This window comes from Haliotis asinina, chromosome 5, assembly GCF_037392515.1.
Source record: "Haliotis asinina isolate JCU_RB_2024 chromosome 5, JCU_Hal_asi_v2, whole genome shotgun sequence".
Lineage (NCBI taxonomy): Eukaryota > Metazoa > Mollusca > Gastropoda > Lepetellida > Haliotidae > Haliotis > Haliotis asinina.
Window position 1 is genome coordinate 69084849 of NC_090284.1, and position 125843 is coordinate 69210691.

Here is a 125843-nt window from a genome sequence, read left to right on the forward strand (position 1 = left end):
CAAGATCGGAAAAAAACTTGTTACTCTTTTTCTGTTTATCTAATAGGAACATATGCAGAAAATTTTCATGCGAAATACTCTGTGATAATTGTGTTGACCTAAATACTTATACATATATTGTTTAATTGCTCCGCCTAGGACACCGACTCGCTGTCTAGAATGTGCACGTGCCATCCCAAAAGTACCATGGTTATTTCAGTCAAAGTAATATATTTCTTGTTAAATCGACATCGACCAGATCAATCCATTAGGATCATCTCTCACAAAAGAACAAAAACGAAATATTTAGTGAAAACACTTTTGATTTATGATGATGATGTCGAGGATTATTTCCTACTGGATTTACCATAAGCTCTGACGTGCACGTCACACTGTTAAAATCTGCTTAAAATTGCTGTACTATGACCATCTCAAAGATTTTATGCTATAAAAGTCAAATGACGATGGATATACCTAAGTATAATTGTGTAGGCATATGCGAATGACATTTTTAATCAACGATTCTACAGCCTTTATTGTCCGTGTCGACGGCAATATCATACAGGTCGGTGCTTTGTTCCAAAGTGTTCACCATCTGTTGACTCGTTGAGCTGTACATGTACGTATGCACGTCCGCATAAATGGTCTGCCATGCGCTGAATCACAAGGATAATCACTGCATGTGGCTGTTCATATCCTAATTTCGTTGGTACTGGCACAAATACTGCTTACTGCGTTCGAACTTAAAGAACATTCCGGTTTATACAACCGAGAGGACTGCAGTGACTGGAAGCGACAAGCGTCTGATCTCCTTGCCGTTTAAAGCGAACAATACTGGTGGTCGTGTACATTTTCCTGGTTTAAATAAAACAGTTCATTCACAACATTTCCAAAATGAAAAAATCCACCCAGCAACTTTGGTTCAGATTATATATCACGAATCAAATATGGAAGGGTAATAAATACTTTAGCTTTTCTTTCCTAGGTCTTTGATATATATTGAACTGTTTCTCAGCGAGAGACATATTTGTAGTCGATTCTAGTCTTAGGACGCTTCAGAAAAAGTACGATACAGAAGGCGACTGATTAAGATAAATGTTAATTAAAAAGTATTCTAAGATATTTCACTGACGCAGTTTCTTAACAATTATGACAAACTGTTACTCTTGCCACTTATCAAATTCTATTATCCAAAATATTTTTGTTATTGTTCCAGGGTACACTTCAGAGACATATTACATGCTACCAATTCACCCAAAGACATGTGCTATGCATCTCACTTAATGTTAGCCAAAGACTACTTGTCAGTAGGGGAATAGAATAGAATCAATGGTATTATGTTACCAACTTTACTATGAAAGTTAAACCCTTCCTTTCTATTTTGCTTTTATGGACACAATTATTGCGCCTTTTGATGAATTATATGTCAAGCTCGAGTTTGTGATTAAACGTGTGACAAATGCCGTTTGTGTGAATTGTTGAACTCTAATGGGATATTGGAAAACACGATCTTTATATAATCACGATGTAACCTGAGGTGTGGTGGACATGCACTTGCATGATGTTGTTTTCTGAACCCTCTCTAAAAATGTTTACCATGATGGATTAATCTATATTGAAATGTGCTGGGAGGCACATCATGTAGGTTGCTTTTTTATTCTTGCAGTCTGATAACTCGTCAGCTGGTGTAATACCATCGCATTTTGACAAATACTTACACCGTGTTCATCGCATGATGAAGTTTAACCAACTTCAGGAATTTGCTGTCACGAGCGTATACTGCCATGTGTGTCTGTGTCTTTGTGTGTCTGTCATTGTAGAGAGTGCCATACGCGTATGAAATTGATCGTTTCCCGTCTGTTTTAACGTTCAAACTGCAACAGATCAGTATGCAAACAGTAACCAATTTCTAAAGGGTTCCACAATCAATTCAGGTTTTAATTTATCTGTTTATTCATGAAATCAATTATGACGTGAAATGAATGATAAGTCATGACTAAACGTACACTCCTTTTATGGGCTATAATCAGATCTGGCTGTCATGATTTCATAGTGTGGAGTCACGTGAGTTGCTCGCATAACTGCGTGGGCGTGTCCATGTAAACGGAACATCCGTACTAGTCCAGGAAGCACAGGACGTTCACTGTACCTTAATAATACGCTCATGCAAACGAATAAGAGAAGACATGAAAGTACAAATGATCCTTTAAATTATCATTTTCAAGACTTTTACCAACATCGCAGTGCAATGTATACATTGTGGGGAAACCTGGAAAAGAATAAAGGGACACTTTCACGCGCTAAACCAATATAGAATAGATGAAAGTGCAACAGGCACGATGTCTTCATCTGAATCTATGTGTGAATGATACCGCTAATATGAACAGTTCCGTTCGTTTCCAAATGAAATTACTGCTGTATAACAGAAAGTGTGTTGTCTTCTCTACGTTTGGGTGTCTTCTTTGGAAGGCATTTTAAGGTTTTAGAACCTTCATCGAATCGTCGCTTCTCACTGTAATATTGCAGGGTCAACGTGGGCAAAACAACTACCAATACTCGGTTGGATGTGAGGCTGATTATTTCGGCCTGAGGAGTATAATTGGTAAACGACACCCTGTAACAATGAATACAACAATATATAACATACATCATACCTGATTCATACAAGACAAACATAATTCCATGTGCGGGTAATGCATAGGGATATATACCAGAACAGTGCAGTAACCCATAGCATGAATAACGTTACGTATTACACATACAGAACATTAGAATTATATATTAAATATTACACTTAGGATAGGTAATAATACATCATTATGCATTAGTCGTAATAATAGCATATACATGATTCTTCATTTATTGCGTGATGATACTATATACATGTACAACACAGGTATGAAATAAACATGTGCACATACCCTGTAGTGGTACAAGGGTGTACACCAGTCGGGCATAAAACCGGTATTATGGACGGGGATGTACCTGTTATAAATAATACTAACTGCTAAATCGATAACAATGTACTGTGGAGTAGACTTAGGGCCACAGTCAAGAACGTGAAAGTACTTCCATACATGGATAATTACTCTTATATTTCCCATAGTTAAAACATAGCAACTTATATCAAGACACACTCTATCATCTCACACATTCAGGATAGTGAAGATAAAACTATATCAGTGGTACTTACTTATGTTTATAGCCTAGGATTGGAAGCTTAACATAATTACATATATAGCACACTTACATGCTACAGTGTAATTCCTATTTTATAATACATAATCTTATTCTAAATATACTCCAAGGATTAAATGCAATATTACTTTAATTAAATGAATACTAACCTTGATACTAACACTGTGTCTGTCCAGGCTGTCTTTACATGTAAAAGAGTCAGTGCAGAATGAATGAAACTGTGCATGGTAACAGTGAGTATGACAATGTGATTTTCTAACTCCATCTCAAAAGTTAAAACGATTTAAGTAACCTATCTATCAACTCAGATTGTATGCTTAATGCTAAATTGAAGTTCAACATCAATTAACTCTGGGAAATGCATTTCCTATGCTTTCTCAAATTTTAGTAAAACTCTTAACTGAAAACTTAGAGTTTCGTGAAATCGGAGCTAGATGATATCTAGTTTGCACATACAGGTATATGAGATAATCAGTTAATGTTTCTTTGTGTGCATTTGAAATACATTTCTTTTGAAAAATATCTACACAGATCCAATCGAATGACATCGACTAAACCACATGTGGCAGCTAAAGCTGAATTGTAGCAGCTCTTCGTCATCCCTATACTATGTCATGCGTAACGTTTCCATTCATGACAACAGCAGGCCATGATGCCCTTCCCGCAAACACCTGGTGTCATCACCTATTGCAAGTGATCAGTGCACATAAATTTCACCAAAGGGAATCTGTATCACGAAACATTCTTGGCTTCTTAATCACTCACCGTGACGTTTTAACTTAAAAGGTGTCTTAAACAAGGCACATTGACTGCTATGACGATGGCTTGCTGGCAGACACCATGTGTCCAATGCAATGTTAATATCTAAGTAATTGAATCTTAAAATTCAATTTGCCTTAACTTCTTTGCAGAAACTCTGCGTTTATTGTTATGCTACCAGGAATGGATTTCCTCTAAAGATGCTCTGTCATCATGAGTAGTTAGAAAGATTTGAATGAGTTGTCTCCCCAAATACAGTCTGTTTTCCCTTCTCATAAATTCGTGGGTGACAATGGTTCCACACACAAACAGGATGTGGGGTAACGATCACTAGTGCGGTAACAACATGCATCACTCAACATAACAGACACAATCTGCAAAGCATTTATCACTTCCAAACAGGCATTTAGGCAACTGGGCTACAAAAGCAATTGGGCTAGATATACAAGTGTATGGTATTGGGGCACAAATATCAAATATTCACTGAGCAAAGTCTTTACATTTTACAGTGAGACCTTAAATACTAAATGAAGTTTGCTTACACAGATAACATACTACTTACTGCCATTAAACATATATGATACGAAATGTGACCCATAACAAATATGACCTAATCAATGATGACACAAATGGGAAACACACACACACACTCACGTAGCAATGTTTTATAAATGTTAGGAAAATCAATACTTCTGCCAGGTACACAGAGACATACACAGTTGTTGGAAATAGGGAATGTCTATGACATATTAACAATTCGAAGAAAGACTTTGATATAATTTAGCAAACTTGTTGGATACATTGTACATCAGTCTATACAATATTTGAAACTGAAAATAATGTACTGTTAACTTTCCCAGTGCATGATTTACATTTCGAAACGCATGCATACGTAATGACAATAAACAGATCCTTTGCTGATAGTATCCATTTCAGGAATGAGTAATGTGTTTACAATGTCAAATTTGTATGCAAAAACTGGAAAGGGGATGTATTAAATTATGTCGTTTCTAATATGTTGGTTCTTTGTACAAAAACGTCCTGCACCTCCAAAGCCAGCCATCAAATGAGTCATGCCACGTCCTGTTGATCTAGTGTAGATGGTTACAAACCTTCACGAAGCATACTCTTTTATCCTTCAAGTGACCTACATAGTAGACGTTTCATGTATCAGAATGGCATTCCGAATCAACACTCCCCACCTGGTAGCTAGTCATAACCTCATGATGTCAATGAGAATTTTGCTGTATTTGCACCAGGACGTTACAACCTATATTTACAATTCTAACATTCAGTTGTAATCAGTTGCACGTTTCTGGTCATGTCACGATCACGTATTGACGAATTACTGTAAAATAGCGGCGGAAGCAGATGCCGTCCATTTGTCACATGTCAATCGTTAACCTGAAATGACAGTGGATAATATTGATCAAGTCAGAATAAGTCCTACGTAGGTGATAGTAAGTCCTACGTAGGTGATAGTAAGTCCTACGTAGGAGATAGTGACACCAAAAACATTTTTCACCGTGGCCCTAATATGCCGCCGTACGTTTCATCCCATGGTAGCTCAACATTGTGATTTCATAGTTTATCGTTGAGTGTCCTAAGGTGTGGTTGTGTAAAGTTTATTAAAAACTGTTGTCAGTATTATTCCTGAAAATATAACCGCAGGTTCAGTTTTCAGGGACAAACCACACACAATGCATGTCGTGCACTTGGGGTTGGCTTTAACGTTCGTTACATGGACTTTGCAACATTTGAGGGAACGCTCCAGAACAACTGTGTCTCTGCTTAAGCCGACCCAACAGCATTTATACCAGTTAAGTATAGATCAGTGACGTCAGATTACAATGTATGCCAGCTGCCCCGGGAGACAGTCAGGTCTGACAGCAGGTCCCAGATACATTATAACAGGAAACTGCTCGTTGTACATTAAGTGAAATATTCGGCTGAGGAGACATTAAACGAGTTTGTATCGTTGTAAACCGCAAATATTTTCAACTACACTGGAGGACACCCCCAATCCAAAATACATCTACCCCTACCGCCACCCATCAATACATCTACATGAAATACGATACCCTAATGTAAATTCATTAAAAAACACAGAATCTTTATTTATCGTTCAAGTCACGTCTGCATACTATGATCGTTGTCACTGTATTTTACACTCAGTCTGTATAATAGCACATGCCTGGAGTTTTTTTTATCAAAGATTGTTGGTTCTTGATTGTGCTTTGATTTCATCAAATATACCACACATATAGTACCTGGGAGAATAATCGGCATGAATGAATGAGGAAATGGGATAATTTTATGCCACAGTCCAGAAAAGTAAGAGACAGCAATGCTATGCAGTAGGTTTGTAATTTAGAGGCATTTGTAATAGCGATAACGTCCCTATTGAACAAACAGTTGTTATGGGAGATGAATATTACACTACTCGTCATGAACATAATGGTTCAGCCTCATGCGGGGACGTAATTATTTCAAGCACTTTCAGTCATGAAATCGTTGAATCGTGCATCGACATTCACCATCACGAGAAAAGTAAACGTTCGCGTAGGGAGAAAGTCTCTCTCCACTTTCACCAGATCTAATGTCGCGATTGAAATAAGACTTCACCGCGAGCGATACATGAACAGGAACATTGACATATATCAAACACCATAATACTGGACATTCCACATCTATGGAAGCGTATTATGGCCACGGTGAAAACTGTTTTCAGTCTCTAGGTGATAGTAACTCCTACGTTGGACTTAGTACTTAATATCTCCTACGTAGGACTTAGTATCTCCGACGTAGGAGATAGTAAGTCCTACGTAGGACTTAGTATCTCCTACGTTGAACTTACTATCTTCTACGTAGGACTCAGTATCTCCTGTAGGAAAGAGTCTACTGTTTCCCTCACCATTAGACTCGTGTGTTCAACTATACTACCCATCAAAAGTTTAGGCACACTAGTGTAGCCGCATACTTCAGTCAACTGTTCTAAACTAGATTTTGCAAAATAGTCTATACTGTTTAAAGGTACTGTTTACACATGAACTGATGTATAGTAAAACAAATTCTTAACGCTGACAAGATTATTGTCATGCCTTCAACAAATGATTATCTCGGTGAAAATGGCAAATTCTTATAAAAACTTTACACCAAGACGCAGCAGTTCACATGCACAATATTTGCACATGCATTATCCTATTATGCGCTGGATATTTCAGAGGCCGCATTCAACACTTTTCCACTCCAGTCAAGTCAACTTGTAAACAATTACGAAAAACAAACCGCAAACGAGCGTTATATCTGAACCTAGCTTCTTATGTAGACAAGCAAAATAACCTCTATGAAATAATGATACCAGCTGTTCGAGCCTAACCCGCCTCATCGATGGAACTCGTCCTAACCGCATACAAAATCTAGTCATTTGTTCAACTGAAACAAATCGGGATTGTATGGTACGAGTCAAACTGGAGTTGCATTAGGAAGCATTTTTGTGTCTGATGCGTCTAATTTCGAAAGTTTCCTCCACATGTCCTCTGTCAGTCTGAACACGTGATGGCTGACTCATGGTTTGTCCATCCGAGAACTCCCATGGTCCATAGTATGGTGATCAACCTTCTGTTGTTGGCGATCTATAGCCTGTGTTTTTTATATTATACTGTCTAAAATAGTGATACTAGTCTTAAGTTCCCATGCTAGTTTTAATTCAAATTGTGATATTCTAGTTGTTTTACTGTCCTTCGTTGACAGATTTGCACAATATGCATATGTTCCATTTAGATTTTAAACGTTCGTGTCACGACATGGCTGAGATATTGCCGATGTGACGTTAAATATTAACTCACTCATCCACTCCCATCCGAGAACCCACCTCGATTGTTTCAATCAACCAGCCTTGATTGTTTCAATCAACCTACCGAAATTGTTTCAACCTACCGAAATTGTTTCAATCAACCTACCGAAAATGTTTCAAGCAACCTACCGAAATTGTTTCAATCAACCTACCGAAAATGTTTCAAGCAACCTACCGAAATTGTTTCAATCAACCTACCGAAATTGTTTCAAGCAACCTACCGAAATTGTTTCAATCAACCTACCGAAATTGTTTCAAGCAACCTACCGAAATTGTTTCAATCAACCTACCGAAATTGTTTCAATCAACCTACCGAAAATGTATTCACTTTAATACGAGGATCATCGCTGAAACTACGTTATTAGAAACGTGACATTCTGAAGTACAGTCTGAAAGTGATGCATCATTTACCATAATGATCCATTATCAGGACTCGTTAAAGCTGCTTTCAAAATCAGTCGTTTAAATTCCTCGTTTTCGCGTTTATTTGCGTTGATGATGGCGTTTATTTGCGTAGGTTCTGTTTGATGAAAGTACAGGTGACAAAACCCTTCCTATGAGACATTTCTTCTGAAAGAAGTGCCAACTGCATCAGAGTACGTTCACACTGGCCTTTATGCTAACTGCAACAGCAACAAGCTGTTTTGTATGCAGGGAATTCAGCTTAAAGTATTCAATGTAACATACTTTGTCGCGGTTTCTCAGACGGTGCGCCCAGATTATCTTAACTTAAGGGTCGTATAAAATGATCAACACTCCATCTCGTAACTAACTATATCATGCATATTTTATCCTTGAATGACATTTAGAAGTGGTACAGAGATGAAGAGAGTTTTATGGATGTATGCTTACTTGTTCATGAAGAACACAATGTTTCGGAGTATATACATACTCATGAAGGATCTTTGAATGTTAATTATCATTCAATCATTGAATTTTTAAAGGAAATTGCATTATTAGATAAATTTTGAATAATATTATTTGTAATTAGCAAGTTGAAATATTAAACATGGTGGTATGAATTGTTAACTGCCTGGAATTGTTAGTGGCTCTATCCTCAAATGGGTTTAAAATAGTGTAAAATTATTGTCCCTCTGAGAGGGTACGTAAGTCCCAAGCCATTGGGAATTTAAACTTACCTATAGTTTAAAAGTAGTATATTTGTCATTTTAAATTTCGGATACATTTTCCAACAATCGCCAGCGCCTGAGGGGATGGTGTGAATCCAGCTAAGGTCCATGCATGTAGCAAAAGTAATGTAAGTGTCCTTGGTCCCCAGTTTGGTGATCTACCTTCAGTTGTTGGTGACCTATAGCCCGTGTTTTATATTGTGGTGTCTTCTCTGATTGCCGTGTTTTAGTGACATTTATATCCATTTAATTCATAAATTTGGTCAGATCATCAAATCGTCCGAAGCATGAAATATGCAATCACGCCACATTCTTCAGCCAATGAGCAAACGGCTATGTTAAATTTGGGGGTTCGCCTTGAAAGCTATTTTTAGCGCTCACGCAATCGCTTGTCTTTCTTCAACTTTCCACCAAACCTACCGAAATTGTTTCAAGCAACCTACCGAAAATGTTTCAATCAACCTACCGAAATTGTTTCAATCAACCTACCGAAAATGTTTCAAGCAACCTACCGAAATTGTTTCAAGCAACCTACCGAAATTGTGTCAATCAACCTACCGAAATTGTTTCAATCAACCTACCGAAAATGTTTCAAGCAACCTACCGAAATTGTTTCAATCAACCTACCGAAAATGTTTCAAGCAACCTACCGAAATTGTTTCAAGCAATCTACCGAAATTGTTTCAAACAACCTACCGAAATTGTTTCAATCAACCTACCGAAAATGTTTCAATCAACCTACCGAAATTGTTTCAATCAACCTACCGAAAATGTTTCAAGCAACCTACCGAAATTGTTTCAATCAACCTACCGAAATTGTTTCAATCAACCTACCGAAAATGTATTCACTTTAATACGAGGATCATCGCTGAAACTACGTTATTAGAAACGTGACATTCTGAAGTACAGTCTGAAAGTGATGCATCATTTACCATAATGATCCATTATCAGGACTCGTTAAAGCTGCTTTCAAAATCAGTCGTTTAAATTCCTCGTTTTCGCGTTTATTTGCGTTGATGATGGCGTTTATTTGCGTAGGTTCTGTTTGATGAAAGTACAGGTGACAAAACCCTTCCTATGAGACATTTCTTCTGAAAGAAGTGCCAACTGCATCAGAGTACGTTCACACTGGCCTTTATGCTAACTGCAACAGCAACAAGCTGTTTTGTATGCAGGGAATTCAGCTTAAAGTATTCAATGTAACATACTTTGTCGCGGTTTCTCAGACGGTGCGCCCAGATTATCTTAACTTAAGGGTCGTATAAAATGATCAACACTCCATCTCGTAACTAACTATATCATGCATATTTTATCCTTGAATGACATTTAGAAGTGGTACAGAGATGAAGAGAGTTTTATGGATGTATGCTTACTTGTTCATGAAGAACACAATGTTTCGGAGTATATACATACTCATGAAGGATCTTTGAATGTTAATTATCATTCAATCATTGAATTTTTAAAGGAAATTGCATTATTAGATAAATTTTGAATAATATTATTTGTAATTAGCAAGTTGAAATATTAAACATGGTGGTATGAATTGTTAACTGCCTGGAATTGTTAGTGGCTCTATCCTCAAATGGGTTTAAAATAGTGTAAAATTATTGTCCCTCTGAGAGGGTACGTAAGTCCCAAGCCATTGGGAATTTAAACTTACCTATAGTTTAAAAGTAGTATATTTGTCATTTTAAATTTCGGATACATTTTCCAACAATCGCCAGCGCCTGAGGGGATGGTGTGAATCCAGCTAGGGTCCATGCATGTAGCAAAAGTAATGTAAGTGTCCTTGGTCCCCAGTTTGGTGATCTACCTTCAGTTGTTGGTGACCTATAGCCCGTGTTTTATATTGTGGTGTCTTCTCTGATTGCCGTGTTTTAGTGACATTTATATCCATTTAATTCATAAATTTGGTCAGATCATCAAATCGTCCGAAGCATGAAATATGCAATCACGCCACATTCTTCAGCCAATGAGCAAACGGCTATGTTAAATTTGGGGGTTCGCCTTGAAAGCTATTTTTAGCGCTCACGCAATCGCTTGTCTTTCTTCAACTTTCCACCAAACCTACCGAAATTGTTTCAAGCAACCTACCGAAAATGTTTCAATCAACCTACCGAAATTGTTTCAATCAACCTACCGAAAATGTTTCAATCAACCTACCGAAATTGTTTCAAGCAACCTACCGAAATTGTGTCAATCAACCTACCGAAATTGTTTCAATCAACCTACCGAAAATGTTTCAAGCAACCTACCGAAATTGTTTCAATCAACCTACCGAAAATGTTTCAAGCAACCTACCGAAATTGTTTCAAGCAATCTACCGAAATTGTTTCAAACAACCTACCGAAATTGTTTCAATCAACCTACCGAAAATGTTTCAATCAACCTACCGAAATTGTTTCAATCAACCTACCGAAAATGTTTCAAGCAACCTACCGAAATTGTTTCAATCAACCTACCGAAATTGTTTCAATCAACCTACCGAAAATGTATTCACTTTAATACGAGGATCATCGCTGAAACTACGTTATTAGAAACGTGACATTCTGAAGTACAGTCTGAAAGTGATGCATCATTTACCATAATGATCCATTATCAGGACTCGTTAAAGCTGCTTTCAAAATCAGTCGTTTAAATTCCTCGTTTTCGCGTTTATTTGCGTTGATGATGGCGTTTATTTGCGTAGGTTCTGTTTGATGAAAGTACAGGTGACAAAACCCTTCCTATGAGACATTTCTTCTGAAAGAAGTGCCAACTGCATCAGAGTACGTTCACACTGGCCTTTATGCTAACTGCAACAGCAACAAGCTGTTTTGTATGCAGGGAATTCAGCTTAAAGTATTCAATGTAACATACTTTGTCGCGGTTTCTCAGACGGTGCGCCCAGATTATCTTAACTTAAGTGTCGTATAAAATGATCAACACTCCATCTCGTAACTAACTATATCATGCATATTTTATCCTTGAATGACATTTAGAAGTGGTACAGAGATGAAGAGAGTTTTATGGATGTATGCTTACTTGTTCATGAAGAACACAATGTTTCGGAGTATATACATACTCATGAAGGATCTTTGAATGTTAATTATCATTCAATCATTGAATTTTTAAAGGAAATTGAATTATTAGATAAATTTTGAATAATATTATTTGTAATTAGCAAGTTGAAATATTAAACATGGTGGTATGAATTGTTAACTGCCTGGAATTGTTAGTGGCTCTATCCTCAAATGGGTTTAAAATAGTGTAAAATTATTGTCCCTCTGAGAGGGTACGTAAGTCCCAAGCCATTGGGAATTTAAACTTACCTATAGTTTAAAAGTAGTATATTTGTCATTTTAAATTTCGGATACATTTTCCAACAATCGCCAGCGCCTGAGGGGATGGTGTGAATCCAGCTAGGGTCCATGCATGTAGCAAAAGTAATGTAAGTGTCCTTGGTCCCCAGTTTGGTGATCTACCTTCAGTTGTTGGTGACCTATAGCCCGTGTTTTATATTGTGGTGTCTTCTCTGATTGCCGTGTTTTAGTGACATTTATATCCATCTAATTCATAAATTTGGTCAGATCATCAAATCGTCCGAAGCATGAAATATGCAATCACGCCACATTCTTCAGCCAATGAGCAAACGGCTATGTTAAATTTGGGGGTTCGCCTTGAAAGCTATTTTTAGCGCTCACGCAATCGCTTGTCTTTCTTCAACTTTCCACCAAACCTACCGAAATTGTTTCAAGCAACCTACCGAAAATGTTTCAATCAACCTACCGAAATTGTTTCAATCAACCTACCGAAAATGTTTCAATCAACCTACCGAAATTGTTTCAAGCAACCTACCGAAATTGTTTCAATCAACCTACCGAAAATGTTTCAATCAACCTACCGAAAATGTTTCAATCAACCTACCGAAATTGTTTCAATCAACCTACCGAAAATGTTTCAAGCAACCTACCGAAATTTTTTCAATCAACCTACCGAAATTGTTTCAATCAACCTACCGAAAATGTATTCACTTTAATACGAGGATCATCGCTGAAACTACGTTATTAGAAACGTGACATTCTGAAGTACAGTCTGAAAGTGATGCATCATTTACCATAATGATCCATTATCAGGACTCGTTAAAGCTGCTTTCAAAATCAGTCGTTTAAATTCCTCGTTTTCGCGTTTATTTGCGTTGATGATGGCGTTTATTTGCGTAGGTTCTGTTTGATGAAAGTACAGGTGACAAAACCCTTCCTATGAGACATTTCTTCTGAAAGAAGTGCCAACTGCATCAGAGTACGTTCACACTGGCCTTTATGCTAACTGCAACAGCAATAAGCTGTTTTGTATGCAGGGAATTCAGCTTAAAGTATTCAATGTAACATACTTTGTCGCGGTTTCTCAGACGGTGCGCCCAGATTATCTTAACTTAAGTGTCGTATAAAATGATCAACACTCCATCTCGTAACTAACTATATCATGCATATTTTATCCTTGAATGACATTTAGAAGTGGTACAGAGATGAAGAGAGTTTTATGGATGTATGCTTACTTGTTCATGAAGAACACAATGTTTCGGAGTATATACATACTCATGAAGGATCTTTGAATGTTAATTATCATTCAATCATTGAATTTTTAAAGGAAATTGCATTATTAGATAAATTTTGAATAATATTATTTGTAATTAGCAAGTTGAAATATTAAACATGGTGGTATGAATTGTTAACTGCCTGGAATTGTTAGTGGCTCTATCCTCAAATGGGTTTAAAATAGTGTAAAATTATTGTCCCTCTGAGAGGGTACGTAAGTCCCAAGCCATTGGGAATTTAAACTTACCTATAGTTTAAAAGTAGTATATTTGTCATTTTAAATTTCGGATACATTTTCCAACAATCGCCAGCGCCTGAGGGGATGGTGTGAATCCAGCTAGGGTCCATGCATGTAGCAAAAGTAATGTAAGTGTCCTTGGTCCCCAGTTTGGTGATCTACCTTCAGTTGTTGGTGACCTATAGCCCGTGTTTTATATTGTGGTGTCTTCTCTGATTGCCGTGTTTTAGTGACATTTATATCCATTTAATTCATAAATTTGGTCAGATCATCAAATCGTCCGAAGCATGAAATATGCAATCACGCCACATTCTTCAGCCAATGAGCAAACGGCTATGTTAAATTTGGGGGTTCGCCTTGAAAGCTATTTTTAGCGCTCACGCAATCGCTTGTCTTTCTTCAACTTTCCACCAAACCTACCGAAATTGTTTCAAGCAACCTACCGAAAATGTTTCAATCAACCTACCGAAATTGTTTCAATCAACCTACCGAAAATGTTTCAAGCAACCTACCGAAATTGTTTCAAGCAACCTACCGAAATTGTTTCAATCAACCTACCGAAATTGTTTCAATCAACCTACCGAAAATGTTTCAATCAACCTACCGAAATTGTTTCAATCAACCTACCGAAAATGTTTCAATCAACCTACCGAAATTGTTTCAATCAACCTACCGAAATTGTTTCAATCAACCTACCGAAAATGTATTCACTTTAATACGAGGATCATCGCTGAAACTACGTTATTAGAAACGTGACATTCTGAAGTACAGTCTGAAAGTGATGCATCATTTACCATAATGATCCATTATCAGGACTCGTTAAAGCTGCTTTCAAAATCAGTCGTTTAAATTCCTCGTTTTCGCGTTTATTTGCGTTGATGATGGCGTTTATTTGCGTAGGTTCTGTTTGATGAAAGTACAGGTGACAAAACCCTTCCTATGAGACATTTCTTCTGAAAGAAGTGCCAACTGCATCAGAGTACGTTCACACTGGCCTTTATGCTAACTGCAACAGCAACAAGCTGTTTTGTATGCAGGGAATTCAGCTTAAAGTATTCAATGTAACATACTTTGTCGCGGTTTCTCAGACGGTGCGCCCAGATTATCTTAACTTAAGTGTCGTATAAAATGATCAACACTCCATCTCGTAACTAACTATATCATGCATATTTTATCCTTGAATCACATTTAGAAGTGGTACAGAGATGAAGAGAGTTTTATGGATGTATGCTTACTTGTTCATGAAGAACACAATGTTTCGGAGTATATACATACTCATGAAGGATCTTTGAATGTTAATTATCATTCAATCATTGAATTTTTAAAGGAAATTGCATTATTAGATAAATTTTGAATAATATTATTTGTAATTAGCAAGTTGAAATATTAAACATGGTGGTATGAATTGTTAACTGCCTGGAATTGTTAGTGGCTCTATCCTCAAATGGGTTTAAAATAGTGTAAAATTATTGTCCCTCTGAGAGGGTACGTAAGTCCCAAGCCATTGGGAATTTAAACTTACCTATAGTTTAAAAGTAGTATATTTGTCATTTTAAATTTCGGATACATTTTCCAACAATCGCCAGCGCCTGAGGGGATGGTGTGAATCCAGCTAGGGTCCATGCATGTAGCAAAAGTAATGTAAGTGTCCTTGGTCCCCAGTTTGGTGATCTACCTTCAGTTGTTGGTGACCTATAGCCCGTGTTTTATATTGTGGTGTCTTCTCTGATTGCCGTGTTTTAGTGACATTTATATCCATTTAATTCATAAATTTGGTCAGATCATCAAATCGTCCGAAGCATGAAATATGCAATCACGCCACATTCTTCAGCCAATGAGCAAACGGCTATGTTAAATTTGGGGGTTCGCCTTGAAAGCTATTTTTAGCGCTCACGCAATCGCTTGTCTTTCTTCAACTTTCCACCAAACCTACCGAAATTGTTTCAAGCAACCTACCGAAAATGTTTCAATCAACCTACCGAAATTGTTTCAATCAACCTACCGAAAATGTTTCAAGCAACCTACCGAAATTGTTTCAAGCAACCTACCGAAATTGTTTCAATCAACCTACCGAAATTGTTTCAATCAACCTACCGAAAATGTTTCAATCAACCTACCGAAATTGTTTCAATCAACCTACCGAAAATGTTTCAATCAACCTACCGAAATTGTTTCAATCAACCTACCGAAATTGTTTCAATCAACCTACCGAAAATGTATTCACTTTAATACGAGGATCATCGCTGAAACTACGTTATTAGAAACGTGACATTCTGAAGTACAGTCTGAAAGTGATGCATCATTTACCATAATGATCCATTATCAGGACTCGTTAAAGCTGCTTTCAAAATCAGTCGTTTAAATTCCTCGTTTTCGCGTTTATTTGCGTTGATGATGGCGTTTATTTGCGTAGGTTCTGTTTGATGAAAGTACAGGTGACAAAACCCTTCCTATGAGACATTTCTTCTGAAAGAAGTGCCAACTGCATCAGAGTACGTTCACACTGGCCTTTATGCTAACTGCAACAGCAACAAGCTGTTTTGTATGCAGGGAATTCAGCTTAAAGTATTCAATGTAACATACTTTGTCGCGGTTTCTCAGACGGTGCGCCCAGATTATCTTAACTTAAGTGTCGTATAAAATGATCAACACTCCATCTCGTAACTAACTATATCATGCATATTTTATCCTTGAATCACATTTAGAAGTGGTACAGAGATGAAGAGAGTTTTATGGATGTATGCTTACTTGTTCATGAAGAACACAATGTTTCGGAGTATATACATACTCATGAAGGATCTTTGAATGTTAATTATCATTCAATCATTGAATTTTTAAAGGAAATTGAATTATTAGATAAATTTTGAATAATATTATTTGTAATTAGCAAGTTGAAATATTAAACATGGTGGTATGAATTGTTAACTGCCTGGAATTGTTAGTGGCTCTATCCTCAAATGGGTTTAAAATAGTGTAAAATTATTGTCCCTCTGAGAGGGTACGTAAGTCCCAAGCCATTGGGAATTTAAACTTACCTATAGTTTAAAAGTAGTATATTTGTCATTTTAAATTTCGGATACATTTTCCAACAATCGCCAGCGCCTGAGGGGATGGTGTGAATCCAGCTAGGGTCCATGCATGTAGCAAAAGTAATGTAAGTGTCCTTGGTCCCCAGTTTGGTGATCTACCTTCAGTTGTTGGTGACCTATAGCCCGTGTTTTATATTGTGGTGTCTTCTCTGATTGCCGTGTTTTAGTGACATTTATATCCATTTAATTCATAAATTTGGTCAGATCATCAAATCGTCCGAAGCATGAAATATGCAATCACGCCACATTCTTCAGCCAATGAGCAAACGGCTATGTTAAATTTGGGGGTTCGCCTTGAAAGCTATTTTTAGCGCTCACGCAATCGCTTGTCTTTCTTCAACTTTCCACCAAACCTACCGAAATTGTTTCAAGCAACCTACCGAAAATGTTTCAATCAACCTACCGAAATTGTTTCAATCAACCTACCGAAAATGTTTCAAGCAACCTACCGAAATTGTTTCAAGCAACCTACCGAAATTGTTTCAATCAACCTACCGAAATTGTTTCAATCAACCTACCGAAAATGTTTCAATCAACCTACCGAAATTGTTTCAATCAACCTACCGAAAATGTTTCAATCAACCTACCGAAATTGTTTCAATCAACCTACCGAAATTGTTTCAATCAACCTACCGAAAATGTATTCACTTTAATACGAGGATCATCGCTGAAACTACGTTATTAGAAACGTGACATTCTGAAGTACAGTCTGAAAGTGATGCATCATTTACCATAATGATCCATTATCAGGACTCGTTAAAGCTGCTTTCAAAATCAGTCGTTTAAATTCCTCGTTTTCGCGTTTATTTGCGTTGATGATGGCGTTTATTTGCGTAGGTTCTGTTTGATGAAAGTACAGGTGACAAAACCCTTCCTATGAGACATTTCTTCTGAAAGAAGTGCCAACTGCATCAGAGTACGTTCACACTGGCCTTTATGCTAACTGCAACAGCAACAAGCTGTTTTGTATGCAGGGAATTCAGCTTAAAGTATTCAATGTAACATACTTTGTCGCGGTTTCTCAGACGGTGCGCCCAGATTATCTTAACTTAAGTGTCGTATAAAATGATCAACACTCCATCTCGTAACTAACTATATCATGCATATTTTATCCTTGAATCACATTTAGAAGTGGTACAGAGATGAAGAGAGTTTTATGGATGTATGCTTACTTGTTCATGAAGAACACAATGTTTCGGAGTATATACATACTCATGAAGGATCTTTGAATGTTAATTATCATTCAATCATTGAATTTTTAAAGGAAATTGAATTATTAGATAAATTTTGAATAATATTATTTGTAATTAGCAAGTTGAAATATTAAACATGGTGGTATGAATTGTTAACTGCCTGGAATTGTTAGTGGCTCTATCCTCAAATGGGTTTAAAATAGTGTAAAATTATTGTCCCTCTGAGAGGGTACGTAAGTCCCAAGCCATTGGGAATTTAAACTTACCTGTAGTTTAAAAGTAGTATATTTGTCATTTTAAATTTCGGATACATTTTCCAACAATCGCCAGCGCCTGAGGGGATGGTGTGAATCCAGCTAAGGTCCATGCATGTAGCAAAAGTAATGTAAGTGTCCTTGGTCCCCAGTTTGGTGATCTACCTTCAGTTGTTGGTGACCTATAGCCCGTGTTTTATATTGTGGTGTCTTCTCTGATTGCCGTGTTTTAGTGACATTTATATCAACACGTCACAATTTAATTCTGGACTCACAAAAGTGCAGAAACTCTCAGCACTGTGGCCACTCTCTCACAAGCGATTTCGCAAAATTAAACAGGCAGCTGTTATGTATGTGTGCTAAGGATGAAAAAATGAAAAATAATTTTTTCGAAAACTCAAAATTTAAACTCGCTCGCCCATGGGCACGCCCATGGGCGAACAGTGGCCATTGGGTAGGCCCATGGGCAGGCCCATGGGCGAAAGTGTTTCATTTCATCCAGAATGAATGTTTTGGAGGTTGTAAATGAATGAAAAAATGTTAATAAGTATCATGATAAGTATTTCAGCTTGCTGTGACTTGACTCTGCTAACTGACAGCGATTTTAAAAAATCTCGCCCATGGGTGAAAAACATATTGGCCCATGGACGAGAATAATTAATTTCATTGAAACTACATGTTTTTTCCCAGGCTTTGCAGTTTTTCAATAAATGAACGTGTATTTATTATTGTCTTGACACGAAAATAAGCTTATTTTGACTTAATTCGGCTAATTAAGAGTGATTTTTCAAAACGTCTCGCTTATGGGCGAAAACCATTTGGCCCATGGGTGAGAATATTTACTTTTACTCAAAAAACACCTTTTCCCATGTTTTGGAGGTTGTGAATGGATGAACGTATGTTCGTAAGTATCATGTCACAAAATTCAACTCATTTTGAATTAATTCCGTTAATTTAGAGCTATTTAACAAAATCTCACCCATGGGCGAAAAACATTTTGGCCCATGGGCGAGAATATTTTCTTTTACCCCAAACACATCTTTTCCAATATTTGGAGGATGTAAATGAATGAAAGTACATTTATGAGTATCATGACAAATTTCAACTCATTTTGACTTAATTCCTCTAAATGAGAGCAATTTTGAAAACTCTCGCCCATGGGAGAGACATTTTGGCCCATGGGCGAGAATATTTGCCTTCACTCAAAATACATCTTTTCCTGTGGTTTGGAGGTTGTAAATGAATGAGGTTATATTTATGAGTACCATGGTACAAAACCCAACTCATTATGACTTAATTCTGCTAATTGAGACCGATTTTCAAAAACATCTCGCCCATGGGCGAAAAAGATTGGGCCCATGAGCGAAAATATTTCCTTTTCACACCAAATACATCTTTTCTAATGTTTTGGAGGATGTAAATGAATGAAAGTGCTATTATGAGTATCATGACACAACATTCAACTGATTTTGACTTAATTTTCCGAATTCAGGAAGATTTTTAAAAATATGCCAGAATAATCACTTTTACTCAAAATACATCTTTTCCTGTGTTTTGGATTTTGTACATGAATGAGGATATATTTATATGTATCATGGCACAAAATCCGACTCATTTTGACTTATTTCTGCTAATTTGTAACAAGTACAAGAATCTGGACTTCCACTTAAATTTTCATAGCTTTTTTTTATTGTCTTGGAGGTTGTAAATTTATGAATGAAAGTGTGTTTATAATTATCACGACAAAAACAAATGAAATCATTCCGGTCTTAATTCGACTAATCTCTCTCGTGGACGAAAATATTTTCGTTTGCTTGTTTTCTTTATTTTGCAAACATATGGCTTAAAAATAGATGAAATTCTAATGACAATTCAGTTTAATTTCGTGAGTTTAGTTTTATGTCGCACTCAGTAATATCCCAGCAATATGGCGGCGGTTTGTAGATAATCGAGTTTGGATCAGAAAATCCAGTGATCAACAGCATGAGCATCGTCCTGCACAATTGGGATATGATGAAATGTGTCAACCAAGTCAGGGAGCCTGACCACCCGATCCCGTTAGTCGCCTCTTACGGCACGCATAGTCGCCTTTTATGGCAAGCATGGGTTGTTGAAGCCCTTTACTTCCAGCATAAGAATACTAAGCCTTGAGATTCTTTTGAATTTAGGTATTCTATAAATATACCAAAATTCAACCTATATCTATGAAGTTGAAGTTATTTGTGAAAGCCCTAATCAAGAGTGACCAAACTCCAGTAACTATGCTGGGACACATTAATAAACGGTGTTGTGAGATCTTTAAACTGTATTGAAATATGTCTTGCCAGTTCCGCTGACATTCACCAAATGTACCTACCTAGTAGTTTTAAGTGTACCTACCCAGTTTAGTATGTTTCGTTTTAATAGTGTGGTCTCCATTTTTAGTAATTCCCGTTTGCCCGTCCCGGCTTTTCTTCGTCCGAGGTTTTATGGGGTATTCTCCTATTTGTCAGATCAGAAATTATCTACAACAGGGGTAGGTCACTCGGTTGTTTTCTTTACCATTTGTACTAATTAGTATGCGCCTCCTCATGCTCCAATGCACACAGTGACCTGATTCGTCTCCATCGCAACTTAGGCTGCGTTTAACAGTACTTCTGCCAGTTTACTGTATCAGTCGAAATCTTGCAATGAATGAATGAATGAATGAATGAAGAGCAAGAAGTATATGTGAATGAATGAAAGAAATGATAAAGAAAGAAGTGCATATGTGAATGAATGAGAAAGATATAATAAAAGAAAGAAGTACATATGTGAATGAATGAAAGAATATATGATACACCACGGCCATCCCTTCCAAAACATGCTAAAGAACGCAAAACTATCGTTAGATCACATGTGTTAACATCAGCTTGTTATTGTCTCCCTGGTCAGACGTAACAATTGTCAGACAGGTTAAAACAACAAACTATCTGGTTGACTGCACAGCTGCCTGTTGACGTAGTATACCCACATCACCTACTTTTCCTGCGTAACCTTCATCTACATCACCACCCTTAATATATTGAGCAGAGAGCACAGAAGGCCCTATAGCTGTAACCACTGAACCGTGGCGTCTCTCTGCTCCCAAGTTCCCAAGTGGGGATGTGCTTCTCTACCTCTTCCATTAATCTTAATACATTTAACAAGCTCAACGCATGCATCTTTTTATTAAAATGTGATGTTATACATAATCATAAGAGTATTTTTATGTATTATTCAGTTGTTAAATTATTATTTTATGATATATATATATATGTATGACACGCTGGACAGGTCTAGGGCATTTTGTGTTAATTTACCATTCTCATTTTCATAATGCTTAAAAAAGACACTCATTAATCTATCACAGAGTTTTGTCATTCCTTCACTCCAACATGGTTGCTAAATCCCCTAAGATCATAGTATATCGACTCTGCCATACCCAATTCACCTAATCCTGAGAAATCAACCAGCCATGACATACCCACATCGCCTAATTAATTTTCAGTACCTATCGAGTAAAAAATACATAAAATGGGAGGACGCCTTGTTAACTAATGGGAGTGAGTCTTGTATGGAGTACCCTCACTCTCACAAACCCACGTATTGAGGAGAAGTGGCCGTGTTTGTCGGGGATTTTTCTGGCTTTGCTAAATAAATCGTACATAAACATGTAAAATATTTTGCTTTGATTCTGTAACTACCCACATTATGACATTGAGACCATTTTGATTTATCGAGTAAAATACGATTGAATAGTTTTGAGTTTGAATCTTGCCACTTTAGCGCTCTATCTTTTTAAATGGGGCGTGCATACTAATATTTAGGTGTTTTTTTAGTATTCCATCTATTTGTTTAAATTAACTGATTTACCTGTTTTTGCTTTGTTTGGGTTTTCTATTGCAAGTGGCCCAGCGAGTGAGTCTGCTTTGATACCTGTAAATTCTTCTGACGTTTGACGAGCGGGACGTAAACAAGAACATATATGGAGCCCCTGCGTCAATACGTATTAAAGTGTTTGAAACATTATTCTAGACCATTATTTGTTCACAGCTGATGAAATGTACCTGAAAGATCAAGGTTCATAAGAACGTACAGGGCACATTTCTCCTACCCCATTTAAGAATGTCCATTTCTGATTGGTTCACGTAGCCTTGCGAGGGAGAATAGATCATTAAGTTTTACCCCGCCACGTGAGAAAAGCCTGCATCCAGTCAGTGAACTGTAAAGCAGTGGTTCGAATCGACTATAGTTAGTACCATGTTAATATAATACATGGTTTCAGCTTGTTTTGATGCTCCATTTACATAAAGTGATATTTAAACATTCGTTATGGTAAATACGGTGTAGCAATGTGATGAAGAGTATGCGGGTTTTCTTCATCCCATTTCATCCTCCTTTGGTTCACACCCGGATTGTCGATTGTTTTATCAAATACACAACAGGACTGTCGAAAAGCAGTGGAGTGTGACAGTGCTCAACACTGTTCTAATGACACCCGGAGCGTCGACTACCTTGGAGAACTTGTGCCCGAGAATGCCCGAGAATAGCAGAAGACTCGTCTCTACGCTAATTAACGAGCAAAACACATACACAAAGACTTCGGTGAAAGAGTGAGCTGTGGAACCAATTCCTGAATGATAGTCGTCGCACGAACAGTAGTCGAGAAAGTTGAAAGAATAAAGAAGAACTTGACAGAAGGCTTCAGCGTCTCAACGAGCAGCTCCAAAGACAAGAGATTTCCGTAATGAGCTGTGCTCATCAGACTGTCTGTCTCGCTCATAGTGACCACATTACTGTACTTTATAACGTATTTGGTTTTCCCTTATGTCCGGAGCGTCGAACGCCATAGTGTTGACACCTGATTACCTCCTTACGTAATACCCGAAACATCGAATTTACAAAAATTTCAATTCAATTTTAAACAGCCCAGGCAAGTCGTTTGTTTAAGGAGTAAGAGGATTAGGAGGCATGGTCGACTAGATTTCTTTGTTTAACTAATCCCACACGGCCTTCACCAATAGAGGGAATGATTTCTGTTCAGTTATGACATTGCTGTTCTCCATATGTCTCTATTTTCTCCACACATCTCCATGTTGTTGTATTTTTGTGTGTTTTGTAACTCTGGGACTGGTGAACAAGCTTTACAGTACCTCACCCATACAACATATAATACAAAATGTAAATGAAGCATATGCATACATATCATTACATCAAATACATCTATCATATAAGTAAACATGAAAAATAGAATTATGGTTTGATGTGTCTGACTAGCTCTTTGTAGAAACACTGAACATTTGTGAGAAGGTTTTTGACAAGTTAATTAGTTTCCTGTTAAAAAATTAAAAATCAAGCTTTGTGTTTTCTGATAAAATCGTGGACGGATTCAACTATTTTCTGGTTTTCAAAGTGAATAAGTTCTTTTCCGTTCACCGAAGTCATCATAGACCACAGTGAGAAAAGGTCGATCTTCAAGCAGTAAGGAAGACCATGATAGCGTATGGAGTACGTGTGTCTTGGTCATCTCCTCCGTTACCCCCTCCCCGAATCCACACCCCATCAGGGCGTGTAGGACTTGTCTCGGTGGATAAAAAGGGACTCCTATAACCCCATATACCCCTAATCACAATGCTATAATTTGTCGTTTTTGTGTATCCGGTTTTGTGTATTCTGTAATATTGTATAGTACTGGTGAAGTGTTGATCAAAGCAATATTTTGCTTGCTAAACGAACCACATTCTTTGAGAATCAAAATATGTTTTAAGCACATTTCCAAAATTGAAATGCAGCATGCACACAATAACTAAATTGGAAGGAATATCGTGCCGGACAAGGTTTTCCAGAGCACCTGCACATAAAGGTCAATGTCTTTCAAAGACTAATATGTGCAGGTCTTGCAAAAGGACAAAGCAGGTATGCTTGACAAAGTTCTTGCAAAGGAGGTTTATACACAACACCAAAACCAACCGGTCAGCTCGACGCCTTATAAAACAATCAATTCGAGATTTCCTTTGAATGTGAGATATTTGGCTGCGCGTCTTGCGCAATCAGTCTTTTTCATTCATATACACTCACGAACACCTGTTCATTTCAAAGTTGGTGTCCCCTAATGACCTAATGTGATCCATGGATGAATTTTGTATAATACAAGTAAAATACACTTGAAAGCGGCAGCTGTTATACTCCAATAAACAGCGGACGAGACATGACTTTTTCGGCGCAAATTGTCGTAGGCGCTTTGCGGAAATTACGTAAGTGAACGCGGAAGAAACAGAAAGCGTCATCGTTCCGCTCAGTTTCCATTGTCTTTGCGAGTTATGCTAAGATACTCAACAAACTGAGATAAAAGTCAAAATGATGAAAAAGTGGAAATCAGTGTGTGGATTAGAACTTGAAAATCACTCATGAAGTCTTACAGGTAGTCCTGTAAGTTAAACCTTTGTTTTGGGTCGAGGTCAAAATCGTTTGGTGTAGTGACAACGGTGTTGTTTTCTGGGATTAGACACGGATTTTCTTTATAAAAAGTAAAATGTGTGTCCTCAGGAAACGAAATAAGACACGTGTACCAGAATGTAAGTGAATCGATGTTAGCGAGTTCAATCAGTAACTTCAGTTAATAAAATGGGCTTTCCGTTCACTCCTTCCATTAGTAATGAGTTATTTAGTTTCTTGGTAAAATTGCTTGCAAGGTGAATGTTGAAAATGACAGTTTTCAGGATCATTTTAACAACTTCAGTTATGGCAATCAGTTATGGCTTCAGTAAAGCTGCTATGCTTCACGTTTCGTCCTACTTATTTTACGGGAAGATACCTTTGTGTAAACAGCTATATGTTCATTTTGAGAACTGGTAAAAAGGGAGAATATATCTCGTGAAAAAGAATTTTGAAAGACTGCAGATCAACAGTTCCAGTTGTCTCAACAACATAATTTCTAAAATACTTAGAGACCACAATCACGAAAGCCAAAGTAAATCTGTTCGAGTGTAGCAAAAATAGTGAAAATGTATTTAGAAAATAGAAAAGTAAACGCAAAGTCAATCTTGATTACATTACGTATTCCTCATAGCCCGATATAATGATTACACACTAATAGTATGGATACGTTAATCTATAGTTAAAACTAATCTCCTCAAGTAATCGGGACTAGATTGGCAAGCATAAACATACATATCAATGCCGCTCCATACCAATAATATAATTACATAACATACATGATAACAACACTTCATGTTCCGCTCGTCAAACGTCAGAATAAATTTACAGTTATCAAAGCAGACTAACAGGCCCACTAGCAGTAAAAAACAAAACAAAAAAAAAAAAAATTAATTAATAAATCCAAATGAATAGATGGAATACTAAAAACCACCAAAATATGCACGTCCCCTTTAAAAAGGTAGAGTGCAAAAGTGGCAAACCGGTAAAATATGCCAAGATTCAAACTCAAAACTACACAATCGTATTTTACTCGATAAATCAGAATGGTCTCAATGTCATAATGTGGGTAGTTACAGAATCGAAGCAAAATATTGTACATTTATGCATCATGAAATAATAATTTATCAACTGAATAACACATAAAAAATACTCTTATGATATGTATAACATCACATTTGAGTAAAAAAATGCATGCGTTGAGCTTGTTAAATGTTTTAAAGATTAATGGAATAGGTAGAAAAGGACACCCCCACTTGGGAACTTGGGAGCAGAGAGACGCCACGGTTCAGTGGTTACAGCTATAGGGCCTTCTGTGCTCTCTGCTCAATATATTAAGGGTGGTGATGTAGATGAAGGTTACGCAGGAAAAGTAGGTGATGTGGGTATACTACGTCAACAGGCAGCTGTGCAGTCAACCAGATAGTTTGTTGTTTTAACCTGTCTGACAATTGTTACGTCTGACCAGGGAGACAATAACAAGCTGATGTTAACACATGTGATCTAACGATAGTTTTGCGTTCTTTAGCATGTTTTGGAAGGGATGGCCGTGGTGTATCATTTATTCTTTCATTCATTCACATATGTACTTCTTTCTTTTATTATTTCTTTCATTCATTCACATATACTTCTTGCTCTTCATTCCTTCCTTCCTTCCTTCATTTCTTCATTCATTCATTCATTGCAAGATTTCGAGTGATACAGTAAACTGGCTGAAGTACCGTTAAACGCAGCCTAAGTTGCGATGGAGATGAATCAGGTCACTGTGTGCATTGGAGCATGAGGAGGCGCATACTAATTAGTACAAATGGTAAAGAAAACAACCGAGTGACCTACCCCTGTTGTAGATTATTTCTGGTCTGACAAATAAATAGGAGAATACCCCATAAAACCTCGGACGAAGAAAAGCCGGGACGGGCAAACGGGAATTACTAAAAATGGAGACCACACTATTAAAACGAAACATACTAAACTGGGTAGGTACACTTAAAACTACTAGGTAGGTACATTTGGTGAATGTCAGCGGAACTGGCAAGACATATTTCAATACAGTTTAAAGATCTCACAACACCGTTTATTAATGTGTCCCAGCATAGTCACTGGAGTTTGGTCACTCTTGATTAGGGCTTTCACAAATAACTTCAACTTCATAGATATAGGTTGAATTTTGGTATATTTATAGAATACCTAAATTCAAAAGAATCTCAAGGCTTAGTGTTCTAAGTGTACTGTATATGTTGCTGGAAGTAAAGCTCTGTGTTCGGGACCCGTGAAGATCTGGAGTAGAAGAGGGCTTCAACAACCCATGCTTGCCATAAAAGGCAACCATGCTTGTCGTAAGAGGTGACTAACGGGATCGGGTGGTCAGGCTCGCTGACTTTTGCTGACACATGTCATCAGTTCCCAATTGTGCAGGTCGATGCTCATGCTGTTGATCACTGGATTGTCTGATCCAAACTCGATTATCTACAAGCTGCCGCCATATTGCTGGGGTATTACTGAGTGCGACATAAAACTAAACTCACGAAATTAAGCCGAATTGTCATTAGAATTTCATCTATTTTTAAACCATATGTTTGCAAAATAAAGAAAACGAGCAAACGAAAATATTTTCGTCCACGAGAGAGATTAGTCGAATTAAGACCGGAATGATTTCATTTTTTTGCCGTGATAATTATAAACACACTTCATAAATTTACAACCCCCAAGACAATAAAAAAAAACCAAACTTTGAGTAAAAGTGATTATTTTGGCATATTTTAAAAAAATCTTCCTGAACTCGCAAAAGTAAGTCAAAATCAGTTGAATTTTGTGTAATGATACTCACAATGGCACTTTCATACATTTACATCCTCCAAAACATTAGAAAAGACGTATTTGGAGTGAAAAGGAAATATTTTCGCTCATGGGCCCAATGTTTTTCGCCCATGGGCGAGATGTTTTTTGAAAATCGGTCTCAATTAGCAGAATTAAGTCATAATGAGTTGGATTTTGTGCCATGATTCATGTATATATGCTCATTCATTTACACCTCCAAACCACAGGAAAAGATGTATTTTGAGTGAAGGCAAATATTCTCGCCCATGGGCCAAAATGTCTTTCTCCCATGGGCGAGAGTTTTCAAAATTGCTCTCATTTAGAGGAATTAAGTCAAAATGAGTTGAAATTTGTCATGATACTCATAAATGTACTTTCATTCATTTACATCCTCCAAATATTGGAAAAGATGTGTTTGGGGTAAAAGAAAATATTCTCGCCCATGGGCCAAAATGTTTTTCGCCCATGGGTGAGATTTTGTTAAATAGCTCTAAATTAACGGAATTAATTCAAAATGAGTTGAATTTTGTGACATGATACTTACGAACATACTTTCATCCATTCACAACCTCCAAAACATGGGAAAAGGTGTATTTTTAGTAAAAGTAAATATTCTCACCCATGGGCCAAATGGTTTTCGCCCATGGGTGAGGCATTTTGAAAAATCACTTTAAATTAGCCGAATTAAGTCAAAATAAGCTTAATTTCGTGTCAAGACAATAATAAATACACGTTCATTTATTGAAAAGCTGCAAATGAATGAAAAAATGTTGATAAGTATCATGACACAAATTTCAGCTTGTTGTGACTTGACTCTGCTAACTGACAGCGATTTTGAAAAATCTCGCCCATGGGTGAAAAACATATTGGCCCATGGATGGGAATAATTAATTTCATCCATTCACAACCTCCAAAACATGGGAAAAGGTGTATTTTTAGTAAAAGTAAATATTCTCACCCATGGGCCAAATGGTTTTCGCCCATGGGTGAGGCATTTTGAAAAATCACTTTAAATTAGCCGAATTAAGTCAAAATAAGCTTAATTTCGTGTCAAGACAATAATAAATACACGTTCATTTATTGAAAAGCTGCAAAGCCTGGAAAAAACATGTAGTTTCAATGAAATTAATTATTCTCATCCATGGGCCAATATGTTTTTCACCCATGGGCGAGATTTTTCAAAATCGCTGTCAGTTAGCAGAGTCAAGTCACAACAAGCTGAAATTTGTGTCATGATACTTATTAACATTTTTTCATTCATTTACAACCTCCAAAACATTCATTCTGGATGAAATGAAACACTTTCGCCCATGGGCCTACCCATTGGCCACTGTTCGCCCATGGGCACGCCCATGGGCGAGCGAGTTTAAATTTTGAGTTTTCGAAAAGATTTTTTTTCATTTTTTCATCCTTAGCACATATACATAACAGCTGCCTGTTTGATTTTGCGAAATAGCTTGTGAGAGAGTGGCCACAGTGTTGAGAGTTTCTGGACTTTTGTGAGTCCAGAATTAAATTGTGACGTGTTTATCCATTTAATTCATAAATTTGGTCAGATCATCAAATCGTCCGAAGCATGAAATATGCAATCACGCCACATTCTTCAGCCAATGAGCAAACGGCTATGATAATTTGGGGGTTCACCTTGAAAGCTATTTTTAGCGCTCACGCAATCGCTTGTCTTTCTTCAACTTTCGACCAAACACATTAGTACACACACTTATAACACTTTTGTGTATACTTTATCGAGCGTGATTGAATTATCAACATAGCTACAGTAATATAATACATGCTATGAAGAATTACTTTTCGAAATCGTGTTACCAACAGTGCAAAAAGCGCCTGACATTTATTGTAAGCCTGTTGCTAATTATGTGCTATACGCTCACAAATCGTGACTTCAGTGAGCCCCATAAAGCGTACTGGGCCTTGACCTTGACACAAAACTCAGGATACTATACAGTGCATATCCAATGCAGAGTGTGTTTAGCAAACTACGTTTTATCCGTACAATGAATATATTTTCAGAGAAAGATTTCAGAAGACATTCGTTTAGAATACATGTGGCTCACGTGGTACTTCAGGTCTACCAGTCATAAAGAATAACTCGATGATTACCTTTTAACATTTCACCTGCGAGATCTCTTGGATACAGTGTTATACTCGGGTGCATGTTATACATTTAAGAAAACGTTTTCTGCGAATCCGGTCACTTATATAGTTCCTTAGTCTGAAAGCATTTGACTAAACACGAAAAACTCGACATAGTTTCCACTTACTATTCCAGGGGGAGGTCATAACAAATGAATGCTAATTCTGTTCCAAAACTATGGCATGAACAACCCACATGTAATCTATTTCTACACTGACAACAGTAAGTACTAATATATTTATTAAATGGAAACTCATGACGAAGGTAACCTCTCTTTACTGTGTCTAGAACTCAAGCATTACAAACTTCAGGAAGTCGGTCGTGGTAGGAATGGGGTTGATTCTAGAAATTCCACTTTTCAAGAACAGGGAATATATTTCCATCTCGACGGCTTGTGGTGTGAGATAAAATAAGCAATCAATGCAGTTCATTATGTACGTCATTTAGTCGTTATGTGACACGTCGTCTGCTGCCCCTTTCTTTGATTTGACTAATATCACGGTTAGCTCCGGTAGGGGTAAAGAGATGAGGAGGTTGTCCCTAATAGTTATGTTGATCAAAGACTGCCAAGCAACTCTACCTTCAGTCTATTGGTAGCTCTTACATACTCCCGTGTACCCCTGAGACTAATATTGTGACTGTCATCAAGGCAACGGTGGCATTAAAAAGTGTTCAGCATTCTTTTTGTAGAAACAACATGTACAATTAACGCCTTCATACTTTCAACATATTGAACTGTAGGATGTGGCTGAAAGATTACAGTGGTGTTTCAGTGCTAATTGGTTGTGTATTCATTTTGGCTGTGTGGAATCGTGCACTTTCATACTATTGACGAAGAACCTTGAATTATCCATAATATATAATCAGTCTATATTTTAGTTCAATGTTTACTGTTAAAAGTTTTGGGTATTTGTTTATAGAGGCATCATATATTTTAGTCATGTGTATGTTGGATTGAGTAACATTTTGTCATTAAAACCGGAAATATCTGTCAGACATCAATGCAGTTTCCTTTAGGGTATGCCTATGCGAATCTGGGGGTTCACCTACAAAGGCTATTTCAAAAGTACACGCCATTGTCTTTCTAATTAAGGCAATTGTGACACATGATTTTGTTACCGTGTGTGAAAGACTACGTCATCATTAATACGCCAAGATAACGTCATGATATGAAACAATATTTAAGTAATCGTATACAGGGTGACGGCATGGACAGCTAAGGAATCTGTGCCATGAATAATTTTTTTCGGTGTGTATGTGCGTGTGTGTCTGAATGTGCGTGTGCGTGATATATATGTTCGAGCACATTTCCAGCTGTTCAATCTTTTGATGTCTAAATTTCCGACAAGAAGCACGTGTCCATTGAATCACCATAAAACAATGACGATATCAATCATCCTTAAGACGCTCATGGTTAGCGTATCTTATCCAACCAGTGACAACTGACGCAGTAAGTCATTGTAGCTCCTTCTTCCTATAGGTACGAGTACATAAAGACTAGGCATAAATACAACACAGTTATCCTACTGGATGACATAAAAAAGACACACAGAGTGGTTAAGGAGCAAATATTATATTTTGCCCACAAATCATATTTACAAATCTCTGTCTCAACGTTTGGTATATTGTGTAAATATCAACGAAACCGATCCCAAACATTATAATGTAACAACTGAGCGAGCATATTTACAAATGTACAGAAGAAATAACGCAGAGGTGTCAGCTGCGTCTAAACGATTTAAATATATGCAACCATCCTACATCAAACACAATCATTGTCATGTACAACCAAGCTAAGATATAGTTGTAAAATCAGTGTTAAAATACTCAAGGTTTACATACAACTTGAAGCAAGTGTGTGTGTGTGTGTGTGTGTGTGTGTGTGTGTGTGTGTGTGTGTGTGTGTGTGTGTGTGTGTGTGTGTGTGTGTGCCTTTTTTCTGAAGCTGTGTATGTCTGGTTCGCCTTTATTACAACTCTTTCTGCCTGAGCTGAGGTTTTTGTTCAAATCTGATCATTTAGCCGATAGATCAAAATAGTGCAGCTCGATACAGCCATTCCATTCGCATTTGACCAATCCAACCTGGCTAGAGGTCATCTAGTTTCAGGGGACTGGTCTGCGAACCGTCACCTTGACATGCCAGAGACACGGTCAGCCTGACATGTTTCACTGGGGTTTGACTGGTGTTGATTAGTGTATAACAACATCCATTGAACTATGTCGAGCCTGTGCATGTAAATAAGGAAACCCCTCTTGTTCTTTCATGACAACTACAGCGGCATCAGTTACTTGCGGATGAACGTCACCTGAAAAGATCATTAGGCTGTAAACTAGTCCCATACAGAAGGTAACGGTAATACAATCAGTTGATGTAGAGACCATCTGTTATCAATGTGCTCTCTACCCTCGTAATTTACAAGGGGAAACGATTCGGCTGCTGAGCTGACACAGCTAACAGCTGATCGAGGTCCGGGAATGTTTGTGTTTGTTTTCTTTTAACTAGGACAAGCTGTGGAGTCTTTACAACTAGAGATGAAATATGGGGAGCAATGTTGAAGCATGGGGATGGGGCTGAAGTACGGGGATGATAGTGAAGTATGGGGAATGATGCAGAGGTACGGGGGTGAGGCTGAAGTTAGGGAATGATGCAGAGGTATGGGGAATCATGCTGAAGTTTGGGGAATGAGAATGAAGTACGAGAATGAAGCTGGTGCATGGGGGATGAAGCTTAAGTATTGGGGTTGAGGCTGAAGCCTTGGGATTAGGATTAAATATCGGTGATGAGGATGAAATATGAAGATTAAGAACACGCTTAAGTATCTGGGCTTTAAGGACAGTGAGCATGATGTGAATGAGACTGAGTGATTAATACTGACACATTACTTTGGACTTGTATGAAAGGTAAGCAGACACTGAGTTGAATAAAGTCCCAGCCCATCAAGGATCCCCTGCTCCCCAGTAGAGGAATATCTGTGAGTAATTGTCATGTTGGAAACACACGAACGTACTTACTGACGGAAGAAAGGTTAGACCCTGAAGTATCGCTTCCTTCACTGCACTGTCGTGCTTGAGTATAGCCCTTTTCGGGATGTACGAGACACTTGCGTAAGACTAATGGGAGACGCTGGGTCCGGTAAAGTAGTGCTACTAGGACAACTGCCAAGACGATGGGACATGTCACTACTGCAATAATTGGTCCTGTTGACCTTCCTGAATCAGGTCCTGGTCCACCACGGTGGACTGTAACATACAGGAATATTTAAATATTCTTTTGAAGCATTAAAGCACTGCTGGAAATAGAAAAAATAAACTGTTTTAGGCTGTTACTCTGTATACTCTGTATTATTTACACAATTGCAAAAAGCAAGCATATGCCGAAATAACACACATCGGCCTAACTGGGCAGTCAGTGAGATGCGCAACGGGATATCCATATCCCATATATTTACTCGTAGCACGACGGACTGTCGAATCACCTGGCATGAAATGCATATGGGGTCCATAGGCACAAAAAAATCATTTCAAAGATATTTTATGCTGTTTCATCTGTGTCGAACATGTCCCATGGGCTCAGCACATAAACATACATGGATTATGTGAGCACTGTGATATCGAAGATATAAAAGATGTCTTCATTGTTTCAAATACCGACATATTTAAGGCCTGTTTCTGTGTATATACGTTTCTACACAGTACATATAAAACATAATGCATTCCCTTTACATCGATTACCTTTTAAAGCAATACATTTATTGAAGTATTTCTAAGGGTTGCTGACTTCGTTGACACATGTCATCGTATACCAGTTGCGTAGATCACTCATGCTGTTGATCACAGGTTCAGACGCGAACATTTACAGACCGCGGCCATATTGTAGACTGCGGCGTTAAACAACACAACAAAAAGTAAATAGTCAATATTCTACATAACATACTGGACAAAAATAGTTATATATATATAGATATATGTAAAGTTTGAAATTATGACTATTGATCTATCCATTCACTGAATCATAAAAATACCAATCGCCCTATTTTATTTTGTCCAGTATATATTATGGATATTGCTTCCTGTTGTGTAACTAACTTATGCTTTAACGGTTGTATTTGTTTATGCGACTATTGCAGATAACTTACATTTGGGGCACATGGATTTGCATTCTTCCGTTGTGTCTTGAATTTTTTCTCCATAGCAGAGGTCTGCACACGAGTCACATCTCCCCACGTTTCGGTCATAGTATTGTTCTTCCGAACACGCTTGCTCTTTACCGTAATCTAAATAAAGACAATATAATATATCCTGTAATACACTGGTTTTCATCCACATAAAATTCACCATGTTAAATGATTGTGGTTGTTATGGGTTAACGCTTTCACGTCACAATTGTATCACAGAACAGGAATCAAAATTGGAAGGTGAATCAATATCGGTTCTCAATCACTGTACTACCTTATTTCTCCATATCGTATCGACCTGAACATAATATTACGTACGAAGTCAGTCGTTATAACTGACCCTGCCAAATACCACATTAACCAGTACTTCATTAATCGTGACAACAGAATGTAAACATTCAATGTACTGAGGATATATTCTCCTCCTCTACAATCACCACCTTCTCCACACACTCCCATCCCTCAAACGTGTATAGTTTATTAATTCAAAGGAAGCATAAACTATGTGTAATACCTATATTATAATAATATGCACAACCAACATCAAAATATACCGAATATTATAGTCACCTCTCTCTGTAAGTTGGAAACCTAACGTAATGAAACATCTGACATCTGCTTTGAAAGTCCCGGCAAACCGGTGCATGGGCTATGGAACGCGTAGGATAACCTACTTTAAGAAAGTAAAATGGCGTTGCGCGAAATATATACCTATGAGCACATCTACGCCTTTGAAGATCAGTGTTAAGGTGAGTACAAATACCAGCAGAAGCCATGTACATTAATGTAAACTGTTGCAGCAACACAGGACCACAAACTGCATTTACAAACACGTGGATGGGGGTGATGACTGTGTGACTGGGACATTAATGTGGACAAGGAAGTATGTTATTTCTAATCCGAAACGACCGAGAAATAGAACGTTATGTTCATGTCAGTATGCAATCTAAAATAACTAAGGAATACTTCTCAAATATTGTTTATTGTCCAGACACCATTTTATATACACCCCGCACCCCAAATATCTTATTGTTACAATGAAAATTTTCAAGAATCATCAAGTCATAATTGTATTAGCCATTTTGATAGAAATGAATTCAAGAATGAATCCCCTTTCTTCGGCGGTTACACTGCCTTCTTTATCATGTATATCATGTGCCATTGATTCAGTGAATCTGGCTGGAACTGGCCGATGACATATAGTTCATGAATATGCATGAACTGGCGACGATGAAATATCTATTTTTAGTCATCGTCGTGCTAGAACATTACATTACACTTCCGAGAACCATAATTTATATTTTGTGTCTCAGGACAAAGTTTGAAAGCCCTTATGCCGTTTATCGTCCTCTGTGAGGGAAATGAAGTCCTAAGTGACTTGAAGGCTGACCTGCTACGAGATAATGAGTCTACAGACAATACGTTCTTACGTATGTACAGTGATATAACTGCCTGGGTATATTCAACTGTAAATAGCATAGCTTACTTACCTCACACTATTTTACTCCCATTGGTTGATTGAAATGTTACCGACTTGTCGTCCTTCCACTACATTTACTCGACAAAAATAAGAAAATAGAATCTGTTTATTTTATTTTTTTATTTTTTATCTAACCAGTGATATAATTACTTATAACAATGACAAATGTAACGATAGAACATCTGATAAATTATAGAACATATTCTATAACAGTGCAATAGGTAAGCAATGAACTAACGCAGTTGACTAAGGCGGTATGGACATTGTATGGAAATGCAGGGGTATCACCCCTACAGCCATTTTTCAGGTTAGGAAGATGTACTTGTGCTGACTGCAGCATTAAACAACAGACCAAACATTTTCTGTAATGAGTAAATAGGACGAAGGCACACATTTTGTCTTTCACAATTTGTAAAAAAAGTCAGTTATATTATCTGGTGACACCGGTATCAAAATAGACTTTAAAGGCAGTTTTGGTTACTTGTATTACTATCTATTATGGAATTCAGGTATAACAGCCTCTTTACTGATTATCAACTGTTGTTTGGAAATCAAAGGGAATACATCAATACACTATACAGGGATTAAGTGTATTTACAGAAATGTCTTTAATGGACGAGAATCAAATTCCACTTGTCATTGTTCGTGAAAAGAAACATTCAAAATACAAAAAGCAAACACCTCTTGCTTTCACCCTGCTGATACACACAATATAAAACCTTGAAAAGACTTCACATTCATTCAGACATTCAACAAACACATACTTTATGCAAAACAAATCCCCACAAAACATGATACAACAAAACATACATTAATAATGCATCTATTCCCATAATCACCACAGATGTCCACACATTGTGTAATACATGTAATTTTGAAATCTATCTCGACTGTTTCTGAGATTTGTTTTAGAGAATACATGTACGCTTCTACAAAACGAATTTATCAAATAAACATTCCTGTACACTGGAAGATCAACTTGATAGCGATATGCGCAATAGAGGAATCTTGTATATGTGTTCTCTCATACTGTGTTATGATCAGGTCAGTAGTGTCACCAATTATAATATATTCCTGGTCATCAGCTTGATGAGATGTCGACACCGATTGGTTCAAATCGGGCAGGAAGGTCAGGGTAACCCATTCTATTTCCTCCGATATCACCCCGTCGGTCTGCAGGCGCACCTAAGGAGACCAAATACGCACAGTGTTGTATTTAAAGATGTTGCATGTATTGTCCATGAGGATCTATGTGAAAAAAGAGATTTTGAAACATGAAGAAGAGGGGACTTTACTGACTGGCATTTTATCGACAGACTTAGCCTCCTGGCGTGTACCATGAACTATCCTTTGCTTTAAGCATACCTGCTCAGTCATTGGTGCTTCTGAACATGACGTCATAGCAATGTCCAATTTGACGTCATGACTAGTACAACGCTTTATGGTAGTGTAAAATTCTATGTTGATATCATTACTATCAAACTCTGTCGACATAAGAACATATTTCAATTCATGGCAAAAAAGATTCATTTAATTATTTAGAAAGTTGTGATCTTTATCTTGTCAAATGTAGTGGTTAATGTCGTACCTATAGACGAGGCAGGTGTTGCTGATTCCTCTGTCTGGGTATGAATTGGCAAAGCCACGTATGTTACAGATGAGAGAGGTAGAAATGGTGGTTGTGGGGTTTGCTCGCCAGATGGCGCATGAGTGTGTCGTTGACGACGCCGACGAAGAAGAAACCCCACTACAACAATACTGCAGATCACACCAACACTGACACATACAACCACTGGCACAATCATGGTTGTCTCGCTATTGTCGATGGGTTGTTGATGTGCGTGTTTTGCATCAGCTCCCGATTTGTAATCTGTAATGAAATATACACAGATAAAAAAGTTCCACCGTAGAAAATAATTTCTATTTTGCACTGGTAACACATTATACATTACACATAAGCGGGCACATTGAATATAGCTATGATTAAAGTTTGCTCTTTGAACCATGTTTGAACAAGGGGATATTTAAATTGCATTTCACTCATGGTGCAAGGACAGCAACACGCCCGTAGGTTTATCTTTAGCTTAATTGTATAACACAATAAACGTAATAAAATAATTTCATAACTAAAATATTTCTAAATACTTAAACCATATATTACACAATATATGTATTTTGCAACTGCATTGTGACAAGATACCTTCTCAAGTTATTTCCCTTTGTTTCTATAAATATAACAGGCTTCTCGCGTCATTGACGGCCATGTTTTGACAGCAAACACGTGGTTTTCATATTCAACTCTTGTCTTTGAGTGTCAGGCTAATTAAGAAACCTTCAGTGAGGGGTGTACATGTAGTTAACATAGATCAACGAAATAACGTTGAAATTTACCGTTATTAAAAGTTACTTACCAGGACAACTTTCCTGACACGTTTTGACAGTTCCTTGTTGTTCCATGAAGTCACATATAGATGAGCATGGATCACACTTATTCAGCCCAGAGTCCCAATACCTTCCAGGTGAACATGCTTTTTTCCCATCGGATACACTGAAAGCCCACAGAAATGCAAACAAAAATAATACTTTCATCGTTGTTGGGAACACAACACATCTGAGGGAAGTCAACAATCCCGGTGCATTGTGATGTGTGAATGAACAACGATGGTAGATTGTACGCGCTAGCGCTGATTGGTCAGATAGAGATGAGGCGTGCCCGAGAACAAGTCGAAACTCGTATATGGTCAGGTCACACTACATTAGCTTGGGATTTGGTGACAAAACAGACATCAGTTGATTCAGTAACTTGATTTGAGGTGCATGTGTACGACTGGGGTGGGTGGGTTCGGGTTGCACTTATGAAAATACTAACGTTCAAAATGTGATTACTGAAAATATTTTCAAAAGGTAAATTAGAGTTATTGCGAAGCTCCTGAAGCTTGGGCATCTGCGTTAGTGTGACTAGTTATTGTGATGTAAAACATGTAAGGACTCTTTGGTTAGTGTGTGTTAATGTGACTAGTTATTGTGATGTAGACCATGTAAGGACACTTTGGTTAGTGTGTGTTAATGTGACTAGTTATTGTGATGTAAAACATGTAAGGACACTTTGGTTAGTGTGTGTTAATGTGACTAGTTATTGTGATGTAAACCATGTAAGGATACTTTGGTTAGTGTGTGTTAGTGTGACTAGTTATTGCGATGTAAACATGTAAGGACTATTTGGTTAGTGTGTGTTAGTGTGACTAGTTATTGTGATCTAAAACATGTAAGGACACTTTGGTTAGTGTGTGTTAGTGTGACTAGGTATTGAGGTGTAAACCATGTAAGGACACTTTGGTTAGTGTGTGTTAGTGTGACTAGTTATTGAGGTGTAAACCATGTAGGGACACTTTGGTTAGTGTGTGTTAGTGTGACTAGTTATTGAGGTGTAAACCATGTAAGGACACTTTGGTTAGTGTGTGTTAGTGTGACTAGTTATTGTGATCTAAAACATGTAAGGACACTTTGGTTAGTGTGTGTTAGTGTGACTAGTTATTGAGGTGTAAACCATGTAAGGACACTTTGGTTAGTGTGTGTTAGTGTGACTAGTTATTGAGGTGTAAACCATGTAAGGACACATTGGTTAGTGTGTGTTAGTGTGACTAGTTATTGTGATCTAAAACATGTAAGGACACTTTGGTTAGTGTGTGTTAGTGTGACTAGTTATTGTGATTTAAAACATGCAAGGACACTTAAGACAAAGTATGACTAGTTACTATTGTGATGTATAAAATGTCAGGACATTATTAAGATATTTATAAGTCGTTACTTGTCGCTTTTATTCGGATACGCAGTGTCTCTTCAGGAGCTTCGTATGATATTTTTGAGTGGCATGTATTCAGTATAGTACTCAGGTGTATCATCTTGAGTTACTTAGGCATTAACAATGTCAGTGCTTTGAAACAGTTTATCTGAAATTCTGCAAATCTGACTTAAATCTGAGCTTACAAAAAATATACTTATATATTAATATATTTCTATTGCATAACATAATTGAATTTGTATTTTGTACTTTGTATTTTGTCTGTATATATAGCATGATGTATGCGAATCATGTCCTGTATTTGAGATGGCACCTTGGGAATAATACTTTAACAGGGTATTTTACGACCCCAAACGTCCTAGTAGTTATGCTGGACCCAAGAAACTGAACGAAGCTGTGCAAGCTAAGGGTCAGTTTAATACTGATTTACATCGAATTAAGAACGGTTTAAATGACAAGACACCTATACCATGAATCATCTAGAACGTTTCCAAGGTATACGTATGTGATCAAAGGTCTCGATAGTCACTGGCAATCCGATTTCATGGATATGGTACATATCAGAGACGTATTTTGGTACACCAAAGGGCGAGACAGTTTAAAATGTGCTCGCTATTTGCTACACATGGGACGATTCCGAAGTTCCCATATCTGTGAACAATAAACGATTGTAGCTGTTAGCAAAATCAATTTAGTACGTGAATGGGGCACAATCTAAGAACTACTACTACCCAGCAGACATCGCTGGCTCACTAAGTCGTAACTGAGGAGATGTATGATTCGATGAAATAATATAAGATGTTTCTCCATCCAGTGATTAAAACAAACCCCATTCTAAATATTTAATGCTGCCATTCACGATTTATGTGTGTACAGATATGTTGAAGTGGATGCGGGAACTGACGTGTGCTCGCCTCCCATGTGCTCGAATAGTTAGCCGTTTGACCAGAAATTGTTTAAAGGTCAGACTGAATGCCTATTTTCAATTCTTGTTCGGTTATGTTATGGGTTTGTCGACTCGAGAGTTCACATAACCAAATATTTTATTGAATTGTATAGAATTAATATGACTTTATGCATATGAGATGAATTTCAAAGGGCAACGCAGTGTAAAATATGCTCGTGAATTGGTACGCACGGAAAAACACAGAAGTGAACAATAGATAATGTATATAAGGGGAAATGCAGCTGCTATTATTAGGTCAAAAATCATAGGGCTTTTTGTTAAATCAAAGGTATCACTAGCCAGTTTATAACACGCTGTCATTCACTTGCGCAGTTATCTTGAATCAAAGACATCACTAGGCTGTTTAACATGGGATGTCGTTATCTCAATAAGCGTTATCTCCCAAGCGACCAGCTTCCATTATGTAGAAAGACAAGTGTCTGACTAGAAAGACAGGAAATAGTAAGCAGTTTAGGACTGCACCATGGACAATGAGTATCTCAAGTAGGTTGTCAAGTGGTTGCACGCGTGTAACTCCGTGTTGCACGCGGAGAGTGTCCTTTTGTCATATTACTGAAAACAAACTTACACTTGCTCTCCTTAAAAACTTTCCAATTAAAAATTGTAATTGCTCCCAAACTACAAACATCAAAAACTATAAATCCAATCTGATCTAATGCAGGGGGAGTGGGACACTCATGTAGGTATATATATATATATATATATATATATATATATATATATATATATATATATATATATATATATATATATATATATATATATATATATATATATATATATGTGTGTGTGTGTGCGTGTGCGTGTGCGTGCGCGTGCGCGTGCGCGTGCGCGTCTAAATTAGTAGCTGAGATTGTTAGTGGCTGTAACCTCAAAGGGGGTTGAAGTATGGTATAATCATTGTCCCCCTGAGAGCGTACCTAAGTCTCAAAATATTCTGATGTAAATTTAGTAGGAATAAGCTTTTAATCGTAGTGTATTTGTTGCTTTTAATAATGGTTAAATTTCAGTATAACCGCCAATGGCCGAAGGGATAATGTGAATCCAGCTAAAGTCCATGCAGGTAGCAAAAGCCAAGACCCCATGGGCCCTAGAGTAGGGTGATCTACATTCAGTTGTTGGCGATTTATAGCCCGTGTTTTATATCGTATTGTCCTCTTTAATTGCAGTGTTTTAGCTTTCAATGCTAGCTTTATGTGCATATCAGTGATACGCTAGTTTTTTTACTGTCCTTGGATGGCAGGTTTTTACGTTCAAATTATTTTGCTTTTGATATTGGTATAAATTAAATTCTTCTCGTTCCAATATGGCTGCAATATTGCCGATGTGACGATAAATATTAACTCACTCACTCACTATTACATTTCCATGAATACAATATATGACACTCATTTATGACATCATGAGACACATAGTGACCCCTGACTGACTGACGGACTGGCTGACTGGCTGGCTGGCTGGCTGACTGACTGATCGAATTTAGTTTTACTCAGCTTTTAGCAATATTCCAGAAATATTAGGGTGGGGACACCAGAAACTAGTTTCACATCTTGCACCCACGTGGGGAAACGAACCAGGGTTGTTCGGTGCGTCTGAACTGAATAAATTCAAATTCAAAAGTTTATTCTGTACATCATTCAATTTGTTTGAGATACCAAACGATAAATGATCATGGCCTGTTCCATTCACATCGCATGCAAAATCAATTACACTGCTAGTAACTGTATATTCCCTATCAATGAACTGTCTTTCTTAAGTAACAATGCGTACATTATGTATATTTATATGACCCAGACGGGTAAATTCGTGACAGTCCTCACTTGTGCAGTCCTAGTCGAATGGCCCAGGTAAGAGGGCCTTGTACTTAATCATAAGGGACGTTTGCAAGTCTGTTCAATGTGGGGCCGGTCTCATGAACTGGGAAGCAGCTGATGATCCCTGGGCCGAACATGAAACCTGGTCTCCACACTGTGATATCATGGATCTGTTTAGACAGTAACTAGTCGATAACACTGTGCAATCAAGACTGAACGGACTTCATTCGAGAAAAGTGGTGGCCCACTGGAGTAGTCATGTGGATTTACCTTTATACACTGTCTCATCGTTACAATCAGGATGAGGGTGTTCCACAAGGCAGTATTGTGTTTGTCACACTTTTTAGTATAAAGATAAATAGTTTATCAAATGTTTTAAACGATTTAATTGATGGATCATTGTTTGTGGATAATTTTGGTATTTCTTGTCGTGTCAAAATATGGCAACTGCAGTTGTGTCTAAACAAAGCAAATAAATAGTGTCTTGAAAACGGTTTTAAATTTTCTAAATCCAAAACTAATTGTTTACATTTTTGTAGAAAATATAAGCCACATAAGGACCGAGAACTATCTCTGGATGGCACTCCCTTCAAAGCTGTACAGGAAACCAGGTTCTTGGGCCTAATCTCACACTTAATGTTTCTGCCGCATATTCAGTCCCTTGAAACTAAGTGCCTGAAGGCTCTTGACTCCTTGAAAGTTGTTTCCAACTCAAATGGGGGAGGGGATCAAGCAACCCTCTTACACCTATATCGATGACTGGTAAGTTCAAAACTCGATTATGGCTCCATCATATATGTTGGAGCCTACAAAAGCAACCTTAAACTTCTTGATTCTGCCCATCACCAAGGTTTAAGACTTTGTCTTGTGGCTTTCAGAACTTGACCTATTGACAGTCTTTACGTTGAGGCCGATGAACCATCTCTTACACAACACGTATAAGATTCTCTTTACAATGCATTACTAAAGTATACTCTAATGAATCTAACACTGCCTATAACTGTGTCCTCAATCCCCTTTATGAGGATTTATATAACAAGAAACCTTCTCTTGTCCCGCCTCCTGGGCACAGAATTAAGCCATGTATTTCTTCTGCTGGCATTACACTAGAAATTATATCTCCTTCCCGTCTTCTTTCTTCTCCTCCTTGGCAACTGGTTAGGCCACAAGTCGATCTAACATTAACATCATTAAAAAAATCAGAAATTAATGAATGACAATATAAACAAGAATAAAATCAATTAAAAACTACATGTAGCAATTACAAATCCTTATTTATCGATGGGTCCAAGGACGGTGGAGTGGTGGCTTGTGCCACTGTCATTGGATCCAGAACAATATCTTCTCGATTACCAGATAACAGTTCTATTTTTACTGCAGAAGCCAACGCCATATTAACGGCACTTAAATGTATTCAAAGACACCCTAAACATAAACAGTATATACCCTATTCGTACTCTCTTTCTTGTCTTCAGGCGATGAAACATATGTCATGCAAACATCCACTTTTAATGGAAATTATTGTCGTCGACAGGTTCTTCCTTATATGCATATATGTCACGTATGTTCTCACCACGATATGGCTGCAATATTTCCGATGTGACGTTAAATATCAACTCACTCAAAGACTCTAACTGGCTGTTTTTACACTTGTCTGGTGTCGCATATGAAGGATTATCATAGCATATAAAGATTATCATAGCATATAAGGATATCTGGTATGCCAGATCTGACGACGTTAATGCGTATCTGGCAACTAATAAGGCAGGTGATTTTATTCCTGTGCGATACAATTGACTGTCGAAAATATTAAGAAAATTCTACAGCAAATGATTATTTAATGCGTCAGAGCCAACGTTACAATGGAGAATATGTGCCCTTTTCAAATCAAGAGGTTAACGATGGGTTAACATATGTGGACAGAGCCAAAGGAACGCCATAGGTCTCAGTTTCATTTAAGAAGGACATTTTCGGAAATATAGCTGTTACTAAGAATCCCTATGCACAGGGTGACGTTTTGTGGAAACTGCAAAAAGCAAACGTGAAACAAATTTAAATAAACCGAAACTACTAACCGGATGTTAACATCGACTGAGGTTCCGCATATAGCAGAAATGACGTTAAATGCATGCGTTAGAGCGCACTGTATTCAATATAAAATAACGATTGTAATAACATTTATTAACTTCAATTGCGCAGATCGATGTTCATGCTATTGATCACTGGATTGTCTGGTCCAGACTCGATTATTCACAGACCTCCACGATATAGCTGGAATATTGCTGCGTAAAACTAAACTCACTCACTCACTTGTTAAAGGAGTTTTTGCAAGGAGAAATATGTGGACTCATGATGTATGTAGATAGAAAGTATCGCTATACTATGAAGAAGCTCGTGTTTGAGTTTAAGTATACTTTCTATATTCACCAGGAGGTATTGGTATACTAACGGAACCCATATGTTTGAATATGCAATTCTACATTCAAATGATAACATTGTTTTGAGTGGAAAAACCTTCACATATTTATAACAATCTTGCCCACAATGATAATTGCTGGTTAACAAGACACTCACGGAGTGGTATGGCATGCATTCGCCACACACACGCACACACCTAGGATCCAGTTAAGAGTATCCTGACCTGACGAATATGTCTACCACTATATCGTAGTACTACGCCTAGCATTCACTAAAGCCCTGAAGCAAAGCTGGGTAACACAGGCTGTAGCTATGAATACAGCCTACAGCTCAATTCTACTTGGTCCCGGGGATATGACCTAACGATTGCAACCCGCTATCACAGATAGCTGCCCTAGTTTCAACTGACAAAATGGCGTGAAGGGTGGATACCTGTACAGCACAAGCTGTCCACCGCCGGATCCGGCCCAGTGAGTATGCATGTACAGCGGTTGTCATAACGATTAAGTTCAGTTGTCTTCTTACTCCACGGATATGTACACAAATGCATATATGCACATATGCACATGTTTACGTTGCTGTCTGTTAAACATAGTTATGCTGTTGATTTTGAAGGTTGCTGGTAGCTAGGAAGGTTGTCTATGTTTAAAACTAAACACCTCCCTTTTCAGCTCAAACGCCATACAATAATAACAATGTTTTATAAGTCAAAACATATAAGATGTAAGAAGTTGAATATTTCTGTCTGTGTTTTAGAATAACACGATCGAGCTCCTATTGAATAACTGCACATGATCTCTTTCTGTTATCGTATAGCCGCGTTAGTGTACTAGCTGCAGAAATGGGTTCGTACTGAATATGTATTAAGTTTATGAATATTTAAATTTGCCACAGCCATCTTTGTTTGACCTGTGACTCGGTGAGGCAAAGCTCTTAACTGAAAATATTAGTTTGGATATTATAATACAACATAACACATAATATATATTTTGACACAAAGATAAATATCATGTTACAGATGATGTCGAACACAATTTAAATCTTATTCATGTTTTTATATTATTTACATAAATTGTAAATTGGTCGTATCATAAAACGTATTGGCAGAATCCTCTACAGACTTCGCTTTCACACATATCGAAGGAACTGGGTGACAGTTTAGAGAGGGTGTGAGTGAGTGAGTGAGTGGAGTTAAACTTCACATAGGCCGTATTTCCGCCATATCGTGACCAAAACCAAGTAAAATCAACGTCATGTCCTGCTGGTGTTCTAGGTAAAGCTGACTCGTGACGTAGACTATGATAAGTACATATGACAGTTTCACACTGAACTAAAACTGATAATTGCAATTGACACCGACTTCCTTGTATTTGATGCATTTTATTTACAACAAGCAATATATTCATATAAAACCATCGTAGAAAACAAGAAAATACACGATGGTAGGTACTGTTGAACACGTAAACAATGCTGCCCAGTAACAACGGGTAAACGTTGAGAAAAGAATGTCACCACTGACGCCGACGTTTTCCTGAGTCACACACTGTAATGCAGATACCAAGAAAATAAAATGTCGGTCTGTTTGTCAGACATTGATCACACGATCTGAAAACTGGCAGTATGATGCAGATATGTCCACTTGTTCGTTAGGTATGAAATTGTAACAGTTCATTCATTCATTCATTCAAACATAAATCTGGTGTTGTACATAACAACATTATCTATCTACATCAAAACGTGGCACATCCACGTTGGTATACATATTATCTTATTTACATAAAACGTACAAAATAAGAGGGGGAACACGTTTCAGGTATTTGCAACTTCTTTATAACAACAGAATCAACTTTTCGAGGTAGGTCAAGCAAGTGCATTGTAGTAAGAAATTCCTTTCTTGGCTAACAGACTGGCATCTGAAACGTGTTCCTCTTTAACATTTCAGTTTTTAATGGCGATTAATGACTTTAAGTATTATACAAAATAGAATAAGGTATCTATCAATTTATCTTTGGCAGCATGTTTCAGCTTAGAGCTCCAATGAAGCCCTTAAATGCTTCACTGTCGGGGAATATCGAGACAAAGTCCATTATGATTGTTTTTGTTGGCAATCGGTGCTGATGAATGTTCTTATGTGGCATGTGATAAATTGGTCGAGACAAACCATTACACTACAAGAAATGCCATATCAATATCTGGATCATTTCTACGAAGACAAAACTTATGGCTGATGCGATTTCGCACTGTAACTTGTAACATATGTTATGTTCGGATGCATGGCTTTGCATGTGTTTGTGACAGTAGTCGTGGTGGTGTATGTGCATGATGTCATTACTGACCGATATGATATCGTCCAATGCAGTCCCTCCGATATGTTATGATCAGGGAAATGTTTCGTGACAATTTTCAAAGCGGCCAATGTTTGGTCTCTTTCACTGTACTAGTATCCTGGGGTTGTAGAATAGTGGAAGACATGCATCGCACTTTAGTCTGACACGTCAAAATGTAATTCGGTGCTGTTGAATGTCACACCATGCTTCAATGTCGCAAAAGCTCGTGTAGACCTAGTAGATTCGAGGAAGAATTTCAGACAGCAACATCATTTACTGGAATAACTCGGCCAAGTTCATTGTCTTCCTCTTCTCGTCTGTCTTCCCTCGTGTCTAGAGTAATGAAAATTGTGTAAGCACTTAGGCAGTCAAGCAAATATCACCTACTAGAAAAAGTTAGGAAAAGGGTTAAAACTGCTGTACCCGTTAATGTGACATTGAACACCGCTGTCACCAGTATCCTAACGCCTCTAATTCTAAACATGGGTCTAGATTTTCGAAGCTCTTTTAGCGCTAAGATAGTCTTAAGTTATTATTAATGTATGGGACTTACGACTATCTTAGCGCTAAGAGAGCTAAAATCTAGGCTATGGTCTTGTTGTTTTTGTACAGAATCATGCAATGGAAGTGGTTTTGACAGGATGTTTATAAACACTGCCTTATCAACAGTGACAAAGGTTAAACTGAGTCAAAACGACAAACAGAATGCAAATGTAGTACTAGCAACAAAGATGTGTAAGATAAATGTAATTGCAGTTAAATGTAACTGATCGAAACAATATGGCAGAGTGGCTCTATCTGGACACAACTATAAAAATAAAAGGTTAAAGCGATTCTCCACATGGGTGTAATGTCCATTTCTTTTGTCCCTCGCCTTGATATTGCTAGAATATTGCAAACAGCGACATGAAACTAAACTCACTCACTATTAATGGGAAAACATTACACAAACGTTATTTAATGCATACGTACGTCCAGTGGATAGCATTGGTGCTGATGTGTCCTCAATTTTAACTGATGTTTTAATTGATGTTTCACGACTCCGTCGACTACGGCGTAGGTGAAGTGCTCCTGCAATAACACCGATGATTAAAATGCTGGCAGCCACTGTCACACCAATCGGTAGTCCGTATGTCGACTCACTATGGTTGTCTTTGATGTGTTCAATGTCTCGAGGCTTCGAAAGGATATTCTTGGAAGATTTGTAACCTGTAACACGAGAGACACTGATACAGTATACAAGTTCTAATAGGCTTTTACAGTGACCCTGGGAAAATAATATTTTCTTATCGCTGTTACTGCATACAGAAAGTTTCGCTCTTTCAAAGACTGATATGTGGGGAAATATCTGAGACGAAATAACGAAACGAAAATAAAATTGGTTTTAGGTTCGGAATTGGATTTTTCTTGATCCTGTCCCGGTTGTTAATAGCAATCAATAAGCCAGACCACCCGGTCTTAGTGTAAGCAGAAATACCTAGGAAACCTGAGGGATTGTCTGCTTCGAAATCCGACTGACGTTTTACACTTGTAAGTTTACCATTATTTTCATTTTTGGTTTGTTTTGGTTTTTTTTTTATTGCTTTGTTTGACCAGATAAATCTGGTAATTAGCTCTTTCCAATGGGGATACGATGATCTGCATCAGTCAGTTGAGTCACCTGGACTAAAGTCTCTCATTATATCAATTTTTAATGGGGAAAAATCAATTTAAATTGAAACTGACCAAAATGAAAAGGTATATTCAGATGAACCTGAGGAAACCTTGCTTTACTGCTAGGCAAAAGGGAACATAGTGGTTCAGGGACTGTGAGAAAGTAAGCCTGATCCCTTAATCACGTCTTATATACATTGCAGATGATTAGTTGTGGTGAGCAATGGTAGTATCACATGAATTCTTGTGTGGAAATTTAAGACTTATGCACTTACGGATTGGGAAATAAGCTGTTTTTATGATTTTATAGCGAAATGAATTTATGCCATCGAGGGGGTAAATTTTGTAATTTTATCTCTGCAAGAAATGCACAACATATCTGCTTCAGATGAAATATGGTATATATCCAAGAGAAGGACAGAAAACAATGGAGATTCATCATTTTACAACGAATTGTATAGATACAACCCAGGCATCTTCATGAAACTGTGGGACACTTGTTTAAGAGGCGTGTACGAGTTATTTCCCTTGTTTGACATGCATAGTTGTGTATTCTCGCGAGAAATTACTTCAAGCGGCAGTTCCCTTAATGCTATTTGATTGCACGTAGGTTTAGTTATCTCGACGCCGATTGGTTGCGTTCTATAATTTGTCAGGTCTATTTTTGTCTGTTTGGCGAATGTTCGAGAATGTTCGGTCATTTGCTTCAGACTACATCACTGGTAAATCGAGAAATAGCGCATCTATAATTAGGTAATTCCAGTCACCTTTCAGTGGTGTTCATACGTCTTGTCATTTATGATATATATCTTAACACGCGTTAACGCGTGAGAAGGCACGATGTAGAACTCATTCAACCGGTGGCCATGTTGTGACAGACAGAAACCACGTGGGTTCTCTCTGTTGTCCTGCCACATTGAATATAAATCGGATGGGATAAAAGTTTTAATTCTCCCTTCATCTAAGATCAACAAGTGCACTCAGATATCAAACAAATACATAATGACATGTATTGTAACGTCAGTTTGAACAAATCACGGTGTGAGAAATATTTGACAGATAGAAAACACCTGAGTCTATGCTCCCCTCCGTAAGTAATGAAGGAAAATCGATTTGGAAAAAAAATAGTTCAGCCTGTCTCGTGAAGAAGAGAAACTTGTCAAACTAAAAACATTAGATATTTTTTACCAACCTGGGCAATTATTTTCACATGAGGTAACCGTCCCTTGTTGTTCCATGAACTCACATATACTAGAACACAGATCGCACTTTCCAAGCACGTGGTCCCAGTATCTCCCTGGGGGACACGTGCCCCTCCCTTCAACAAACACCAACATCAGAGCGAAACAAGCAACTGGACCAGCAGACGTTAGTGCCATTGTAAAACTGCCCAAGAGTATTCGACTTCGGAAGTTGAAATAGCGAAGGTGATGACCTTGCGGTGAACAATGACATCAAATCTGATTGGCTTACAGATATTTACACCCTTAGGAGGTTTTAACAGAGGTGTGTTGACATGTTCGCTGTCAAAACATTGTGTGTTGTTTCCCATGGTTTGTATGTATCCCACTGATTGTATTATATTAATATTGATAAGAAAGTTGAATACTGCACATGTGAAAGTCGTAGCTGAACAGTTTTTGTACAGATGCGAGGTTCTTTTCATTTTTCAAATTGTCGAACCGTACGTATGCCACATTTGCATATTATAGATACTGTGTCCATATAAAGTTTAACGTCCTGGGTCATCGGTTAAGTGTCGTGCTCAGTTAAAATACAATAAGCAAACAAACAAACATTTAAAACAGTGATCACATATATGATGTACGTGCAGATGTATGTCATTATTCATTAATAATATAATTGTTGGCTAGGTATTTCTGATTTTCTCAGTATTAGTACACATCAGATAATCATGTGACAATTTGAACGAAGTTTGTGACAGCCACAAAGAAAAACCATGTTCCGTGTTAGCTAATGTTACTTACAGTTACCCAGGTTACACAATTGAAGATGACGCAAAATAATCTTTAGAGTATTCAAATACATAACTATGTGGTTGCCATGGTTAATACAAAATCTGGCTTATCGGAGGTGTTGGATGCATATGAGTAGGCCTCAACTTTCAATGTGACAGGAGTTATGCATTTTGTCAATAAACGTGGTGAATAGAGATATATCTACATATCCATCTTGAGCGGTTCAGGACAATTTGTCAAATGTAAAAGCTGATACAAATGTCGTATCAAATGTCTTCCAGTGGATTAAGAATGACATAGTCGTGCAGTAAACGGTATTGACGTGACACACATTCATGCACGTGAGCACATATCTTTCCGACCGTATAACAGGATCATTTCTCAATGGAAATCTATGGGAATTGTTTGAAAATTCGCCTTCTGGGTCCGGAAACGCGGGGTCCGGTTAGGCGAGTACAATTACTGAACGTAAGTTTCGTTTCACATAAAAATCGTCCGGAGTGCGAGGTTTCAGGGTACACGGGGTTCGACTGTATTTTAAGTTTACTGAGACGAAACTGCATATGCTTTAATTTAATATTTATAGTGTATGTAATTGATTAATTACATTATTAATGGATAGTATGCGTGTGTCATGGCTAAATTGTTCATTTTGCAGTATCAATACACATTGCATAATAATGTGACAACCTGAACAGATTTCGTAAAGGCGACAAGATAATTTCATGTCCCGTGTTATCTGGATTTTTCGGATAACCCAAGATGATGTTTCAATAATTAAATGCTTCAAGTGTAACAATTGTTTTAACCGAGTAGATAAATTACTTCAACGGAAAAGGAACACCTATTGAAACAGTATACTCATTAAATCTCTGATCTGCTTAACACGAAATAATACCGAGAGGGAGTGTTACAGTCTTGAGGACCTGCTGCCCACACAGAATAGCGGTAGAGTGGGTATGATGACCTCTCATTTAGCCAGATTCTGTCAGACAGACAAACAGATAGCTTTTGGGTTTTTTTTGTCGCTTGTTTGTATAAGCTATCGTTCAGTGATTGATGAGTGACACTAATACAATGTAATTAAAAGCAAAAACATGATTATACAATATATGATACATAGAATTATTTTTATAGGTATCTCACATAACCAGAGTAGTATTCGACTGACTTGTTTTAGTGTTTTGATAACACTTAGACACTTAAAAAAATGCTCAGTTAGTGAGATTAGTGAAATAATGTGTATTAAGTGACATACATGTACATTGATATGGTATTATGTGCATTTGAGGGTTAGAGCAAATGTTCAGTTCGTGAGATTAGTGAAGCGTGATTTTAGCTAGATTTACCACTGGGATGGTATTGACCAGTATACACGGAAAACTTTACCCAAATAATTTCATCACCATGGCGAATGTATGTAGATATCACGTTCATAGACAACAACAGGTGTAATCAGTATCTTGTTCATAACAAGTACTTGCTTATTTCTCGTCTTTCTCTAAGGACTGGCGTTAGCGAGACTAATTACCATTGATGTTATCGACCACTGCTAATTGTTTTAGTGATCTGAAAAAAACCTGAAATGTTCTATTGCAATATAACACAAGTAGTTCCTGTACGCAGGGAAATGGCTTGAATGCATCCACATACATTACCATCTGTAAGTTAAAGTTTCAGGTTAAACAGTGGTTAATGCAAAACATGCTACACATGAGGGTTCTACATGACTGCACATAAATAGGCCTTCACTTTCAGTATGACCCCAGATTGTCGTGCACGATGTATCTCTCTCGATCTGTGTCTGAAAAGTTGCGAAGTCAAATATCTCTCCACATCTCTTTCACCCCAAATTAGCATTAACTGACACTGTGTAGTAAGTGTTATACACGCTACCGGACACACCCGTTGCTTAACATGGATGTGCTTAACCATGGACATGTTCAACAGTGTTCGTGCATGAGATAGAAGCATGCAGATGTCCCAGGTCATGGATTATCTGGCCTTTATTGTGAAACGCTGTGTCCGTCATGCTGGGAACTTTGATCCTTGTGGAATCCGATATTAATTGCTGCAAGTCCATGATTAGTGCTTCAAGCATGCACTTTGCTGAGAAACAGATTCACAGTGCTTAGAGTCGAAAAACAAAACACGAACTGTTTCACATTCTTGGATCATCTCACACCTTAAGATCAGGATGATAGCAAGACACACACACACTGTGGAGCTCCTGTTTCAAACTAAGTCTGTGGATACAGCTTTTTATCAAACAAACTTATAATACCGTTATCAAGATTTATACAAATTGAAGTGTGATTTATTGGTTTTCAGAGTAACCAAAGTGAGTGTTGCTACTCCTATGTCAGGATATGCATGGGTGTATTCTTACAGTAGTTTCCCCGACACATCTGTTAGACACTACTTGTCAGTTAACATGGGATGATAGTCAAAAATCAACGTCGATTACCATATTACCACACTATCACACAGTTGGGAAAGAAAACAGTTGCTGTTCATTGTTAGGTATGAATTTTAGGGAAATGTAGAATTTTGGTCCACAAGTAACCAATACCAAGGTTCTCATTCACAGATCACAGTTCCATGTCAGTTCATTTAATGTTGATGAGTGAGCAAATTGTGTAAGCATGCTCTCGGTTCTTTATACAAACATTTGATTAAACACGATGCCACAACGACCCCACATGAATAAACATCATTCCTTGATACATTGCCAGTAAGTGTGGTGAACAAAGATATGCCTACATATCTATCTTCAGATGTTCAGGACAATGTGTCAGATGTGAAAACAAATATCTTTTTATAGTATAATGAGACAATAATGCATATGTCTATATTCTTTGTTTGGACACATGATTAGATACATTATTAATGGATAATATACTTGTTGGCCACATTGTGAATTTTGCAGTATTAATAATGTGACAATCTGAACAGATTTTGTAACAACGACAAGATGATTACATCTGTCGTCATTTTGTTTTGAATTGACAATTTGTTATGCTAAACACAGATTTAAACGACAGCGGCACATTTGTTTAGAAATTGTTTAATCTTTTGAAATCTCTTATTGCAATATAACACAAGTAGTTCTTATACATAGGGGAAATGGGCTCCATGTGTCCCATTACATTACCACCTGTGATGAGGTCACAATGGTCAATACGAAACCTGCTTTTTGGGTCTTCCATGGCTGCACATAAATAGGCCTTAACTTTCTGTCGTACACAGCGTACCCCTATAGGTCCATGTCTGAATAGTTGTCAAATATAATATCTCTCAACATCTCTTTTACCCCGTATTAGCATAATCGACAGATGTTCTGTGTTTGATATGACCCACAGTATTTGTTATCTGAATGCTTGAGCTTATCATGCTGGAAACTTTTATCCCTAAGAAATCTGGTATTGCTACAAATCCATGTCCTCTGACTCAGAAATGCACTTTGCTGAGAAAGAAGTAGTTTCCGAAATAATAACACAACACGGACCTTCTCCTACATGTTTCAATTGTGTATCTTCAGGGAGAAGTGAATTCAGTTAAAAAATAGGGAGAAGAGAGATGTAGGAGAAGATCCGTGTTGTGTCCAAAGCAGAGTCCGAAATGTAACGTGATGGGTGCTATATCAGTGTTAGAGGCAACACCCCTCTGTGTATTGAAGGGAATATGAACAGTGAGCGGTACACACATATTTTCGGGGGACATTTACTTCCATCTACTTACGTGAAAGAAGAGGTCCGATATTGGGACATGCACCATGACTTTCTTATTTATTTGACCAGTAGTAGTATGAACCACCGCATTGAAGCCTGCATTGCTGCCCATGGAGACTTGACAAAATACTAACCTGTTCACCTGTCTTTGAATCTGGAGTTATGTTCTGCTAACATTCGCATTTGATACGTGAGTACTGAGTGAAAAGATAAAACAATTACAATCTTTAAATTCTCAATATTTTCTGCTCGCACTATATTATTCCTTGAGTATTTACAGTGTTAACGGAAAAGATACCTGTTGGCAAAATTGTGACTTTTACAGCATTAGTCCATAATAATATTAGTAAAAATGACAGGATCACCCCAACACCCACTGTTGCGTACTATTTGTAATCTGTAAAACGGATGATTTTTTTTATCATCGGGAAAGATTTTGTAACACCAAGTAAATTTCATAGACTGTGTTATCTCAAATTCCAAGACTACCCGAGATAACCTTTCAAGTTTTCGAAGGCTGGGCACATAACAATCGTATTACCAGAGATCATAATGACCTGGTTATTTTGTTTGGGACTGACGTCCGTGTCATGAACCACTCATACAGAGGACCACTGCTAACTGTTTAAGAGACTTTAACTTCGTTTTAATTGTTTCGTTGCCATAAATACAATGAAAAATGATATGCAAACTCTCTACATTTGTGTTGTGAAATGAAATATCTCCTTCATGAATCTCTTTCACACCAAACTGGCGACACACCATCACCATCACACACGCACAGCTCATGGTCGTAAACGCCAAATACGATGCCAGACCCGCTTGTGACTTAAAGTAAGTGTGTCTTGCTGACCATCTAAGTACAAAGATATAGACTTGTTCTACATTGATCTTGGAGGAACCAGCCATCGATTAAATTATCTAAACATTTTCGTTTCACTAGTAAAACTTGCACCTGTCCCGCTGGAAACATTGATCCCTCAGGAGTCCATGATCCCTGGATATTACCATAATATTACAACTTTGAAAATATACATACATACGTATATGCATACACATACATACATACATACATACATACACACACACACACACACACACACACACACACACACACACACACACACACACACACACACACACACACATACATACATACATACATACATACATACATACATACATATACACACACATACATACATACATACATACATACATACATACATACACACACACACACACACATACATACATACATACATACATACATACATACATGTAGGCATACGAGTAGGAAGTTAATCGAAACATATGTATCTTTCATATTTATTGTAAGACAATGTGGAAGGATACTGAAGTGTCACAGATGTCAGTTTCCACTTTTGTGGAACCGACAAATCAAAACTAAATATGTCAATTGGAGAGATACGTGAATGCAATGCTTGAGTAGCAATGATAGTACTGATCTCCGGATAATGTGACACTGACAATATGATATTTGATTCATTAAAACGCAGGATATCACAGCTGACACAGGTATAAGCTACCGTATTGTGAAATACAACAGCTTTCATCAGTAAACAGTCAGATATATAATAACAATAACATTTTAATGCATTTAATGTCAGCAATTGATTAAATCATTTAATCATTTAGAGCTGTTTTTCTTGTTGTTCTCAGTTTCACATACACATTTGCTTTAAATGGAGCCATTCAAAATCACACCTCTTATCCGTGGATAGTCTAGTGGTTAAAGCATTTGCTCGTTGCACCAAAGACCCTTGTTTGACTCCCTACTCCCACCGGTCAGAGAAACTACATTACCGGCTTTCAAGCTCCTTGCGTACGCAATATTGCTGAAATATTACTAAAAGCAGCGTAAAACAACACTCACTCACTCACTCACTCGTTCCTTGTGTATGACCATGGTTTGAAACAAACTACGAAGCTACTGCTCTCCGGATGCATTACTGTCTTCAGTATGTAGTGTTATAAATATCATTAGTATGCTTCACTGGCATATCAACAAGGTTTTTAAATGCCGTTACATCTCAAATGCTGGAAACAAGATTGCATTCTACATCTGGACACAATAACAAAACTGACAAGACGTTACTCCAAGTAAGGATATAGTCAAGGTGCAGGTGATAACTGATGAAAGGATACATTGTATTCTGTTGCATGTGTTTAAGTCAGTATTGAATGTCACCGTTGCTTGTATCACTGACAGTGACTACAATAGTTCTATAAGCTTGATGTTTTATTGAACAGTGTAAATTACAGTGAGCATTTATTCATTTCATACATGGTATTTAATACAAATAGGGTACCAGAAATACAGTAAATAAATTGGTTTTACAGACATGGGAACAAATATAGATACCATTTAGATCCTCTCTCTGTATTTATAAGTCTGATAACTCTCAGGTTTATCTTCCCGACGTCATATGGACACACCTCACGTGTAGATATGCATATTTCTCCAGTTGTCTCGAGATTTATCAGTCGTGACCAATCTTGTCATTAATCTAGCACGATATTGTATGTAATGACTGCATGTCGGACACAATAAGATATTTAACTACTTACTAATCATGTGCCATATCAAAGTTCATAAAATGGCCACCATGTAATTTTCACCTTCTGTGGTGGAATGTAAATAACGTTTGGTTTTAGAATAATGCCTGAAGTCATTTTCCTGACATTTTTAATATTTACCGCAAGTACAGCCTTCATTCGCTTACATGTAGGTAGAGTTTGTATGTATGTAGATTGTATGTACTCTGGAGTAAGTGAGATCGAGATACCTTGAACGTGATCTATCAGATCCTGCTTGGTTTTTATTCCATGTAACCATGTAATTCAATGATATTACAGTCTAGGGACTGAGGAAGCCAATTCATTGTCTGAATGTCATTCTCACGTTTCCACTGAATTGTCTGTCTTGACCTCTCGCAATATATAGCCAAGACATGCTGGAACTATGGTTATTACGGTTCAAAGGTTGCTGTCCAGTATATCTATATAGTTTGTTGAGTTGATGTGACCATCTATATTGACAAGAGTTCCAACACCTTCAAAACAAGTAAACCCCTAAAACATCACACTGAGACGTGGAGCAGTATTATCCCTGTACACACCAAGGCACTAGGGTTTCTACTATTCTTCATTGCTTCTCCAAACATAACCTTTCTGAACTTTTCCTGCAACAAATTAAGTCTCATCTGGTTTTCTTCTTCACAACTCCTCTATGAAAACTATTTTCATGAATAGGCATTTGTATTGTCCTCTTGGATAGTCTTACTTGAGATATCTGGTTCCAGAGTGAAGATATGTCCAAAAGAGACTTCCTCCTGTTTCATTTAACAATCTTCAATAAAGCCCTAGTTTTTTTCTTCTCCTGCCACTTCTCTGATCATTTTCTGTATTTCCTCCCTGAGAATACCTCTTCAGGAATTTACACACAGTAAACGTAATGATTCCAGTTATTTTACCTATTTCACTTCCACTCTTGCCTGCTGAATTCAAACTTAATATGAGCTTTTTTTGATAGGCTGTAAGACCTTTCCCTCTAGGTGCCATCACACTTTGAGCGGACGTCATACTAAGTACTTGAGAGTTATTCCCCTTTTGTTTACAAAATGTAACGGGTGTTAAGTAAAATTTGTATCTCCTAAAAAGTGATACCCTGTAACTATTGCCAAGATGAAATACACCTCCATTTGAAAAAAAACAGCTGCTGTTGGCAACACTCACAGCGGCCATTTTGTGAACTTTAATAATATGGCACATGAGTGTATATCAATGCAAATATAATGCTTGTTTTGTGTGTTTGGTCGTGGTTTAACGTCACACCCAGAAAATTCCCAACTGTATGACGTGAGTGTGTAACCAAGCGAGACTGGGCCAAACCATTCCGTGACAGACATTCTGACTACACAACTGGAATTCTCTGACATGTGTCACACAAGTCCGCGAGTCTGACCACCCGATCCCGGTAGTGCAACTACCAATGCACTGATTACAATAAATATATGTTACTGGAGATCAGTTCTTACACAATCACTGTTATGACTCAACTAATAGGTACACAATGAACATCTTATGCACCACATTCTGTTTGATTGGTAAAAGTTAACTTGCAGATACCTTCAAGTAAGACAGAGTTATCACGATAAATTCTATGTACAATTCTCACTTGTTTGTTCTTTCATCAGTGATGTGTGATGATATATAATCTCAACTCAGAACTAGATTAGACATGCCAATGATGCACTGTTGTAAGTTTCGGTTAGGAAACTTCTTTTCGTTCCAATATATATTTGTCACATTACATCTGTACATATTTAAACGACAGTATTAAAATATGTCAATGGCAATGTCGTGATCTATACCTGAGACAATTTGACACACACATTTATATACACATTCAACTGATTGGGATGCCTTACTGTGTGTAACAATTAGCACCAACTCATAGGGCACATACGCTCACTACACGCAAGACCATTAGCTGTTCTTTTATCAGCATCTGGTGACCAGCGTCCTCATTCTACAGACCATCTAAAGACATGTGACATGAGAACAGATCGCCCTTCAATAATCTGAATAAGGCAGGTTCTATGGCATGTCATCTTCTAAAGGTCTTTGTTCCACCACTTTGTCCAATATGGGAAAATAGTCTCAATATAGTCTTCTTTACGAATGTATGGCATGCATCGGGTGATATTTGTGATTTCTTCTTAGCATCAACGGTTGGCGTCAGGGTGCATGTTAGGAACCTCTCAGTTTTCATTCCTTGGCACACGGCATGATAGTCACAATATACTAATGCTCTTCGTCACCGAGTTATGTAGGGATATCAGTACGCCAATACATGGGCAGTACTGTCACATCTTGCACTGTAGGGGAGATCAGAAAATGCCATGGGAAACTTGGTTTCTTCTTCTACTGGTAGCGGCAATTGTTCCTCTGAAAACCGTAGTTGTTGTAAATAATTCTTTATGTAAGTTATGTAGATGTAGAAGTTACATACGTGTTAGACTTTAACATACAGTTATGCATGGATGCTCATTAATGTACATTTTGTGTGGACATTATAAAAACGTGATTTTAACACATTACAAATAAGTATTACCTGGTGGAACTGCATGGAAGTTGTTGTTGGATTCCTCAGTGCATTGAATTGAAGGACGGTGTACCAGTGGGTCAATATGTATACGCTGAACAGACCTGTGTCTGGGACTGACACGCCGACGACTGTAAACGACGACCCCGACCACCACACTGACAACTACTACTGCAGCTATCACAGAGAGTGATACAAGGAGAATACTTCCCCCGTCGCTTGTTGCCTTCTTGTGCCAATCTTTATTGCCTATTTGTGACGTGAAATAGGAACATTTCACTATCCTTCAATCATACGATTTTATGTTAGATATGGATAAAAAGAATAGCACAATACATGTTTCAAGAACTTGACATTCATTGTCTTCTTAAGTAGAACATCTGTTATAATAAGAATCCCTTGGATGAATCTAATACCAAAATATTTAATACCATTATAATTATGCAGAGCGGGATTGTATTGTATTATAGACTAAGTGTATTTCTTGACATAACGAGAAACCAAGAAAAGGACACACACCAATTTTCGATTCACCTGCAAAGTTCAATCTGAAGACATCTGTAAAAAGAACGTGATTGTTCTGATCATCAGAGCGGATGCAGCCTTTTGAGAAAGGGGGTCGGGTGCACACTATACACTAAAGAGAAATGGTGGGGAAGGTGTGTGTGTGTGGTGGTGGTGTTGGTGGGGGGGGGGGGGAGTGCTAGTGCACACTTCATTTTCAGAGGTCTTATTTCAGGACAATCGGGGGTAGGTGAGGGGGGAAGAGGGAGGGTGTGTGCCCCTGCGCGTACCTCTGGATTCACCTATGATTACAAGGTACCAATCTTTACCAATGTATCATACCACGTCAGCTAAAATGTTTTTATTTCTGAATTTTCTTTGGCTGAAGTTGTCATAAGAATACATGTGAAGGGACGATGTAAATCCAGGTAGGGTCCTTGCAGGTAAAAAAGCAGCCTTAACGTTCCCATGGTACCTAGTGAGGTTAATTTCAGTTATTGCCGACCTGCAGTGTGTACCTATATTGCAGTGTCTTCAAAAGTAAAATAGTTAAACTGTAGTTATTTCACTGTCTTTATAGACTGGTATGTTTACAACTCGTATTAATTGTGCATGCAGTTGTGCATGTATATTAGTTACCTATCTAACAGATACCTCACTAATACCTCACTAAATGAACTAATCACTTTTATCTGTCAATAATTGCAAGTCCAATGTCAACCGCAACACAAGAAAACAAATACTATACTGCCGAGAATCTCGTTTTCACCCTCCCTCCTCATCATTATGGAGGCAGGAAAACCACTCTCGTATCATGCATACTACAATATCTACATCGTATCCCTTCATCGTATTGGGGTTAACGAATAGATGATAAGAGATGTGGTAAGTAAAAGAAATGAAGGACCTAAAGGTCATGGCAATGACAGTTATACACTTTCATTCTGTTCGTATGTAGACTGTAGACAGACAGCTCCAAACAGGACAGACTGAATCTAAAGATAAATAAATAACACATTCATACCAGGGCAGTTTCTCCGACAGTCGTCTTCAGTTCCCTTTATCTTCATATACTGGCATATATCTGAACACGGGTCACAGTTCCCAGAGCCAAAGTCCCTGTACGTCCCTGTGGGACAATCCTTGGAGCTGTAGACGATACAGGCGTAGCTAGCCCACACAAGTCCTGCCACTAGCAGACGACACATACCTGTTGCCACAGCATTCTAGACTGGCCTGAAACGTTAGAATGAACTCGTGGGAATGATCACACAATTTTACTGGCAGTGTCTGGAAAATCAGCAGATTGGCTGCTCCGGTTTGTCGCTAACCAATGATATACTAGTATTGTGGAGCTGAGTTGATCGTGTGGGTGTCCCACAGCCATGAATAGATCACTGACATGCGCGTTTTGTTACGGGATGTGGCGGTTGTACCTGAATCACTCACGTACGTCTAGCAAATAGCCGTTGTTATTTAGTTGAATGGGTGTGCGAATCTTTGAAGTCAGGCGAATAGATGAAGCCTGTGTACATAACGTCCCAGTCCTTTATAATTTCTCCAGTTACCCTCCCCACTCCACCCCTCAAACACCTGATAATATCACATTTGAATAGTGTTGATTTGAGAATCATCGATCGACTCTACAATACGAACAGACTGTATCATACTGAATGGATTTTGTCACTTTTATACATGTGCTGGTATACGTTTCATTGCGCGTGAACTGGTATACGCTGCTGGACTATCTAAGGGCTGGCCTGTTTAATGATGACCTCTCACGCTGAATCTGTTCCCGATATGCATGGTATTTGAACAACCAGTGGGACAATAATATTTTATATCGATGCTTAACAATATATTATTTTGGTCAAATCTAATGGCTGGGCCTGCAGGTACTGAAGGGAATGTCACACCAGAAAAGCGAGGGAGGTCATTTACGGCATATAAGGCACGTTTACGCCCAGAGTGTTGCAAAATAGGGAACTGCGGGTGTGAAACCAAATATGAAAGTATTCAAATATTTTCCGAATAAAACCTCCTTAATTTCTGATTTAAAAGTATTCACTTTTACAACCAATGTAAAATATGCTATATTTCATATTCCACTGTTTTGGTAAAGTACGGATAATCGCACTTTTGTTGGGTTGACTCTTCAGAATCAGGCACCTACCTTATCGCCAGCACACAAAGTCAGCCGCCTAACCCGCTCAGCCACCGAGACTTATTTGATCACATTCTAAATGGCATTGTATATTCATTACAACTAATTCACAATATGGGACGGAATTTATACATGTTACATTAAGATTTACACGCTCGGGAACAATCGGAAGAATTCTCGAAATGTGGGTTCAAAGGTGGAATTCACTGAAATACGATGTCATTACAACTGCGTTACTGTACATCTTCCGAAAAAAGTTGTTGTTTCGGGCAAAGGCACCATACACTAACCATTTATGCATGAGTTATTTGTAATATTGTTTTTACTGTTTGGGTGGAAGTTTAAATCTTAACTCGTTCGCAGGTTACTTTGGTTCCTGGTCACAATTTCGGTGTATTGTGTGAAAACCATTTTTGATTTTTCAAGGCACTTCACGAAAGGAGTGATATGATCTTCGTGTTAAACCTCTATTCAATATTACTCATTTGTAGGCCGGCTTGGTAGAACTGCCCATTATCTGACAGTGATATTGAACAGCACTCGTTCACTCACTCACTATGTACAGGTAAATGTTCAAAATGTACAAATGTGAAATGGAATACAAAGTAAACGTAACTGATATTATTTACATTAACACACTGCAAACAAATCTTGTGTATAAGATTGCAACAAAAGCAAACAACACGCGACTGCTTAGTTTCCTTTTGTCAACACCTGGCGAGAATCTCTGCTCTCTTTTCAGTTTGATCCCGTTCAGTGAGCCGTCCTGTGTATTCCTCATATCTCCTGAGCTAAACAATTCACTTGTTGTTCCTTCATTGTTTCCTCGACACGGATAGTGTCATTCAAACCCATCAGTGTTTAATTCTTCATATCAAATTGCCAGGTAGATATAGCTCATAACAACCGGGGTTTGGTCCCGATGCCTCAATCATCACTGCATACATATGATCTCTCATAAAAATGCCCAAGAGTCTTGTGTTGGAGATTCTACATCTGCTAACGCCACGCTAAGGGATTCCCTCTTTGACCTGGCATTATTCGACGCACATATATTCACCTCAGTTGCAAACTAGTCACATTGAGTGACATCATACAGCATTTATTGCAAATGTAACACACGGCATAACATAACTGAGTGAAAACAGAATGATTTAATCACTATATACACTGACATGCACACAAAGACAAGTCAGATTTCAAAACAAAAACAGAATCTGTACAGCGGTCAATAATTTATCTATGTTTATTTTTAAGATTCACAAGAGTTCTACAAGAGTTAAAAATATTTAACCGATATTATGTATATATGAATGCATCGAACACTACAAATAAAAATATCTAAAAACAAGTATCGATTGATGGCAGCGACAGCAAGCAGAACACGCAATTACTTCTGTTGCTCAAAATAATTTCTAATTTCTTTAAAAATTAAAGGTGCGGTGCATCCCAATGAAGCTAAGGCTAGCATAATTGTAGAGCGTGTTTATAACTCATACTTTGTAATGCTCACTATGCATGATGAAATGGTAGATCTATTTATGTTAATTGTAGTCCTCGTTTCTTTTCCTTTTTTTCGTTTTTTTGTTTGTTTGTTTGTTTTTTTTTGGGGGGGGGTATATTTTTGTTTTGTTTTTTTGTTTTTTTTATGTTCTTATTTGGTGGGGAATAAGACAAAAATACTGCGTTTTAAAAATTCTGTAAGATGAATTTACCTTGAATGTTTTGGGACTTAAGTACCTCCACAGGAGGACAATCATTTTACAATACTTCAACCCCCTGTGAGGATACAGCCACTCACAATCTCAGCTGCTAATCAAACTATTTATCTGTTTACAAATCATTTACCAAACGTTATGTAACAACTTAATTTCTTTCAAAAATGCAATAGTTATGATAATAAAGGTCCTGATCTGTTTTGACATTTAATATTTATCTTTGTGATGTACAAATCTATGCAGTCAAGCCGTACATGCTGACTGATTCTGTCATCACAAGAGATACAAGACGAAGGATCTTCACCTTTCAATAAATACTGAAATGTATTCAGAATTTTCTAAATGGAGGAATCTAGTCGAAGAGTGAGCTGGCAACTCACAAACATACAGTATTCCCTGTGAGACATATCTGAGGTGAGCGTTTGTCTGCAGACCACTTTGTCTGTTTAACCAATATTCAGTAACATCTCAAAGAGACAAGCTGACTTCATAGGTAACACCTTTTTAAAGGCACCCTTCTTTTTTCGTACTGTCTTCTTCTGTCTGGCCATGGTGTGGACAGCACGGACATTGTTATCACACACGTGCGGGGACGTGAGAGACAAGTTTTAACCTGGGTTAGGCATTGCTGGCATCGCCTGATGACTGGCGCTGGTACTGAAGTTCTGTCAAACCAAATTGTGGAGGTGGTATCTGAACTGTTACCATCTCTGGGGTGGGTACGTCGTCTACAAATAATGAAACACATAGAAGTGCCATGGTAATCTGCATGCACAATATTCATGGACTAATTACTTCATCAGTGATAATTTTTAAGGTTGCTACATACAAATAACTCAAGATGATCCACTCACTCATCATGGCTTTGAGGGTTCGCGTTAGGTGCCCAACTCTAAGAGTGTGGGTCTGAATCCCTCATGGGACTCAACACCAAAAGTACAAGAACCCATACATAAAAGGGAAGCGTTGTCCTAGGTAAGAAAGTGTAGTCCTAAGTATATAACGCTTTTCTATCCGATGTGTATTCCTAAAAAAACGTCACACTATGAAGCTATCATTCATTGCTAAGTACTTATGAATGCGATTTATCTGTCAAAATATATGTATATTTTATTACAAATGAGAACAGTATTGTAACTCAATATCAATAGACCAAGTCAATACATGTAATACATTTGTATAATATGCACGTGTAGTACTCGGGCATGAACTTTAAAGCACTAAACTGAATTGTGTAGTAAGGCACTTTACATGATCTGACTTAGCACTAATTTGAACCGCATAGTAAAAGACTTTACATGATATGATCTGACTTAGCAGTAAACTGAAGTGTATAGTAAAAGACATTACATGGTCTGACTTAACACTAAACTGAACCATACAGTGTAAGAGCTGTACATGATCTGACTTAGAACTAACCAGAACGGTATAGTAACATACTTTACATGATCTGACTTAGGCTGCACATACTTACAACCACTAATTGATGTCAGTGAGGAGGATCCGGGGCTATCTGTGTGATTCTCAGTGCACTCTACTGGTTTCTTGTAGCCTCCAACAAAGCAGGGGAGACAACCCTGTAGTCGAGATGGAAGGCGATGTTCACAGAAGCACACCATCAGACCATACACGCTCAACAAGATAATAAACAGGCCAAGTATACAACAGATAGCTATAACTGCGGGTGTGGGTTGGTGGCTTTCAATAAATCTTGGTTCAAAGTCTGAAACACAAACATGAATCATTTTGGATAAAATATTTTTTCATCATACAATTGGTCATTACACACTGAAAGGATAAATATGGTGCAAGCTTGATGTCATTTGTTAATTGTTTGTGAGGTAACACTGACATAGTATCGTGGAAGACAAAGTCTGTCTCAGTAAAGTAAGGACATATCGTTTAAACTTTTAAAATAGTTAAACTTAAATGATAAAACACTTTCTTAACAGTTGCCTAACTGAAGTTGTAGTGGAAGCACTGCATATATATGTGGAGATATGTAATGATAAAACACTTTCTTAACAGGTGCCTAACTGAAGTTGTAGTGAAAGCACTGCATATATATGTGGAGATATGTAATGATAAAACACTTTCTTAACAGGTGCCTAACAGAATATGGAGTGGAAGCACAGCATGTATATGCTGTATGCTATAGTTCTGATATGTGAGTTTAATGATGTTTTGATGATGAATGCCCTACATCATAACATTTAAATGACACTCACATGCGGGGCATTTTTCTTTGCACTGGACAGTTGTTCCTTGTATGTCGTGGTTGTCGCATATGACACTGCAGTAGTCACAACCTGATATGGCGCTGTCGTAGTACTGGTCTGGGGGACACTTGGGTAGCATAGTGGTTGCTTCTCCATCCTGGCGGTATCCTGACAAATGAGTGTCCATTTACAGCCGTGAAGATTTTAATTACATACTTTGCTTTCAATTTGAATTGTTAGACGAATGCAAAATATCACACATTTGCTAATCATTGTACCCGAGGAAAGTACATGTAATTCCGTTATATTATAATTAAATTTGTTTACTTTTTAAGTAATCACAATGCGTAGCTACGTTCTTTATTGATATTGAAGTATACGTTTTCTAAGTATCTCATAATGAGTCATTTACATATTCGTGGTGCTACACATAAGTATATAACTCTAATATACACTTGGCCGTTTTGTAATGTGGGAATGGCTGAACATGTCAGGCATTTCGACTAATGACACATTTAAATGGCAACTGGAAAATTGTTACAGTTCCTGTTGATACTTTTCAGTTGACACTACATATTAAGCATATATTGGACCCTTCATTTACAAGTATTTCAGCACACGGTCTCTGGTGTCAGGCTAGTCGGAGAAAGGACATCTAGTGGGGTGGAGTGGAGAGGATGGGGGTAACATATTATGTTCGTATTATATCCCTTCATCGCTGGTTGAAGGACGACAGTTTCTATCTCAAAACGGGTTACATGTATATTGAGGAACCGTCGATCGAACCAGTGGCCTACCGCTCTAGTGGGACCACTGTCCAGTACTCCTCTTAGACGGTTATGATATAGTAGAAGAATATGTACTGTGAATAAACCCATTAAAACGTAGGGCTCCTTCTCACACACTACTTCTTACTTATAGATAACACGAACTGAGTACACCCGTGATAACTCTCACCTGGACACAGTCGCTGACACTTCCTCTGAGTTTCTTGTATTTCCGCATGTTCACAGATATCCGCACAGTCATCGCAATTATTTGTTCCTGTATCCAAATACCTGCCCGATGGGCAATCTCCATAAACATTAACAGAGACAGCTAACGTTATGATGACAAACAGAATCACTTCTGCAACACGGTATAAAGACATATTTGTTTCCTCTCACAGGTCGGCCTGTCAGCGAGAGCAGAGAAACACGTCCGGTCCGCTGGAGAGATACTCCAGACTGAAGCGTATACGTATATCCCGGTAGGTGACGACACATCGATTAGTCATGCATACCCGTCTTTCGCTAACGGGGCAGCTGTTGAATACAACGTAAACGCCACTCGCTGAGTGCAGAGACACACATTACAAAGTACATTGTGATCATTCAGCCAATATCAATTTTGTCATACACAAACGCGACAGAGATTATCACAACATACTTATGTGCAAGAGTTTGTATAAATTATCTCTCTGTATACAAGAAGTAATAAAATACTTTCAGTTTCTTTATTACAATTTCTGTGTTTTTAATTGATTTTGTGTACAACTTCATGGTTATGATCGACACAGTTGGAATCATATTGTGAGGCTGTGTCTACTGTTCCCTAGGGGCGGTCAGGTCGTCAGGTGGTCAGGGACAAACATCAGTACCATACTCTCCAACATCTGCTTATCCAACGCACCATTACTTTCCGTACACACTTAAGGCCTTCTACACACGAAACTGGTCGAACTTAACCTGAGAAGACCAGGATAGGCGTCACTGATACATTAGTTTGATATGGGAACTATTTTAAACACGAAAAAAAATAGTACTGACCTAATCTACAACATGCAATCTATAGCATGCATATGCAAAGTAATGCAGGGTACTCCATACGCATGAAAATAAGAACACAAAAGCGACATTGATTTTATTGGTTAACATTGTCCTAGAATTCTAGAAGTGGGACTGGCGTGTCCCAGTCAATGTAAACTTGTCAGGACATGATGTGTACAACAATAGCATGCCCATCCCTAACCTAGAGGTGAAACATGGCCTTGACTTTGTGGTGTGTTTGTTTGTTTTTGTGTGTGTGTGTGTGTGTTTGGTGTGTGGGTGTGTGTGGGTGTGGGTGTGTGTGGGTGTGGGTGTGGGTGTGGGTGTGGGTGTGGGTGTGGGTGTGGGTGTGGGTGTGGGTGTGGGTGTGGATGGGTGAGGGTGTGGGTATAGATGTAGATGTGGGTGTGGGTGTGGTTGTGTCTAAGGGTGTGGGTGTGGTTGTGTCTAAGGGTGTGGGTGTGGGTGTGGGTGTGGGTGTGGGTGTGGGTTTGGTGTGTGGGTGTGTGTGGGTGTGTGTGTGTGTGTGTGTGGGTGTGGGTGTGTGTGTGGGTGTGGGTGTGGGTGTGGGTGTGGGTGTGGGTGTGGGTGTGGATGGGTGAGGGTGTGGGTATAGATGTAGATGTGGGTGTGGGTGTGGTTGTGTCTAAGGGTGTGGGTGTGGTTGTGTCTAAGGGTGTGGGTGTGGGTGTGGGTGTGGGTGTGGGTGTGGGTGTGGATGGGTGTGGATGGGTGTGGTGTAGATGTAGATGTGGGTGTGGTTGTGTCTAAGGGTGTGGGTGTGGGTGTGGGTGTGGGTGAGGCAGTGGCTGTGGGTGTGGGTTTATACATTCAGCTAGTAGGTATGCATATTTATGTTCCTTTACCATAAACTTGGCAGTGTTAATTGATTGGTAACTTACCACGAGTCAATGTAAACTTGTCAGGACATGATGTGTACAATAATAGCATGCCCATCCCTAACCTAGAGGTGAAACATGGCCTTGACTTTGTGGTGTGTTTGTTTGTTTGGGTGGGTGGGTGTGTGGGTTTGGTGTGTGGGTGTGTGTGGGTGTGAGTGTGGGTGGGTGTGGGTGTGGGTGTGGGTGTGGGTGTGGGTGTGGGTGTGGGTGTGGGTGTGGGTGTGGGTGTGGGTGTGGATGGGTGAGGGTGTGGGTATAGATGTAGATGTGGGTGTGGGTGTGGTTGTGTCTAAGGGTGTGGGTGTGGTTGTGTCTAAGGGTGTGGGTGTGGGTGTGTGTGTGTGTGGGTGTGGGTGTGGATGGGTGTGGATGGGTGTGGTGTAGATGTAGATGTGGGTGTGGTTGTATCTAAGGGTGTGGGTGTGGGTGTGGGTGTGGGTGAGGCAGTGGCTGTGGGTGTGGGTTTATACATTCAGCTAGTAGGTATGCATATTTATGTTCCTTTACCATAAACTTGGCAGTGTTAATTGATTGGTAACTTACCACGAGTCAATGTAAACTTGTCAGGACATGATGTGTACAATAATAGCATGCCCATCCCTAACCTAGAGGTGAAACATGGCCTTGACTTTGTGGTGTGTTTGTTTGTTTGGGTGGGTGGGTGTGTGGGTGTGTGGGTGTGTGGGTGTGGATGTGGGTTTATACATTAAGCTAGTAGGCATGCATATTTATGTTCCTTTACCATAAACTTGGAAGAGTTAATTGATTGGTAACTTACCACTCAACTATTGTTTCTTGTTCTCCTGATCTATGGTTCAGTGACAATGGCTCTTAAATGAAATTAAACGTCTGTATTAAGTTCTATCTTATTGCTCAGTTGATTTTGTTTACAGTAACCAAATCACACTAACTGTTTAAGGTTTACCTTCGTTACGGGTGCACGACTTCATATTTACTGTGTCATGGCGTTAACAATGTAAATAATAACTATCACTTACTCCTGCGCTAGAATAGAAGTTAAATTTCATAGGAACAATTACATTATTGTTCCTTTATCCTTCAGCTGCCGTGTGTAAACAATGTGATGCTCATCTGTACGTCCTCTGGGGACCTAAGGCCATACACAAACGAAATTCCAAACACAATGAAATCAATATATTACAAAACATACTTCAACACTAAATATATAGTTTGGAGTGATGGATAATGGGTTATAAATGTGTCATACATTTCAGAGTTTAGGGAACATCATCATCGGCCACAATGTCATCTGTATGCAAGTGACTGGAATGTTTGTGTATCTAATATTATATAGTCCCATTTCAATGTTTAAGCTATTAAATATAACGCGTAGTGATTATTGCCTATGTTGTATTGATCGCTATCGCTATGAACATGTTAGTAAACGCCGTTGTATCGGATTTTACAGGTACCTAAGTAAAATATTCGGTACAACGTAAATATAATAAATAAGCGTGGAATTCACAGGAAGCGAGATGGTACGTCGAGACAACCATATGTTTGACTCATTAAAGTTCGACGTATCGGTGTTTGACTGTACACACACAGTGCCGTTCAATTTTTAGGAACAGTAAACAGCGAAAGGTTACCAAACGTCATTATCACAGTTAAAAGGTGACACGCTGACAGATTTGTCATCTTTAAGACTTTCTGATTTCCTACGTCAGTATCTTTAGTATTATAATAATACCAGAAGGTATTTCGGGCAGGTTTAGGTATACGTCTTTCACATGGCAGTAGACATGTAGATCGTACGAATCAACAGTCTGATTCACGAGTCGGGGGAAGCCCCGTTGTTTTCCCAGGATATTTCTGTGCTATACTATCCATAGCACGCAGTGACATATATTGCTGAATCATTAAGTCTGTTGTAATATTTATCTTATGTGTGCTATTGACAACATTTGATAATTTCACCTGTTCTCATCTATGCCGCTTACTGAGGGAGCGGCCACTGTTGACTGAAGGAATGTCATAGTTATTTAGAATCATTGAATTCATTGAAAGGATTCATGTAGTAACACATAATGACATTTAGGATAATTCGTCTGATAAGTGTCCAGTGACATGTGTTCGATACATAATACATTCTGAATTATGCAAACAATGTGTCCCACGTTGCCTTCACCATCACTGTAGGAAAAATGGGACCAAAACATGAGGCCAGGCCAAATTGACGATGTATGTGTTTCCAAAAATCTGTTCACACCTCTTAAATAACCTTAAATATTCAAAACATATTCTTTTGCAAAAGACGAAATATCGGTAAAGCATGATGAGGGGATCGCTGAAAACCAGACATGCGTTCACATGAGAAAGTGTGCGGGTACAATCCCACAGGAAAAGTATGTAGTACTGTCCGTGGCCTTTGTACATGTTCAGGATTAAATAGTAACACTCATACCAACCCCCCTTACAGATTTGATATTACAATCCCAATACAAATACAGCTAGAAAACGTATAAAGCATTCTATCATTACACACATCAAATATATGTTGTGCTTCAGTTGGCGGTGACAGCCAAGTAACAGAGTTATAACATCACCACGCGGTGTTATTGAAATGATGAAATATGCCCATTAGGAGCACGGTATTTTCCTTTTTTGAAAAAAAACAAAACAAAAACAAAACATTTTAAGGTATTACAACACATAATGATTTTGTTAGAGGTCTGATTGAACATGTAAATGTGATGTGAACCCGATTGATATAGTCAATAGACTATCGTCTGACTTACCTACATAATCAAGTCGGTGAATATTGTTCAATGCTGCTGTCAGCGTGGTTATATCTATGTGACAAGTTTATGACGAGCCAGGACATGACCAACGCATGGTAGATATAATGAACAACTATCCATATGTGCCTTGCCAAATAATCATTGACGATAGCCATTTTAACCATCTAACCCACTTTTAAGACTCTCATGACAATCAGAGGATACAAGGATTTAACCTGCCTTAGAATCTCCACGAAGTTTTACCCATAACGGTGTCAACGACCCTAACAAAACAAATAACAATAAACAGATATACTTAAAGGTTTTATTTCATAAAATATTTGACAATAATATCAATGTACGTTATTATTAAATGACCAAAATGATAACTCTGCCCTATTTTGTTTATATTAAACATGTCGACTGCATAAAAGACAAACAAATGATGGGTCAAGCTTCTATAATGACATACTACATGTGACAGGTTGTAAACAAAACAAAGAAAGTCATTACAACAGAGTGGAGAGTCCCCCTCTAAACCGGTAATGTCTGTACACTCTCACACTGAGAGAGGTAAATAAAGGAAATGAGTAGCTGTAATGTAGTCAAAGACCAATAATGGCGAATGGAAAGTCAACATGATTGCCATGACATCAGTAGATTAGACTGTTAAGCAAAAATAACAGAAAACAGAACGAACTGATGTTATAAAGGAATTCATCAATGCGATCTGTTACATAATGATTAATAAAATTCTGGAACTGCACTCACTAATTCGAAACATATCCCATAATTTACCCACATTTTCAAGCCCACCGGAATATACCCACGTGGCGAATCGTACCCGTAAGAGGCGGACACTTTAACCACTGGGCTTCCCAACCGCACCTTTGTCATGAATATACGGTATTCCTTGACGACAAATGTCGGTCATTTGAATAACAGTAATGAACTGTCATGTTTGCATTACCATCATACAAGTTGTGATTGAGCCAGAATGGTACCATTACCATTAGCGTGCAATACAGGATGTAATTCAAGCTGAAAACTCTCTGAAATATTAAAATGTAGATACATGTATAACGGTAGCAAAAATGTAAAAGAGAATGTGACATCTTAAATTGACAATCATTCCATCCTTCGAATATACATCTAGAAATACTGGCTTGTTACAAATGAGATGAGAAAACTGTACTAATTCTTAGTCGGATGTTTTGAATGCATACACTCTGCATATCAAACGATCCCCTTCTTCATAAAATACTTGTCTTAGGTATGTTACAGTCAGATTGTTAAATCAGTCATTTCGTGATATGACTAAAGATTTCAGAAATGACTATGAGGGTCAGCCATTTCACGCCATTCTGTGTAACACCAATCAAGATTCTGCAGTCATTTCATGAAATTTCACACCATAACTTAATCAAAAACCAATTTCAACAGCACTTGTTGTCACCAACAGTGACAGCTATTCTGGCATCGTTTGTTGTAGTTCAGTTTGGCTTTGAAGCAATACACCTGTTTGTTTGACACTTGTTGTGTCCAGAGCAGCTACACCTCACAAAATCCCTGTCCAACAAATATAGATGAAATGAACCTTCATGCAATGACTGAAGTTTATTGATTGTAGCTACACAAAATGACGTGAAAAGGCTTATTTCACGATCCCACTGTAACATATACATGTTAATTGTAGCAAGGAATGTAACTGAACCCTGAACACACACAATTAAACCATGTCTGCAGTAATATCACACGCACTGAGTAACACTGCGTAACATGAGACTACCTTGAATAGTTCTTGAGAGACATTTTAGATCTACAAGTTGTAAAGATAAGAAAAAACAAGTTCTGTGGATAGTCTCTATTGTTCTTCATTGCAGCACCTACGCCGAAACGTCGCACTCGTTACAGTACAGAGGTGGACTATCCAAAAACTGGAGCCTCCCTGTGCGACGTTACGGCGCAGGTGATAACAGCGCTATCAAAGTGATAAACGGTGTTAGTAGCTAGTGTGCGTAATAGCCACTGGTGCGCTGGTAACTGTACCGATTGTGTGCTGAATTTTCATGGGATCATTTTTATAAAATGTATCACCCTCTCTCTTTCTTTTTAAGTCATAATACACTTTTAAATCATACGAAATGTTGGCCTGATAAATGAAGGTACCTTTTGCAGCCTTTAGATTCTACGTTCAAACTTTGGGCTAGAGAAATAGTCTGTGGGCTAGTATGACAATACACGTGTTTTATACTTGTTCGTTGGAGATACTGCAGTGTAATATTCGTACGACAATGTTACACTAGTGTAATCCCGCTAGACATATGACATCACAATAGCTACAGCTAAGATGTCACAATGCTGATGCCTCTGTCAAAGTGGTATTAGATTTTGCTTGACTTGCGGAAGGCTGACAGTCGTCACACTGTTGGCAGTTTCTATCAAACTATGTTGGAGAGTAATAAACAGAATACTAAACTCCCTTTCTTGAAATATCATTTTTATCAAACTCGTGTAAGATTTGGTATCAAACGAGCGAAACAATTAACCAAATCGTTAACTGGTTTATTAAAATTGGTACTACACGGAAGGTTGTTTAGTATCCTCAATGTCTTGATTCTCTGTTTTGGCAGCACGTAAAGTAACATAACTTGTTGATGAGATGAAGAAAGAATGCTGAAGGGTGAATGGGGTACAGGTCTACTGAGGATAAGAAATCACCCCTCAAGCCGATGTGTACGATGATGAACTGGATGATGGGTCACCCCCTCGTTCCGAGATGACGGGTCGGGAACTGGGAGACTCTCCAGAAGACGTGATGAAGGGCCGGGCGCTGCAGGGTAGCTCTGGAAAGGCAACGGGAAACTTCTCTACCTCTTCCGTGGGCAACCCCTCTGTGTGATGGAACAATATGGAAATGTTTACATACATTTATCAACAAACATTAAGTGAAAGATAACCTGTAAAGATGTAAGGAAAAACTACTCCGTCCTTTTCGATTGGCACTGACATTTCGCTAACCTCGACAGAACTTGTAAAATTTATAATGAACTATGTTTCTTTGATTTTAAACACATTGAGAAGAAATACACACATGGATTAGGCACAAACACTTACAAGCCTTCTCCAATATACATTTAATCATTAAGTTGTGATATCTGAATAATAGATTATGATATATGTACATGTCATTTTCACACGTCTGTCTGTCTGTCTGTCTCTGTGTGTGTCTGTGTGTGTGTGTGTGTGCGTGTGTGTGTGTGTGTGTGTGCGCGCGAGTAAGACGTACAACAGTCCATGAGCCACGACGGTGAGGTTTGAACACAGAAGCATTGAGAGCGAAGTTCAATACACCAACAAGACACTGTGTGCCCCATGTCTCCACCATTTCCCTCAGTTGAGTAAAACTAATATTCACTGGGTTTGCCTATTGTGGTTCTGGTAATACATCTACATGTGACCCACTGTGCTTCGGTATTTCTGTCGTAATGTCGAGGTAAAAATGGCATTACACTTCAAAAGAGTGAGTCCCATCGTCCAGTAGGAGCAAGAGTTGATATTGATGAACACCAAATTATAGTAAAGATATACACATCGCTAAACATTTTCCTGTTGAGAAAACAGCACTGGACACTTCAGATCATGCGTGAAGAATTTGGTATCTGTTGCTGCTGATATCCTTTATTATATTATTATTGTTGATTATTATTGATTATCCACAGACAGACGATAGAGTGGAAATGTTGCTTAGTACCGCGTTATATGACAAAAGGACTGGTCATAAATAGCGCCTGATACATGAATATCCAAGTATATACAAAAGGATAATGAATTTAAATATCAAAGCCCGTGATGAAAATAATGGAAATAAATATTCATCTGACTGGTTACGTCGTTGCCAGTTAACAAAGAGCATGTTTCTGTTAAAGCAAGTGCTGTAGCCTAATCGCCAAATAAGTGGCGTAACTGGTCACATGTATGCAACAGTCATTCAGTACAGTCCAATGCATATGACGCGAATAAGAAAATGCCCGTCTAGTGAAATGCAAACAAATCGCTTGTATGAGGAGCAGTGTGGAGGAGCAGTCTTCCTGTCCGTGAACCCTTGAAGGTCCCGGGGTAGAATAGGCCTTCAGCAACCCATGCTTAAGATAAAAAGCGACTATGCTTGTCGTAAGAGGCGACTAACGGGATCGCGTGGTCAGGCTCGCTGACTTTTTTTTGACACATGTCATCAGTTCCCAATTGCGCAGATCGATGCTCAGTTGTTGATCACTGGATTGTCTGGTCCAGACTCGATTATTAACAGACCGCCGCCATATGGCTGTAATATTGCTGAGTGCGGCGCAAAACTAAACTCTCTCTTTCTCTCTCTCTCTCTCCAGTGTCCTTTCAAAGATTTACATTAAATGACTACGATACGTTTAGACTATACATCAGAAGCTTGCAGCACTAAACCGTGTGTCATGTGAATCGCGTGTTTTCGATATCCCATTTACCGTGGCTACCCATTAGAACCAAAATATATCTTCATAAAGAATTTAACTTCATGTTTTGTTTATTAGTTGTTTGACAATTTTACGGGCAATCTGCAAAGAATCCAGTGACTAACATCATGAGCATCGCAACTGGGATACAATGACGTTAGTCATGTACGTCAGCGAGTCTGACTAAACTCAGTCACCTCTAACCACCAGCCTGGGTTGTATTGCTGGAGACTAATTCAAACCCGGATCTAACTTGTCTAACTTGTGTCAGTGGTGACAATTACACATTCCTTCTAACACATCACAGTCAAGTGAATCGTTCACGGTCCACAGCCTGCAGAATAGTATTGTGGAGATTAGTATCGCATCGTTGTTAATGACGCATAATTCAAAGTCATACTGAACCGACGAGTCAGAGGGTCTGAATCTAATAGTCCGATCCCACATTCCCACATATGTCCTTTTGGTTACGCGTGTGAAGTACTAGTACTTGCGCGATACCTCTTTCAACAGAATTGACAAAAACGCACATGCTTGTTGAATACTCCCAATGGAAGACGTGGACTAAACAAGAACGGCTACCGAGATTTGTTAAAAGGAATGCACGTTATACCATTACAGAAAGAGGCGAGAACAGAATGACAGGAAAGTACGAAAGACGAGTGAAATGTCGTCGAATACTGAATGCTAACACATTTACCTTCCCCATAAAGTCAAATCGATACCTAAAATCGTATCTCTGCCACACGAGAGACAAGTCCGAACGAAGGACAACTGATGTGTATAAGCAGCTGTTTGGCAGTGACACTGGCGACTTGAACAACGCACTCAAAATATGGGGTTCGATCCTGACACAGATACACCATAATACACCAGCGAGGTGGAAACTACCACATGGTCTGTCAACATATTGTTGTCTAATGTGAGCAGAGGTTTTGACTAACTGTAATGAGTCATGAGTGAACGTTAGTTTACTTTGAACGACCTGGTCCGTGCGGAGTGAGAACAGAACAAAACCAAGGATTATGGGTTTAGACAAACCAGAATGAAAAATCATAGTACACATAAAATAAAGAGAGTCAGAGGGTCTGGGGTAACGCCGCTCTCGGTATTTGACCTATAACACGGCGTATCATACGGGTGACATTCAACCATTCCGGATAGATTCTGACAATAGTCAGAGGAACTGGAAACATCGCAGCCAGATAATACATATGATGAGTAAATACTTCCAGTCGTATAAGTGTAAACTGGCACAGCTCCCACGGCCGAAAGCTATGATTACACGATGCAATTTAGAAAGTGGTCAAATGCAACATATGTCATATTTGGGATTTCACACCTATCAGAGGGGTACACAATGTACGCCGTGTAGACTACCAGTTGTCCGACTTTCATTTTTGTGGAAGCCGCGGTGGCTGAGCGGGTTAGGCGGCTGACTTTGTGTGCTGGAGATTAGGTGCCTCACTCTGAGGGTGTGGGTTCGAATCCCGGATGGGACCACAAAAGCACTAGAATTTGTACTTTACTGACAAAGTGAAATCCCAAATATGACATATGTTAAACTTATTCTTGTTAAAATAAACTGTATTCAGTTTACACACTATGATTTAAATGCGGGAATCTTGTAAATACCATCAACACTAGAAGACCCAAGTCATTTTCGACACATCCATGCATGTAGTCATATAATTCCAGCATATACCTCTAGGAAACTGATTAACAAGATAACAACTAGCCATGGTAAGTCTTATCTAGGTAGCTTCCTGGTAGTCGGTAGTTGCCTGAGGTTAAGTTCCTACCCCTCCCCCCGTTACATACCACACAGGACACTACAAGTATACATGGGCAACACGCGTGCTGACAAATTGTCACATGAGAAGAACCGCAAGCGGATTGCACACACCACAACCAACACCAGCTCACAATTACACGTGCCTTCATACGTAGCTTCACACGTAACGTTACGTGCCCACCCACACGTCTTCACCCGTACTCATTGTATCCTTATTGTGAAGGTTTAGGCTGTTTGTTGCTGTTTCAGTCTCTAACTATTACAATTTATCGTATCTGCATTCAGGTAAGACTAAATTAATATCAAGCCACCTTTTCCTGAAGTTCTGTACGTCAGAAGCATTTCTTCCCTCCGAACAAAACCGTGGATTTGTTTACAAATAGAAATGACCACGCCGGGCTGTTGAGTGTCACAGTCATGCACAACTACACCACATGAAACTGTTGTCAAGATTGTTCAACACATGTGCATACATATTGTTACATCAGTGGGGTTAAATCGTGTGTGAAATCGGTTTAGAATGAGTTCAGATTAAGATATAAGCTCACGTATCATGCCTTATTAAAACGGCTGTATTATTATTTTCTTAATCAGTCTGAACGATAAGAAAAATGAACTTGTGTTTGTGTGAATTGTGAGTCGTCTTGTTTCATATAAAAATATCTTCCGACTTTGTAATTACCTGGCTGCTGAGTCACGTCTGTTACAGGGTTTCAAGAATAGAAGTAAATTATAAAATACACTCTCAAAAATAAAGTGGCCTTACTCTGTGATCGGACTCACCAAGCATAGCAACACAAAACAAGGCATGGTGTACAGACATATACCCTCTCCGCCTTTGTGAAAGGTTGCCCGTAGGTCAAAAGAGACACGTCAATGACAGTATAAGTTCCTCTAGAGGTAATCTTACACAGGCGTGATAGCAACTGAAAGAGGTATGACCAGTAACATTCGAAAGCCTATCAAATGAAAACGATATGTCGAAAATGATTTGTTGAATACAACATAGTGCATAAAATAGCACTTGACGTTGGAGCAGAGTGTTATCTTAGGACCCCAAAGAGCAAATAAATATCTCGTTATATTGTTGGCATTACAGATAAGAGATCACTATAACTATAAATCCGGCAAGTTATACAGTAGCAAGAATGGTGTAGTATCAACGGGTGTATGGTAGATCAGTGTCACAATAACAACCCCAGAAAAAAACAAGAACAAACACTCCGAGATGAGTGATTCCTCACTGATGGTCGTCTATATACTGCAGTAAACCTCAATTTCAAAACTTAACTGAAACAATATTACTCTACAACTACACACTGTATATACAATCATGAATTTAGTACACAATCCAGTGCTTTCACTGAAATATAGCATGGTGTTGCAGTTAGATACGAAGGTAAACATACAAATAGATAATATGTGGAGTTTTCTCAGAAATTACAGAGAAAATCTTTGTTCTCTGTTACTGATTTTAGAATCTTAAAAAGATCTTTACATTATGTAGTAAGGTACCCAGTAAGGCAACTCTCGTAGGCTTGAGAATGAACCTTACTATCAAGAAGAGTTATCTCCTCTGATATACAGCAGACGGCTTCCTTTGAGGAGAATGGCAGATTTTGGCAGCAGAAGAGAACATACATTTGGTTCTAGATGATTTTGATGAGTGTGTGAATAATGCAAAAAGAGTTAACTTGTAGACATGACATTCCTCTGCCTACTATATAGGGAACTATAGGAAGAAAACTGGGAGTGACCACGAGACAGAGGCAGGAAAGGCCATGAAGTCCAGTACTACGTATCGCTGGCGACTGGGTCAGATTGTGAGTGGAATGTTGAAAAGCGTTGAGAATATCAGAAATGAGATCACTATTGAGGAAGTACTCAGGTATATAATGAAACCCTTAGACACGAATTGCATGTGAAAGAATTAACTGGGTGATAAAGCGCGGAATTCCCTCACCATTGATGAAAGTAGCACAAACAAGAAAAACGTTAGAATGGCCAAGAGCTCACGAAAATCGAGACTGAGATACTGTTTTCTTTTCTGATGAAAGTACTGTAGGAAAATTTGGACAAAGGAAACCGTGAAACCTACCCACCCAGCTTGACATTTCACAAGTTAGTGGGGTATTATCACGTGAAGTGACGCCGTTGTTTATTTTCGATGGAGCGATATGCTGATATCTTAAATGATATTTTGACATCTCTCCTTCCAACGGCCCGAAAACTGTATGCAACATTTTGATTTTCCAGCACGGCGGGCTACCCAAAGTTTGTCGGACGGAAATGTTCATGTTTTAGACTGTCCCAGCTACAGCCAAGATGTGAACAATATTGTGAAGGTGTGGGGGCTAATAGAGTGCAAATATCCAAAACATAACTAAGAAATATTGAGAATATGAAGAAAGAAGTGACCGAATATTGAGATACGCTGTCACACGATATTTTGATCGGTAGTGTATTGAAAGGCAAGGCGGTCTCACAAATTACCGAAAAGACACTTACACTGTAGGAGATTCATACCTCAACATTTTTATTTAACTTAAAACTTATATGGCGTTTCGAACAGTGTCCATAGGGTTTCAAACAAAACCCACTCTCCAGTATGTTTCTTCTCCGCATCTGTTAGCATCAGGTACTTCCGACATATTAAAGAAGACTTGAAAAGGAATTCGCATTAGGACTAGTTTCTTAAAATTATGAAAAAATAGAAAATCACATAACGACATAAAATCTATATTTGCCTTCCGAAATAAGAATAATTATTGATAATTTCAAAACCAGTCAATCATATATATCAGCAAGGAAAGTGCACTGGGCAGGACATACAGGGGACATGATACGTCATGCGTAAAAGATAATCGTCTTCCCTCTGCATGGAACAACTATGTATAGGTTACGCCTGCCACTTCATTTGAACGCTCGTGAAGATAGTCGTATTACCTGCGGAGATATTCTACACACATTATCTGACCCCCTCTCATTGAGCTTCAATGAATCTTAAACAGTCGTCTCTGCACCTGCTGCCAAGAGCATAAAAAGGTGGTTAATCTTCGCAAAAAGAACTGTAATTGTGGTCTACACACCATTTGGCAACTGGATCAAAAGGGCAGAGCGATGAATCTTCACACTGAGCATAAAGAAAGCTGAACCAGTAGCCTGTAGACTTACCGTCAGACGGATCAACGACTGAAGGCGGTGAATCTTCACACTGAGCATAAAGAAAGCTGAACCAGTAGTCTGTAGACTTACCGTCAGGCGGATCAACGACTGAAGGCGGTGAATCTTCACACTGAGCATAAAGAAAGCTGAACCAGTATCCTGTAGACTTACCGTCAGGCGGATCAACGACTGAAGGCGGTGAATCTTCACACTGAGCATGAACAGGGCTGGGAATATACTTCACATTGGGATGAGCTGCAGGAGGTTCCTGTGGTAGCTGTTGATGGCCACGACGGCGTCGTTGCAGATGTCGATAATATAGTAACGACAGGCCGATGAGAGCAACGACGATCATGACGCTGCAGACAGCGGCAGTACCAATAACTACAATGCGGCCATTGGCCAACGATGCTGGTTGAACTCGATTTGAAAGTGCTGAAAATATCAAGAGAGTAATCTTATTTAAGGTATTCCAAATACAATACAGACACTTCACTTCACTTCACAAAGGTATCCCTTACATCATATGCGGCATAATGGCTGGATAACATCTCCATGTAACTTCGATCATGTTTTTGTTGAATAGTTCATATATGTGAGGCGGGGCATGATAGAAGTGCACCATTAATCGTGTAACAGTTTTAGAATAAATCACGCAGGTATTAGAGCTATGTTTTACGGGCTCTTCCAGGCACGGGACTGGATATCTTTTGCGTGCGTGCGCGTCTGGACGGCGGGTTATAGACCACGCATTTAGAGAATCCCACCATTACACATCTCAAATCGAACAATGATTCTTTCAGCCCAACTATCTCTAACACAATAATTCTGTTTATTTCATTTGAACAGTCTGAAGTTGCAATACGGTACTAAAGAGCTATATAATATCACATAATACATTCGAATTACTTGGTGACAAATTTGGAAACTGAATTTTGATCCAAGTACATGAAATCTGCCTGGATGGATTTGGAGCTGGCAAACGACTAGAGTGTGTGCCAGTACATCCAGTCATCTATCTGTCCATCACACCTGATACCTAGCGTACAGAAATGTCAGTATTTTATGAAGCCGCTGTCACCTTCACCGCAGTAGACCCGGCACTCGACAGCCTTTCTTCTCTCCCTGTTCTGCAGACAGTTCTTGTCACAGTTGACACATCTGGACAATCTTTTAACATAGTAGGATCCTGGATCACAGGTGGGCGTGGTTGTCGTAATGGGCACAGTTGTTGATTTCCCGAAATCTGGAGAATTTAACAGACAAATCTGTTAATTTGCTAACGCATTGCTCAAAACGCTGCACTCATTAACCCCCCAGTATGTAACGGCGGTCTGTAAATAATCCTGTCTGGACCAGACAATAAAGTATTCATCAGCAAGAGCAGTTATCAATACATTTGGGCTATGATGACATGTGTCGAACAAGTTAGCGGGTCTGGCCACCCGATCCAATTAATCGTCACACTTACTGGCGGATAGGGGAAAACGCTATCCGATAACATTGTTTGCATAAGATGGTAGTACAATATGCATTTAATATTGTGGGGAATAACCTTGTTCGAAAACATTTTTCTCATTCAGATCTTTAGAATCTGATGCATACGTTTGCTTGACAGCCACAGCGTACGCACGTGGATTGGCCTTGTATCAGTGTGATACATCATCTGTGCCCAGGATGTCACTGATGTGTTAACAACACGGGGTATTTACAAGACTGAATGTTGTAGGGTGCGTGAGTGCTTGAGTTGTAGTTTTAGCGATATGTGGTGAATCGAAACCGGGTCTTCGAACCACGAGGCTACCCCAAGACCCATAATGACATCGAGGTACCCGAACCTGAGCAGATAGGTCCTGCTAGTTAACCATGTGACATATTCATAAACTCTTAAGTCATATTATTTCGGTGAAATGCTTGGGTTTCATTTGTCACTGACCCGTGAAGGTCCCGGGGTAGAATAGGCCTTCCGCAACCCATGCTTGCCATAAAAGGCGACCATGCTTGTCGTAAGAGCCGACAAACGGGATCGGGTGATCAGGCTCGCTGACTTGGTTGACACATGTCATCGGTTCCCAGTTGCGCTGATCGATGCTCTTGTTGTTGGTCACTGGAATGTCTGGTCCAGACACGATTACTTACAGACCGCCGCCACATAGCTGGAATATTGCTGAGTGCGGCGGAAAACTAAACGTACTCAGTCATTTGTTCTCGCTATGACCCGCTGTGTGGTAAGACAAGAACAGCGACACATTTGCTGTTTGTTTGTCAATACTTCCGGGTAGCATGCATGCATTTTTGTGTGGTAAACTCGACTGTCCTCAGCGACTGGCGTAGGGCCGATGGAAGCGTCTTGACGGCAATATTAATACAAATACACCGCCCGTTCCGCCATGTCCCTGCTGTACGTTAATGAATGCATCATCTCGGATAAGTATGGCTTAGGTTGTGTAGTGACCCCACAAGGCTACAATCACCTGTGCATTCTCCATCTGCATTAACGTGCATATTACGTCAACGGTGTCAACAGCGTTGGGTCTGAGCCAGGCACAATGTTGAGGCGAGTTAGCCCTGTCATCATACAGGCCCATCTGCCACATCGAGGCATGCCTTGAATCCGTCAACGTGGACTGGATCGTCCACGTTATAGATGTACTTAATAAGAAAAAGGAAAACAACAGGGGTAGTATTTTGATGCCTAACTCGCATGTATTGTATAGGTTGATGTTTTTCGATCAACACTTTCGAGTTTCTTTGGAAGTCAGTAGATAATCGACTCTGTCATTACAATGATTGATATCATATGCCTTGGGACATGACGTACAGATCTGTCCACCCTGCACAGGACTTGCGATACACACCTGCCCAAGCAGCACGCCTATTGTGAAGGCGGTCAGGCGTGTCAGCCGGTGGTCAAGTTCAGGATACAATTAACAACTTGCTATCGCATGTTGAGTATCACGAGTCATCGACAGTGATGGACAGGAAAACACTACCTCATATGCAACTCCAATTAACAACTTGTTATCCGATGTTGAGTATCACGGACAGTGATGGACAGGATGACACTACCTCATATGCAACTCCTATTAGCAACTTGTTATCCGATGTTCAGTATCACCAGTCACCGATAGTGATGGACAGGATGACACTACCTCATATGCAACTCCTATTAGCAACTTGTTATCCGATGTTCAGTATCACCAGTCACCGATAGTGATGGACAGGATGACACTACCTCATATGCAACTCCAATGAGCAACTTGTTATCCGATGTTCAGTATCACCAGTCGAGACCCACCAGTCACCGACAGGGATGGACAGGATGACACTAGCTGATGTGTAACTCCAATTAACAACTTGCTATCGGATGTTGTGAGTATCACCAGTCACCGACAGTCATGGGCAGGGTGACACTAGCTGATGAGTAACTCCAACTTGTTATCGTGTCTTGATTACCATCAATCGTCAACGGTGATAGACAGGATGACACTAGTCCTTCAAATGACCACTGGCTGGTACGTGATCCGGATGCTGGGGAATGGGTATCAAAGCACCCCAACCGATGGGCGGAGCAGGACGGAGCTTGTCGGCAGGCAGACCAGTGTAGACTGGTGTAGACTGTCTAGTAACGTAGAAAACAAAACGTCATGTTAGTAATAAATTGTTTCTAATCAAGAATTGTTCCTAATCGCCCTGAAAGTTCCGTCAGTGCTTAGGAAGAAAACCGGAAGAACCTAACTTATCGAAGTTGTGTGTAGTGTTACACGAAGGGGACTATCTTGCGGAACGTGGTGCCGTGACCAGGATATGGAACTTTTAGGAGTCAGAAGGAGCCAGATCGAAAGTCAGGTAAGTGTTTTTTCGGATTGTACACGGTGTTTGAGTAAAATGGCAGAACCATTAGGGGATTTCCTCCAGGGCATAGAAAACCAAATAGGGACCAGCTTAACAATTTGTCAAAATCAAAAAAAAAAAAAGTTTAATGAATATATGAAATCCGTAGAACAATATACCGCCCTGTCAGGTGCAGAAAACAGACAGATTAAGCTGATAGCTTATCAAGTCAGTGTAGGAGCCGCTAGTGATTTGATTCAGAGATATTTTACAGATCAGCCGGAGGCCAAGTGGGAGGAGTTACGTGAGGAACTGACGAGGCGCTTCTCGGAAATCACCGACCCGCAACATGCGTTTACGCTGCTCCGCACATTAAAGGAAATACATAACGAAAGCATGCACATGCTGATTATGGCCAGTAAGGTATACATGGGGCAAGATGGTGGCAATGGTGTTGCCATTGGACGGCAGTGGGTGGGTTTTCTCATTGACTGGTTGGATCATGACTGTTTGAAAATGAATTTAGCGACGGCAGTAATGGCCGCCACAAATGAACAGAACATTAGGGCTAGGTAAGCTCTACGTGTCGGTAAGGGTAGTGCCAGTGAAACTCATGACAGGCAAGTTAAGCCTAGGGAGGTGGATCACTTCCGACCCCGCCCACGTTGCCACGATTGCAGTCCAGTAGGCCGCAAAACACGACCATGCAAGATGCGAACAGGAGATACAGACAGGAGAGACCTGATTCAGATGAGGTAGATAACATTCCAGTTGCAGAATTAGCAAAACGCATGAAGCAGAAGATCATGGACACGGGTGTTGTTTCCAATTCAGATCCAGTGATCCTGAGGAACCGGACCAAGATTATCATTCCCAAATGGACATTGACGCTGTTGCCCAAACAGTAAAACTGACTCAACCCAAGGAATCGTTCAAATCATTACTCGGAGCAGTATCTATATCCCAGCTCCTATAAGACTTCTTAGTGGCAGGGTTACGGATCATTGTATACAGCTGGCTTGGGGTTGTTTGGTTACCCATGATCGTAACCACGTTCTGGTAATTGTCAATGTAGTATGTAGCTGTAGTTAGTGAATGAAACGGCATTACATTACCTGATCTTACTAGTGCCCTCGCGCCTAAAGGGTATACTATCTGTACCTATATCTAGCACCTGTTACTCGTACCGAACTGGGATGGGGATTTTGGAACGGGAAACTATAAGGCGTGTCAGCCGGTGGTCAAGTTCAGGAGGCAATTAACAGCTTACTATGGCATGTTGATTATCACCATTCATCGACAGTCATGGACAGGATGACACTAGCTGATATGTAACTCCAATTAACCACTTGTTATCGTGTCTTGATTACCATCAATCGTCAACGGTGACAGATAGGATGACAGTAGTCCTTCAAATGACCATTGGCTGATACGTGATCCGGACGCTGGGGAATGGGTATAACAGCACCCCAACCGATGGACGGAGCAGGACGGAGCTTGTCGGCAGGCAGACCAGTACATGGCCTCGATGTACTGGGGACACGTGTAGACTGTCTAGTAACGTAGAAAACAAAAAGTCCTGTAAGTAATAAATTGTTCCTAATCGCTCTGAGAGTTCAGTCAGTGCTTAGGAAGAAAACCCGGAAGAACCGAAAACATACAGACTTGGCATCTCAGCACGAGACATGATATACAAACCTGTTTACCCAGCAAGGGACGTAATGCACAGACCTGTCCACCTAGCAAGGGACATTCTATACAGACCTGTTCACTCAGCACGGGACATGATACACAGATCTGTCCTCAGCACGGGACATAACATACAGAGCTTTACACTGAGCACGAGAAATAACATACAGAGCTTTCCACTCAGCACGGGACATGATACACAGATCTGTGCTCAGCACGGGACATAATATATACAACTTTACATTCAGTACGGGACATGACACACAGACCTGTCTTCAGCAAGGGACATATTATACAGACCTGTCTACTCACCATGGGGCATAACCTGTCCGGCCAGCACGGGGAATATTACACAAACCCGTCCACCCAGTATGGGATGGGATGTAATATATAAATAAAGCCTGTCCATCCAGCAAGGGATATGAAATGCAGACCTATCTACTCAGCACGGGATATAACATATAGACCAAAACATCCATCAACGTACATAATAATATACAGTCCTGTCCACCAACAATGGACGTAGTATACGGACATGTCCACCCACCACGTGACGTAATCTTCAGACTTGTTCACCATGCTAGGAACATAATATACAGATCAGTCCACTCAACATGGGACGTAATACGCCGACCCGTCCCAGCGAGGAACATAATAAACAGATAATAATCTCTCCATATACAGATCTCTCCTTCAGCAAGGTACATGACATACAGACATGTGCATCAGCAAGGGACATAATATATAGACCTGTCTGCCAAAAGAGGGACACAATATACAAACCTGTCAACTCTGCATGGGACATAATAAACAGTCCTGTCCATCAGCATGGGAGATGATATAGACCTGTCCATCGGCAAGGGACATATAAGACAGATCTGTCCACCAGCACGGACATGACATATAGGCCTGTCCACCAACAAGGGACAAAATATACAGACCTGTGCATCAGCAAGGGACATAATGTATAGAATTGTCCACCATGCAAAGGACACGATATAGAGCTGTCCATCCAGAAGGTACATAAATTACAGACCTGTCTTCCCAGCATGGGATATAATATACAAACATAACCCATTCAGCAAGGGACATAATATACAGATCTGTCCACCTAGCACGGAACACAATATGCAGTCATCCCCAGCCAGCAAAGGTCGTAATGCGCATATAGCTGTTCACTCATCGTGGGCCATAATATACAGCTCTGTCCAGGAGCATAGGACATGATATGTAGACCTGTTCACCAACAAGGGATGTAATATACAGATCTGTACACCCAGCGAGGGACATAATATACAAACCTCTTCATTCAGCAACGGACAAAATATACAGGCCTTCCATCTCTGGATGGGCATAACATTCAGAGTTATCAACTCTGGCAAGGACGCTATATACAGACCTGTCCACCAGCAAGGCACATAACATACAGAACTGTCCTCTAGCATGAGACATGATATACACCAGTCCACCAGCAAGGAACATAGCATACAGAACTGTCCACTGGCATGAGACATGATATACACCAGTCCACCAGCAAGGGACATAACATACAGAAATGCCCACTAGCATGAGACATGATATACACCAGTCCACCAGCAAGGAACATAACATACAGAAATGCCCACTAGCATGAGACATGATATCCAACAGTCCACCAGCAAGGAACATAACATACAGAAATGCCCACTAGCATGAGACATGATATCCAACAGTCCACCAGCAAGGAACATAACATACAGAAATGCCCACTAGCATGAGACATGATATCCAACAGTCCACCAGCAAGGAACATAACATACAGAAATGCCCACTAGCATGAGACATGATATCCAACAGTCCACCAGCAAGGTACATAGCATACAGAACTGTCCACTGGCATGGAACATAACAAATATACCTTTCCATCAAGCAGGGGACAAGGTATAGACCTGTCCACCGGCAAGGGACATAGTATACAGACCCGTCCACGCAGAAAGGGACATAGTATACAGGCCCGTCCACGCAGAAAGGGACATAGTATACAGACCCGTCCACGCAGAAAGGGACATATTATACAGACCCGTCCACGCAGAAAGGGACATATTATACAGGCCCGTCCACGCAGAAAGGGACATAGTATACAGACCCGTCCACGCAGAAAGGGACATATTATACAGACCGGTCCACGCAGAAAGGGACATATTATACAGACCCGTCCACGCAGAAAGGGACATAGTATACAGACCCGTCCACGCAGAAAGGGACATATTATACAGACCCGTCCACGCAGAAAGGGACATATTATACAGACCTGTCCACGCAGAAAGGGACATAGTATACAGACCGGTCCACGCAGAAAGGGACATATCATACAGACCCGTCCACGCAGAAAGGGACATATTATACAGACCCGTCCACGCAGAAAGGGACATATTATACAGACCCGTCCACGCAGAAAGGGACATATTATACAGACCCGTCCACGCAGAAAGGGACATAGTATACAGACCGGTCCACGCAGAAAGGGACATATTATACAGACCCGTCCACGCAGAAAGGGACATAGTATACAGACCTGTCCACGCAGAAAGGGACATAGTATACAGACCCGTCCACGCAGAAAGGGACATAGTATACGGACCTGTCCACGCAGAAAGGGACATATTATACAGACCCGTCCACGCAGAAAGGGACATATTATACAGACCCGTCCACGCATAAAGGGGCATAGTATACAGACCTGTCCACGCAGAAAGGGACATAGCATACAGACCTGTCCACGCAGAAAGGGGCATAGTATACAGACCCGTCCACGCAGAAAGGGACATAGTATACAGACCCGTCCACGCAGAAAGGGACATAGTATACAGACCTGTCCACGCAGAAAGGGACATAGTATACAGACCTGTCCACGAGCAGTTGGCCCAGACATACATGAGCCACAGAGGTTCACCACCCATGGTACATGACGTGAGTGAACAAGATGGGATATTGGCATCCGTCATTAACAATTCAGAGTAATTAAAATAAGGCAACATCAGAAACTGTTTACTGATAATCCAGAATGTCAGGTACTGCAACGAGAAATGCACCAAAATCAACATAGACTAGTACTTTGACACGATTAAGTTGCACAATGAACATGCTCAGAAAGATTTACACATCAAACAGGGATGTACTTTTGGTTTCCTGATGTGTGTGTGTGTGTGTGTGTGTGTGTGTGTGTGTGTGTGTGTGTGCATACATGCATGTGTGTTTGTACACTACCCATCAAAGGTTGGGATGTAAATGTAGCCACATTTTTCAGTCACCTGTTCTAAACACCTGTTTAGCAAAATATTTCATTCTGTTTAACATATGTGTCATAACACCTTCCAGTGATTGGAATGGCTCGTATGTGAACTTTGACATTAATAGTACTACTTTCTTCACTCATTCCATTTATGATTTTCATTCAGAAGTTTTCACCCCTGACAGCATGTAAAACGAAAACACTTATATGGAATTAACTAAAATTTGTTTCATTTAGTGTGTTTACAGGCGTTATTTTCAATCCTATAATAACTCAAGTTTCTGTAATAAAAAACTATAACAATCTACATAAGTAAACAAAAACGTATAGTAGGTCTCACGTGAGTGTAAACAAATATGGCGTCGCCCGTAAAAGTAATTGATTTGGTCACAATTGACGGACAATTGGTTGGAAGAATTGTAAATATAATCAGAAGATTGAGTAGCTTCAGCGTGTATACTTGTCAGGACTGCACTGTAACACACAACAACAAAAGATGAGCGGCACCCTTGTATCTCGATCACTGGGCCGCTGTCATCCGCATCTACTCGCGTACCCCAACACAGACGTATTGAAGACGATTTCTCGATAAGCGGTACTGCCACTGCCATGCCTCCCATGGTTTCTTATGTAGGGGTCAAAAGCACTTCCCAGAGTTTAAACACAATGGGTTTGAGATCGTCTTCATTCGGGGTTGTAGGCAGTGTTTTCAGGTCCAGTTTTCGGTGGAGTCTTCAACATAAACATCGAATCTCGATAAGTGGGAATTCCAAGCCGAGATGAGGAGGCGTCCCTGGCATCCTGCGCAAATCGTCGCCGTTTTATGAAGAACATTAAGCTCAACTATTTGAGACATACAGATCCCTATTATTCACAATCATCTTTGCAGTTGTGTCAGCCGCTCCTAATTAAACGCTCGATGTTATATTCTTCTTCGTGAACACTTCCTAACATGACAACTAGCCCGACAGCGACGGCCAACTGACGTTCAGGCAAGATTTAGGACACGTAGTCAAGTTAAAAAATATTTACATTTCACAAGCGATTTGATGAAATACATTATCACATTTGAAAACAAATCCTCAACTGAAAAGAATTATATTTCGATTCCGACTTGATTCTGTCTTTATTTGGTTATTTTCTTGATTAGTCATAGGAAATATATTGTCTCTACGCAGTGTACGTTTTCCTGGAGTGAAGCGGTTGACACTCCAATAGGATGTATTAGTTCGCGTTACGTGGTTTTCTGAATAGGAAAGCAAAGCATTGCTTCATTTTAACGATATTTTCATTTTTTTAGAACGTGGGGAATAAATAGGATACAAAACTCATTCCTCTTTCATATCGAGTTTATGTCCCATATGAAATAATTTTGGTTTGTCACGAACTTTAGGGAGTGACAAACCAAAATTATTTCACGAGGGGCATAAACTCGTTTCATATCCTATAAATATCGCATAGGAGATATCGTTTTGACAGTAGATTTCGTACAATGCCCTTACAATGCTATGGCGTCATGAAGTTGATGACGATACAATGCTATGACATAGCTGCACTGCAAATCTAATGGCAGTACTCTGTTCAGAGACGTACAGTTTTCAGTGACTAATGAAGAATGATTTAGAATGATATATGAATCTCACCCTCGTGTCTATGTTATCAATTATATCCACACTCGTATCCAGTACATTTTTCATTGAAAACTACGAAAGAGTATTGTTTATGATAAATATATCTCAACCTTGTGTTTTCTGATATAAGGTAACTTTATTACTCGTCTTGATATAACGGAAAGCCACTTGAGTGAGATACTTCACATGGACAACTGAGTTAGCTTATTTTCACGCCGCTTTTAACAATAGTCCAACACCAACACGGCTGGGAACACAAGAAATTGGCTTCACACACTGTGATCATTTTGGGAAACGTACGCGGGTCTTAGGCGTGACATGCGGACACCTGAACCACAAAGCTACCCCACCGCTCCTAAAAAGTTGGAAATGTTTGTAACATCTTAATGCCAATGAAGATGAATTACATATATTGCTTCACTGCATATTTCATGATACATACTTGAGTTCAGTACACTACGTTTACATACCTTAGGCACACATATTAAACAGTACAGGGGAATGTGTATTTACCTAGAGGAAGTATAGCATTGGTATAACTCTCTAAGCCTACTTAGATTAACATAGAACGTAAGGTGAAATGTTTTTCTAGATTCGCTAAAGTAATCACAGCATCCACCCAGTTCAACTGATAATCTGTGACATGATGATGGAAACTGAATAGATGAACACCAATGCTTTGAGAAAATTTACTATCATGTGGTTCTATTAAAGGTCGGATCTGAGGGTTCTGTATGTGGTAGCGTTTTCCGAATCATAAGCATCTGAACTCCAGATTTGGACAAAGCGATAATTCAGCCTTCCAATCATCGGTTTCAAAACGAACCGCTTATCTTATGTCCTACTGCCCAGCCATCCCTGCACAGCTCAAGTTCCACATGAAGCAAGTCTAGATGTCCTCATGTTCTGAAGCTCCTATTTCACTGCGGCTCCTCCCAATTGAAATGGGATTATTTGTTACTGTGAAAATTTAGATATTCAGAGACTAAGCGTTATCATATTACATTATCGGTTTTCATATTTGTAAGATGTAGGACACACACTTTTGTTACTTTTTCCATAAGGGATTTCATTGTTCTGTTGAACATATCTTATCTCTGAAAGACCCTTCCCCGATACTAATACATATATCCTTTCCATCATTCCCATTAAAAATAAAGATGCGCAGGTCTTCAGTTAGTATAATTCTCAATAATCTCAACTCATTTGAGCAAAACTGTCGGAATGACAAAACATATGACATGACATGCATGAAATATATATGCGGTGTTCGCATTAATTCTAGCCTTATTAAGGACCACGTGGTCTCATTGTGGTATTAAGTAAAATGTCTCGTCTAAGTTGTTAACCAGCCATTTAATATGCTCATCAAAATGGTTAGTAAACTGTTTACGAATGCCTGTTGATCTCCAAGAATGAAAACAATGAATGTAGAATCACAGTTTACATTTACAGGTATTCAGTGAAATGATGATATATATTTGACACAAGTTTATGGGGCTGATAAGTCCCAAGACTGCTACAATATAATTTTAGCATCAAAAAGGCTAAGTAAATTGTTGAAATTATCTCCACTGGCCTTTTATGTTTTAGTGCTGTTTGTCCTCCTTGAAGACCTCAAAGTTGAAGACCTATTTCACAATTCTTCTAAAATCTACATTTTCTTATTTTCAGAGTGATAAAAATGCATGAACCAAAGCATGACCTATCCAATGTTTTCCCCACACGAGGAGAGTAAATTAGAATGTACACCTAAATATGTGGTGGGTAACGATTTTGCTCATATCAAAATGTATAAAAAGGTACACTGTTCTAAATGTGAAATTGCCTCATACAACATCTCAAAAAATGGACAATGGTATAACTAACATCTTTGAAAGGTATCCATCACACTTGCACTTTTATACCATGTGTCGTTATTTATTTTGAATGTTCTTGAGCACTTATCAAAAATGTTTAATAAAATATTTCAATATGATAAGGGACTCGTAAGGCCGGTTACCTGAGGTAATTTGGAGACCCTGTTGATTTCTGCTAGGAAAGTAAGAAGACATCACAAGATTTTCAAAATATGATCAGGCAGCATTTTGAAGGTGAGGATCTTTGTAATTATACTTACTAGAATTGCATCACATTTGTTCTATTGTCTGATTGTCAGACGCCTCTGAATCACCCATTGCTGTCAAAATAACATCGTCATACGGCAGGATGTCGCCATGTACAAGCATACACATTTTCCCCCCAAATAGTGTACCTTTATGTTTTACATGAAGTATCAGATTACATTTAACCAAAATGAATATACTTAACTGTTTGAAAAGTGTTTTGTTAGAATAAGAACATTGCATTAAAGCCTAGCTAATGGTGAACAAAAGCAGACGTTAAGCGACACATTGCTGTAAAATTCACCAGTGGAAACTGTAGGACTAGTCTTGTAGCCTAGTAAGACATGCAGGTTCAAATTCGTTTTTTCCCCAAAGTTTGGTTATTCAATGTAGAATGTTTAACGTAACTGAGCACATCAAATCTAAATCATATATTAAGTGTTCAATTTTGTGATCTACGTTGCACTGTTCAAACTTTTAATCAACATCATGCACATCTTTTTTTCAGCTCGCGGACACGGACTTTTCAACTCCAGGTGCTGATACAACTTTTTGAGAAAGTTGAGATTCAGTGGTCATATAAGATTAGAGCCATAAAACAAACAATGGAATTACTTTCCATATGCATTGCAACCCTAATTGGGCCCCTTGATAACTTTAAAAAAACTTTGTCACTGATATTGACATGTTTTTACATCATGAATACCTGTTGTAAAATACAATGATAGTTGTAAAAAAGTCATAAAGAATACGGATATGCAAGACTTGTTGTTTTTCATGGAAGCTCAGAAAACCCATTTTGGGCCCCTCGGCATTGAAATTACGGCCTCAGATCATTGAAAAATAGAATTTTTCTATTTCAAAGCTATCTTGTCTCTAAACAAAAAACATGGGTCCAGCTAATTTTGTTCTTGGACCGAAAGCTACCCTTATCATGCCTTATTAATGAATTTATGGTATTTACCCAAATTTACATGTCATTTTATTTGGAGACAAAGGGTAAATTTCAATAAATTCCGGTTTATTTCAAATCAAATCACTTGGAAACCCAAAGACTCCACGGTGGAATGTTCGCAGTACAGGACACATCAGGTACGATGACAACCTGTCCACCATATAATCCGATAAAATCGCCTCCACAGCCTTATTGCAGTGAGGATCAATTGCTAGCGATGACCTGGTTAAGTATCCCGGTACCTGACAATATCACTTGACATTGTGCTTTCTGATTACGACGAATAAAAAAATCCTGTTTCGACCTGGATCCTTCAAAGTTTACATACCGCACTGGAGATATGGGCCTAGATTTTCGAAGCTCTCTTGGCTCTAAGATAGTGGCAAGTTATTATTAATGTATGGCACTTACGACTATTTTATCGCTAAGAGAGCTTCGAAAAATGTAGAACCGGGTTTGTGAGGGATTGTATTAGTGTGAAATAAAGACCCAAGTTACTGGTTATGTCACAGGTATTCTACAATTTACTGTTGTCTCTCCCTGTTCACTGCTTGCCAACGGATGAGGTTACCATGACGATCGTGACCAGCTTTGTAGAAGTGAGTTCAAGAATAGTCAGTATATAAAAATATAATCTCTTCATGTATAGACTTGCAAATGTACACAATAAAAAGCATTGTTGGCAGTCACTGCACACATACGTTTCCCTACCCGACTACTGATTGTTTGGAGAGCTCAACTGAAGCAAACCGGTCAGTCTCTCCCAAAGTCCATGAACCATGTTATTTTACGTTCCGCCCGCCTAAATGTAACAGCCCTAAGTGAAGCAAGTCTAGATATTAAACGTGATACTTTTCAATGTAGATAAATTATTACTTGTTGAATGTATTTTCATGGTCTTCAATGTTATTCTAACACAGCCGAAACGCGTCGAAGGTGCAGACACTTTGTGGACATAGTCGAGATATTGTGGACACAGTTAACACCTGTGTAGTGTGGACAGGTGAAATGTGGACCGTTTGGCACATGCAGCGAAGTGCCGGCGGACAAGCACAGGTTAACGAAACCATTCGGTACACTTCAGTGATGCGGACATTTTCTGGTCACAAGTTAGACATTGCAGTCACCTACGCCATATAATGGACGCAGCGATTAGGTGACGGGTACAACTTCAGGAGTGGACACCATCTGTCTAACATAGGTGACAGTCGGAAGTACCTGCAGTCTGAATATAGGATTTTGTCCTCTTTCGTCACCTGCTACAGCTACAATCAGTCGTAAAGCTGTAATGTTTCTTTATGTGACGCTCGAGTCATCAGCTGTTGTAAATTTGAACCGAGTGCTCGGTGTGTTGACAAATCTGAATAAAATCAGCAGACCACACCGATGTCGGAGCTTCATCTGTCCTGGGCGTTAAAAACACCACAGCAGCTTAAGATCAGTCTTTGACATTACACTACTGGTGCAACGTATTGCTCCTTGCATATTTGTTCGCCAACAACTCGATTTATGTCATTTAGTTGTGTAATTCACAAATTTAGCTTATCTAAAGCTCTGACAGTGTAACAAAATTTGTATTGACATCTCTCTAAGGGGATATACCGTCCTCGCTATATGAATAACAACATAATGTAGGTTGTGTTCACCGATAATTTTTCAGTAACCGATGCAGCATTTTGGCTTGTCAGGTCGTTGTTCATATAGATAAAGAACATACTTTTTAACAAGAAGATGACAAATTATCCCGACCCCTACAAATGTGAAAGAAGAAATCGTAAGACAGTTATTACTTAAACACAAATTTCTTTTGTTTTAGACTATGTCCAAAGCGTTTCCATAGAAACCGACGAAAATAATGACAAATATCCGCAGGTAGCGCAAGGTACCACATCAGGATTGGTTTGCTATACCTGTCAAGTTTTATTGATAGATATTGAACTCTTTTCGTGCTGTGTTCCGGAAACGAAGCCCACCCATACCTTTTGAGACTAAGTCCAAATCATTTCCATGGAAATCAAAACCAACTGGCGATAAACCTCAGTGGTCTAAATACAATTCATGAACAACTCGTTCTGATTAAATACAAAATTCATACCAACCTTAAAGATATTAACAACGCTATTTCGTGCTTTTTCCTCTTAAAACATGTCACATGAATTCAGTTTTTATTGACCAACAAGTGTGTGGACATCACATACGTCCACATATTTGTTTACATTTATCTCTACAATCTATGAAGATAATGTGGGGAAGTGGGAACTATCTACTACAATTAATTTCGGCCTAACCACAGTTCCAGAGGTACGGATATCGGAAACGTAATAAAACGACTTTTACTGAGGAGGGATTAGTGCAGAAATGAGTCCAAAAATCCAAAAATAATGCGCCTTATTTGGAACAGATCATGGCTTTAAGCACATTAGTGTGCTTGATATTGTCATACAAAGGAGACATTTTTTAAATGCCCATTTCATTTTGAAAGTAGACTTAACTCCATTACATACGATATCTGACGTGAAAATAATACCTTTCATGTTGAAACTGATACGGATGTAACTACCTTGGAGTCTCACTATCACGTCTATGAAAGGTTTTATCATATCTGTCAACAGCCATGACAGTGACCTCTATTAAAGTCTGTAGATAATGGAACACAACCTGTATATCTACTAAAGTAATATCTAGATCTGCTAATAGTATAATATTATTACAATGACAGTACACACAGGATACGTGAGATCGACAATTCGGGACACGACCTGCTGTCGTTGTCTGGGACGTTTAGCAAAACGGTCCCGTATTGAAACTTCCTTTCATAAAGCGGCTCATTCGAATTTTCTAATAAGCGAGGAGCCTGACGAGCTGAACGCTGAGGCGTGGCTGACAGTATGCCCTCCCTAGTCAGTGTGTGAGAGAGAATGTATGTGAATAGGCGGTGTTTGTCGGTACAGCCAGCCTTGATCCATGTCACTACTGAATAACAGGTCCATCTTAAGTAATTGTCTCCAGACAATAAGAAAGTCTCGGTATGTGTAAAACAGGCCAAGGAGGCCAATCTCTTAAGGGAAATCTTGTTCCTATCATACAAACAGTATCCAAATCTCCGGTTCAAGCTGCGATCGCAGCAAATGCGAGTCATTCACAAATCGGTGTGCGTGGGAGGTGTGGAATGAGCGAGCAGATCTCGCGTGTTGAGCCCCGTTCAGGCGCTGTGGTTGCATTATGTGCTCTCTTTGTCGACAGACGCTTAACCACAGCCGTATAAATATCAATATGTGGTAGCATTATAGAAAGGCAGAAACTTCCTGCATCAGGGTGAAACAAGTATGTTTTACTGTTTAACAAGATAACCCATACCCGTAGAAACACCGTGAACCGTGAAAAGTATGTGATGACATATAATTCTCACGTCTCTGTTACATTTTCAACCGACTGAAAGGTCTGAATGGTTGTTTCCTAACGCCGCACCTAACAACATACCAGCCATGTGGCAGCGATCTGTAAATAATCCAATTTGGACTAGGCAATCCAATGATCAACAGTGTGAGCATCGACCTCAGCAATCGGGATATTATGACGCGTGTCATTCACGTTAGGGAACGTGACCACCCTATCCGTGATCTTCACGGGGCCACGATGTTAGGGAAGTCATTGTTGGAATGGTTGCTATAACAAGGTAGGGCCACAAGAGATTTCTTGGGAGTAACACCTTCTCTTTCAACCTCCACTATCCCCCCACCACCTCATCCACAAACACACACACACACGCGCGCGCACGCACGCACACGCACGCACACACTCACACAAACCTAAACAAATTCCCTCTGTTGAAACATAAAAATTGTGGAGTGGAGTTACATACAAATGATCTCATAGCGGAGTACTGTAGGTTTGCACGTGCATGCCAACGAGTGTATTCAGGAAGGACCTGGGACGTCTTGTGGCGACTGCCTCCTGACCTGCTTCCACATTACCGGTTTGCATCTTCAGATTATACGGAGTGCAATAAAATTGATTCCATTTCGAATTTTGCTCGCAGTTACATCATGTTCATTTGCACCACAGATCGCCGCCATTCCTCGCCAAGTACATGTAAGCTAATCTAAATACATTTTTGTTGTGACTTTGTATTCATATCCTTTGATGAAAGAGGAACATGAGGTGGGTAATGGTATAAACGAGTTTACTGTGATAATAAACAGCTTAATATACTCTTCCTTGCTAAGACTGAAAACACGGAATGGCGGTCTGCGTGATATGGCAGCTTGTGTCACTGTGACGATTTCCTGTTGTGACTATAAACACTGGCTAGAAAGACGAGTATTCACTTGTAGAGCTCTAGAGAGATGTTGAAAGGTCGAATCATTCAAACACGTGAAATCGGATACAGCTAGTGAGGGTGTCCCCTTTTCAGTTTAAATGGGTTTATTTGTTACTCTCTGCATTAAATATATTCAGCAACAAGTCTAATCGCCAGATGATCACTTTTGATAGGGCTTTGCAAGACATAACGTTGGTCCAGTGATAGTGAAAACGGTCCCGGCTCCATTTCGAAATTATTTCGTGTAGAGACCCGAAATGCTATAAATAAGCAAGCTATGTAATCTCAGTATGTTCCTGCATGTTACAACTTGAGCAAGGTGCAGTGTATATTCCCAGTATGCTCACTCCTCCCTGAACTAAGATCTGCGGGAGAGAGACTGTTGACAAACATTTTTTAAAAATTTTAGAAAAACATTAGGAAGAGAACAAGGACACATTGTAGATGAATAGCGATGTTAGATTGTGACTCCAATGCATAAAATATGTGAGTTAATGAGTTAAGATGTTTAGTCACATCGGCAATATTCCAGGCATATCGTGACTATAACAGGCGATACGTAAACAATACACAGTACTCGAGTATAAAATCAGTCGACGAAGGAAAAGCTTAAAGAACATACCGTACCTTTAATATATGTATACCTATATAGTATACTTGTTTCATGTAAGCAATTATAGCTTAATCTGTTTATGCAGATCACTCTTCTCTGTCCCTCTGTGTAAGACGGAATGTTTTCCACTTTCATATATGGTATGGTCCAGCAAGTCATATGGAGTTACGTCCCTTCTCTAACCAGACCGTGCACTTGTAAATACACGGACTAAGACAAGTTGCAAATATATATATTTTAGGAGGGATCAAAACATAACCAAATGACGTAATATATATCTAAGAAGAATCTCAGAATGTACCCGAATAACGTGCATTTTGCACAAAATCACTTCAGAAAGTCTGTCATCATGCCTATTTATAGAAATCACGCGGTACTTCTCCCACAATTCCGTTAACCGGCCTCGCGGCCACGACCTATCTGTACCGTGACGAGCGTTATTATCTAATTTCACGTTTGACCGCTAAACAACGTCAAGTTCATTACTATGAGGTCAAGGATACAAAACATAACATTTACTACACACGAATGAGCCGCTTTGATCGACTAATATTAGCAAAAAGTGTATTTTGACAGTTTGCCAACCACGTGTTATGTGATTGCATCATGAGACTGTGCAGCTCTATATTCCTTGTAAGATGCAAATATGACATGCTGCAAACACGTGATTTGTTTATGTACTGTTGTAAGTTTCGATCATGCATTTAATGCAATATGATTCAGTTTTATTCATCGCCATTTGACCTACCCGGGCACTTTGCAAGACATTCGTCGGCAGTCCCTGTGATATCCTTGAAAGCGCATATATGAGCGCAGGGCTCGCACTGTCCGGTCCCGAAGTCCTTGTAGGTCCCCGGAGGGCAGATCAGATCCCTCTGACCTCCCTCGGACAGACTAATGGCTCCAAGAATGACCGTTACAGCTGCGAATATCGTCATCTCTCAGACTAACATGTAACACCTTTCACTCTGTCAACCGATTTGGCGCCGAGAGCACAGCTATCCGACGTGCAGCGTTCTCATTGGCTGTTGATGAGTCACACCCATACGAGTGATAAAGTGCTCCCAGCACCTGATATTTACCGGGTTGTCGCGTCTTTCAAAAAGCAAATATGTTACTTGTCTATTCAAGTGTTTGTTTCCATGCTGTTTAACCCCTCTCATCCATACTCCAGCTCTATATCACATGTACTGTGCAAATTTTTAAAAAGTTAAAAAAAAACATATTCCAGCTACACGACAGTCCATAATTTGTCAAGTTTGGCCCAGACAATTCAGTGACTGATGTCATGAACATCGATCTGCGAAATGGGAATACGATGGGATGCAGCTGCTGTTGGGATTACCCAGGCTGAGTAATTGTGAGAAATGCCTATCAGCACTCATATATGGTGGTGATCAGTATCAATGAGCGAGATATTCCTTAGTATAATTATGTGTTCCAATGCAAGGCATGTTTGGTCACCAAGTCGAATGACAGACATGCAGAAGGGTGGGGGTATAGTGACGATTTTGAAAAAAAAATACTGAAGCAAAAACGGTAATGACGACCAAGTTCCACCTAAACCGAGACAAGAATGCGACAGCGTTGCAAAGGGAGGCAACTCCTTTGGCCGTATTACTTTGGCAAACTCGACTTGGTGTTGAGGCATACTGGTTATGTTCGAGGATGAGTGGAGCCGACTGATAACGACACATTTTATAGGCTCAGTGGATAACTTCAAAACAAACAACCTTATATTTACAAACAAACTTTAATCAACATAAGACAAAATTAATGGGCTTCACATATTGTACCCATGTGGGAAATCCAGTTCAAACGAACGCTTTAACCACTGGGCTACCCTTAAAAGGTCACACGTCAACATGAATGCAGCCTAATGATCGACATACAAGAGAAAATGTGAAACGAAAAAAGACACGCAAAGAATGATCAAAGTAAAAGAATAGATATCACGCATTTATTGCGTAAAAAGTTTAAAAACGTACTCGAGAGATCAAGCGAACAGAATATACTGCCAGCCTATAGAAGCTGTTGTGTGCCACGTTACCTTCCTGTTAAACACCGTAAAATAGAATAGTGTAATTCCAATAAAGTACATGTTATCATTTCTTAGAGGGTGTTGTCTCCATGGTATTTAAGGTGTGAAAAAACTTTAAACGCTTGTCCAGGGGCGGTTTAAATCCCACCTTGAACAGTATTAAAGTTATGTCATGGTGTGAAACGGTAATGTTTGGGTTTTTTTTACAATTTAAGTTAAACCAGAAGAGCACGGGTATTGCGCTGATAACCCTAAGCACAACATCAGGGTTTATCGGGCAACACATCCACGTTTCTCCGTTTCTGCCACACTAACGGGCCGTTAACTCTGCATGGCGAACTGCGGCGCTACAGACGACTATAGGTCTCTCGTGACCCCTTTGCTAATGACTATTTGTTTAATAGGGAATGGTAATATTCGCTGATATGAACATGGTTATTTTAGGGTACCGGCTTGCTAAGTTCATGAAAACTTCATGATCGATATCCATCAACTGATGAATAGTGAAAACTGACAATCATTAGCCTTGAGAGGAACGTCCGTTAATGAAGGCCATCCAACAAGACAAAAACAGAAACCCACGTAAATTCAAAATTACATTTTTCCTAACTCCTGGTTTACAAAATCGACCTATTCCAAAAACCTGAATAGTTACAAGATGATAAACAGTGGGATTATTTTCCTGGAACCCGAAACAAATAAAAGAAAGTTCGCAAAATTTACTTCCCTATCAATGGTGCATCGTTATAATTCGTTGAAAAAGTATTTTAAGAATTGCCATTTGTAATTGCTATTTTCCAACCTGTATGTACTTAACACTTTGAGGCAATCAAACCATTTGAAATAGGATTCTGTATACACCATATGAATTTCAGAAACCAGGATAAGTCTGACCCTCTGTAACACACTGCATGTATTGTCCTTGAAATTGTATGTTATTTCATTGGGATCGTTGTGGTGGAATTGAAACTGTTAGTACCGACTGGTAATAAAATCCATTTATGAAAAAACAAACAAACAAACAAACACGTGAATTGTAGCAGGCCGCAGATAACAGAACTGAGACACGGAGCATAACAGGAGAGCCATACATTTAACGGTATTGCTATTACTGACAGTACACAATCTGTTCTATCTTTAGTAGGGTAATATGTTCTTTATTGTAATAATAAATGCATATAACCCTTACTCCAGATCCTTCTCCGGGGTTTGACCAGTATTATTAGAATAAACTTGTGATCCACGACTGGTGGGTATATTTATGAAACAATAATCACCATGAAGACAAAGGTAGTCATCGATCGTTCTTGAAAGAGCTGTTTAGTCCTTCTTAATATATTCGATACTGATTGATTGATTGATTGAGTGAGTGAGTGAGTCTGTTTTAACTCCGATTTTAGCAATGTTCCAGCAATATCACGGCGGGCACACCAGAAATCGACTTCACACATTGTACCCATGTTGGGAATCCGACCTGTATTATTGAAGTGACGAGCAAACGCTTTAACCACTAGGCTACCCCACGCACCTGGAAATCTGAATTTGTACAGAGTACTTTACACAAAGAACTTAGTTAAGCACCCCCTGACATAATTATTTCCCGATGGAATGAGCCCCTTGGGGCATATATCTGGGACATGATTGGTCGTCGTATGCAACAAAGGGATCACCATGTACAGAGCCTGGCCAACTGGAAGCTGCTTTACACAAGGAATGTCGTAGACTGCACCTTCAATTGAAGATCAGGAGGTTGACAGGTGGAATGAGCGAGACAGTGCTGGCTATCAAACAGTCACGTGGATGTTACACTCGATATTGACCTTGAATCGTGTAAGATATGCAAAATGACAATTTCAGCTGTTCACATTCACTTATAAATTCAACATGAAACAATCAAAGGCTATACTTGTGCAGACACGGTTCTGTATGAAGATCAGTAATATTTCTCATAAAAGAGCAAGTATAATCATAAAATCAACATGGATTCCAATCACCTTGTCGGTTTTGTATGAGTCAAGGGATCATACGGGTCGGAAAAGCTTTATAAACGTGTTGAGAACTTATCAATATAAAAATACAAGGGTGCTTAATCAAGTTCTTCCTGCTTACTCAAGATCTGATACATTGGATACATGAACATGCAATGATTGGAATCACTGTCTTTGAGTGTCCGGTACCATCAGAGTCCACTTTCTGAACTGAAAACCAGACCTTGGTACAGGTTACTGGATCATGGACGCTTGCCTCGGACAAGTCAAACTTGAGATACCATGGCGGTTCTATAAAGCTGAAGCTAGTACGCAAAAGGTTTGGGGACATAGCGGTGTATATTATACAGGAAGAATGTTGCTTCGATCCCGAGGGATCGACGTTGTATGTGATCCCGTTCATTAAAGCTGTAAAACAATTACGTCAGCGTGATATACATGAATGTACATATTGCAGTTGGTAAGGAACAAACAGTGCATGAAATGATGACACCGTCTGAAAACGAAACCGTAATATTCATACATATGGAATTTTAGCGACATGAACAACATAATGCAAATAATAATATATGACAAAAATGAAAACTCAGCTATTTCATCTTTTCACAATTGCCAGAGCGCCCGGCTAGGGAAATGTGGAATGTACAGTGAATACAAAATATTGCGTGTGTCAAGGTGAATGCGTATGCTTTTACGCCGCACTATTCCAACACCAAGGGGGGATACCAGATATTGTACCCATTTGGGAAATCGAATTCACACCTAGGACGTAACGAGCCAAAGACTGAAACCACAAAACGATCCCATCGTCCTTATTCCACGAGATAAGTGTTAGAGATGAATCACTTTCACTGTCTCGGTGATGATAAGGGTGTCCAGATACTGACTACAACAAAGCAACGCAGTCCCTGATATAAATACAACTTATTCTTTCACTAAGTAATCTCTTTGGTTGACTTCGTTGTATCATCCGCTTCTCCGCTAAGTATTGCACTCAAAAGAGGTTAAGAGACCTCGATTCTTTCACTTTACTATAGCTAATAACTCATATCAACAATGTTAGGTCTTTAGCTTCTTTTGACTGAAACCAAATGTGATAGAATTTATATTGAATAATGTAATAAAATGTGAGTGTCAACGAAAACTGTGAACACGAAATGGTTATAATTACGATATTACATGTCGGGAGTCTCAAACTGGGTCGAAAATTACGCAAATATGGTACACAAGCTTAGAGCATATCACAGTATTTCAAAATTAAAATTAATACTTTCTGGAATGGACTAGGAACTTTCCTTATAGGACCGTGATAATGAATTCTAAACACCGGTAACTAATAATCTGCCATTATCACCAGACACACTGTGACTGAGTTTTATGCCGCTTTTAGAAATATTCAAGCAGGATTACGGAGGGGTACACCAGACACGGGGTTCACACACTGAGCCCATTTTGGTAATCGAAGCTGATGTTCGGATGTTAAGTACTAGTCTACTCCACCGTCCCCTATATATAATATAAATGTATTGAATACTTCCTAATGGTATGGTGCAGGACAGAGTATCCAGGAAACAAAGGCGTGACGTCGTCATACAGATGTACAGTAGATAAAGAAGCTGCGCTAGCTATGTCAAGTTACATACACAGTGAATCCCGTTGCACGGGAAATATGGTTTTGTGGTTAATTGTCCTGTTTACAAAGTTCCGGATTAACGCATTTAATGATGAATTGTGTTTTTGTTTATATCCTAATGCTTTAGATATAATCTGGAAAACCGTTATCACATGAACAATAATTTACAATGCGAGGTATCTGAAACTAAGGAATTTTCCTTGTCCGTGGAAATCCATAAAGTAGTTACATAAACAGAAGAGAGGAATATGAATCCTCTGGAGGATACGCAGAGTGCCATTAGGAAACACATTGATATAAACATAGTTCCGATTCACATTTCAACAGTTCTTTCTTAAAACTGTTTCTAGTTGACACCTCGTGTCACACGAAATAGTGCTGCTATACAAGTGGTGTCATTGCGGTAGGGCAACACAGATGAACAATCTTCAGTGCAAGGAATCACGATGTTATCAATCTTCAGGACTATAAAGTAATGCCAAATGGCCAGTGCCAAGTATTCTATGTATTCACAAGACAGCCACTGTGCCTACGTCACTGGGTTGTTCTGTATGGTAAGGTTCAAATCCGAGAATCCCATAGGGTTCTTGTGATCTTCCTCTTCCAAGGGTGCCAAGTCATCTGGGAACACAGAGACACAATTCATGAACGCACTTTATTGAGCTAGTTGTTGTGTGTAAATAACAACACTGCATGAAGACAAAGGTCTTAAAGGTACACAATACAAGGTTTAGCTAATGTGCCGCCAATTCACTGTCTATGAGATACAACTGATACAATCAATAAAGGACTCATATTCACAGAAAGTACTTGAGACAAGCGAAATGGAATATGGATTCCCAGTTGTCATCTCAGAACAGAGCCAACTTAAATTCAGTAAAGCATCTGGTTTGTAAACCATTACCTCCCACGACGTCTTCAGTCCACAATTCTTACTATTTCCAAAAATCATTATTTTATGCTCGTAACAATACTCAAGGCCCCAATAAAGCCTTAAAACTTTTCATGAAGGTCACGTGGTTGATATTTCCACATGTAATGCATCAGAGACTTCCGTCCGGTAAAATGTCCTATAATTATTATATTAATTTGTACCAAATAACCCTGTTATTTCAGGTGAACAACGTATTTTCCTTTTATTAGTTTACTTTCATCTTTTCGCGAACACATAATCTCATTACGATTTGAAAGTGTGTTATGGTAAAACTGTTGGAGGAATCGTGATAATTGTCTGTGAAGACAGATATAACATTCGCTTGCTACACGTCCCCGAAGAACATACGCGTTTCGAAGGCGCTTTACCGCACTGAAGTAGAATCTGTGAGCTTGTACGCAGTGAGCTTATTTAAATATATGTACATTTTTTCAGTTTAAACAAATATCAGTAAACCTGGACTGTTTCATTCGACTGTCTGGTCAAACCGCTGCTGCAGGGCAGGAGTACTGCGTTAAGCATGAAAGCCGAGGGGGGACGCCACCGGTAAAACAGAGCATACGTAGAGCTCTTTTCCTGTGCACCCAGTGCCTGACTACTTAACACTGATGCATTCGTGTACCTCTCACTTTCATGTGTACGTGTTCTACTTGAAGTGAAATGGGTTTAGGTGTTAAAGTTTCACATTTCCATGTTTCAAACGGATTCTTACTGGTCTTACCTCTGTCGATATCAACTATACCACTTGATGGCATTTAAGTATGTACTCTGTGCGATCATAATAACACTCAATACGATATCTGTGGACAATCAACGATTCAGCTTGATGACACTTTAGTGTGTGCTCTATGAAATCATGGTAACAGTCTCAATAAGATATCTGTTCTCAATCAACGATTCTGCTCTGTGGCCTTGAAATGTGTGCTCTGTGAGATCATAATAACACTCAAAAAGATCTCTGTGTTCAATCAACGACTCTACTGGATGGCTTTTAAGTGCGTGCTGTATGAGAGACTAGAGGAGACTAACATATAATAAGATATCTGTGCTAATGAACGATTCCACTTGAAGGCTTTTAAATGTGTGCCCTATGAAACCATAATAACACCCAATAAGACATCTGTGCTCGATCAACGATTCCACTTGAAGGCTTTTAAATGTGTGCCCTATGAAACCATAATAACACCCAATAAGACATCTGTGCTCGATCAACGATTCCACTTGAAGGCTCTTCAATGTGTGCCCTATGAAACCATAATAACACCCAATAAGACAACTGTGCTCGATCAACGATTCCACTTGAAGGCTCTTCAATGTGTGCCCTATGAAACCATAATAACACCCAATAAGACATCTGTGCTCGATCAACGATTCCACTTGACAGCATGTAAGAGTGTGCTCTTTGACTATCATACAGTAATCTATCTGTGCTGAGCGTTTGAACATAGCGCCGCCTAAGGTTTGGAAAGATCCGATAGTTTGGCACAAATGTGATTTTATTAGAATGTCAATCTGTTCAACACGGTGTAGATGTTGCTATTGTTATCTACCTCATCCAAGACAACGTCAGTCAAGGACATCTAGAGTACAGATACGATTTTTACTCTAACACGACCTTATGTTCGCTATGCCAATTAGTTTTGATTGGGTCTTGCTATTCAAGCAGCACGTGTTCAATTAAAACTTCACTGGACGCTGGTGATTATCCAGTACAAACTACAGTGTTGTAGCGTGATATTCTAACAAGGAAGGAACCATGATGTAATTACACCCCATTAGACGACAGGTGTGTTAATAAGCACTGTATAAAAATGGAATTTACAAAGAAGAATCTTTTATATTCTTTCGAGTGTCGTATTTCGTTTTCCAATAGTATGTTAACAGTGGTGCCTATATACGTGTAACAACAGTGTCAATATTTTGTCAACAATGACGTCAGTATTATACCAAAAATGAAGTCTATGTTATGTTAACGATGGTTTCTATTTTATACCAACAATGGTGTCCGTATTATACCAAAAATGAAGTCTATGTTATGTTAACAATGGTTTCTATATTATACCAACAATGGTGTCTGTATTATACCAACAATGGTGTCTATATTATACCAACAGTGGTGTCTGTATTATACCAACAATGGTGTCTATATTTTACCAACAATGGTGTCTGTATTATACCAACCATGGTGTCTGTATTTTGCCAACAATGGTATCTGTATTATACCAACCATGGTGTCTGTATTATACCAACAATGGTGTCTGTATTATACCAACAATGGTGTCTATGTTATGTCAACAAATGTGGCGTCTGTGCAATACTGACAAAGGTCTCTGTACTGTACCAACAATGGTGTCAACAATACCAAAGACTGTGTCAATATTGTACCAACAATGGTGTGGGTATCATGTTTGTCTGTATTAGGCCACACATTATGTCTGTGATGTCAACAATAGTGTCTTTATTATGCCAATCCTACAAATACGCTTAATGTCAATAACTGTATCTGAATTACGCCAACAATAGCACCTGCATTGTCCTAGCTATTGTGTGTATAAAATCTCAGTTGTGCCTGCATTACGTTTATAAGGTTGTCTCTAATATGTCAACCATTATGTCTGTATTACGTTAATAATGTTGCCTCCAATAAGTCATCCATTATGTATGCATTGCGTTTATAATGCTGTCTCAGATATGTCAACCATTATGTCTGCATTACGTTAATTTAGTTGTCTCTAATATGTCAACCATTATCTCTGCATTACGTAAATAATGTTGTCTCTAAAATGTCAACCATTGTCTCTGCATTACGTTAATAATGTCTCTGATATGTCAATCACTATGTCGGCATTACGTAAACAGTGTTTGTTATCTGTCAACCATTACGTCTCCATTACGTGAATGATGTAAACTCTATTATATCAACCATTATGTCTGCACTACGTTAATTAAGCTGTCTCTAATATGTCAGCCATTATGTATTCATTAGGTTAATAATGTTGTCTCACATATGTCAACCATTATATCTGCATTACGTTAATAATGTTGTCTTTAATATGTCAACCATTATGTCTGCATTATGTTAATAGTGTTGTGTCTAATATATCAACCATTATGTCTGCATTACGTTGATAATGATGTTTCTAATATGTAAACCATTATGTCTGCATTACGTTATTAGTGTTATGTCTAGTATTTCAACCATCATGTCTGCATTACATTAACAATGTCGTCTCTAATATGTCTATCATTATGTCTGCATTACGTTCTCTAACTCACACGTTTTGAACTATATGGAACGTTACCACACATTCGCGTTATTCACGAACACCGAGGACAACTACACAAACAGCAAGGTTAGGAAACGTACATACCATTTGAGGGGAAAGCACTGTCACACGAATATTGCATACCATTAGAAGAGAAAATACTGTGAGGGTCATCGAAGTCATCGGGTGCCGACTGAGGTCGGCGGTATGGGTTGCTGCTTCTCCACGAGAGTCGACTACCTGGTTTGAGGAAGTGCACAGCGCCGAAGATGCCAAGAATGAAGACAACGAGGACAATGAACACAATCAGGACAACCATCCCTGTGCTCAGTCTTTTATGAGCCTTGGCGATACTTGCGCTGAAATCTAAAAAATATCCATGATCAGTAAGTTCGTGCATCTAAAACACATTTGATTGAAGCCGCGGTTTGATAGTAAGTGATCGCAGACCACATCTGTACATCTATCTCTGTCATAAGTACAAGAGGCAAGAAAATATGAAAGAAACCTAAGATCAAGTAAAGTTGAACCCAGTATACCAAGACTTGATGAACATGCCCCAACGTTGCCATTACAGAGACGGCCTCAAGAATGCTCATTTCATTACGGGCACATCCATGGGGAAGCTTAATTGACCAATGTTTATCAGATATATACCGACAAACCAACCCTAAAGAATTGCCAGGCACCCTATCCAATGTGCTGTTCCAAAGAGACGTTATTGGTAAACCAATTCTCAGATTAACAACTACAGATTCATCATCAGCGTCACCATCATTAAAGCCGTGAACATGTTCGAAACACTTTTGAATGTGATCTGTGATACAGAGGCTGGCGTTTCCATCTTAACAGTGTGCTCTGTTTCCCTAACATCTGGAGAAGGGGACAAAACGACGATCTGTACCAAATCAAGTACTCATCGTTACATGATGACGAAGAGCATCGGACATCCACCTAAAATGCACTGATTCAGATTAAAACGTTGTTAGCTTGCTGTAACTGTCTGTCTTTTTAAGGTGTAACGTGTATCCAACGCACCGCTAAAACGGACTCAGAGAGGTATGATCTGCATATTATGTGCACCTACGGGTGTAGTATATCAGTGTTTGTAACATACCGGTTACACAAAACCAAACATGTAATTATAATTATAACATAATTACTCGGTGGGCAACGTACATTAAACCATGAACACTTTTTACAAAATCCTCCGGTCACAACTGCCAGATGTCCCAGTCTGCTGTTGAGGTTACTGACTGAACGAATGATTCTGTTTGATGGAGCGTACAGTACCCAAAAGGGGCTCTAACCTTTTTCTCTGGTACATAGCAGCAAAGCATGTATTTTATCTTGGGTAAAACGAGCAAACCACCTACATAATCTTCGATCTACCTATGAAACATATTCCACTTCCCGTCTTGTTTCCGTGAAGGAAGTTCAAAGGACCTTCAGATTTCAATTATCAATTTTTTCAAACGTTTTGCAAACATTCAATTTATTAAATTTTTAACACAGTTATTAAATTTCAGCTAGTCTTCTGCAATGCCTGCGTTTATTGATCAAGAACGTATTTTTCAAATCCCCTTTCCTATTAAACTGTACGAACTATTCCCCGCCTTAACCTACAAGGAGGGGTATCATACTCAGTGCCTTATGACGTGCACAGTACACTGTGAACGTGAGTCAGGCATTTACTTTTAATATTACTGCACGTTGATTTGGGACCACTATTGTGTCGCCAAACCTTTAGCCATCCCAGCAAAGTGTGTATTATCCTGCAAACATGTGTATAGCCTAGAGTAGCTAGACAGAATACTGAGATCCGTCGAGGAGTAATATTCCTGTGCAATTATTTCAGAATATCCATCAATCTGCGAAAGATAATCGATTGTGTTTCACGTGAACCACTTATGTAAGACCTTTGACGAATGTCAAAATGTTAAGCGGGAATCGTGTCGAGTTGGCTGAGGTCCCCGTTGTCAATATGATTGGTGATTTGTTGTGTTAACCTGCACAGTGCCCAGCTGGCAAGGAACGTTTCGAGATGACTGTTCTATATGTTCCCTGATGTCATGAGTGAACATCTCTTCTGTTCAGCGCCGCTGTGTCGCAGCTGCCAGGGAACGTTTCGAGCTGGCTGTTCTATATGTTCCCTGATGTCATGAGTGAACATCTGTTGTGTTCACCTGCACAGTGCCCAGCTGCCAGGGAACGTTTCGAGCTGGCTGTTCTGTATGTTCCTTGATGTCATGAGTGAACATCTGTTGTGTTCACCTGCAGTGCCCCAGCTGCCAGGGAACGTTTCGAGCTGGCTTCTCTATATGTTCCCTGATGTCATGAGTGAACATCTGTTGTGTTCACCTGCACAGTGCCCCAGCTGCCAGGGAACGTTTCCAGCTGGCTTCTCTATATGTTCCCTGATGTCATGAGTGAACATCTGTTGTGTTCACCTGCACAGTGCCCCAGCTGCCAGGGAACGTTTCGAGCTGGCTTCTCTATATGTTCCCTGATGTCATGAGTGAACATCTGTTATGTTCACCTACACAGTGTCCCAGCTGCCAGGGAACGTTTCGAGCTGGCTTCTCTATATGTTCCCTGATGTCATGAGTGAACATCTGTTGTGTTCACCTGCACAGTGCCCCAGCTGCCAGGGAACGTTTCGAGCTGGCTTCTCTATATGTTTCCTGATGTCATGAGTGAACATCTGTTGTGTTCACCTGCACAGTGCCCCAGCTGCCAGGGAACGCTTCGAGCTGGCTGTTCTATATGTTCCCTGATGTCATGAGTGAACATCTGTTGTGTTCAGCGCCACTGTGTCCCAGCTGCCAGGGAACGTTTCGAGCTGGCCGTTCTATATGTTCCCTGATGTCATGAATGAACATCTCTTGTGTTCAGCGCCACTGTGTCCCAGCTGCCAGGGAACTTTTCGGTTGTGCAATATTGCTCCCTGTTGTCACTGTGGTTGTATATTTGTTGCGTTCAACTTCACAGTGCCCCAGCTGCCAGGAACGTTTCGAGTTGGTTGTACTGTATGTTCCCTGATGTCAATATAGATATATCTATTGGTTATGTTCAGCTCCACAGTGCCCCAGCTGCCAGGAAACGTTTCGAGTTGGTTGTACTACACGTTCCCTGATGACATGGGTGAATATTTGTTGTGTACAGCTCCACAATGCCCCAGCTACATGACAGGAGTCTCTTCAGTGTAATCCAGTTATTGACACCAAAGACATCGATCCGTGCAATTAGGATACAATTACTTGCAATCAAGCAAGTCAGCGAGCTCCAGAACCTGGTTCATTTAGTCGCCTCTTACCATAACTGTAGGTTCAGGGGAATATATATTTCAAACCATCAATTTCTCAAACCATATTCAAGAGATGTCATCTTTCAGCATTGTTCATATCCATGGAAGACATTAACGTCAGAAAAATCAGATTGGACAATTCACAGAAAGAGCATGTGTTGGGAATAACAGAAAGCCATTACACTTCATCTTGCAGCCGTTTTTCTGATATGTTGTCAGTATTATTACCTGGTCCGCAGTGTTCTCGACATTCCGATGCTTTTGATTCCTGTGAGCACAACACTGTGCAGCTACCACAAGCGTTAAGACTGACGCTGAAGTAGTAGCCGGGGTGACACCTGGTCCGGTTGTAATCTGGAAATATAATGTCAATACTTAGTATACACAACACAAATGACTTTGTAAATAGTAACAGCGAGAACTTTGGGAATATCAGTGTAGTTGGTCTCCAGCTATGTAAAATGGTCAACTACAAGACGCAGCTGATGGTGAAATCCGATCCTCCAAAGTGTCATATATGTTCATCCAACATTTCACACGTTGTACACATGAGTTTTATTTCTACCGTATACTAATTTCATTTCTAGTCTATATTTAAGTCTTATCGCCAGACATTTAACTACTTTTATCACATCTGAATTTCTCAGATGTCGTGAATACCTTCCCGACTGTACCAATGTTCTTGCTACCAGTGTGTGTGGCTAAGGACTAGTACTAACAATTCAATAATACCAACGAACCTACGAGGTAAATATCTGTAAAACACCACCACCCTGTTTTCAGGTCCGTTGGTTTCTAACTGGTTGAAACAGTAAAATCAAAATACGTTTTCAGACATAGATAGTGAACAATTTCAAGGACATAATTTGTGATCGAACATTTTATAATTCAGAATTACCCGAAGATGTGCAATAATTCTTTCAAAATGTACAGATGTTTAAGTAAAACCAAATTTAAATGTAACATGTCAGTCAAAAAAAATGGCACCATGTCGCCATGATTTGTCTCATCATATGTTTAGTGCAAACCATTAAATGATCGCTCATTCCATCAAGCTATAAATCACGATAATATTTTCACAGATATCGATAATTCACACAATCAAATATTGAATTTTATGGACGCATATACTATGTCTGCTTGGCCATATATGAGTCACACTGCTGCAAAGGTGAAATAAATGTCTAACAATTCCAGCTTTTCATTCAGTTCTACATAATACAAGGTCATTTAGAAAAGGAAGCAGCACTAATAAACACTTTTGAAATAGAGCAATGCATTATAATTAGCTGAATTTTGCAATACATATTTCAACATTCGCATTACATAATAAGTTCCAAGTCAATATACAGGTAAAATTAATTAACTCGATTGCCTCATATGAGCTTAAATAAATCAGCGCGCTTCTGGAGAATTCATGGAGACGACGTATGCAAACAATAGAAGCTAAATCATTACGACGGACAATGCCACCAAGAACGAGACTTTGTAATACTATATTGATCGATATATTCCTTATGAAACTGGCTTAATATTTTACGCCCAACATAAACTCAGCCACATTTGATCTGGAACTAAATGCGCCCTAATTTTGGCCTCTTCAGCAGCCCACCGTCTGTCCAAAACCACATGGCTTTATCATCTACGGAAGAGACCATGGTAATAGCATAGCATTCGATAGACTGGCGTTCTAGCTGGTACTAAGGTATTGGGTTATTGATTTTCGCCAGTGTTTAATACGTGAAGAGACTACAAATTAGATCTGGTTGATGAATACAAAAATCTTATGAATAACGGTTGCCCTTGATGCCTTTGGAGAGGCACGTTACAGATGTTATCGTGACAATGTGAACTGGTCTACATCCTTGGATGTTTACAACCTTTAATACACATGACTGTTAACGCAGTGCACGTAAGCGTAACGGTGGGATGAATACCTGTCGAGGCGTTTTGTAACAAGAATACAACAGGGTGACCTCGTGAAGATGGGAAGGGTATCTCAATGATAAACTACCTAACATTAAGAACTATTGTTTTAAACATCACCCACATCATTGAGCCTTAAATGTCCGGCATTTCTTAAGCAGTGGATTCGTGTATGACGTAATGCAACAGAATCTCAAACTGTTTTTTATTCGGGTTGGAGGCCGAATCATCTGATGTTTCCCGTTTTCTGAATTTCTCATGTAGATATACGTATATACCATGAGTATATTGCCTTCAGATTTTACTTATCTGGACAGACGTTTCTACAAATTGAAAATTACGTGATTTTTGTGATGACATGGGACGATGGCGGATTATGACTCGTTGTGAGGTCTTATGGAAATGCAATAACGCTTCCGATATAACAAATACATACGATAAACGTAGACTTCATAGTATGTTGCGTGATCGTCTGGACACTGGTCAGTGGATGGACTTACCGTGACAGTAGGAGGCACACAAGGGCTCTGTTTTCTGCTCCTCAGCGCGATCGCACAGCGAGCTGCACTCTCGACAACTGCCCGCGATAGGGTCCTTGTAGGTACCCCGGGCACACTCCGGCAATGCCCACAGGGCTCCGACCCACAGCCCCAGGGTGACAAGCACCTGGACAGGCAGGAACCACTCTGTGGGAGCCATGGACGGAAATAGGTACCGGCAGATAAAGCCCGCTTTGCTGTGTGTTATGACGGGCGATATGTTGTGATCACGTGACTTGTTTATGAATGGATGACGTCATACGTCGTTGTCGGCTTGCTGTAATTTATCATACACCTGCTTTGCGTTGATCTATTTGTGAAGAGTTGCCCTACTTCTTCATCGTCCCGTGTACGCGGGTTGTTGGGTGAGAGAGGCGGACAGGTGCGAGAGGGAGGCGCTTTGAGAGGATCGATGCGAGGAAGGGAGACCACTCTTGTTGGTTTGGTTCGAAGCTACGCGCATGGCTCGTGTGAGTTGCGTAATTAGAGAACATGTACCTATTGATAGTATCAGCAGTGCCATATATATTTTCACAATTTTCACATTTCAGAAGAAGTGTTCGAAAATATAAGCAAAAACCGTGCATTTCTGCCTGAAATGAGATTTTTGTCAAAGTGATAATTTAGTAACGAAATCATAGGTCAGATAGGAGACTGCAGGTTACACTGATTTGGTGATACGTTGATGTGTGTGAAAGCCAGTGCTACACCCCTCATTTAATCCTGGAATGTCATCTATCAACTCCAACCAATACATGACCAAAACCATACTCACTCACTCACTCACTCACTCACTCACTCACTCACTCACTCAATCAATCAATCAATCAATCAATCACTATTTTGCTTGTTGGTTTCACACCCATGAATTTTCTGTATACATTTCTGAGGTGCCAGTAAGTTGTTTTCTATAATTACTCTTCGGCAATTCATTTGATTTGTCAGAATTAAGTTATTTTCATAATAAGATTTTATAATCCCTTATTTTAATAATTTTGATTTCACACTGAACGTTTCTGAATCTACAATGCTGGGTGACCTTAATATCTTAATTTGCAAAACGACACGTAACTCACTACAGTTTATTCCTGTCAATCACAATTCATTCAAATCGACAATGGCCATCTCGCACATCACACATCCAGTCCCTATATCAACGTTCGATTGTCACAATCTATTCACGGAACCTACAGTCAGCTCTTATTCACCACAATCCATTCACACACACACACACACACACACACACACACACACACACACACACACACACGCACACACACAACGCTCCATCCAGACTCGCTACAAGCAATAAACACATCAAAATCCTTTCATACATACTTTCAATCCATTTCATTCACATGATCATCGCTTTATATTTGCGACGGTGAAATCAAACACATTCCACAATCCAATTTACAAGGTATCTTCAGTTCCTACACATTAGATACGATTACACACTTCTTTCACGGATATTGATTCATACACGCAACAGTTAACAGAAGCACACAAATCAATCCATTCGACAAGTCATTATCATCTTCAATACCATTCACTCACACACACTACAGTGTGCCCACCCGTTGTACTCATCACGCTTGCTCATGTACACACACACATACGCACGCGCGCCGTGTGTGATAAAGGGAGCGTGACATGGATATCTTGAGTGAGTCTTGTGCTGAGAAAATGCATTGTTACTTCCCTTTGAAGTTCTACAACCCTTTCTACATACATGAGAACTCTGCTAAATTGGTTGATTGTACAGGTTTGACTATTTCATGAATTTTACAGCTGTACGATATTGTTTGTAAACAAATCTAGTATGGACCAGACAATCCAGTGACTGTCACCATGCGATACGATGACAGTGTATGTGTTTATGAATAACTATGAAATGGTGGGAATACCAGGTGTTCCCGAAAAGGTTTTATTCAAATACTAACACTGTTCATGATTGTTCAATATTTATTATCAAATACACATAACTGTAATGATTATCTGTTTTTCAAACACAAATCAGTTTATGTCCATTGTAATGCAATCAAATACTTCCCTTTGTGAGTCTTCATGTATGCAGTACATGATGATGTTGTATCTGAATATGTGTTATCGTTGCTGTAACCTGATATAAATATTACAAGCAAGGTCTAGCAAAATCGCGACATCGGCATTAGCATTTTGACGTCATACGTCAAGCGGTATTACACTAGTATAATATTGAAGTGAAAATATTACACTGCAGTATCTTCAACGGGCGAGTAATAAAGACATATATTCACACTGTAAATGCGTAATGGCATGTTGCATTAGTCAGCTTTACAGTATGTTGGAACAACAATATTGAATCTTGTAATTCGAGAAAGTGATTCCGAGTCACGAATGGTTTTTGTTGTTGTTGTTGTTGTTGTTGTTGCTGTTTTTCTTTTTCTTAGACCGAACAGTCCTTGTCAATACAAGCGTTCGTCCAGTGTTACGTCTTCATCCATGACAGATCTCGCGTGACAGACATGCGCGTTCACCCAAACCCTCAGAGAAAAAACAAGTTACGATTCTTCATCTTCATATCGAAGAAATGGGGGATTGTGCAACTGGAAATCGTTCCGAGGCAACCGATTTCGGTTCTAAAGTTCCTGATTGTTTCAGTACTTGCCCATTTGAGACTATGCACTGCGCATGTCCATCTCTACGTATCAACGGTTCTGTTGTTCTGGTAACACTGTAACCAGTCTGGTGTTGCCGTACACGTCTGAACGTCAGAACAATAATAACAGCCATCATCAATAACAGCAGCAACGACACACCACACAAAGCTATTAACAACATCGTGATAGTCCTCCTCTCCTCCGCACACGACCCTGAAGTTGTTGATGTAGTTGTCACTGCGTCCACGGTTTGCTGTTTTGACAAGGCATCTATAACAGTATATATCATACTATATGAAGATGAATTTTGTTTCAGTTTTAAACATATACTCTTTGAATTAAGCTACATTAATTTTGTTAAATTCCTATTCTGTTATGAACAAATGTAGAAAATATTAAAATAAAAATAAAATCATCGTTATTTTGAAATCCAATATTAATGTTATTTTGAAGGAAGGTTTGACAGTTTGCACATATGTACATAATGATATCACAGTATAAATATACATACCAGCTGAATCGGCTTTTTTATAACTGGATGTGAAATCTGAAATGTATAGACAACTATTTCTGAAAACGATTTCACAGTCCTGGGAATTATATTTTTAAGTATGAGTCTCTTGTACTTACAAGCACGTGTTTGTGAAACACTTTTAAACTGGACTTCGAATCGAAACAATATACTGGACATGGTGGCTTACCTGGACACTTGGTGGCACATTCAAGTACAGTTCCTTGAATCTCTGCGTAGTCACATATAGAGTCACAGAGATCACATCTCCCGATTGCAAAGTCATAGTACATTCCAGGGTCACATGTCACTGATGTCTTCATCGAGGATGTTCCCTGGGTGGAACCCCATATGACAACGAATATTAACTTCAGACTCGCCGCCATTTGGAACAGCCAACAGCAAGAATTTGGGTATATTTGACGTTGTCTTCAAAGACTGTTTCATATCAACGTGACTATTGTCTAAAAATAGCTTAGTGGGAAATCCAAACATAGCAATTGCGTAATAATCAGTGTGAGACATTGGTGGAACGATCTGGATGTATCAAGTTTCATTGTCGTCAAGAACACAAAGAGTAGTGAGTGTGTGTGCATGTATTGTTCATTACACAATGTCAGGTTATCTGTACCTTTATACATGCTGAGACTAATCAACACATGCGGTATTTTTAGAAGTTGTCTCATAGGCAGGCTCATGATTATCAGGAAGTAAAGATCGTCGGGCAATGTTGTGAGTATTATGCCCCACCTGCACCGGTCAAAAACACATGCAAAGGCCGGTGAACTGTTCATTGAACGTGATTTTTAATATACTTTCTCACATCTTGGATGTTACCGGTAGAAATAATACACGACACGTCCCGGTTCAAAAGTGGGAAAGGAGATAAAAATATCTCTTCAAATATTTATTAAACAATGCCCTGGGGAAAATTTGTTGCTGGAATGAATTGTCGTATGCCACCAACCACGAAGCGCCTCTTGGGTGCAACATTTATCACAGTGTTATTTGGCTGACATCCGTCTTCGTATAATGCCAAGTCTTCGAGATCTGTCTAGGAAAAAAGTCCTGTAGCAGTAGAACCATTGCCTTCTCGACGGATCGCCATTGTCTATCTCCAAAAGGCAAGATAGCATTACACGTGGTACGGTTAAATCAAGCGATTGATGGTAAGGATCATGGTAATGAAGAGATGATGTGCCTGACTTGAAATAGAGTCAATCGTAAGACATGGTCTTTTGACCCGAGAGACGACGTTGATGACGGTGGAGATGTTGTTATGGCTGATGTCCGTTGCTACCGCTCAGTAAACCTACCGATGACAACAATAAAACAACACATAACCTACACTACTGATCCATGATGCCATCATTAGAAACATAGCATTTAACGCTACTGGCTATTCCTAATGCAGCTGTGTTTCTTATTTTCACTTTAATACTTTCACTTCAAATCATTACAGGGAATGTCTATCCAATTATTACAGGTGTAACGTCGTCCGTTTTTGTTGTTTTTTACGGTGAAAGTGAAACCGCACCCGTCACCTCTGTCTGAACTCCTGGGGATCCTGTCTCCTGTGTGTGGGGTTGTCTGGATATCCCCTCCCCACAGCAGTCCTTTTTCTTCAACCTCCCCACTACAGCGGGTATGATGACAGTATACAAGAGGGTGGTGAGAGCGACCAGGACCACCAGACATGAGACGGCTATACCTACAGTATACCACGGGTTGTCCTTTAGAACTGACGTTGTGACTGTGACTGCTGACTCCGTAGTTGATTGGAGGTAGCCTGTGAAATATCAGATAATGCTTCGTGACATTTTTTCTTTGTCAAAGTCAAAGATGTTTTACTGTAGCAAATGACGTCAACCTTTAAACATGTTTACATATATACACTTGGGGACATCAATACACTGTATGAGAATATACCGATTAGTAGACACAGAAGAAATGATAAAAATGTAACTTTTATTTAACAAAGTTTTAACAAATGGTGGTAATCAGGCGGACTTTTTAGAGTAAGGTAATAAAAAATCTGAAATTCCAGTCGACAAGTTATTTCCTAGCTCTATTCCATGCTTTACAAAAAAGATAATCTAAATATTACATCGGTATCATTCAATGACAAAATAGAAACAAACCCTATTCTACTTGTCGTAGATGAGAAACGCTCTGGTAGTTAGTTTGTATTTCTGCATAACAGAGAAATACAAAGGTAAAATGTATTTCGTCTTGTCACAATGGACAAATTCTTTGTGTTCTTTCGAGTGACATATTCAGTCCATATTCAGTCATAATGTTTTAACAAGCCAAGTCTGTATTGAAGATATACATTTGTATAAACCAATAGATATTTTTTTCTGGCTTTAAGACTTAAGTCTTATTACATTCTACGCTTGTTTAAAATAGCGGTGTACACACAGAAGACATGTTGCCCATGTGCAATGAAAGTAAAAGTTTTCCAACGACCTGTGTTAAGTTGTACATAGATGTGTCAGCATCAACCCATGTTCATTTGTTATCGCTTTCCTGAAGATCTTACACCGACATCGCTTGGGTTTTCCTCACACAGCAAATTGACAAGCCAAGATATAGCTGAAATACTGTTCAGCGTGCTTCAAGTCACATGTTTTTTTCAGTGTGACATCACCGTGCACGTCCTTGTGTAATGTCAGCAAGTTACCTACAGCTCTATTAACGTTGAATACGTCCCTCATCCCGCACCGTGCACTGAACCTACAACACGGGCATGTTTACTGTTAGCCTTTAGCCTGCTGAATTAATTTCAGCATAAGGCGCTAATAAGAGGGTGGGTGATTTCAAACACTCAGTGCGTCACTAAATAAGGGACAACTGAAAAAATATTCAGCTCATTAATACTACATACAAAAAAAAACATTATTATCAAAAAATATCCAGGTAATTTCAAACGTACAGGTATTAATTACAAGACAAACATAAATATAGTAAATTTTCCTGAATTTACCTGAATTACTCAATTGGTAGCCGGATGCGTTTTATACTAGGAACCGTATAAATTGTCCAATTATCGCAAACCGATTTCAATATTCGTATTACTGATATTTCATAAGTATCTGACTTTAATTTCGTATATTTGTATCGGCAAATATCCGCGCGACGACAAATTAAAAAATAATTCTGAAAAAAAAATAATCGAAAACGTTCGTCGTAAACAAATAACATTTTCGATGTCATAACAGGTCTTACTGAAATGGCACTATTACGTTTATTTAAACGTGTCATGTAATGAAAATAGCAGAATAAAATACATGATTCATAAGCATTCATGAGTGCAAATATCAAGTTTTATGGTTCATTAATTTTTGCACAAACCCACAAAGAGACGGTGTTAAATCGTGTTACGCATACTAAAAAACAAACATGGCGCGCTTCGTCGAACTCCTACATAAAATATACTTAGCTTTTTTGGTCAGAAGAAAGATTACAGAACTCTTCTGTGTAAGACCTGGTGAAAGAGGGAGAATTTCTCATTGTACAAGTGTTCCATGTATCATTTTCCGTTTAGTATGACGAAAGACGGACGAAAATTAAGATCGTGAAATCTAACTTGTTTTCTAGTCAGTGCAAAGGTCACCGGATGTGATGTCACAGACGGGGATTGCCTGATGAAATTCATTCGGTATTGAATATGAACAGAAAAGTTGGAGATATTTCGTCTGAATTTAGCACAAATAACTGTTTAAAGTGACTAATCAGAGCTCATAGAATTTTCTTGGTGTATTTTTGACTATATAATTCGCACATAGCCGAACCAGTTTGACCTTGTGTGCTCCCGTGACCCGGAAACAGTAGTCGATCAACACTGCAGATGCAAGTTTTTCAGTATCTTTTATTTGAATTTTTGTTCATATTAGGCACATTACTTTATTGTCCACTGAATATAAAGATAGCAAAGATATAATTGTGATGCATGTTGATCCCAGCTTATTCTTTTTTTCACATGGTCCAACACAGAAACGTGTACAAACATCATTCTCAACAACAGGTGCGCGGATATGGGCGTGGCATTTGTGTTTCAAAATAACATTCATGCTTTTCTTTTTATGACGATGTAGTGTAGTAAGAACTGCAGTATACATGTTTTATAAACAAAAATATATTTTCAGTTATAGTTTCACATGATATCGGAGGTAATTTGATAAAAATTGCGTTCATATTACATGATTGGGAAAGTTATATGTCTCACTTTAGAACAAGTTGAATTACATTCATAATTTTATGCAATGAATTAACGTTCTTGATGAATAATTATGATAGATTTGTCAATGCTTTATGTTTCATAACTGGTTACAACTTTAAATCTTTTCATATACTTTAATATGTTAAATGATATTAATAATATGACAATTATTTTTCTCTCTCAAATAGACAAGGGCAAAGACACTTAAAATCTGTCAATGCATGAGCAACGTGTAAATAACCAAATTTTAATTAATGTATTTCAGTAATGTGGAAAGCTGACAGTTTTGCACAGTTTTTTATTACAACTACATGTATGCCATAAAATATATGGATAGATGTTACAAATTATTTTGTGTATTTTATTTCTTCATAATATCGTGCCAAAATGTATATCAAATACAAATGGGTGATGAGTTATTTTTGTTTTCAACAGTACCACTTTGTTTGCTAAATTATTTTGAATCGCACGTGACAAATAATGTCAATTATGTTGTTGAAGTAACAGTACATGCAAATTTATCAGAAAATGTTATCATTTGATAAAAAAGAAACCATATACATATAAGAAGTTATATTGTCTCTGGTGAAAGTAAACAGGCTTCATATTCTGTAAATATATATTATTCTACCTTATTGTCTTTTCCTGGGTTTAGGAGCAATGTCACAATATGAAATGGGTCTAATGAACTTTCAAGGATTGTTTCTGTTTGCTGAAGTGTCTGATGGTGATATACTTCAATTATTTAGTGTTCAATAGCCTAAACCATCATGAAACAAGAAACATGAAGAACGGTCTTCCTTGAATAACAAAATGCCAAGGACTGAGCAGTCTTCCGTTAAAGATCTGGAAGCATTTGATATATATGTCTTTGCCATATACACATGGCAATGAAAAAAATCCAAATTGAAATCTTAAAGAATAAATCCAAACTGGACAACAAAAACCACTCACTGCAGAGCTCAGTATTAGGAAAAAAGAAATTTACTTGCCACCACATGATTACCTTGATGCCAAAGACTAACATAGGTTGCACCTCCTACTCAACACTTAATTATCTGTCACTTGTAGGTTTGATATTCCATATTCAAAACATCACTACAACAAAATTATTCTAGATCTGGTATGATAATTTCATATTACTTCATGAAATTTCATCACAAGAAAAAAATGAGTCTGTCTTTCGATCACTGTCAGTGTAATCACTGCTCCAAGAGTTTGGATCATCAGTCTGTTTCCCAGATGAAGTCTGTTTTAACAGTAAAATATGAACATAGACAGTGTGCAAGTAGGTAAAAAGTATGGCCATAAACATGAGGTACATTTTGCAGTTCAGATTGCACTAGTGCAATATCTAAAAGCTGTATGGAACCACGGACTGAGCCACATGACATGATTTTTATATACAAATATACACACACGTCAAACAATTTGATCTGAAACATTATCTGCATTATACTAGGCAGAATTAACTCCGAAAGCTCTGCTGTTTGGAGTAACAAAATAATTTCAATTTTGCTCCAAATTCGTGAACAAAAGATGTGATGTTTAGCTGTTTTAATGTCTAAAATAAATACTGATTCACATAGACGATGACAGTTGTTTTCTAAGCAGTAATTAATTTTTATGAAATATATTTACTGTACGTTACATTCTCACACTAGCTCTGGTTTCGTTCGTTTCTGCAAAAGGAAAAATGATTTTTTTCATGACATCTTCAATCATCAAAATTGTACTTCTTGTAACGATATACACAGAAGAATATTCTGTTATTGTTACGACACACTGACAATTTATATGTCTCCCCGTGTCAGAACATTCTTTGAAAAAAATAGACCGCGAAAATCATCGACTAAAGATCAACACATCGACGGCTAACTTCAGGAGAAATACTACAACACAAGCAACAAATGACAACTGTTATTGAACACAACTAACAGTAAATGACTGAGGATGACTGAAAGGTAATTCTGGTGTATAGTATGGATCTTACGGGAATTTGAATCAGTTTAGAAAATGTATCAATGGTCGTTTTCCAACTCGTTCACATTTTACTTCCACGAGTGCCATGCCGTGTACGTGCTTCCGGTTTCATCAAGGGTGGGTACAATTACAAATATTATGATACTGTTTCATGATCTGCATTATATAGGTATTGAGTCGTTTTCTTTCAATGTATATGTGTTCAGATTCTGCTTATGAACGCATATTTTCAAACATCCTTCGTATCTTGTCACTTAGAAAGACCGCGAGTTTGGCCACGCCCTTTCGGGTCACCAACGGCTGTCAACTTTGTGAATGTTGGAAGGTTTATCAAACCAAATGAAAATAAAATCGCTAAATCTGGTAATTTCTGTGCAGAGGCAATAACATTTACCTATTCACACCGTGTAATTAATTCCAGATAAAATAATTGGATATGTCAAAAGGATGGCACATTTTCTTCGGCATCACGATACATGTGGAGTTGTTTGTTTACCGCCGTTGCCATGATCGTTTCTATTCGTCCAATCGATGATATAACATTGAGATTGGTTTTGTTTATATTTATTTGAGCCGAAAGTTACTAATTTTTAGAAAATGGGAAACTTATGAGCTTTCTCTTCGTCAAGGAACAAAAAAAATCGACTAAACTATCAAAAAATATTTCATTATGAAGAAAATATTAGACTGGGTACCACACGGCGTGGTGCGCTGGAAGTCAACAATGGCCGTTATTTTCGACTGCGTGCCGAGAAATTCGGCGATCTCATTTTTAATTCGCGGGCGTTTCGTTTTAAGGTATATAAACGTATTGAACATTACATATTTAAAACGGTGAGAATTAGCACATTCCATACATAATTCATATGACACGTAAATCCGACTCGTTGAATAATTATTGCAAGTTTTATTTGGAGATGTCATTATCCTGCACTCCTGTCGAATGGGTTCGACGGTAGCATTGAGAGGATTAGTCAGCAGTCATTGTGTCTTTTCCTTACGAAACCCCCACACTGTATATAAGCACAGACAGCAACACGCTATTTTACTGCTCAGTGAACCCTAAAACAAAAACCTGTTTACTCTAGTAGTTGCTTGCCCTTCCCTTTACTGTATACTCCCACATTGTTCAACCACAGACCGATTCCACGCTAAGTGATCATGACTACACGGACAAGAAATTACGGTAAGTTGGGTAAAGCAGTGCTTGGACAGTCTAGTTATTCAATACCAAATAAACATGAACTTACCTGGAAGAAGGCCAATGTATTTAATTCATAACTTCTTAACCTGAATCACCCTGTCTGCGAATCAGTTAAGATTCCGTTGAGAACGACCAGTACACGAGTCAGCGATGTAAATGGATTTTGCAACGGCATTTCACCATGGCTCAAACAAAGTAGTAAACAACCCACCAGGACAGTTTTTCTCACATTCGGCACTTGTGCCTTGGATATCAACGTAGTGGCAAAGTTGGCAGCAGTACCCGCAGCTGTTAGTGCCGTGGTCGTAATACATGCCCTTGTCGCAGTCCATGTTGTGTGAGATCTACTCGGTGAACAGAATATAGGGTGAATAATATCAACAACGATAATGCCGACAATATGGGATTGGCCATGAATGACGGTCGTGTAAAATGATACTGACGTAGATAACTTCGCAGACTGGTATCACTAGTCAAATTTAAAAACACATAAACAGGTCACTGCATCACACACACTTGTGTTTGTGTGAGCATGAAACTCTGAGTAAGAAACATGAAATAATTCAGTGTA

General features: G+C 38.9%; 6 protein-coding genes and 3 long non-coding RNA genes across 10 annotated transcripts; 1 reads left to right on the top strand and 8 right to left on the bottom strand.

Moving 5' to 3' along the window:
• Window positions 1–31594: 31594 nt before the first annotated feature.
• LOC137285145 (uncharacterized) lies at window positions 31595–34052 on the bottom strand. The gene is made up of 3 exons (XR_010956955.1): window positions 33814–34052; window positions 32690–32917; window positions 31595–31983 (listed from the first exon to the last, which is right to left on the bottom strand). It is a non-coding gene; the product is annotated as an uncharacterized lncRNA (long non-coding RNA).
• A 1385-nt stretch (window positions 34053–35437) lies between these two features.
• LOC137285143 (uncharacterized) lies at window positions 35438–37981 on the bottom strand. The gene is made up of 3 exons (XR_010956953.1): window positions 37744–37981; window positions 36921–37202; window positions 35438–36517 (listed from the first exon to the last, which is right to left on the bottom strand). It is a non-coding gene; the product is annotated as an uncharacterized lncRNA (long non-coding RNA).
• Window positions 37982–44713: 6732 nt separating this feature from the next.
• Window positions 44714–67257, top strand: LOC137285144 (uncharacterized). Its single transcript, XR_010956954.1, has 2 exons — window positions 44714–44803; window positions 66928–67257. It is a non-coding gene; the product is annotated as an uncharacterized lncRNA (long non-coding RNA).
• LOC137285142 (uncharacterized) lies at window positions 45698–49699 on the bottom strand. Its single transcript, XM_067817367.1, has 3 exons — window positions 49506–49699; window positions 47633–47869; window positions 45698–46993 (listed from the first exon to the last, which is right to left on the bottom strand). Exons 1-3 carry the CDS (start codon window positions 49690–49692, stop codon window positions 46917–46919), a joined length of 501 nt encoding a protein of 166 aa, XP_067673468.1. The 5' UTR covers window positions 49693–49699; the 3' UTR covers window positions 45698–46916.
• Window positions 56274–60866, bottom strand: LOC137285140 (uncharacterized). The gene is made up of 4 exons (XM_067817366.1): window positions 60683–60866; window positions 59674–59712; window positions 59164–59403; window positions 56274–58997 (listed from the first exon to the last, which is right to left on the bottom strand). The coding sequence occupies exons 1-4, from the start codon at window positions 60864–60866 to the stop codon at window positions 58888–58890; spliced, it is 573 nt and encodes a 190-aa protein (XP_067673467.1). The 3' UTR covers window positions 56274–58887.
• Window positions 63130–67072, bottom strand: LOC137285139 (uncharacterized). The gene is made up of 4 exons (XM_067817365.1): window positions 66717–67072; window positions 65769–65927; window positions 65015–65263; window positions 63130–64268 (listed from the first exon to the last, which is right to left on the bottom strand). The coding sequence occupies exons 1-4, from the start codon at window positions 66907–66909 to the stop codon at window positions 64159–64161; spliced, it is 711 nt and encodes a 236-aa protein (XP_067673466.1). The 5' UTR covers window positions 66910–67072; the 3' UTR covers window positions 63130–64158.
• Window positions 67258–71521: 4264 nt separating the features above from the next.
• LOC137284719 (uncharacterized) lies at window positions 71522–100037 on the bottom strand. Its single transcript, XM_067816639.1, has 4 exons — window positions 99825–100037; window positions 81739–81903; window positions 80829–81092; window positions 71522–74104 (listed from the first exon to the last, which is right to left on the bottom strand). The coding sequence occupies exons 1-4, from the start codon at window positions 100012–100014 to the stop codon at window positions 73935–73937; spliced, it is 789 nt and encodes a 262-aa protein (XP_067672740.1). The 5' UTR covers window positions 100015–100037; the 3' UTR covers window positions 71522–73934.
• A 784-nt stretch (window positions 100038–100821) lies between these two features.
• Window positions 100822–114912, bottom strand: LOC137285146 (uncharacterized). Of its 2 annotated transcripts, none has more exons than XM_067817370.1 (4): window positions 114672–114912; window positions 112474–112599; window positions 109083–109304; window positions 100822–105359 (listed from the first exon to the last, which is right to left on the bottom strand). In XM_067817370.1, the coding sequence occupies exons 1-4, from the start codon at window positions 114868–114870 to the stop codon at window positions 105268–105270; spliced, it is 639 nt and encodes a 212-aa protein (XP_067673471.1). In that variant the 5' UTR covers window positions 114871–114912; the 3' UTR covers window positions 100822–105267. The 2 variants fall into 2 exon arrangements, with proteins under 2 accessions (XP_067673471.1, XP_067673470.1); XM_067817369.1 differs by having other exon boundaries at window positions 109044–109304; window positions 114672–114907.
• A 1745-nt stretch (window positions 114913–116657) lies between these two features.
• On the bottom strand, window positions 116658–118311 carry LOC137284147 (uncharacterized). The gene is made up of 3 exons (XM_067815836.1): window positions 118054–118311; window positions 117864–117899; window positions 116658–117622 (listed from the first exon to the last, which is right to left on the bottom strand). Exons 1-3 carry the CDS (start codon window positions 118247–118249, stop codon window positions 117270–117272), a joined length of 585 nt encoding a protein of 194 aa, XP_067671937.1. The 5' UTR covers window positions 118250–118311; the 3' UTR covers window positions 116658–117269.
• Window positions 118312–125843: the final 7532 nt, after the last annotated feature.

Bases quoted from the DNA above. Each gene is read 5' to 3' on its own strand.
- LOC137284147 (XM_067815836.1), bottom strand. From the start codon at position 118,249: ATGGCGGCGAGTCTGAAGTTAATATTCGTTGTCATATGGGGTTCCACC. The intron at 117,900-118,053 runs GTAAGCCACCAT...TATACATTTCAG, and splicing joins ATGTGCCACCAAGTGTCCAG to ATTTCACATCCAGTTATAAA. The intron at 117,623-117,863 runs GTATGTATATTT...ATACTGTTATAG, and splicing joins TAAAAAAGCCGATTCAGCTG to ATGCCTTGTCAAAACAGCAA.
- LOC137285139 (XM_067817365.1), bottom strand. From the start codon at position 66,909: ATGTCTTTATACCGTGTTGCAGAAGTGATTCTGTTTGTCATCATAACG. The intron at 65,928-66,716 runs GTGAGAGTTATC...CTCATTTGTCAG, and splicing joins GTGTCAGCGACTGTGTCCAG to GATACCGCCAGGATGGAGAA. The intron at 64,269-65,014 runs GTAAGTATGTGC...CATTATTTGTAG, and splicing joins ACTGACATCAATTAGTGGTT to ACGACGTACCCACCCCAGAG.
- LOC137285146 (XM_067817369.1), bottom strand. From the start codon at position 114,870: ATGGCTCCCACAGAGTGGTTCCTGCCTGTCCAGGTGCTTGTCACCCTG. The intron at 112,600-114,671 runs GTAAGTCCATCC...TTATATTTCCAG, and splicing joins GTGTGCCTCCTACTGTCACG to ATTACAACCGGACCAGGTGT. The intron at 109,305-112,473 runs GTAATAATACTG...GATATTTTTTAG, and splicing joins TCGAGAACACTGCGGACCAG to ATTTCAGCGCAAGTATCGCC.
- LOC137284719 (XM_067816639.1), bottom strand. From the start codon at position 100,014: ATGACGATATTCGCAGCTGTAACGGTCATTCTTGGAGCCATTAGTCTG. The intron at 81,093-81,738 runs GTGACAGCGGCT...TGATATTTTCAG, and splicing joins CCGGGTCTACTGCGGTGAAG to CACTTTCAAATCGAGTTCAA. The intron at 74,105-80,828 runs GTAAGTCTACAG...TCCATCACACAG, and splicing joins AGTCGTTGATCCGCCTGACG to AGGGGTTGCCCACGGAAGAG.
- LOC137285142 (XM_067817367.1), bottom strand. From the start codon at position 49,692: ATGGCACTAACGTCTGCTGGTCCAGTTGCTTGTTTCGCTCTGATGTTG. The intron at 47,870-49,505 runs GTTGGTAAAAAA...CTCGTGTTACAG, and splicing joins ATGTGAAAATAATTGCCCAG to GTTACAAATCTTCCAAGAAT. The intron at 46,994-47,632 runs GTACGTATGCAT...TCATTACTCTAG, and splicing joins ACCAATGCTATCCACTGGAC to ACACGAGGGAAGACAGACGA.
- LOC137285140 (XM_067817366.1), bottom strand. From the start codon at position 60,866: ATGTGTCGTCTGCTAGTGGCAGGACTTGTGTGGGCTAGCTACGCCTGT. The intron at 59,713-60,682 runs GTATGAATGTGT...TTCTTTTTACAG, and splicing joins CTGTCGGAGAAACTGCCCTG to ATGTCTTCAGATTGAACTTT. The intron at 59,404-59,673 runs GTGTGTGTCCTT...CGTCACAAATAG, and splicing joins TGCAGGTGAATCGAAAATTG to GCAATAAAGATTGGCACAAG.